Consider the following 122,832-nt stretch of genomic DNA (forward strand, 5'->3'; position numbering starts at 1 on the left):
AAGGGTCTAAAGGGATAAACATTCACTGAAAGCGATATTATCTTTAATACCCGTGGTGCCTTCAACATTTAATGTCTGACTAAATTATTCTTTATAGGCAAAAAAATTTAAGGAATTTTGAATTAATTAGTTTTTAAATAAGTACATTTACCAGCAACAGTTGTAACGTAATTGTGTCAACTCGACAGTATTTAACTAGTTATTTGAATTTAATACCCTAGCTAGGGCATTATTTTTCAAAATAAATATTGAAAAATAACGCCCTAAGGCATTATAATATAACTTACTTTGAAATCATGTACAGTGAAACCTTGATTATCCGTCTCTCCATTAACCATCACCTCTGTTAACCGTCAGGGTACATACAGAAGTTGTATTGAGTTATACATTAGCAATCATTTAAATGCAAAAAAATAAAAAAAAAGGTAATTTGATTTGTGATGAGGACACAAACGGCTATCCATTGCTGACAGATAAAGAACTCATTGAAATGGCAACAAAGGCGGACCAAACCTATTCGGAAGCTGACACAGTAGCTATATTGATGCTTGGACACAAGGAAGCTTGACTGTAGCTATATTGATGAACCTATTGTAACTGACAAAGATTTGCGTAAATAATCTAGAGAAGCTGCATCGCATATGCAATAATTCATCGGGTGGTATTCTCAACAAGAAGAAGCCAATAAAGTAGATTGCATGATCTTATGCCTTATGCCGATTAAGAAATTCAGCCGTCGCAAAATATGAAGCAGCAGTAAAACAAACACAAATTTCAGAATATTTTAAATTGATTCGATTGTATGAACACAAATCCCTCTTATATTGTCAAACAAACCATACAAATGAAATTTGAGAGTTGTACTATGAATTTTTATTTTTTTTTAATGTTCTGTTAACCGTCTTTTCGATTATCCGTCATACCCTTGGTCCGGTGCCCTGACAGATAATCGAGGTTCTACTGTAATAATATTAATGTCCGACTGGTATATTATTTGACAAATAATGACATGATTTTGAAGTCAGTTTGATAAATAATGACATGATTTCGAAGTCAGTTAAGTATGATATAATGCCCTAGGCTCTAGGGCATTATTTTGAAAAATTACGCCCTAGGGTATTAAATTTAAATAACTAGTTAAATACTGTCAAGTTGACAAATAACAACCCAAGTAAAACTATGGTTACCACAATTACGTACGACTATTGCTGGTAAATGTACTTATTTGAAAACTAATTAATTCAAAATTCCTTCAATTTTTTGCCTATAAAAAATAATTTAGTCGGACATTAAATGTTGAAGGCACCACGGGTATTAACGATAATATCGCTTTCAGTCAACTTATATCCCTCAGGCCAAAGGCCCTCAGTATATACACCATTGACCTCAAGTTTTATTATCCTTATAATACCCTTGGTACCTTAACTATAATCTCACAATCAGCCCATAGAAGGTGTCAAACAAATAAAATATTTGGGAATCATACTTGATAATTTATTAACAATTAAACGATTACTTTATTGATTACAGTTAATTTATTTAATGGAAATTAAGGTAATAATAATAATAATGTTTATTCAAAAATAATCAAATATAAAATCTTCCTGAGACTAAAAACATATTTAAGTGTATAATTAATAAGAATTAACATAGGAAGCCACAAGGAAATAAATCTGCACGTAGCTATAGCCCAAAGTAACTCCTGTTATTTATCCAAATCTTTACTAGTCAAACACATTTGTTTTGAAATTCCAGCAGTTTCTTCTTTTTATACCTTTTAAATATCTGGTGGTTGTTCCTAAAACAAAGACATAAATACAAATTCTACATTGTGTACCATAAAAAAATCATAAAAATGTGGAAAGTATCACAAGAATAAAGAAAAGTCCCAGATATAAAATTCACTATTAAAATAAAAATAGTAAATAATTATTTATATCTGACACTTTTCTTATTGGAACTTCTTTCTGGTAACATCCTTAATCTCTGACTTTTACAATTTATAAGACAAGAGATGATGAATAAAGAAAGGGAAAAGGACTCTGCAGTATACAGTTACATTCTGCTTTCATTAATCTAGAAAAAAGATCAGAAAGATAATTCAAAGTCCGAAATTGTAAAAGTCAAAAAGAGATTAAGGATGTACCAGAAAGGGGTTCCAATAAGAAAAGTTTCAGATTTAAATAATTATTTACTATTTTAATAGTGAATTTTGTATCTGGGACTTTTCTCTTTTCTTTAAGAGATATCGCTGAAGCATCCTAATAGTAGATAACTATTTTTGAAATTCCACTTAAATAGACAATTTGATTTCGTTTTGATTCAGAGGTGTGCAGGCAGCTCCACTGGGGACGCCGTAAGGCAGAAACAACTGTCTGAAGATTGTGTATCGCCTCTGGATCGAAAGGAAACATAAACTGTCTCTTCACTATCACAAGAGTATTTTAATATTTTTATTGAATAAAAGTAGTCAAAAAAAAAAGGACTAGTTGGTGGAGCGAAGAGATAAAAATAGCTGTGAAAGAAAAGAAAGTACCATGGAGAGCTTATCTAGAAAATAACAGTTAATAAGCAAGGAAGCTTGTGAAAGAAAAAGTTAAAAAAGCTAAATTGGAACAGTGGGAGAGATTTGGAGAAAAGATGGAGCAAGACAGTAGTAGGACAAACCAAAAATTGTTCTATTAAGGTCTGAAAAAATGAGAGGTAAATCAGGTAGTACTGTCGTGCAAATAAAAAAAAATAAAATGGAGAAACACTTACCCAACCACAAGATATAATTAATAGATGGAGTAAATATTCCAAAGAGTTGAGTAATGAAATAACAATGGAAGAATTAACGGAAGCCATTGCAAAAATGAAAAATGGTAGTGGCAGGAATAGATAATATCAAAACACGATTGTTGAAATATATGGGGGAATCTGCATTACACTACTTACACAAATTACTGATAACAATTTGGAAACAGAAACGCATCCCAGAAGATTGGGCAACAGCAGTAATGGCTCTTCTGGTAAAGAAGGGAGGTAAAAAAGTAATGTTCAAATTATCGAGGTATTTTCATGCTAAGTGTACTGGCTAAGATTTATGAATGAACACTGGAGATGAGACTGAGAAAGAAAGTGGAACATCAACTAGACGATGCACAAAAAGGTTTCTGACCGGGCACAGTGTCCAAGATCATATCTTTACTATAAGACAATGGAAAAAGCCTTTGACAAGGTACCCGGACATCACATTTGGAAAGGGCTTGAACTGTTCGATGTTGGAGGAGAACTAATTGATGCAAGTAAAATTTATGTACTGGAACATTGTGCGAGCATTAAACTGTGAATCAAACAAATTTGCTAATACACAAGGAGTAAGGCAAGGTGGAGTTTTAAGCTCACTGCTATTCATTATATTATATATATGAATGAACCAATAAAAAAAATGCAGTAGAGTCCCGAAAATTAGATTTAGGTTACCATTGATTAAAAAGTATAACTCTGAGTAAATGTGTATCTGCAGATGACATTGCATTGATACCAAGTTCAGAGAAATCTTTACAAAGCAACCTAAATTTATAGACGAGAGAACTTGCAGACAAAGGAATGAAAATAAAATTAGCAAAGACTAAAACTTTACTTATTTCCAAGACACTGAAAGAAATCCATATAAACCTAGACGGAAATTTAGTAGAACATATGAATGATTTTGAATATTTATAAACTATAATAGACAAAAAATGCAAAAAAAAATGAACAACAGAATTGCTAAAACATCACGATTATATCACTCCCTCACTACAGGTTTCATTAGCAAAAGAGAAATTAGTGAGAAGACAAAAGGGACAGTATATTATATACCTCCCTTCTCTGCTTCATGGAAGTGAAACATGGCTGGCTTTCCTAATAATTAAGCTTGAATATCACATCTTTATTATTATTGTAGACATTTAAAATCCTTATTAATTGAATTACATTAAACTTACCACTTATAAAATGTTTACTTTTCATATTTTAATTTTAGTTCCCTTATATCTGTTCTTCTTGTGGCTTTTATCCATTGTCCCCGGCTTTGTTTGGATAATTCATTTAAATGTATTGCATGGGGAGCCTTGGGAACAGTACAAAATAAGACTTTTCCCTGTCTGCCCTACTCCCACAATTTACAACAATACAAGTTACATGTATAAGCTTCCCAAGAAAGAAAAACTGATAACTGCTATGGACTAATTCAGTTCTGTAGGCGATAAACTACTTTATATTTGATTTGCTGCACACAATTTCGCTGCACAATCGACAATAAAAACAAACAGGATATTCTTTACAAATGTAAATATTAGGATTAGGTTATGTTATGTGCCCCCAGTTAGGCCATATTCGGAAGTTCCTTGTCCCTTTGCTTGATTGGCACACCGATAATTTTCGTTTAATACTGTCCGCTGTCATGAGCCGCTGTCACATCCGCTGTCATTTTACACTCAAATGTCCATAGAATTTCGTACACTTACACTCAAAAGTGTAACACTAAAAAACAAAGGAACAGACCTATTGTTCCACAGTCTGTTCCGAGTTCCGATATGGTTCCTATTTCCGATGAAGATAGCTACAAAAATGATAAATGATGTAATGATGACCACAGAACGAATTGTTTGCGTTTGGCAGTGTTGCCATGCCTGTTGTACACTTCTCAAAAGAGTGAAAGCTTTAAAAAAGTACATTTAAGGCTGTATGACACTATGCTATATTATTTTATAAATTTTGCTATATTTTTTAATTCGTATAAAATACGAACGAGTAATACTTATTTGTTTTGAAATTTACTGCAGTTATTTATCAGTGAAAATATGTAATAAAAACATCAATGTATCCTGGCCGCATAGCCTTGCAAATAAGACGAAGCAAAAGAACAGAAGACGAATCTATGTGTTATCTGTCAAATAAAAGAGAAACGTGGTCAAAAGTCAAAACAAAGGTCAAGTCACGTCAAGCGTCAAGTTCACTTCACAAAAATAAACATCGACATCGGGTATGTATAAATAAATGCCAGAATTCAAAGAGATTTTATTTTAAGAGGATTAAGCACAGCAATATAGTTAATACTGTGCTGTGATAGTGGTATGAAGCTAGTTTACTGATCAACGAGTGATAAAACAAAATCCAAAGTAACCAACAAGAATTAAGTTGTTATGAATAGTAGAACAGTGGAAATAACTGTATTGTTTTTTGCGAAAGCTAGGGAAATTGTAGGTAAACCATCTGTTTTACTACCTATAGAATCACCGGTAACACATAAACAACTATTAGAACAGATTGTAATTAAGTATTCTTTACAAGATATACAAAACCAAATCATTTTATCCGTTAATGAGCGTTTTTGGCAACCAAACGACATTATCAATTTAAATTCAGGGGATGAAATAGCAGTGATACCTCCATTGAGTGGTGGATAAACATAAAGATGAATTATCTAAAATTAACTTCTGAAAAATTGTCCCCAGAGGTAATAACTGACCTTGTAAGCTCAGGTTCATGTGGTGCTATTTCACTATTTATTGGAACAACAAGGGACAATTTTGAGGGAAAAACTGTAGAAACATTAGAATATGAAGCTTATGAGTCAATGGGAATCAAATGCATGGAGACAATATGTAGTAACATTCGAGAACAATGGTCTTCTGTAGTGAATATTGCAATCTATCACAGGTAAGAATTTTATACTTAACCCAGGAGCAGTCGCGCCGTTAGAAAAAATCCCTTTTCTTTTTCGTGATAACTTGATGAAAAATTTTGCAACATAACTTTCCACTTGTAAGTGCCTCGAGGAAGATTGTAGTAATGCATGGGAATTGTTTTTTTATTTTTGTGTGTGGAATTTATGGCTTTGGTGAGAGCCAATTAGCTTTAAAATTGTTAGGAATAGATATTTTTAACATAACAAGTAAATAAAAATATTATAAAATAGAAATTTGTTTTAAATTCGTATTGTTGGAGTTTTTCTCATCGCGTGACTGCTTATATGACAGAAGTGAGCGCGACTGCTCCCAGGTTAAATATTATATTTCAAGTATAATTTATATTAGCAGGCCACTATGGGACCTAAACTTTGTCAATTCATAATATAGTCTGTTCACTCAGCTTGGGCATATTGTGATAGTCATTGTTGAAAATATTGGGACCGTGCAAGTTCAGCAAAGCGACCCCTATTTCTACGCTCTGTACTTTTATTCGCACTTTTAATTATATTGGCCAATTATATTAGTCCTGGTTACTGGATAATTGTCAAGGCCATAGTCCAAAAAAATAAGAAGAAAAAATAAGATGCAGGTTATGATAAGCGAACGTAAACAATTGTATGTCGTAAATAAAATTAGTTATTAAAATGCAGTACTGCAAGCAAAATACAATTAATTAAATTTACCTTTATATAATAATTGCATATCATATCAATATTGTGGAGCAATATATAATTTTTCTGCTTCAATGACAGAAGGTATGAAATATACGTCAATTTGACAATTTCAATTGACAATATGAATTATTTAAGATAGTTGCAATATTTCTCCGTGACTCGTGCATAGTCGTTTCTCGTTTCCCTTCCAAGTACTTGCACACCGCGAATACCTACAACACAATAAGTTGTACCACACTTCTACAATATACTTCCTCTGATATGTCATTTTGTAATGCCACTCACATATTCGTTGTTAACCTGAGACTTTTCACATATCTCCATAGGATCGATATCTTCAAGCAAGCATTTATTTCATCAGCACGTGTTGATCTAGGAATGACTGGCAACATTTGGCAAAAGTCTCCAACCAGTATTATAATCATCACACATCTGAATTCTAATTACTACACAAATCTTTTAATGTTCAATCAACTGCCTCTAAAGCTCCTATGTCGCGCCATTATACTCATCCCAAATTATTAATCTACTGTAGCCCTTTCGCCATTGTTGATGGTTTGGTTATAGTAAGTAAGGTATGCTTTATTGTCATAAAATTTTACCAATTTGTGGACAAAGCTTATACAAAATAAAAAAATACAATAAAAAACAAAAAATAATAAAAAACTACAGACAAAACAAAAACAGAAACAGACACCAAGTAAATGGCGTGAGTTATACTACTTAATATAATTTTACAGTTATTAAGTACACATTAAAAAATTAAAAATTTTGCAAACAATATGTATACAACGTCAGAGCAAAAAGAAGGCGAACAAGGAAAAGGGAAAGGGAAAGTAAATCAAAAGTTCTATGCCGCTGCAAATATGTACAAAAGTACTCGAAAGTAATAATCCTGCAAGTCAATTTGCTGAATTCAAATCGTTTATAAAAAAGTCATTCACTGTATAAAAAGCTCTCTCTAGCAAATAAGCTTTCAAGGCCTTGCGAAAAGCGGGAAATGCTGTAATAGATTTGATGTTAGATGGCAGGTGATTGTGCATTTTTCTCGAATTGTATAGTATAGAGCACTTAACCAGCTCAGACCGTGGGGTTGGCAGATAAAGATTATGCTTAACGTTTCTAAGAGGATAGTTGTGAGTGGGTCTCTCTGGACCTTCTGATGCATGTTTGCGGATTAAACAAACGGATTCAAAAACAAACAAAGAAGGAAGAGTTAATATTTTAAATTTTTTAAAGAATTCTTGGCAATGAACTCTGCTATTGAGTCTCAGGGAGTAACGAAGAGGTCTCTTTTGTAGTTTAAAAATACGCTCAAATTGAGTCGCACAACACGTACCCCAGAATGGAAGGGCGTACCGAAGATGGAACTCAAAAAGGGCATAATAAACGGTCCTAGATGTTGACAAATTGATTTCCGTAGCAACTGATCTTAGCGCAAAACAAGCCGAACTTAATTTTTTGTGTAAGGCATCAATGTGCAAGTTCCATTTTAGAGACTTATCCACAATAAGCCCTAAGAACTTCACTGATTCAACTACCTCTAGACTGTTGTTATTAAGTACTAAAGGTTGCATCATACTGTTGTAAGGTAGGACTTTGGTTTTAGAAACGTTAAATAACAGGAGATTCGAATCGCACCACGATTTAATGGTGACTAGGTCTGTAGCTATGGTATTGCGAAGATCCATAATATCCGTGTTACTCCAAGTAATACTAGTATCATCTGCAAAGAGACATTTTACCTTTAATGTTCAGACTAGGGATATCATTTATGTATATCAGAAACAATATAGGGCCTAGAACTGAACCCTGAGGTACCCCACATTCTAATGGCATGCAAGAAGATGTCTTCGTGTCAACCCTTACAAACTGACTTCTTTTATTAAGATATGGTTTAAGCGATTTAAGAGCCTTTCCCCTAAATCCATAGTGCTGTAATTTGTCAGTCAAGATGTTATGGTTTACACAATCGAATGCTTTAGAGAAATCACAGAAAATTGTTGCTGTAGAGTGATGGTTGTTTAGACTGGAGTAAACATGATTGAAAAGGAAGAACATAGCATCATTCGTGCATTTGTCACTCAGGAATCCAAATTGATGTGGAGTAAGCAATTTGTATTTTAACAGAAAAGATAAGATTCTTTTTTTATTAGATTTTCAATTATCTTCGACAACGTGGGCAGGAGTGCAATAGGGCGATAATTCGAAGCAAGATCTTTATCGCCTCCTTTGTGTATAGGAATAATTATCACTGTCTTAAGGCAGCTTGGAAAACTCCAGTTTCGAATGACCTGTTTATTAAGGTAGTAAGATGGTTTAAAGTGCAATCAGGTAGAGCAGAAAACATTTTAAGAGTGAGGCTATCAGTCCCAGATGACGATTTATTTTTAATGTCATTTATTGTAAAGTGTAGTTCACCTAATACTATGGGTGTAAAAAAGAAACTATTTACATTCTTATGCGAAAGATATGAAATCGGATCCTGAGAAGGAGGTATAGTATTTGTTAAATTTTTTGCCACATTTACAAAGTAATTGTTCAGGGTCTCAGGAGAAGTCGGGATTGTGGTGGGAGAAGAAGTCTTATCTCTCAGTTCATTTACGATAGACCACGTTTCCTTAGCAACATTACCTGATTTAGCCAGCCTCGCATTATAATAAATTTCCTTGGCAGCCTTTATGGCTTTATGGTAAATTTTCCTGTAAAGCCTAACGTAATCATGGAAGGATATGTTGTCCGAGAATTTTTTTAGGTACGATAATGAGCGCATGTTCTTTGCAGATATACGTAGACCTCTACTTGACCAGGGTTTACGATGTTTAGTTTAGATGGGCCTAAGAGGAAAGGATTCGTATGCCAGACCAGACAAAGCTTTATGAATCTAGAAAACTCGATGTCGACATCAACAGAGCAGAAGTCCCAGTCAGTTGTTTGACATAGGTGTTTAAATGTTAGAAAATTTTGTTCTCCAAAGACACGGAACAATTTTCGTTGCGTGTTTTCACTATTATTTTTTTATTTTAACCAAAATGTAGTCGATACTGCTTCATGATCAGAGAAACCTGAGTTGAAAACAGTACAGTCAGTAGAATTTGGAGCCAAAGACGATACGACATAGTCAATGATACTAGAGCTAGTTTTAGTTATTCTGGTTGGAGAATTTACATGCATACCTATACCAAAGGAATCAAAGATAGAATGAAGAGATTCTTGAGCAGCACACACACTGGAGTAGTCAATATTTAGATCGCCACATAGAATTAATTTACTTTTTGAAGGAATAGATTCTAGCAAGCTAAGTAGTTGTTGTAAGAAAATCTGCACATCCGCATCGGGAGTTCTATAAATACAAATAATATAGAGGTCAGAAGATTTCTGATAAATTATGGAGAATTCAAATACTTTTTCAATTAATAAATTATCAAATTTGGTCACTGCTGAAAAGTCATTTTGCGTAGACATAATCAAAGTACCCCCATGAGATAATCTACTCCTGTTAAATCTGGATATATGTAATAGTGTAATTTTTAATAAACACAGGTTCATCAACATTTAACCAATGTTCAGTTATGGCAACAATCTCAGGAAAATTTAGCTCTTCTAGTAATAGAAGTAATTCATCAGTTTTGTGTCTTAAGGACTGAATGTTAATAAGAAATAAACTTAGCTTGCTATCGTCCAAATTGTCAGAAGGCGCTTGATCTTCTGTACGCGTCAATTTATTTATTTATATATTACATGTTGGTTCATCAATTGATTTTAAATTCAATGGCAGTTTCAGGGCATAGTGAGCTGTCTATCTACCTTCTAACAATTTAAGAATTTATCAGTTTTAGTCCTGTCGCCAGTGGGGGTACAACAGCCTCCTTAATTCAGATGGACTTACCCAAGTTTTTTTATGTATTTTGACCTGTAGAAAACGAATTTTTTGGGTAACAGTCGATCTGGATGTCGATAAGATTGTTATAAACAAAGAACTTGAGTAATCACATAACAGCGACTTTTCGCAAAACAAAACATTTTTTTGTATTTTTTGGGTCATTTGAAGCAAAAAATGTTTTTACAAGTTTTTTCGTAGGATGCATAATTTTCGACATAAACGCAGTTGAACTTTCAAAAAATCCAAAAATTGCAATTTTTGAACCCGAATAACTTTTGATTGAAAAATAAAATAGCAGTTCTGCTTACCACATTTGAAAGTTCAAGTCAAATTCTATCGGTTTTGATTACTTTCATTGCTAAAAATTAATTTTTTTATTCTTAAACAAAGCTATAAACACATAGTGATTGAATGATGTTTACAATGCATTTCTCATTTGAAATCGAACGAGTAGGCGTGCATACAGACAATTTGTACATAGATTACGTACATTAAAATGCATGCATTGGGCACGGGAAATACTATGTGTTTATGGCTTTGTTTAACAAATAAAATATTAATTTTTAGCAATGCAAATAATCAAAACCGATAGAATTTGACTTGAACTTTCAAATGCAGTAAGCAGAATTGCTATTTTATTTTTTAATCAAAAGTTATTCGGGTTCAAAAATTGCACTTTTTCGATTTTTTGAAAGTTCAACCGCGTTTATCTCGAAAACTATGCATCCTACGAAAAAACTTGTAAGACCATTTTGTGCTGAGAATCACCCAAAAAATACAAAAAAATGTTTTTGTTTTTCGAAAAATCGCTGTTATGTAGTTCCTCAATTTCTTTGTTTATAACAATCTTATCGACATTCGGATCAACTGTTACCCAAAAAATTCGTGTTCTACGGGTCAAAATACATAAAAAAACTTGAGTAAGTCCATCTGAATTAAGGAGGTCGTTGTACCCCCCCTGGCGACAGGACTATTTTGGCTGTTTCATTATTATTATTTTTAAGATTCTAGATTCAAGTTGAGCCTAGTAGGTCCATGGCTTGATTGACCATACTCCTCCATCCGTTCTTGTCCATTGATTTCATCCTCCAATTTGTTATGCTGAGTCTTTATAGATCATCTTCTACATCCATTTTCCACCTTGTTCTGGGTCCCCCCCTTCTCTGACATCTTGCTACGCATTTCGGTAGTTTACCCTCTGGCAACCTCTGTATGAGCCCTGGTCATCTTAGTCGTTGGATTCTTATATTACTCCCAGTATGCTGGGCTCCCCATATAACTCTCTCAGTTCTTCATTTGGTCTTCTAATCCAAATGCTGTTCTCCATTTTTTCTCCAAATATTTTACAGTCCTTTTCTTTCGCACATAGGTACCATTTCTTGTTGCTTTTTATTTAATGTCCATGTCTCCGATGCATAAGTTACTATAGGCCTAACATCCATTTTGTATATTCTTAATTTGGCACCTCTTGATATGCATTTATTTCCTAGTAACCTATTTAATGCATGTATTATTATTTATTTGTACTGTTAGGTAAATACTTTCCTCTTACATATTCTTAGTCTGTGCATTTTATGTATTTTATTTTTGTCATTATTATGTCGATGACTTAGTGTGAAAACCTCGTATCTCATTAAATTATAATTTTACAGGAGAGGCAAAAAGCTGATTTTCTGCATAATATAACCTAAAAACATAAATTATGTTACGTATTTTTAATTCGAGCACATTGAGAAAAATATCTGATATTGGCACAGAGCTAAAAGTGTTAAATGTTGCTATTAAATTGAAAATACAAATATTAACTATGAAAAACACGTAAATATCCTTGCAGTATATAGAGCCTTTGCCCAAGTAACTATGATAACCTCGTATATCTTGATATACATGTTTTTCATCTCCAGTGAGGTTGTGTTTGTTATTATTTACGAGGTTTTTATTTTTCATAGCTTATTGCACACCTCCAAATACTAGGTCGATACAATACAAATCTTTTGATTTAAGGTTCATAAAATGTTCCCATATGACGGACTACCTTTTGTTGTTCACAAAAAACATTTCTGCAAGTCGAATCTCTCAAACAAACACTCCAAATTAAGTACCAAATTCTTGGTTATAAATATACGTGGTATTCACACTAAATCAAGACAGCAATTGATACACGTGGTTTCTTTTTTCGGCTGTAGAAAATAGTCTAGTGTATTTGGAATTTTTCTTACTTACTTACTTAAGCCGTCCTCTTGTACCTTACGGTGTCGAGGTAAGTGGAGAAATCAGATGTCTCCATGCCTTTCGGTCAGTAGCTAGTCTTTCTGCTTCTCTCCACCCTTGGAATTTTTCTAACAGTTGTAAATCCTAAACGTTTTCAAACTAAAACCACCAAAATGTCATTTTCGAAAAAAAAAAAAAAATGAGATACGAGGTTTTCACACTAAGCCATCGATATAGTCTTTTTTATGGCTTTTTCTTCTAATTCCTTAGTTATCTGTATCACTTCCTGTTTGCTTCTTGCTACTATTGCTATGTGATCAGCGAACGCCAGGCAATGATACTTTTTATGATATATAATTTCTTTTCTATTGATATTGGCTTTCCGCAGCATGTTTTCCAGGAGGAGACTAAAGAGAATAGATGAAATTTGGTCACCTTGCCTTATTCCTTCATTTACTAGGAAACTGTCTGATATTTCATTATTTACTTTTACTTGATTTTCTGTTCTCCTTATTGTTAGTTGTACCATTTTAATAATTTTTCTGCCTATTTCTAGTTCTTCAAGTGATTTATACAGCTCCTTCCTTTTTACTTTATCAAGTGCTTGTTTAAAGTTTATAAATAATATCACGGTCAGTTTATGGTATTGATAGCTTTCCTCGCTTATCCCTTTCAGCAAGAAAATCTGTTCTCTTGTGCTTCTTCCTTGTCTAAAGCCCACCTCGTACTCACCAATTATATCTTACATTCTTTTTTTTTTCACTATACTCTTGCATTGGCAATATTTTTTATGTGACATATAGCGATGCTATGTCCATGTAATTTTTGCATTTGCTCTTATCTCCTTTTTTGTAAATGGGACATATTATTACTTTTGACCATACTTTTGGTAATTGTTCTTCATTCCATTTTTTTTTCGATTAATATCTGCATTTTTTCATGCATGCGATTTCCTCCATATTTGAACATCAAAGAACAAATGAAGAGTACAGGGGAAAACAAGGAATGTCACATTTTATACATATTGAGAAAAACACCAATAAAGGTTTAATTCTTATGATATCTAAAAACTCCTTAGGAGATTCTTAGCAGAATTCTAGCAATTATTGGTCTATAATCTTAATATAATATTAATCTACAAGGTGATTGATTAGTAGGGTAAAGCTCAATAGCTCCGCTATAGTAATAGATAGCAACAAAAGTTAATAACAAAAATTTTAGCCACCTTTGAGCTTCACATTACAAAATCAGTTAGAATGTTACAGGGTGTTCGATAACACAGTGGCAGACCTAACTTATGTTTTGTTAAATGGAACACCCTATATTTTATTTTATTCGAAATCCTGTTAACTTCTCCATCACAAAAATATAAAGGTTTGTAATGTTATACAGGGTATTTACAAAGTTATAACCAATTTTGTATGAAAATCGAAACTCCCTGTATAAATAAAAATAAGCACAACAGCAACGGTTTATTAATGCCATATTTTTTATTTATTGTCAAAATTTTTAAGAATTATTGATATTGCTAATTTTCTTTATATCAAATACAGGGTGAGTCAAAACGCAAGTACATTATTTTCTCAGTAATGTTAAATGGAACAACCTGTATTTTATATCATTATTGAAAAGTAACATTAACGTACTTTAATTTTTATATAACATTCCCTATGCCCAAATTTATTAGCTTTCTAGATATTTTCAGAGCAAATTATTTTAGGTGTTTAAATTTATCTAAATTTTAAGTAAGCCATGACTGAATTGACAATTGAAGATTACCGATTATCAATCCGGTAATCAATGTAACACTGTAGCAAATAAGAAATAAAAATAATTTATTAGTAATACATTTTACAAACAAAAACACAACCACTACATGCAACATTTTTGAAACAATTAAAAACTATCTTTTTATGTAAATGCAACAAATAAACAAAGAAAATTAGTAATAAATTTTACAAAAAAAAACACACAAACACAAAATACAATATTTTGTGAAGACACTTAAGCACTACTTTTGTATGTAAAAGTAACAATGTAACAAATAAAGAACGAAACATAATTTATCAGTAATACATTTTGCAAAAAAACATGTTTGAAAAAATTAGAACCTACTTTTAATAAAATATTTTTAATATTTAATTACATAAGGTGTTCAAAATTATCTCCTAACACATTTATGTACGCCTAAAAACGATCATTGAATGAGCTACTTACTCTACGGAGCATTTGTAAATTAACACATCGAAATACACTTTGTATTCTATTTTTCATCTCATCCCTTGTTGTTGGAGGTATTTTATAAACTTCATTATTAACGTAACCCCAAAAAAATCAGTCCAGTTTATTAAATTCTGGTGATTTGGGTGGCCACGCTACTGGTCCATTGAAAAATGAAAATATCTCGAAAACTAATAAATTCAGACATAGGGAATGTTATCTAAAAATTAAAGTACGGTAATGGTACTTTTCAATAGTGATATAAAATACAGGGTGTTCCATTTAAAATTACTGAGAAAATAATGTACTTGCGTTTTGACTCACTCTGTATTTGATATAAAGAAAATTAGCAATATTGACCATTCTTGAAAATTTTGACAATACTTTAAAAATATGGCATTAATAAACCATTGTTTTGTTTATTTTTATTTATACAGGGAGTTGAACTTTTTACGATTTTCATATAAAATTGGTTATAACTTTGTAAATACCCTGTATAACATAACAAACCTTTATATTTTTGTGATGGAGAAGTTAACAGGATTTCGAATTTAAAATAAAATATAGGGTGTTCCATTTAAAAAAACATAAGTTTGGTCTGCCACTGTGTTATCGAACACCCTGTAACATTCTAACTAATTTTGTAATGTGAAGCTCAAAGGTGGCTAAAATTTTTGTTATTAACTTTTATTGCTATCTATTACTATAGCAGAGCTATTGAGCTTTACCCTACTAATCAATCACCCTGTATATTAAGTTATTTAATATTGCACCAAAAAACAGCTAACATTCCTTATTTTTGTCCAGTGGCGTGCGGACAATCCTGGTCCTTCGCCTAGATAGAAATTCTTATAATACCATCTTATATATTATCAAAAATTTATATAGACTGATCTTTCTGGTTATTGTTCTGAATCGATAGTCTAGTCGATAGTACTCAGTTTTTGCTACCACATGGCGAGAAATGCCAAAATTTATGAAAAAGTGGCATTCCTTGTTTTTCTCCTGTATTGTTATTCAAATGTTAATTGGCTGTTTCCTAAACTTTTGTTATTTTTGAGGCTGTGTACAATATTTTTAATTTCTGCCCTAGTGCGAATTAAGATAGAATAGAAGAGAATAGAATTTATTTAATCAAATATACCAAATTTCTTTTGTTTTTGACAAGTCAAAAGAATACGTACCTACATTACAAAATTTTGACAAAATTTAAAAGTTAAATATTATAAACTATAGTAAGAGATATATACAAACAGGTACTAACAAATTAAAACAATTTAACACACTATGTAAAAACGTAAAGACATGAAGTAAACATAAAAATATGAAATATCGTCATAATCGGCAAAAAAACCCTGACCAAACTAGTACTATTATATAAAAGCGGTACCTAAGTACTCTGTCTTTGTGTAAAAACAATGTTTTAAAAAGTGTGATTTTATTTTATTTTTAAACGACTGTAAATGAAGACTTTTTACTTCATCTGGCAAAAAATTGTACAAACTAACATTAGTCGAGTTTTTTATACTTTTTGTCAACCTAAAACGTTGTGCTCTAATAGGGCTTTTCATTCAGAGTCATTTGTTTCGAGCTTCTGTCATGTGTCACATAATATTAATATATCTACGTCGTACGTTATTGGTATTACCAATGATACAAACCGAAGACGTATGACGTAGATATATTAATATTATGTGACACATGACAGAGGCTCGACACAAATGACAATCGATGAAAAGCCCTATAGCATCTCTTGATCTCGTATGGTGATCATGGAAGTTGGAGTTAATGTTAAACTTACTTTTGTTGGAATGAATTTCAATCAGCGTCTCATATATATAGAGTGAAGGTAATGACATAATACCTAACTTCTGAAATAAAGGTTTACAGTGTTCCCTATACTCTACTCTTGCAAGTAGGGGAGAGTTGGACAAAACCGGGTACCACTCCAAAAATCGTCTGTATCTTTTGCTATATGAGAGTAGCAAATGTTTGCTGCAGGTTGAAATATTCTCAAATGACTTAAGTTTGATATGCCAATGCCAATTTTTAAGAATATTCTTAGATTTTTAATTTTTTTTATTTTTATGAAAATATTGCAAAATACCCGGTTTTGTCCAACCGGTATGATACAACCGGGTAGTAACTTAATTACCATGTAAAAATACTAATGGGCAGAAAATAAAATATTTATTAAAAGTATGTGAACAAAAATCGAACAGAAGTCACAAATAAAAACTTAATTTACATCATCATAGGTACTACAGACGTCATAAGCCTATTTGGTGCAAGGCACACATTTTATCCAGCCGTCATTCGCATTATAATTTGAAAATAGTTAATTGTAATATAGACACGCATCAGCATTATTATCTTCTTTCTCCAAACTCTCCAAAATTTTGTTTTTGGTGCAGCCCGTTTTACCACGTTTTTTCTTTTTTGTCCAGTTCATTTAGTTTTAATTTTTTTACGACTGGAGATTTTTTAAATTTTTCCTACTAGCTTCTTCAACAGAAAAAGCCACACGTTGTAGTTAACTAAAAGCAAAAAAACCACTGCAGAAACTGGAAGTAACAAGAGGCCTGATAAAATCGGGTACCCGGTTTTGTCGATTTTCGGACTACCCGGTTTTGTCAAACTCGTAAACAAGACATTAAATGTTATTTAAATTTTTAAATTATGATATAATATTCAAAATTTTTGGCCAAATTAAAGGTAATATACTAGGTTACATGTATTAAATTTTGAAATGGCCATTAGTTATTCATTAGAGGAGAAAACAGCTATCAACTTTCCTTAAAAATCGAGTTTCCTGCATCAAAAAACAGGTGAGGTCTTACTGCTCCTTCACAGATTACTCAAATGAGGTAGAAATGAATACACACGACTGTTGGTGGTAAAGGGACACTAATTTTAACATTGTCTAATAGATAGCAGCAGACAGTTAGAAGAATTAAAGGGTACCCGGTTTTATCAACCTACCCGGTTTTGTCCAACTCTCCACTATCCTCACTACTTTCTTTTGTAATTTAAAAATTCTGTCTGCGTGACAAGAGCCACCCCAAACAGTTATTCCGTACTTTAAATGGCTATGGATATACAGTGATGAATAACGCAAAAGATGGAAAACATAATACATTGCGAAGTAAAGAGAGATGAAACTAGAAGAGGTGGAAATTATCGGTATAAATTAACATTACATAGTTTCCCACCTTTAGACGTCTGTGATAGGAGTATTTTATAAAATTCTCCTGTCTCAGTGACAGTATTCATTAGTCAGCACAGTAATTCAAGAAAGAGCCAACAGACATCACGAGAAATTGGAAGACCACCCCAACCAATTAATATTACCATTACTGCAGCCACTAAACAACAGAAGATTGCGAAGATTATGGCCCATAGATCTTCGCTGAAACTGAGGTGAAACCGCTGGGTGATGTACCTCATAACGCCATTTTAGTGTACAATAATACATTGATATATGTTATTGTACTTGTTATCAAATTAGCTTATTCGCCCTGAGCTTCGCTGGTGTCGCTCCTGGCGGATTACTAATTCAACTTTCACTGGTAATTTTTAAATTTATTATTTAATTGTTATCGCTTAATATTTACAACGCAAAAAAGTAATTAAATTGTAATCGATTTTTTAAAGATTTTGCTAATCATTTTGACGTTCTATTGATAAAATATAAATTTCTTACTTCGGATACTTTCACAATTATCGTGTAGATGGCGCAGATTAATTTATAATTACATATTACGGAACATTAAAAAAACTTAAATTCAGCATTTAAAACGTAAGTATATTTAAGGTAAAAATATATACCACAGCTTTAACCAACTAATATTTTTTATAATTAATGTTTTTAATTTTAATTTTAAATTAATCACTTTGACATTTATGTCAAATTTCCGGTAAACGTTTACAGACTTGCCACTACTGGCGCTCGCCAATTTGTAAATATCCCCTCTACGTACGAGCTCACAGCGTATAGAATATGTAATTCTGATTGCTAATAAATGCTTACAAAAAAAAAAAAAAAATATTCCTTCGATATGTCTAAAGGTGGGAAACTATGTAATGTAATGTTAATTTATACATTTATATCGATAATTTCCATCTCCATTAGTTCCATCTATCTTTACTTCGCAATGTACACTAAGCGTCAAAATTAACGCACCACCTTTTAATGTCTCATATTTCCTAAACCTGTTGATTTTAGTGATTTTTTTAATATGTTATATAATAGCTTTATTCTTCAAGAATATCGATGTAATAATATTGTTGCGATATATCGATGTTGGGAGGTAAGGGATCGGACTTAACAACAATACATCAATCGATCCAAAAGTCAACCTCACCTGCACGAGTGGTAGTCTAAAATTACCTGGTGCCTCCTGCTACATAACAGACGAGGCTCTGGCGACCGAGTATGAGCGGGATAACCATACAACAGTTACAGCGAGTCAAGGAAATGTGATCCCTACAACTCACCAACCCGCCTGGCCAGCGTGGTGTTTTATGGCTATTTTCCCCAAACTAGCAATGTCGAACTTACAACAAAGCGGAAATGGACCCCAGGTGGGTAGGAGAAATCCGGAGTCCCACATCGGGAAACCGATCAGCCTCATGGATTCTGGGGGAGGCAAAAGCTCGACAAGAACGAATCAGAGAAAACGGAAAAATATCAGATCCATGGCTCAAGATGAAAAGTTGTACGAACTCGAAGAGGAATTAACTAAAATCAAATGGGACATTGTAGGATTGTCAGAGGTCAAAAGAAGAGGAGAAATGTGTATAGACCTAGAATCAGGAAATCGCCTCTATTACAAAGGAAAGGAGGACGAAACATATGGAGGAATAGGATTTCTGATCAAAGAGAAAATTAAACAAAACGTAATCGAGTATAAGAGCATATCAGATAGAGTAGGATATATCATACTAGAAATTAACAGGAAGACAAGAATGAAACTAATACAAGTATATGCTCCAACAACAACACATGATGAGGAAGAAATTGATAACTTTTATGATGACATCACCACAGCAATGGAAAACAAAAATATAAAAACAACAATCGTTATGGGAGATTTTAACGCAAAAATCGGAAAGAAAATGGAAGACTCAGAAAACAAAATAGGAAACTACGGACTTGGATCAAGGAATATTAGGGGCGAAAGACTACTAGAATATTTGGAACAACAAAACCTTCATGCAATAAATACATACTTTAATAAGAAGCCAAACCGAAAATGGACATGGGTCTCCCCAAATGGGGTGACAAAAAATGAAATAGACTACTTCCTCTGCCAAAATAAACAAATCTTCGAAGACGTAACTGCACTTAATAAATTCTCAACTGGCAGCGACCACCGCATACTACGAGCCAAAATAAAAACAAGCAAACTAGCGACGCAGAAATCTAGAAGAAAACCAACGGCTATTGACCATAGCAGAATAAGACAAAACGCAGAAGAATATAGACAGACTTTAAGGGAAAACTATAATCAACAAGTAGCAAAGGAAGAGTCAGAAATTAATAAGATCAATGAAGAAATGAAAGAAAAACTCTTGGAAGCGGGAATGAAAACTGCCAAAAAACTAACAACAAAAGAAAATAGATTAAGTAGCGGGACAGTTAAATTAATGGAAAGTAGACGAAAACTAATAAGCGAAAACAAAAGAAACACAGTAGAATACGTAGAACTAAACAAACTTATTAGAAGAAAAACCAGAGAGGATCTAAGAAAACACACTGAAAATGAAATCGAGAAAGTAATTGAGAGAAATAAGGGCCTAAAATGCTTACGACCAAATTTAGGGAAACCACTACTCATTTCAATAAAGGATGAAACAGGACGGGAAGAGAGGAGAAAAGATAAGATATCAGAAGAAGTAGAAAGGTTTTATAAAGAACTATACACCTCAAAGAAAGACGCAAACTTCAACACTCAGGAATATATCAAGAAAACAATCACGAATGTAAACTCAGAAACACTACCAAAAATAGAAAATTATGAAATAGAAGCAGCACTATCACAATTAAAGAACAACAAAGCACCAGGACCAGATGGAATCCTTGCTGAAATGTTGAAAGAAGGGAAAGAAGAAATCTTACAAACATTAAGAAATCTGTTTAATCAGTGTCTACATAAAGGAGAAATACCCGACGAATGGAACGAAAGTCTTACAATCCTGCTATTTAAGAAAGGCGACAGAAAGGACATAAAACATTACAGACCCATCTCACTGCTGTCGCAAACGTATAAACTATTCATGAGGATTATCAACAACAGACTAACACACAAATTGGACTCGTATCAACCCGTAGAGCAGGCAGGATTCCGAAAGGGATATAGCACCACTGACCATCTTCTAACAATTAGGACACTAATAGAAAAAGCTAACGAATACCATATAGATCTGCACTTAGCGTTCGTTGACTACGAAAAAGCATTTGACAGCGTGGAAATGTGGGCAATAGAAAAAGCTATAAACAACTGTCGAATAGATTCCAGATACAGAATGCTAATACATAATATATATAAGAAAGCAACAATGACAGTACAATTGGAAGAAACCACAAAACCCATACCAGTTAACAGAGGAGTGCGACAGGGAGATGTTATTTCTCCTAAACTATTTACATTAGCACTGGAAGATGTTTTCAAAACAATGGAATGGACAAACATGGGAATAAACATAAATGGAAAGAAACTAAACCACCTAAGATATGCAGACGATGTAGTAGTCATAGCATCAAGTTTTGAAGAACTACAAACCATGCTAACCGAACTAGCAAATGAATCCGAACAAATAGGTCTAAAAATGAATTTTGCCAAAACAAAAACAATGACAAACACACAAGACAATAGAAACGTAATACTAAACGACACCACAATAGAAGCGGTTAATGATTATATATATTTGGGACAGATTATAAAAATAAATAAGGAAAACCAAACAGCGGAGGTAAAAAGAAGGGTCAGATTAGCCTGGGCAGGATTTGGAAAATTAAAATGGGTCCTAAAGAATAAAAAAATACAACAATACTTAAAAACAAGAGTGTTTGACCAGTGCATACTCCCAATTCTCACATACGCATGCCAAACATGGACCTTGACCAAGGCAAACATGGATAAAATAATAAAGACACAAAGAGCCATGGAGAGAGCAATGTTAGGAGTAAAATTGACAGACAAAAATCAAAACAACTGGGTCAGAAATAGAACAAAAGTCAAAGACGCAGGTCAACATATAACCAGGCTAAAATGGAGCTTCGCAGGTCATAACGCTAGACAAACGGACAATAGGTGGAATAGCACGATACAACAATGGAGACCATGGACAGGAAAGAGAGCAAGAGGACGACCCCAGATGAGATGGGGAGACGACATTAAAAAGATAGGAGGAACGCACTGGAAACAGAAAGCACTAAACAGAAGCGAATGGAGGAAACTGGGGGAAGCCTATGTTCAGAATTGGACGAATTAAAGGGCAAAAGAAGAAGAAGAATATTGTTGCTAAACAGATAAGTGTCATTGTATACCGGGTGTAACAATGATAGTGTGTTTTTTCCTCAAAGTTTGGAACACCCTGTGGAATATTCTAGCGTATATAAAATATTGAAATTAAAACTCAACTGTAACCTTAGGCTTTCTTAACATTTCGCTTTTTGATTTATTTGATTATGTTGGATAATAATAAAGTTAGATACTTAACAACTAGCAACATTTTTCATCAATACAGGGTGTTTCTAAATAAGTGCGACAAACTTTAAGGGGCAATTCTGCATGAAAAAATAATGACCGTTTACTTCATAAACATGTGTCCGCAAATACTTCGTTTCCGAGATACGGGATGTTAAATTTTTTCTTACAAACTGACGATTTATTTATCGTTCTAAAACCGGTTGAGATATCCAAATGAAATTTAGTAGGTTTTAAGAGGTAGTTATTGCGCATTTTTTGACGTACAACTAAGAATTTTATATTCACCATTGGCGTGCATACGGGTTATATTACCCGGTCATATTACCCGTATGCACGCCAATGGCGAATTCTCTTTTTGATTCGCCATTTTTCTTTTTGATTCATTCACTTATGTTGGATAATAAAAAAGTTAGGTACTAGCAACGTTTTTCATCAATACAGGGTGTTTCTAAATAAGTGCGACAAACTTTAAGGGGTAATTCTACATGAAAAAATAATGATCGTTTACTTGATAAAGCTATGTCCGCAAATGCTTCGTTTCCGAGATACGGGATGTTGAATTTTTTCTTACAAACTGACGATTTATTTATTGCTCTAAAACCGGTTGAGATATGCAAATGGAATTTGGTAGGTTTTAAGAGGTAGATATTGGGTATTTTTTGGCTTACAATTAAGAATTTTATATTCACCATTGGCGTGCATACGGGTAATATGACCGGGTAATATAACCCGTATGCACGCCAATGGTGAATATAAAATTCTTAGTTGTACGTCAAAAAATGCGCAATAACTACCTCTTAAAACCTACTAAATTTCATTTGCATATCCCAACCGGTTTTAGAACGATAAATAAATCGTCAGTTTGTAAGAAAAAAATTAACATCTTGTATGTCGGAAACGAAGTATTTGCGGACACATGTTTATGAAGTAAACGGTCATTATTTTTTCATGCAGAATTGCCCCTTAAAGTTTGTCGCACTTATTTAGAAACGCCCTGTATTGATGAAGAATGTTGCTAGTTGTTAAGTATCTAACTTTTTTATTATCCAACATAATCAAATAAATCAAATAGCGAAATGTTAAGAAAGCCTAAGGCTACAGTTGAGTTTTAATTTCAATATTTTATATACGCTAGAATATTCCACAGGGTGTTCCAAACTTTGAGGAAAAAACACACTATCATTGTTACACCCGGTATACAATGACACTTATCTGTTCAGCAACAATATTATTATATCGATATTCCTGAAGAATAAAGCTATAACATATTCAAAAAATCACTAAAATCGGACAACAGGTTTAGGAAATATGAGACATTAAAAATGTCCCATTTTTAAGGTGGTGCGTTAATTTTGACGCTTAGTGTATTATGTTTTCCACCTTTTGCGTTATTCTGCCGGTTATTAGTGCGCTCATCTCACTGTAGACAAAATTATGTATTGTACATAAAATATCATATTAGGGACATGATGGAGCAGCATTCTGTAGTACAATAAAACCGATTTATTTGCAACTGTGAAGAAAAGATTCAACGGACATTCGTTGACGCTATGTTGCCTAATCAAATCTTATTTTAGAAGTTGTCCATTAAACTGTAATAATAATACTCCATAATTACTGTAATGTCCATAATTACTAATATCAAAGTGAAAATGTTTGAGGTAATTAATAAAATATGTTATTTTGTGAAGTTATTAGTCATAATCGTTAAAATGAACCGAATGAATGAAAGTATATTAAATTAGACCGCTAAATTTCTTTCATACTGAGATTGCGATATTTAGTTATAATAAATTGTTTACAATTTCTTCGAAAACTTCTTAAATGAAAAGGAAAACCAAAATGGTACTATTTAAAATAATTTACTTACCTATCATTACATATATGGAGCAGAGAATTGGGTATTGAACGACAAACAAGAATAGGGATTGCAAGCCGCAGAAATCAGGTATTTAAGAAAAGTCGTGGGAGCTAGGAGAACTGATAAAAGACAAGATATTAGAAGAGAATTAAAAGTAAAAACCTAAAGGAATGAGTTTTTTTTAATGGCATGGACTTTATGTCATTCAGCCAGTCACAACATGAGTATTAGTGCCATGTGTAGTGTGTATGTTGAGTAAGTGTCTTGTTACTTTGCAAAGTCGACGGCATTGTCTTTGCAAAGAGACGCTAATTGTTTCCAAACGTCTGCGGTCCCTCCGGTGAGTACCGATCACACAAGGACAGAAACTATTTTCATCCATTAATTTATAATAAATGAAAAAATTCCTGACTGGTGAGATTCGAACTGGTGAAAAGGAATGAATTCATGAAAAGAAATTAAAATGGACTGGGCACTTATTTAGAATGAACGACAACAGACAAGTTAAAATGACATGGGAAGCGAGGCCTATAGGGGAAACAGGAGAGGCCGACCAAGGGAAAACTGGAATACAAGTGTGATGGAAATATTAAAGAATAGAGGAGAATCGTGGCAGGAAGCCAAAGAATTAGCTAGGAACCAAAAAAAGTGGTGTAAGTTCGCAGAGAATAATGCGTAAAAAAGAAACCTCGACACCTTCCAGTATAAGAGGAACATCGATTATGTATGTGTATGTAAATTGTTTACAACGGTTGTGGTAATAAGCTTATAAAAATAGATTTACCTGTTTTATTTTCAATATCATCAAGGTCGCTATTGGCCCCTCCCTTTACCAATGAGTGACCTTGAGGGTTGCAGTTAAATCTGTTGAGCTGTACTATATCTTCTATTAGAATCCTCCTTATCCCAGCATATACTAGGTAAAAACAATTTACTGCATAAATTGTGGACACCAAGCATACACATTATGTCCTAATACTGTTTAATCAGGGACAGGGTCGGCAAGGTTTTTGTCTTTTCAGATAGGTATACCATCTAATTAAAAGGCTTCAATCATCATAGAAGATTTTTGAATTTTGTTTTTTTTTATTTTTTTTTGTTTTTTTTATTTTTTTGTTTTGTTTTTATTTTTTTTTTGTTTTTATTTGTTTTTTTCACATAGATTTATAACCTAAACATGTTTATAAACTAACTTTAGTCTATGTTGTTTGGACGTAAGAAAATGGGTTATAACATCATCATAAAATTTATTAGTGTGTTGCAGAGATTTTAATAGTTTTTTTCTATTGACATTTGAGAAAAGCTTGGCATTCTCTTTTGTTTCATGGTGTTTCGACAATATGTTTTTACTCTTTTGAGACAAGAAAAATCCCGTTAATTTAAGGCAAAAGTTGGTAGCAATGAGAGAATTCATGATAATAATTTATTAATTGGGGGAACAGTTTGTTGCAATGAACTGCAGTATATATAAAATTATACATATTTTGTAACTTATCCCATCTTCCGAAAATATTTGGATCAACATATAAAACTTTTAATTCATTTCCTTATTTTATTTGATTAAAGAATGATGAATAATTTTAATACACTTGCCTAATAGATATTTTGAAAATTCTTTGCAAATTTTTGCAAATCTTCAAAATTTGAAAAAATGAGTATCTATTTGCATAAGTAATAATAGTATCAAAAATTTCAAAATATACTTGTTTTTGAGATCTGTGTCATACTTTTGTCTTTTTTGGAGGTGTTCGGAAATATCAAGCGAATCCAAAACGTCACTGCGTATATATTGAAAATTACTATCTCTGAGATTTTTACCAGCTTTGTTACTCTATTTTTGGAATAAATAATGTCAGTTGACTGATTTTGAACAACATTGAACATCACATCAATTTGGGTAAACACTGTCTTAAAAATATGTAAAGAAATATTAAAAGAATAACCATTTAATAAAGTTTTCAAACCGATTGCTTCACGGATCGAGATATCATCACTTGCAAAATTGTCGCCATTATTAATAAAATTACAAATTTCCAAAAGCTGTTTACAAAAATATGCTACAGTGAAAACTAAGCGAGATTTAAAATTCCAAAAGCTACTTATTTCATAATTAATTTCATCCCGAGCGCACTATAGCAGGGTACTTACGTGGCTTGCTACGTGCCTTGCTGGTGCCTGCCCACCACCGATCGGCAGATTGGTATCTGCCGGACTCTGCCATTCAAATACGGGTGAAATTGTGGTGAAATGTATAATTGGTTGCCTATCGGCTAATATTCCACAGCGCTTCTTACAAGTAAATCGTCGATCTAGGGACGGCTTGCCGTCCCTGCCGAAGCGGATCTTACAAAAAAGAATTCACACAATCGCAATCGGATGCATGGCTGGGAATATTAGTTTAAAAAGTTTCTTACCCGCAGGGATCACTTAACGTATCGGATTGATCGAATTATTTTAAAAACAATGAATAGAATTTAGTCTGTATTATCTCACAGATATTTTTTTTATTTTACAGAAACAAATATCATCAACTCTGATTAAATTAAATATTTAGAAAATCTACAATGTGTCCATAAATGTGTGGGTCGCCACTGCCGACCCTGACCGGCCGCCACTGATTTGTGTAACACACCTTAAGGTTACTTTTTTTTAATTTTACAAAATATACATGAAATCTGAAAATGGTCACTAACAGTAAGATTTTACAAACTATAATGCAATGTAAATATGTGTAAGAGTTCACCAATGTAGTTATGTCAATCCGAATTATCTATTTCACATTTCAGTTAATTTAGGTTTCTACAAATTATACAAAACATTTTTCTTTAGGTTGGGCTTAGTTCCTGTCAAAGAGGCCAGTATCATTATTGGAATATCTTCACCACATAGGGCAGATGCAATAAAGGCCACAGAATTCTGTATTGACAATGTGAAAAAATCTGTTCCGATTTGGAAAAAAGAACACTACAAAGATGATACGCCCCAATGGAAGGAAAACAAAGAATGTGCGTGGTCTTCTGTTAATATTCAAAGTTAAATAGGTTTATTCTGGTATATTTTCATTAAATATTTATAGTGTTTTTATATATATATTTATATATATATATATATATATATATATATATATATATATATATATATATATATATATATATTTATAGTTGTCAATAATTGACATCTTTTAATTTTAACACTATACAAATTTATGTTATAAAGAAATAATGTAAGCAGGGTTGAAATTAAGGTCTGTCTGAGATTAGTGTGTAGGTTACATTGTCTTTTAAATGTCTTTTAGTTTATTTCCTAGTTACTTTACTTGCTTGTGTCATTGCTCTTTGCATTGACTAATTTTTACTGTACAGGCATGTATCCTTTCTAGTATGTTCTCATTGCATTGGTAGTTTGGTCTTGTTGTGAGAGACAAGTCTATACCGGGTGGTGAATTGGAAAACGGGTAAAAATGTAAAACGGGTACCTCAATGTAAAATTCTCAATTGTTGAATTCCTGCTTCCCTAATTATTTTACATCAAAAGTCATGAGAAACTATTTGTAGAGGATTAAAATCTGTTTTAAAAACAAAAGTTAAAATTGTTCTACGATTTAAACAGAGTCCAAAATTTTGAAAAATAGAATACATTTGCCATACCTAAGTAAGTGCGTAAAAGTAAGGCCACACGTTACTATTTCTGACAGTACGCAAACTATTGACTGAATAAAACATCTTTATTATTACTACTTTCTCCTCAACTGAGGACATCTTTTCGACTTTATTGTTTTTTAAACAATAAAAACGATAAAATAAAGATCCTGACAGTTCAAAGTATTGTTAATATAATAATTCATTGTGACCGAAGGCAACCTTATACACATTCTTGCACTGTGTGTGGCCTAAATTTGGCAAATACTTTGATAACATTTATTATATTTTACAAAATTTTGGAATGTGTTTAATTCGTAGAACAATTTTAACAATTGTTTTCAATAAAGATTTCAATCCTCTACAAATAGTTTCTCATGTCTTTTGATGTAGAATAATTAGGGAAGCAGGAATTCAACAGTTTAGAATTTTACATTGAGTTTCTTATCACCACCCTGTATAAACTCGACCTTTTAAGTTTTATATGTACACACACATAACATGTAATCTTTTTGCTGTGGGTAAAGGGATTAAAGTGGCAACTAGGATATGAAAGAAGACCTTATGTTATTGAATGTTTAAATTCTTTAGTAATGTAGACTCCTTAACGGTTTTGCAGCCTTCAACTCTTCTGTTTTCCCATATTTCTAATGAACGTGACATGTGATAACTAATAGTAAAAATTAAAAAAAAAACGTATATGGCATTAATGTTAAAATGTTGTAATAAACAAGTCATATTGTGAAGAATTTAAGGCAACTTGGGAGAACAACAAAAATCAAAATCCAATGAATACCTGATTTGTAATATTAGTATGCAGATGACAACACATTACCTCTCGCCTGTCTACTGCATGTTCCCTAAAACTTCTATACAAGTCAAAACTATAACGCCTGCACCTCAAACCTTGCTCTTTTCCACTGTTTCCATTGTTTTCAATCTGGTAGGATGTAGAGTAACATCGTTTGGTGTTGTTTTATGTGCTATGCTATTATATTGAAAACTTAGTTTTTGCTAGCAGTTGCCACTAGGGCATCCCTGCCATTTCGTTCGTTGCAATCCGTGACTGCACGCCGGGGTTTGTCCTAGTTGGGTCAGAGAGAGCAGCATATGTGCCTCCTGATGAGAGACTAATACGTTTCGAAACCGGTAGAGGTGGTTGCTGCACTCTCTGATTGGACTTGAATAATGATGCGGCTTGAATGTCGTATTAGTTTTATTATAGATGGTCACTTTAATTTTTCTGGGTAGCTTTGAGGTCATCTGTTTCCTCAAGCCTTAGTAAACATATTAGCAAACACTATTATTCTTTTAATTTGTTTGCTGAAATTGTTAACTTAAGTTTATAATAGAAATATATATTATAGTTTTTTAAGTAATTTTTCTTAATTAAAGGAAAATAATACGTACTATACAATATATTTTGCAAATATGATAGAAAGAGACAAATTTATTATTATAAATATATAGGTAGAAAATATAAAACTATAAACTAAATTAATTCGGTGTCCGAATCTTGTACTTCTTCTTCAAACTCCTCATCTGAGTTTAAATGTTCATTCTGTTCTTCTTCGTCAGACTCCCCTCGAGACTCGGATTCCTCTTCTACATGATCTGTAAATAGTTATATGTATTTAGAATTAATTAATAATTAATAAGTGATTAATTAATTAAGTTGCTACGTATTCTCTGTCCTTTTATACGGAGTCGAAGCCTGGACAATTACGGGCGGATCTGAAGAAAGAGTTACCATTGTTGAGATGTGGTGTTATCGAATAATGTAAAAAATATCATGGACACAACACTTAACAAACACGGAAACATTAAGAAAGATCAAAAAGGCAAAAGAAATACTCAACACTATGAAGGAAATAAAAATAAGCTAAAATAAATATTCATTCTCTTCTCCTTCGTCAGACTCCCCTCGAGACTCAGATTCTTCTACCTGATCTGTAAATAGTTGTAATATGTATTTAGAATTAATGAAAAATGACCAATGCTTAATACTTTTCCTTATATAACCAGTCACATCACGTTTTTTATTTCTTAGTGTAGGTATGACCAAAGTAGCTCATGTTTCTTTTTTTCATAGTGTTGAGTATTTCTTTTGCCTTTTTCATCTTTATTAATGTTTCCGTGTTTGTTACGTGTGTCCATGATATATTCAACATTATTCGATAGCTCCACATCTCAACAACGTCAAGTCTTTCTTCAGATGAGCCCGTGATTGTCCAGGCTTCGACTCCGTATAAAAGGACGGAGAATACGTAGCAACTCAACTAGTTAATCACTAATTAATTTTTAATTAATTCTAAATACATATTACAACTATTTACAGATCATGTAGAAGAGGAATCTGAGTCTCGAAGGTAGTCTGACGAGGAAGAAGAGAATGAATATTTAAGCTCAGCTGAGGAGTTTGAAGAAGAAGTACAAGATTCGGACACAGAATTAATTTAGTTTATAGTTTTATACTTTTCTACCTATATATTTATAATAATAAATTTGTCTTTTTCTATCATATTTGCAAAATCTATTGTATAGTACGTATTATTTTTCTTTAATTAAGAAAAAGTTACTTAAAAAACTATAATATATTATAATAAAATACTCTAACGTTTCGAGGAACAACAACATGGATATTGCCAGGTCACGTGATTTTTCTCGAGCGAACGGACTCGCTGAGCTACAACAGAGGACGCAAACAGCTATCGGTATACGCTCTTTCTCACACTGCTGCTTACCTATAGCGCTTTTCATTTATATGCACTCGTAATTTGTTTGATCACCTGGCAGTTGGAAAATTTCACCAAAAAAACTGTCTTTTTTAGAATGTTTATTTTTAATATTAAAAAATACCCTGTCAAAATAATAATTGCACCTCCCTGTCCGGAAGGAATGTACATAGTGTATAGTTGTGTATTTTATACTCGTTAATAGTATGTACAGATTCAGATGAAATCTTCTGAAGTTCAGATGCATCCCCTGAAAATAATCCTGGGGCGCCCATGCAAGTATCTTACAGAGTTAATATCGCCCTCAAATCGCCTGGCCTGTTTATTTTCTTTATATTTGAATATTTAAATTTACTTTAAAGTCACGTCAATGATATTTTTTGTAATAACAATTTTTACCCTTTTGTTTAACTTTGGGGGGGATTTTTGGGGAAAATAACCGCTGCCCTCCAGCCAGACCGGCATTTTTGTATTAGGCTATCATGGAATAGTCACCTGAAAAATTTTCAGGTTGCCTAAAATACCTACTCAAAAATGTCTCACAGCTCTTCGACCATAGTTTGTGTTCAATCTATTTATATTTAGCCCTGTCGCTTGTTCTATGTCGCTCAATTTTCATGATGCAAACATGCTATTTATGTTTCACGTAGAGATGCTAAAATGTGGAATTATAAACTCTCAGTTAGAGATCGCTATAATATTCCTTTCTCTGCTAAAATTTCTTTTAGCTTTTTTCTGTTATTTCAACCGACTGTAGTTTTTCCTTCAATTATTCGATTCTAGCTTATCTATTGTAATATAATCAAGTAACTTTTTCTCTTTTTTTCTGTAAATTATTTTCTTATTTTTGTTTTTCATTTGCCTAAGAAGTATACAAAGCCAGATCAAAATACTTTTCTTTTATGACATTCGTTAGTGTTTTTGTGTTTTGCAATTTCAGGAATATAAATATATTAATTTCAAGTCAATAGTAATTGAAATATTACAGAAAGTATACCAGAACAAATTCAAAATTAAACAATAGAAAATAAAAATAAGATTTATGGTTTTTGGCATAAAATAGCGTTTTATTTTTTGTTAAAAGATGAGTTCACACTATTTAAAACGATATTTTATTTAACTGTGTTGTGTTATCTGTAATTATAGTTTTATCATAGTAATTTTATCTAATTGGATCTTTATACAAAAAAAGAGGCAATTTCAAAAAATCAAACAAAGGCAGCTATTATTAAGTGGGACAAGTAAATAGATATTGTGATTATCTTTCCATTGTTGTGTTCAATTTAGAGGACTAGATTCTGTTTATTAATAAATATAAAACTTTAGACCCGTTTAAATGTTCTAGATATAACTTTAGTGGGTTTTTGCAAGTAGAAATATACAGAAAGAAACTCATCAGAATAGTACTCTGTCATATATTAAAAAATATGTGAAATTTTCAAGAGGTATATAACAACGTTCTATAATTTTAAATCATTGGAGCTGTGTGAACCATTCATATTTATATTTGCTCTCTTTTCTACAGGTTGTGCTTTATCCTTTACGCATTCTTACCCAAGAGGTTGTTTCAATCGATTTTTTTTTAAATTAATCTCTGATCTGACCTTCTTTTGACGTACATATGTTTGGCTTTTTTTATCTACACTTTATTTGGTATTGAGAGAGCGTTATACAATCTAATATTTCATGCAAAACGTTTATAAAGTAAACAAAATATTTTAATAGGTTTCTATAATTAGGGCAGTCAATGAGAGCAAGAACAGGTTATTACCTCCGAATTCTATCCTACTGCATGGATTTTAATGAAATTTTAGGAATAGCCTGAAAATATCTCCGTATTCAAAGTTTACCCTATGCCGATGTGTGCTTTTGTCTTGGGGGCGGTTCCCACCCCTTCTCGGGGGTTGAAAATTTTTTGGTAAACAACTACGGAAGTTGCTAGAGAACCTAATTCTAAGCAAAAACTATAAATGTTTCTTTCGAAAACTCAATACTTTTTGAGTTATTCGTGGTTGAAAATTGGCCATTTTCCAAATTTTCCAAACCAAATGTCGGCGAGACCACAAGCTTCAATTTCAGGCACCAAATAGCCCCTTTTAAGGAAATATGGACCGATGATTCCTTCCACCTACCCATAAACCACACCAAACAGTTGTTTTTTCTGGATGTACTAGCAACTCTTGAACCTCTTCGAGTTGCTTATCACCCCAAATACGGACATTTTGTTTCTTCACGTACCCATTAAGCCACAAATGGGCATTCAAATGTTTTTTTTTGAAAACAGTGACGCCCATCGACTGAAACGGTGACGACTCAGAAAGTCGGTCGGCTTCAGATCTTACACTAATTAGATATTAAATTTTGTATGCCTTTAAGAGGATGGGTACGTATTTTCGGCTGCAATGCTATTCAAATGGGGATTCATTTTTTTCGAATCCTGAGAAAATTAATAAGTATTTTTGAAAAATTTAAACGCAGAATGAAAGATTACGTTATTGGCGAGGGCCGAAAGTCCCTGAGAACTTCCTATAACGTTTATTTTAATGAGTTACAGGGGTGAAAAACTAAGAGAAAATTTAGTGTGATACTTAATTTCAAATATCTCATTCAAAATAAACTTTTTATTTATTCTAAGGAACTTTCGGCCCTCGGTAATAATATAGTCTTTCATTCTGCGTTTAAATTTTTCAAAAATATTTATTGGTTTTTTCAGGATTCGAAAAAAATGAACACAATGTCCGTGGTAATATTTCCAAATCTATCTTTGTCATACAACGCACTCAGTCGAATAGAATATTGTCAGCATACTGTCAGTCAGACAGTGACAATCAGTAATAATTTTAAATATTTGACATGGCATCGGCAATATTTTGAGTTGTTAATTAAATAATATTGATATATAGTGTATTATATTATAGTCTGGGCAGATTATCGGAGAATAGGCCTTTTTTGGGAAAAGTTATTTACCAGCAATTTTATTACTGGAATCTAATCTTATGATTGTATATATTAATAATATAGGCATGCAAAGTCCACAGATAGTGTGCTACTTTTTTTATGAACCAAATGGCGCCCGAAAATCGTGTTTTTTTCAATTCTTGCTCTATAACTCCAAAGATTTTAACTCTACACCACAAACACACAAATAAAAATTCACCGTAATTAAATTCTGCATAGAGACGTGTTTTTCCCGATTTACTTCGATGAAAATTTTTTCCCGGAAAATGCGGGTTTTTCAAACAAAATCTTTAGATAAGTAATTGTTTATCAATAATTAAATAACTTGGTAATATAAAAGCTCTGTTCGTATAGATTATAATTCCAGAAGCCGATGGAAATTGAATGAACAGTTTAGCAACAATTGAATTGTTAATTAAAAATTTACGGTCGCTATAATAACCACAATAATTATGATACAAAAGAATAACTATGATTTTTGTATAAAACGACACTGTACCTATCTAATGTACTTTACATAATTAAAATTGGACTATTTAAGCGGCCTCAGGAATATTTTAAAATTATAAACAATTTTTTAGCTTATAAACAAATAGAATATCTCGGGAAATATTAAATTAAATCATGAAAACGGTATTGGAAAAAAGCGGCAAGACGCTTCTTTTAAAAGAAAAAACGTTTAATTGTGATGAGTGGTTCCTGAGATACAACCGGTCAAAGTTGATCGGAATTTACGGCAAAGATATACATAATAGGATCATAATTTTCGAACCGTCACCTTTTTATTTTGGCCCTCTTTCCCCACACCAATTTTCATATCTTTAAAATACTCATAACATATATTTTTATAATAAAAACTATCGATATTACGAGTGAAAATTGCCAAAAATAGCAAAATTCCAATCAAAAATTAGGTTGGAGAAAATGTAATCTCAAAGTTCAAAATCGGTATACGTTAAAAAAATGCATTTTCTCGGCTTTCCATGGAGCAATTTTCTTCATTCTTTTTTTGTTACCAAGTAACTCGAGTAGAGCCATGTAACTAACGCATTATTAAATGTCAAAGTTGCTTTTGTTTTGTTATAATAAATGTAATAAATTAATTTATTTATTATAACAAAAATTTTTAATTTGTTAAATAATTATACAGCTTCCAAATGAGAATATTTATGTTTTTAACGTTAAAAGGTACACTTGTAGTAAGTTTATCTAAAAAAAGTCTACAACTGGAAAAAATATGCAGTTTTCTTTTCTTATAAATAAATAAATATATTATAACAAAACAAAAGCAAGTTTTACATTTAATAATGCGTTAGTTACATGGCTCTACTCGAGTTACTTGGGAACAAAAAAAGAATGAAGAAAATTGCTCCATGAAAGCCGAGAAAATGCATTTTTTTAACGTATACCGATTTTGAACTTTGAGATTACATTTTCTCCAACCTAATTTTTGATTGGAATTTTGCTATTTTTGGCAATTGTCACTCGTAATATCGATAGTTTTTATTATAAAAATATATGTTATGAGTATTTTAAATATATGAAAATTGATGTGGAGAAAGAGGACTGAAATAAAAAGGTGACGGTTTGAAAATTATGATCCTATTATTTATATCTTTGCCGTAAATGCCGGTCAACTTTGACCGGTTGTATCTCAGGAACCACTCATCACAATTAAACGTTTTTTCTTTTAAAAGAAGCGTCTCGCCGCTTTTTTTCCAATACCGTTTTCATGAGTTAATTTAATTTAATATTTCCCGAGATATTCTATTTGTTTATAAGCCAAAAAATTGTTTATAATTTAAAAAAAATCCTGAGGCCGCTTAAATAGTCCAATTTCAATTATGTTAAGTACATTAGATAGGTACAGTGTCGCTTTATACAAAAATCATAGTTATTCTTTTGTATCATAATTATTGTGGTTATTATAGCGACCGTAAATTTTTAATTAACAAGTCAATTGTTGCTAAACTGTTTATTCAATTTCCATCGGCTTCCGGAATTATAATCTATACGAACAGAGCTTTTATATTATCGTTATTTAATTATTGATAAACAATTACTTATCTAAAATTTTAGTTGAAAATTAAAGATTTTGTTTGAAAAACCTGCATTTTCCGGGGAAAATTTTCGTCGAAGCAAATCGGTAAAAACACGTCTCTATGCAGAATTTAATTACGGTGAATTTTTATTTGGGTGTTTTTGGTGTAGAGTTAAAATCTTTGGAGTTATAGAGCAAAAATTGAAAAAAACACGATTTTCGGGTGCCATTTTGTTTACAAAAAAAGTAGCACACTATCTGCGCACTTTGCATACCTATATTATTAATATATACAATCATAAGATTCGATTCCAGCAATAAAATTGCTGGTAAATAACTTTCCTTGTATTTTGCTAATTAGCCCAGAGTATAAGCAATGTTGTCGATTTTAGCGCTTCCTTCAGTGGTTTACATCTAATCCAACACTAAACAGTCTGTATATCAAAACAACAAGTCTAGAATATTAGAATGGGTATTTGGTATGTAGATATTGCCAAAATATTTATACCATGATCGATATCTATGTGTAGCATCGATATTTGTAAATAAACAGATCCTCTTTAAAAAAAAATGTTAAAGTTTTTATACCTATTATGTTTGTTTGTTATCCTTTATTGAAACTTTATCATAGTTAATAAAATGTTATCTGACAATTGTCTTTCATTTTTAGCTCAAACGTTTCAGGTACATCAATCCGTTGAAGCTCCCCGCGTTCTTCCACATTTAATACAGATCAAGGCATCTAAGGCTGAAGTTGACAGTAGAATAAATAAACTTATGGAAAGAAAAAGGTACGAAATAGACTTAAACAATCTCCATGAGTTTTGTCCGAGCGATAGAACTTCCGAATTTACGTGTGCAAGAGTTGATGCAGTCGTTCACAAAAGGAAGGATGGCAAAAGTCACTTACAAGGTAATTCAAGATTAAGTAGATTCAGTAGAATAGCTACAGGGTGTTTCTATATTCGACCGATAATACCCGACCAAAGAGAGCTGTCGTTATTTGAAGAAGTTTGATATATTTATGAAGATGATATACAGTATGATGCAAACGTATGGAATAAATTAATTTAATCAGAAATAGACCACTTAAAAAAATCTTAAAGCAAGTTAATTTTGACATCGTGTCATCAGTGTTGGCGTAATGACGTAATTGACGATTTTTTTAAATACAAACCGAGGTCACGGAATACCTCATTTTAAAGGTGTTCTACCTCTTTGAGGTGAATACCTCTTTTGCAAAGATGCAATTATTTGTATGTTTATTTCTAAAAGTTAACCAAAAGTATCTACTTAGTTAAGTAAAATGGAATTATGGAAATGGAATGGTCTTCTGACATCTCTCAGAAGACCAAAACCACCAGAAGTACATGGCCTCCAAGTAAATTTTAAATTTTAGAAAGTGTGTTCGTCCAAATCTATGTAGTCAAATGTCTATATTATTCTAACAATAAAACACTGAAAACGTTTGTTTTCTATACTTCCACAAAATTTATTATAACTATGTGACTACAGCTGTTTCGGCAGAGTGCCTTTCTCAAGTGATTTAGTTTACTATGTGTTTGCCTTTTTAATGTCTTTAACTGAAGAGGTTGAGGAGTGAGGAGCTGTTTGTCTCGAGTTGGTCATTCTGAATTATATCTGTATTTTTTAATTTATTAATTTCCATAGATTCTAATAAAGCTAGCTTAAGGCCTTTATTTTGAATATGCAGAATTTTAAACTCTTCATTAAAATAATGATTATGTTCTAGAAGGTGAAGTGCGTATGTAGAAGTGTCTGTTTTTCTTTTGTTGAAAGCCCTTTTGTGTTCTGCTCTCCGTTTGTCAAAGGTTGTGCCAGTTTGACCGATGTAAGTTTTCGGACAGTCACCACAAGTTAGTTTGTAGACACCACTCTGTAGTTGTTTTCTCTTTCGGCTCTTATTGTTCTTAATATATTTGCTTAAGTTGTTGTTAGTTCTGAAAGCTGGTGTTATTCCTTTCTTTTTTATGTATCTGGCTATTTTTGTTGTTATCTTGCCAGTATATCGTCGGTTTACTGCCAAAACCAGATAAGTTACGTTTTGTTAGTTTTGTGAAAATCAAGTTTTAAAGTTTAAGCCTGCAATAAAACAACTACATGAAAAGCAACCTTTAATAACCGATAAAATAACATATATTGTGGTACTGTGAAGATAATTAACGCCAAAAATCAGAAAAAAAATTAGGAAATGTTAAAGAATTAAAAAAAAATGCAAAAAAAATCTGTACTTAACCTATTTTGCCTGAACTGATTGGCGTAATTTGAATCTTGTCTTAAGGAGGGGGTATGGTTTAAAATATTTAATTTTTTTTATTATTTCAAATAAAAGTGCATACTTTTAAGAATACTCTCTGAAAATTTCAAAATAATCGGAGTAAAATTACCAGAGATACAGGGTGTTGAATATCCCTACCTTCGACTCGCTTTGCCGCGGCTTCGCGCCAGCACGCTTGAGCGTAGTGAGAAACGTTAAAAAACTGTTCGCCTTCTCTTTTGTAGATTACTCCGCAATTCAAAAAACATATTCCAATGTTCATCACTTTACGACTTGGCAGACAAATAAGAAGATGAAGATGCACTTGTCAAAACTTTAAACGCATTTTTCTCAAAACTGCTTTTTCAAATGCGGTGGACATTGTAACTGAAAAACTACTTGACCGATCTACCTCAAATTTTGCATAGATTTTCTTTAGACATTTCGTGAGGTAACAACGTCGAGATATTTTTCGTTTTGTGTTTATTTTTTGTTCAACAATATTAAATCTGTTGGTTTTCACAAAATTTTTATCAAAAATTTCGTATTTTTGACTTCTGAGTGATACCAAAAATTCAAAAATCATTAAAAATAAAAAAAACTCGACGTTGTTACCTCGTGAAACTCATAAGCTAATTAAATCTTTTTGAATTTTTTGTTTCGTATGATCCAGTGATGAGTTCTGATGTCCACCGCAAAATCAATTTTTTTTTGAGCTGCCGGCCAAAATTTGTCGCCAATGGCTTATTTTTCAATAATTTGGATTGAATTTTTTCTTAAATATTCTTTGAATTGTACTTAATATGTTTATTTAATTTAAAAATAAAATAATTCTACCATAGCGTCGAAAAAAATTCACAAAAATGTGCTTGATATGTTGATTTCAAACCATACCCCCCCCCCTTAAAGTATCTTTAACTTAAATGTCAACTTCAGGATCACTATCTTCAAGTGCTGGTTCAAGAATATTGTCTTGAACGTCCTCGGAGGATGGTAAATTATAATAATATGAGTGAAATTTGCACAACTTCAATAAATCTTGTTTTTTTTTGGAACTTATAGGTCGCATCTTCGTATACGCGTCTTTTAGCGTTATTTCTTTTAAATTAGGTATTTTTCGACTTCTCCCAAAAACGTTTATCTCTTTGTATTCTGAGGTATGATCATACCTATACTCAAGGATTCCTGGTTTAGCCTTTTGGTATCGAAAACACTTAATTTTTAACCAGTTTACCTTTTCGTTTTTCATGTCTCTCGTTTTATTTTTAATAAGCTTAGAAAGGCCTTCTAAGTCAAGAAAATCATTATATTTGAGTTCCTGCACAACAAACGGTTTCTTTTTCGATGATGTTGTTATGGCCATGCGAAATATTGTTAGCCAATCATGCATTGTATACACAGGAACATACTTCTGGGCATACTGTCCACTTCCATGTAGCTGTGTCCACATTACAGAAACTTTTGCTCTATAATCATCAAGTTAAGATTTTTTTTAACCAAATAGAGTAACAAAGCGCTAACATTTTGGTTCCTGTTTTGTCCACTGCAAGTGTCAGAATACACTGATAATATAAGTAAAGAGGCAGGTGCCAATTTCTAAGCTACCCCTTTTCCCATGAAGCTCTGTCCAGCTATAACAAAACGCATTATTTGGCGGTGCTAGCTCATACACTGTCAAATTATAAGTGCAAATTTTTCGACTGTAGTACATTGGACTCACGTCGCTACTCGGTATTTGAAGCACACATTGCAAGTCAAATGTAGCACATAAAAAATTGGACTCTTTCATAGCTTTCTTCAAGTATAACACAATTCTTTTCAGGCACCGATATGCATGTAAAGTACACTAATATTTAAGGTTATGTTTACAATGTTTACAGAGCCCTCTGCGATGAAATAATATTGCAGCAAAAACAAGATAAGTGTCATTTTAATTTAGTTTGGAGGTGCAAGTTTTCGTCAGATAATTCACGTAAAAAAAAGTTAAATGACACTTATCTGGTTTTGCACACTTGGGCATGCTAAAGTAACGATAACATAAACTACAAAAACAAGATAATTGTAACTTTTTGAAATTTGTACTTTTCGTTAAATTTGCACTTAACTTGTTTCAGTTGTACAGTTTTGACCAAAATGAATAATTGCCAAAACAAGCCTACATAATTCACCTCTTTTCCATTGTCCGGCACTTATATGTTTTACGCAGTACATTTATATACGGATTTTGATTACGAAAATGCACTTAACTCAAACATGGTAAAAAATGCACTTATCTGGTTTTGGCAGTAAACCGACGATATGTGATAGAGCAGAAGGTACTGGATTCTTTCTGTGGTGGTGGATAGACTAATTTCAGGGCTTTCTTATGGAGTTTTTGGTTTAAAATGTTATTAATTGTTTGTTCGTTATAGCCATTGTTTACTGCTATTTGTTTAATGATGTTCAGTTCTGTCTCGAAGTTATTTTTTGACATAAGAATTTCTGTCAGTCTATGTATCATGCTATGGTAGGCTGCTAATTTGTGTTGTGTAGGATAGGATCATGAATTGTGTATAGTTGTGTCAGTATGGGTAGGTTTATGATACACGGAGAACTCATGTTTGTTGTGTAGTCTGGTAATTGTTACATCTAGAAAGTTTATGGACTTATTCTGTTCTGTTTCTATTGTAAACTCAATATTACTATGAAGTGAATTAATGTATGATAGAATTTGGTCAAGTTGCCTGTTGGTTCCTGTAAAGCATACTAGTATACCCCATTCCACGAATATACGACCCTCTTGGATTATCGCGACAACGAATATTTTACTGTGCAAAATATGAAGAACGAAAGTAAATTGCAAATTATATTGTTGTTTATTGGAGTAATTACTAGAGCAAAATACTTTCGTACTTCTTATGTTGCACACTAAAATATTCGTTGTCGCGATAATCCAAAACAGTCATATATTCGTGGAATACACCATATATCATCCACGTACCTCCACCAGTATAAGAACTGTTTAAATACGGGATGTTTAGAAATTGTTGTTTCAAGCTGGTTCATAAATATATCTGATAGCAATGGGTTCAGAGGATTACCCAAAATAAGTCCTGCACTGTTGTTTGTGTATATTTGATTATTGAATTCAAAATAGTCTTGATTTATGCAAATTTCAAGAAGGTGTAAAATTTCAGATGCAAGGATCGGATTTGTACTATTATGGTCTAAAAAATTTTTAACTAGAACAAAAGTTTCTGTAGGAGGAACACTAGAAAAAAGATTTTTTACGTCAAATAAAATTCAGTTCAATTTGCATTTAGTTGCCATTAAGTCATTGGAATGTAAACATCTCAATTTGCATCCTACGTGTTGGGGAATTCAATACCTTACCGAAGGGCATTATCCTTTTTGCCATGTATCCATCCTAAGGCATTTTATTTAAGTAAGCACCTTTAATGCATCCATATTATATTTAAAGGGTTTTTACCCGAATATTTCTTTGGTGACTCAGCTGGCATCCAATCTGTAAGTATACCTAACCAACTTGCTTTAACCTTAGTCAAAATTTAAATATCAACTTTACATTCAATAAAACGATTATACTTACTTTTAGGTCTAACACTGATGATGATTTTTTATAAAATCGAAAACGTTTTATTGTGATGAAGCCCTTTAAGGGATTTTTAATAATAAAAAAATATACCTTTTACAAAGGGTTTTTTTTCCAATTTTTTAATAAAAGAGTACCTATAATTTAGGATGTTGTGGGTTCATAATATTAAGGTATTTCTGTTCTGTTAGATTTAATATTGATATTGAATTTTCAATGGCTAGTTTAATTTGTTTTCGGTATTTTTCTGTGGGGTCTTTGTTTAGTGTTATACTATTTAGGTTATTTAAAAATTCTATTGTTTTGTTATTATAGGCATAAGGAGAAAGGCACTCTGCTGAAACGGCTGTAGTCACATAGTTATAATACATTTTGTGCAAGTATAGAAAACAAACGTTTTCAGTGTTTTATTGTTAGATAAAATGAACTTCCATCAAGTAACGGTCGAATCGATCAATTATTCTATATTATTCGTTTTTTACAAATTTTAACTATTTGGAACATTCTACCATATTACTGGATTCAATATTTAAAGTGACAGTCAGCTCTGTGATGGATGACCGAAGTTATCTTTAACGTAAAGTTATCCTGTAGTTAAGGTGATGTATCATATTTAACTTGCGTTATTTCTTGACAGTTCTTGAGTTATCTGACATATCAACTGTCACTTTATAACGCGACGTTAAACCTCAAGTTATGAGATAACTCTGTAGTTATGTTAAGGATTGTAAGGTTAGGTTTATGTTTTGATTTGTTTTTAGATAGAAATCAAGTGAATATTTAACGTAGAACGCTGCTTCAGATTGTCCCAGGACCTTGTGCGGCATTTTATTAATTTAATAAATCAAATTTAATATCGAATATAAAGCAGCACAAAATGATCAAAAACATAGACCTAAGATAACAATTAAAAACACGTAGGTAATAAAATTAAAACAATAATAAAAATGAAAAAGAAAGGTAATAATTTAAAAATAAAAGGGTAATGCAATTTTAAAAAATTAACCCGATCAAAGAACAATCTTACCCAAAAAAAAAATAAAGGAAGGATGAAAATTTGGGAATAGGTAGTTGAAATTGTCTATTATTATATAAGAAAAAGTTTACAATTCTACATCCCCTCTCGAAGATGAAAAAAATACATTCAAAATAAGACCGGAATTGGATAAAATGACTAATTCTAAACAACTTTTCTTCTATAGAGTTTTTTCACTAAGTCAATACTTTTCGAGTTATTTGCGAGTGAATATGTTCATGATTAACAAAATAAAACATGTTTTTCGACGGTTTTTCGGAGATAACTCAAAAAGAAAGTATTTTAGCGAAAAAAATATTCAAAAATATAGCCCATAAAAAATTGAAAAAAATGGTGTATACATGAGGTCTGTAGACCCAGTAGAAGCAGAGTTGCAGCTAATGAAAAGTAGGTTCTTCTTCGTCAAATTCCAAATCGAATATTTCAATGTGAAATAACCCAAAAACGGAGCACTTTTAGGGGAAAATTCATTTTAACTTTTTTAAAGTGTTTAAAGAAAGGTTTACTTTTGTTTTTTTAAAAAACTTGTAATATAGGTCTGGATCCCGCGTATGAAAAAAAAGTTGATTAATAGCAAGCTGAAAATTTGTTAATAGCTTAAGGGTGTCTAGTCGGATAAACTTTGATAAATGGGAACACTGGAACAGGGGCAGTTTTAATTGTGGAACATGTTAAAAATTTGGAACGGTCACACTACGAAAACGGCACATGTATTTTGTCCGACAGAACAGACTTAAACTCTCCGAACCGAGATTAAACTCTCATGCAAAAATCAGACTGCTATCTATCACCAAATGGGCGTTTTAATGAGTGGAACATGTAGAATATGTCAAATGACAGGAATTATGACAGGTTATAAATAGCAGTCTGATTTTTGCATGAGAGTTTAATCTCTGTTCGGAGAGTTTAAGTCTATTCTGTCGGACAAAATAAATGTGCCGTTTTCGTGGTCTGACCGTTCCAAATTTTTAACCTGTTCCATAATTAAAACTACCCCTGTTCCAGTTTTCCCATATATCAAAGTTTATTCGACTAGACACCCTTAAGCTACTAACAAATTTTCAGCTTGCTATTAATCAACTTTTTTTTCATACGCCGGATCCAGACCTAATATTAAAAGTAAGTGAATTACTCTCAAAATATTGTTGGTCCCTTTTATTTTTTGGTAAAAAAATCGGGAAATTCACCCCCTAATTAGCATCACATATATATTTTAAAATTACCACTTCACAAGCTACTTTGTCTATGTATTATTTATATGATCTGTAAGTTTCATCGGTTCAAAGTGCTTCGTTTTGAAAAAGCTGTAGTTAAAATGTCTTGACCGAGTAACTAATCATGAGTTTAGGCAAATTTTTAACAGCCATATCATAACCAATTTTTGTCTAACAAGAAAACAAAAAATCAAAAATATTCAGAAAAGCAAAACGTACATTTTATTACTCTTTGAGATTTTTGGTATTCCTAATTGTTTTTAAGTTAATTCCATAAACAATTACGATTTTTTTCAAAATTAATAAAAATGTTTTATTTTTCAAAATTTAGCACTTTGAACCAATGAAACTTATAGATAATATAAACAATACATAAGTAAAGTAACTTGTAAAGCGGTAACGATTAATTTTACGCTGTACTTAAACTGCCGTCAAACGGTCGTGTACTATAATGCCGTTAACAGCTATGACGTCAGTCTTATGATGCGTTTTACGGCATTTTCTTCGGCTGCCGTTCGCCTGGAGGCTGGCAATCTTAGTATCAATTATTTCTGATAAAGAATTTATTAATATTAGAAAATTTTCTTATAAACGAAAAAGAAAACGAAGTGAAGTATTAAAACGTATTTTAATTATGGGTAATGATAAATACATAATTAAATTAGTCTTTATTTATTGTAAAACCTGTTGTAAAGTAAGAAAAAAAAATAATTATAGAAATTTAATCCTTTCTTTGGAATGGAACCCTGGATTTATTTGAAAATGTTTTGGGGTTCCTTTTCTTTTTTTCTTTTTTGGTGGTACTATTGCTGTCAGTGCTTGTGCTGAGTTTGAATTGACGTTATTTCTAACGCATTTCCATCTAACCATGCCTTGAATCGTACATGTACTGGGCAATCTTCTTTGAATGTCCAAGACTGCCGAATGCTTTTCCCACCGCTCTCGAACTTCCTTCCACCATGATTGCAAGCATAAACAAGTTGATAATGGATTAAAGAGCGTCCTATCGGCCTCTTAATTTTACTGCTCGAAATAGTACGTGCATATTGTTTCCAAAACGTGGTAAATGTACTTTCTCCAAGTTCCAGGATGGCTTTTTTGCATCGGCAATAGAAAGAAAACTAAATTTATGGTGATCAGTAAAAAGAACATTCAACATATCGACCTGAATATTCAAGCCGAACGTATTGAAAGAGTACACTGATTTAAATATCTGGGATATACAGTAAATGATAAGTGGGACCCAGACGTAGAGATTAGGATCCGAATTGAAATAGCAAGATCCAAATTCATAAAAATGAGAAAGCTCTTAAGCAACCGCAACCTAAGCGTTAACCTCCGATGGTGCGCCACGAAATGCTACGTACTCTCTACGCTACTTTAAGGAGTAGAAGGGTGGACGTTCACAGCAGCAACTATAAAGAAGTTAGCGGCTCTAGAAATGTGGCTGTATCGACGCATACTGAGAATACCTTGGACAGACAGAGTGACCAACATAGAGGTATTGAGACGAGTGGGTAAAGAGGTGGAATTTTTAACAACTGTTAAAAGGGGGAAAGCGTCATACCTGGGCCATGTGTTCCGTAATGATAAGTACAGTCTGCTACAGCTTATCGTGGAAGGCAAGATTGAGGGTAGAAGAGGTTTGGACAGAAAGAAGAAATCCTGGCTGAGAAACTTGAGAGAATGGTTTCAAATACCAGAAGCTGCGAACATAATACATGCGGCACAAAACAGAGAAACCTATCGTTTGATGGTCACCAACCTTCGGTAGAAGACGGCACATAAAGAAGAAGAAATGAGGAAAATGTATCGTCAACTTTTAACATCATTGACATACCAATACTTAACCTAACTAAAAGTACCAATATTTAGAAAACGAACGGACGCCCAATAATGACACTTACCTAAGTCATTCAAGTTTTCCAAATTAAAACTTATTATTCCCACAATCATTAACAATTAGTTACAAATATAACGCTTGTAACTATATACTGAGACGGGCACTATAATAAAATAAGATAGAAGAATCGTCAACTTGTGCATTAACTCACCACGTGTATATAATATGCTGAACTGCAAGTGAAGCGAACGGCAGCCGAAGAAAATGTCGTCAAACGCATCATACGAATGACGGCATAGCTGTTAACGGCATTATAGTGCAAGACCGTTTAACGGCAGTTTAAGTACAGCGTTAATTTTATTTGAGAAGCTAATTAAGGGGTGATTTTCGCCATTTTTTGACCAAAAAATAAAAGAGACCAACAATATTTTGAGCGTAACTCACTTACTTTTAATGTTAAAAGTTTTTTTTTTAACAAAAATAAACACTTTAAAAAAGTTGTAATTAATTTTCCCCGAAAAATGCTCCGTTTTTTTGGTTATTTCACATAGAAATATTCGATTTGGAATTTGACGAAGAAGAACCTACATTTCATTAGCTGCAACTCTGCTTCTACTGGGTCTGCAGACGTCACGCATACACCATTGGTTCAATTTTTTATAAGCTATATTTTTACTCTAAATATTTTTTTCGCTAAAATACTTACTTTTGAGTTATCTCCGAAAAACCGTACAAAAACATTTTTTTTTAGTTAAAAATGAACACATTCACTCGCAAATAACTCGAAAAGTATTTACTTAGTAAAAAAACTCTATAGAACAAACGTTACTCAGAATTAGGCATTTTATCCAATTCCGGACTTATTTTGAACGTATATTTTTTCACCCCCGAAAAAAAAATTTCACCCCGTATTTTCCAATTTTTGTAAAATGGAGGGGATGTAGAATTGTAAACTTTTTCTTATATAATAATAGACAATTTCAACTACCTATTCCCAAATTTTCATCCTTCCTTTATTTTTTGGGACATCTTGGTTATTAAAGCACCCTAATATGTCGGTGTAGATTTTGGCGTTCGATCCGACCATCACTTGTGACATCGTTGCCGTATCCTCTATTTTTTCATATTATCACGTTACAATTTTTGTGATATTATACACGAGCGTGACACCCTCAAAAAAGCGCTTAGTTTTCGAGATACTGACCGCAGAGGGATGAATGGCTAATTTTATTCATACTTTGTATTTTCGAGGGTGCTGAAAACGAAAATGAAGTTTATTTTGAATTTTATGTGGGGGAACATTGTCAAAATCGCAATTTTAACCTAGAAATAAAAAAAAAGAAATCACGTTTTTTTGCGTTTACCTCGCTACAACTCTGTTCGATTTTAATATTTTTTTCTGAAATTTTTACACTATATAGCTGTAACATTTCTGAAGACAAAGGTATCTTCCTCAAGTTTTTATTCTTATCATGATAAAGGTTATGAAGTTTTCAAAGAAAAAGGTGCGGATTTGTGCATTGCAAAGTTTAATCGCAAAAGTTGTGTGACGAAGTTTAAAATTTAGCTTCTCAATTCCGTTTATTTTAAAGTAAAGAGTACAAAGAAGTTTTCTGGTAAGTTTTAGATCAAAATGTTTTATAGAAAGAAAAATAGTGCAACTCTTAATGTCAACATTAGAAATCCCCAATATACCGCTTATTTTTTGAGGGACAGACAATCTAGGTCTATAAGCTTTTATTTGACACCTTATTTGTCATTTTACCTAGTATAATGACGGAGAAGTAAACGTTATTATTCTATTATTCTTGTAGGTTCATTTAACATTGATTGAAATTATGAAAGAAATATATAGAAAACAGCATGGCAACACTGTGAAGCACAAACATAAAAATTCAGCCACATTCAGCTGTACGTTACATAGGGTGCTTTAATATCAAAGATGTCCTTTTTTTGGAGGTTTTCGTAAAATTTTGCGTTTCCTGATCGGACTAAATATACAAAAATAAAATCGAGAGATACAAGTGAAATTTTTATTTATAAATATCCAAAGGTTTTAAGTACTGTTCTTTGTTCATTCTATCTACTTTTACGATTCACCACCGAACGACACCGAACATCGAACAGCTGTTCCATCGGTAGCCGTGGGTAGGTATACCAACTTCTCGTGATTCTCTTTCTCGCTCAAACTTGTACCTACTGATTCTACATAAGGTTCTCTTTTTAGACAACTTAATATTTTCTTCCGTCTATAACGTCTAAGAAATAACTCATCTCATAATAGTCTAGGGCGCATCTGTTTTGAGATGGACGTTGAGAGGTGACTCAAATTTTTTTGCAGAAATTGCTTGAAAATATCTTAAATAATAATATTTGAGTTATCCTCCCACTCAAAATGGTCCGGAACATTGTTTAAATAATCAAAATGTCAAAATATGAAGGAAAAATTCGATTTTTTTATTGGTTTTTTGATTATAACTTTAAAACTATTCATTTCTGAGAAAAGTTGTACTGACATAAAAGTTGCGTAATTAAATTTGCTACTATATAGAATTGGTTAAAGATTTAAAAAATAGTCACCCTTGTTGCAAAATAGCAATAATTGCGAAAAAAACCATACAAATACAAGTATTCGCCTTTTACGTTTTTCGACCATTTATGCTACACTTAGTACCTTCATATTTTACCCCGAAAAACTTTATGATCTAGTAAAACAACACTGTAAATTTCATTAAGATCGGTTTAATAGATTTTGCAAAATAAATTTTGCAATCCAGCTTTCGCAAAAAAAATTCATTTTTTTTTAATGTTGCAGGATTGAAAATAAAGCAGATAGCAAGTTGAATTTTTTTTTGCTTATAGAAGTGTACTTTACCTTTCATCTGCAATTTTCAAAATTAAAATCGATTAATTACCACGGCGTCAGAATTTTTTTTAAATAAACAATAATTTTTGGTGCTACGCGCAAGACAGTGGTGTTCGATTCACACAAGTTGATTTCCACCAAAATTTCTTCCAATCTTTATCTAATATATTATTTTCTTACTCTATATTTTGTTGTATTTTAATATTTTAATTCCACAAAAATCAAACTAATTTTATTATTGTTTATGAAATATTGTTCAAACAATTGCATATGTTTAAAAATAATAAACTTTTATTCTCTAAGTTAAAATATATGAACAAAGAAACTTTTTGCTAAAAAAAGTGTTATTTCAAAGGATAGAGTATGTGTTTTTATTTTGCAATAAACAAATTTATTTATTTATATCGAAATGTAATAAAAATTAAAATGTATCAATCATTATCAAAGGTCATTGGAATGCCCAATCAGAGCAAACTATCCGCTGTCCTGCGCGTAGCACCAATAATTAATGTTTATTTAAAAAAATTCCTGACGCCGTGGTAGTTAATCGATTTTAGTTTTGCGAATTACAAATGAAAGGTACAGTATACTTCTATAAGTAAAAAAAAATTCAACTTGCTATCTGCTTTATTTTAAGTCCTGTAACATTTTGAAAAAATTAATTTTTTTTGCGAAAGCTGGATTGCAAAATTTATTTTGCAAAATCTGTTGAACCCATCTTAATTAAATTTACAGTATTGTTTTACTGTACCATAAAGTTTTTCTGGATGAAATATGAAGGTCCTAAGTGTAGCATAAATGGTTGAAAACCGTAAAATGCGAATACTTGTTTTTGTATGGTCTTTTCGCAATTATTGCTATTTTACAACAAAGGTCACTATTTTTTAAATTTTTAACCACTTCTATATTGTAGGAAATTTAATTATGCAACTTTTATGTCAGTACAACTTTTCTCGGAAATGAATACTTTTAAAGTTATAATAAAAAAACGAAGAAAAAAATCGAATTTTTCCTTCATTTTTTGACATTTTGATTATTTAAACAATGTTCCGCACCCTTTTGAGAGGGAGGATAACTCAAATATTATTATTTGAGTTATTTTCAAGCAATTTATACAAAAGAATTTGAGTCACCTCTCAACGTCCAAATGTACTAATATTTTTACAGATGCGCCCTGGTCTATAACGGTGGATGATCCATCACACCGAATTTACGTTTTATAGTTATGGAGATAGTTATATGTTACAGTTATGTTAACTTTAAGGCAAACGTTAAAAATAACTTCGGTAATTCATCACACGGCCGAATAACATACTAAAGTAAAACCGGCCACTCACGATACTGCGGTGTCGTTCGACAAAATCGTCGATGATATCAATTCTGCAGTATAGAAACCAGTTTCTCTGTGGTAAAATTGTAACGATTTTATTGGATGCACGGTCACACACGATTAAAATTCCTCACATACCACGTGTACTACCCAGTTCCATTCCATTTCATAGCGTTCGATGGCCTTCTGTGTAATTCTTAATCCCTTGGCTGATAACTGTGTGCCATGGTCTCCATTCCATATGTCATAACGTAGAATACAACTGTTGAATACAGATATCTTAGATCAGAGAATCCTTTTCTTTAGATTTATTGGTATCTTTTTGTTTTTCAACACAACAAGTCTTCCTACTGCTGCCCAAGTCATTCGGATTCTTCTAGTTATCCCTGCCGTTTGATTCTGTTCGCCTGGTTTAATCATGTGATCAAGGTACAGTTCACCAAAAATAGCTGAAAGTCTGAAATTCTAACTGCCTGCGCGAACAATGAAGTGAGAACGCATTCGGAAGGAATAAGAGCCTGTACGCGCTGGTGACCTCTTAAATATAGGTCACAATCAAATTTACACAAACAACAGTGCAGGACTTATTATGGGTAATCCTCTAAGCCCATTACTATCAGATATATTTATGAACCAACTTGAAACAACAATTTCTAAATACCCCGTATTTAGACAGTTCTTATATTGGTGGAGATACGTGGATGACATACTAGTCTGCTTAACAGGAACTAACAGACAACTTGACCAATTTCTATCATACATTAATTCACTTCATAGTAATATTGAGTTCACAATAGAAACAGAACAGAATAATTCCATAAACTTTCTAGATGTAACGATTACCAGACTACACAACAAACATGAGTTCTCCGTATATCATATCCGCTTGTGTTGCTATAAATTATGGCATTATAAACCAAAAATTATATTTTTATATTGACCATTTATACTTTATATTACCATTATATTGACCAAAAGGTTTCGGAGAAAAATGGCGTAAGCAGTAGGGTAATAAAGTAGTAATAAAATCGTCTAATGCCATACTAATAGAAATTAGATGTTCGGTTCCGGTGAAGCATAAATATGGTGTCTTTGTATCAGTACCTTTTGTTAAAAGCGGCCTTTATCTTTGAATATTTACCCAAAGTATGAAAAAAGTGTAAACTATGAGAACAGGTCAATTTACAGAGAACTGTGTACATATTTAAAAATACGAAAATAGAATGGTAAAAAATGAGATATTTATAATATAACCTTTCTCGTTAGAACCTTGTTTGAACTATCAGACCAGCTCTTTTGGTAGGTATGAGATGAATGGACGTATGTTTCATCCATGTATATAATTGGGCGATTTGCGTTCCTGTAACGTTTCATACTACGTAAGAAATTCAGTCTAAGATGTTGAATATTGGGCTTTTCCATTAATAATTTTCTATTAGTTCTGGTTTTTCGCCAACGAAATCCCATCTTTCTAATTACTGTTCGTAGGCTTTCTATGGAACCTGAGTAGTTGTATTCCTCTGTAAATGTTCTGTGTATGCGTCTCACAGTTGGCACTTGTTTTTGTGTTATACAAAAATCCATTATATTATAACGTCGAAGACGCCCTATATCAAAATCGTCCAAGCACGTTTTTGAAGCGCTTTTTTTCCTCTTTTGTTTGGAGTTACAAATGAGGAACATTCGCCGTCTTCAATTAATTGCATTTTCCGAGCAACTTTTTGAACGCTGCTTAAACTAACACCTGTTGCCAATACCACACGCTCCTGCAGTTTTTTCAAATATCTACACGGTTCATTGTTTTTGGCTTCATTTCTCATAAAATGAATCACATTTGCTATCACTTCCCGTGTCTGATTATTTAAAACTTTTCCCTTCAGATTCGATTGAAACTCCATGTTTAATATAGGTACACAACACAGATTTGCAAATTTGGAATTGACTCTCCTTTGCGGTTCGTACTTTTAAAACATGTTTCGCAGACTGTACCGACTTGTTCACGTCACAAACGGTAGATATTAAGTGGACGCTCAGTGCGAGATCCGTCGGATGACGAATGCGCATCATGGGCGTGGTTATTTTCAGACTTTCAGCTATATTTGGTGAACGTATATATTATACTCTTCGACACTTTCGATCTCACTTCCATCTAAGTCGATTGTGTTATTTTTTGATTTGTCATCACTTTTATTTTATTTAGACTCATTTTTAAACCGATTTTCGCAGATTCTTAAGCTCCTGTAGCATGCAGATTAGTTACTCTATATTGTTGTTTATGACTAGGTACTATATCATCGGCAAATCAAATGATAAACTTGATGGCAGATCTTTAAGAAGATACGATATTTGTGAAATAGCCTAAGGCCTAAACGATATACCTACGCGGACAAATCCACCGCGTTAAATGGATTAAAAGAAAAGAAGAATATTGGGTAACCTATACTGTACCTATACAACAACCGAAATGCTACTAGATGCACGGGAACAATGAGCTAATACACTCCTGGACAATTCACTGTTTACTTTTATGTCTAGTGACGTGTAGAACGTCAGAAAATGTATAGAAGGCGAATATTAACATAGAAAGTTGACAGTTAATAGAACAGCTGTATTTGACGTTTATAATTGTCATTGTGTTAAAGTTGTACAGTATTGTAAAATTCTTGTTGTTTGAATAAAGTTATTTTAAAGTAGAATAACAATACTATCAATTAATGCATTTTTTGTATGGAATAACAACTATTTTGAATAGTTTCTTAACAGTAACATGACATACATGAAAGTCACATCTGAGAACGGACCGGATTAGCCCAAAAGCATAGCAATTAGGTACCTATCCATGTATCTAGTAGCGTGGCGCTTACTGTATACAAAAGAGCCTGTCTGTTCAATGTTTTTTATTCAGTGACATTCTTTTCTGTTACTACTTTTCCTATACAGTCAAACCCGCTTATTAGAATACCTACCTCTTAAAGGAATATCCCGATTTAAGGAATAGAAATTTGAGGACCCAAAACGTTTCTACTATCGACTAATGATCGGTTATTAGAATATCCCGGTTATAGGAATACTTCTGATTAGCCCTAAGGCTATTACGATAAGCGGGTTCGACTGTACCATCTACCTACTATTGTTCCACGTTCCTACAATTCGATGTTAAAAAAATGATTAATATTAAGAAAGCTACAATGTTTACCCATATCATTTTCTTTTAGTAAATCGAGTAATAAACTCGTATCAATGGCGTGACCAAATCAGTTCTAATTATTTAACCAAACATATTCCGCCGAATGGCATAGAAGAAAGACTGCAGAACCTAGAGGAACAACTAACATTGAGCACACCTGTTCCTAAAAATGTTTACCAACGCCTTCAAAATTTAGAAGATCGATTGATATATTTAGAATCTATTTCACCTGAATATGTCCAATTTTGGGTAAGTGCCTATTTGATAACTGAGTATGTATAGATTTGGCTTTTTGTAAATTTCTTGTTTTTTTCTTTCTTTTTTGGGTTACACTGGCTGTTGAAAATACTAGAATTTAAACCGAATATTTCGCTATTGCTATAGAGAACTACCGCATTTATTATATTTGGTAGTAATTGTGCATTGCTTGCTCTTAAGACGGTATCATCAGCATACCCGATGATGGCCCTCTTCTAATGCTTCTCTGAATATTATTAGACCTTCCGAATAGATATTAAATAATATCGGTGGCAAAACACAACCCTGTCGCACTTCTTTTCGGATGTGGTATGCTATACACTGCGCGTGTATAGCACACACAAAATGAGTCATTTTTGATGTCGAATTTCTTAATGTAATAGTGATTTTTTTATATGTTATAGCCTTATTCTTTAACAATATCGTTGTAATATTATTGTTGCTAGACAGGTAAATTGTGATTGTACACCGGGTGTACCAATCTATCTGTTTTTTTCTCTAAGTTCACCACACTCTGTGGAATATTCTAGCATTTATAAAATACTAAAATTAAAACCAACTATAGCCTCAGCCATATAGCCGTATACAGTGATGAGCGCGCTAATAACCGGCAAAATAACGCAAACGATGGAAAACATAATACATTGCGAAACAAAAAGAGATGAAACTAGTGGAGGTGGAAATTATCATTATCAACGTATAAATAATTAACATTACATTACAGTTTCCCACCTTTAGACCTGCGTGACAGGAGTATTTTATAAAATTCTACTGTCACAGTGACAGTTGTCACACTTATCTGATACGTCTAAAGGTGGGAAACTATGTAATGTAATGTTAATTTATACGTTTATAACGATAATTTCCACCTCTACTAATTTCATCTCTTTTTGTTTCGCAATGTATTATGTTTTCTATCTTTTGCGTTATGTTGCGGTTTTGTCGGTAATATCCGTATACACGCCAATGGTTAATATAAAATTCTTAATTGTATGGCAAAAAATGCGCAATAACTACCTCTTAAAACCTACCAAATTTCATTTGCATATCTTAACCGGTTTTAGAGCAATAAATAAATCGTCAATTTGTAAGAAAAAAAATCAACATCCCGTATCTCGGAAACGAAGCATTTGTGGACATGTTTATAAAGCAAACGGTCATTATTTTTTCATGCAGAATTACCCCTTAAAGTTTGTCGCTCTTATTTAGAAATACCCTGTATTTATGAAGAACACGGCTAGTTGTTAAAGTACCTAACCTTTTTATTATCCAACATAACCGAATGAAGCAAAAAACAGAATTTTAGAAAATCTGAGGCCATAGTTGCGGATTGGTACACCCGGTATACAATGACAATTTACCTGTCTAGCAACAATATTATTACAGAGATATTGTTAAAGAGTGTGACATAATTTTGTCACCCGATTGTTTTCAGCTCCTGGCCTATTTATTATAATTTAACAGGCCCTTTTTTACTGAATTTGATTTATGTGTTTGTGAATTCATTTAAAAGGGGGACCTTTTTAACAGGTACACACCTCGATATTTCTTTTTCATTCTAGAAAATGATTATTTGATATTGATGTAAATAACCCTTCGATTGTTATTCTAGAATAAGACGAATTCTTCCGTAATAATCTTTCTTATTCTGGAACATTGTAATAATGTATAAATAGGGGTTTTTGGAATTAGTAGGTCAGTTGTGAATTTGAAACCGTCAGTGTACTTTGATATGTAACGGGCGCGGTATTTTTGAATTTGTAATTAGATAAATTAGTAGATTTGGTGTAATAAATAAATTAGATATCGTAGTTTGTAAAATAAAAGATATAAATTCAGTGTTTTTCATTTGTTTAGAAGTAAGTTATTAAAAATAAATAAAAACTAAAACTAAACAACGGGTAGCGAGTAGGAACTCTTTAGATTATTGAAGATAGTCCTATCAGGGAAAATGAATCAATCCCTGCCTTTCGCAGATTCCGGGGGTTTCCTGACCGGGGAAACTAGTACCTGTTTAGGGTCCCTTGTCCAGGGTTACGGATGAAGTCCACAACGGCAGACATGGCGGAGAAGCGGAGCTTCGGTACGGTGTGGATGGCGGAAGTGGCAACCCTCGATTATAGGGGTAATATAGAATCAAAACCGTAGCGTCTGATCCAGAATGGACGGCTACGAACAGCGTCTGACCCAGAGTGGGCGGCTGATATAAAACTCACCAACCCGTCTAGCCAGCGTGGTGTTTTAGGGCTACTCACCCTTCCAACTACATAGAAATGGCGAATACTAAAACGAACGGATATGGTCCCCAGGTGGGTACGGTATGTTATGCCAAGTCCCACACCCAGAAAAGGGTCTGCCTCGTGGAATCTGGGGGAGGCAAGAATTCGCTTAGTACACACAAAATGCACATCGGAACATATAACATCAGAACGATGAGGACAGAAGATAACCTAGAAGAGTTGCAAGAAGAGCTTAAGACCATAAAATGGGACGTAGTAGGCTTGTGCGAGACAAGGCTTAAAGGCGAAGAAACGACTCTTCTAAAATCAGGCACACTTTGTACCAATACAATTCAGGAAATAACCAAGGTATAGGAGGCGTAGGCTTTTTGGTACATAAAAGAATTGAAAACTTGGTAACTAAATTCCAAGCGATTTCTAATAGAGTTATCTATCTGGTGATAAAACTAAATTGTAGATATAGTATTCAAATAATCCATTGTTATGCGCCAACTTCTTCTGCAGATGATGAAGAGGTAGAACAACTTTATGAAGACATTACAAGAGCCAGAAACCTAGAGAAAACATATTACGTAATAATTACGGGAGATTTCAACGCTAAAATAGGAAAGAACGAAAATAACAACGACAACGAATATATTGGAAATTTTGGACTGGGAAGTAGAAATCACAGGGGAGATATGCTCGCAAATTTCCTCTGCAAAGAAAAGCTATTCTGCTTAAACACATTCTACAAGAAAAAGATGCAGAGAAAATGGACGTGGCACAGCCCAGACGGCAAAGTAAAAAATGAAATTGACTTTATACTCTCTAACTTCAAAAACATTGCTAAAGATGTTACTGTACTAAATTCTGTCGACACTGGTAGTGACCATCGGTTAGTTAGGGTGCGAATAGAAGTAAATACGAAATTCGATAGAAGAAAATTATTAACACAGGATAAATTACCAAACATAGAAGCCCTCGAAATGAATCAAGAGGAATATCAAAGTGAACTAAAAAAGAAACTAGGACCTTTACCAGTATTCAACACGAAAGATATAAATGAAATAACAGAAAAATTAACGAATGACATAACATCAACTATAAAAAAGATCTGTGGTAAAAATAAAAATCCGAGAAAAACGAAACTTAAACAAACAACACTGGATTTAATGGAAGAAAGAAGAAGAACATCTAAAGAATTACCAGAATATAAGGCTATCAACAATAAAGTTAAAAAGAGCATAAGGTCAGACTTGCGGGCTTATAAAACAAAACAAATATTGCAAACCATCGAAGACAATAGAAACATGAGAGTATTGAAATCAAATTTAACTAAAGGAAAATCGAAGTTAACTAAAATCAAAAACCAACAGGGGAATACGCTGACGGAAAAAACTCAAATAATCAAGGAAATACAAACGTTCTACAAGAATCTTTATACATCCACTATACAGAACCCCGGAACAGACCATAGAACAATTCTAAACGTCGGCTCGGAAACTCTCCCTAAAATAACTTCTTCGGAAATTAGACATGCCTTACAGCAAATGAAGAATAAAAAAGCTCCTGGCGAGGATCATATAACGTCTGAAATGTTAAAAATGGGTGGCAACACCGTTGTAGAGGTTGTGGAAGTCTTGCTGAATAGGTGTCTAATAGAGAAAAGAATACCCAATCTGTGGGAAAACGCCGAAATAATACTTTTACACAAGAAAGGAGACACTACTAATATTGAAAACTACAGGCCTATAAGTTTGTTGTCACATTTATACAAATTGCTAACAAGAATAATAACCAACCGCGTAACACAAACACTTGATTTATATCAACCGGTTGAACAGGCGGGATTTCGAAAAGGGTTTGGTACTAACGATCACTTACAAACCATCAGAACGCTGGTAGAAAAAACCACAGAATATAATGTACCCTTACATATGGCATTTATTGACTTTCACAAGGCTTTCGATAGTATTGAAACCTGGTCCTTTTTGTCAGCCCTCAGGGATGCTCGAATAGACTCACGGTACACTACACTCATTAAAAACATTTATGAACAGGCCACATTCCACATCAAAATCAATGAAGACCAAAAAACCGAAAAAATACGCCTTGGTAAAGGTATTAGACAAGGTGATACTATTTCACCAAAACTTTTTACCTTAGCATTGGAAAATGTATTCAAACAGCTCGACTGGGAGGAAAAAGGTCTAAACATTGATGGTGTACGTTTGAGTCATTTGAGGTTTGCGGACGACATAGTATTATTCAGTACAGATATCAAGGAACTGGAGCAAATGATGAAGGAACTAAACCAGCAGTCAAATAAAATAGGTCTCAAAATGAATCTTCAGAAAACAAAAATAATGAGTAATGTACAAACTAATCTTGTTATTGACAACGTCAGTCTTGAAAATGTAGACCACTATATATATCTTGGACATACCATCAAAATCGGCAAAGAAAACCAAATAGCCGAAATAAAAAGACGCATACAATTGTCTTGGGTAGCTTTCGGCAAGTTAAGCTTTATATTGAAGAATAGAGATATACCAATGTGTCTAAAACGTAGAGTTTATGACAAATGTATCTTGCCTGTAACTACATATGGACTGGAGACCATGGCCTTTACAAAGAAAACCTTAGAGCAGCTCAGTACAACTCAAAGAGCGATGGAGAGGGCCATGCTAGGGATTAGTTTGAGAGACAAAATTCGAAATATCGACATTCGTGAAAGAACAAAGATTACTGATGTCGCAGAACGTATAGCAAGGCTCAAGTGGCAATGGGTCGGACATGTTGCCCGAGATAATCCCGAAAAATGGACACAGACTAACAAACTGGAGACCAAGAGAGAACAGGCGAGGAGTAGGCAGACCGCAGAAGAGGTGGGCAGATGATATCAAACAAGTCGCGGGCAAACAGTGGAGGAGAATTGCCAAGAGTAGAAATCGATGGAAGCAAATGGAAGAGGCCTATGTCCAGCAGTGGACGAACAAAGGCTGAAGAAGAAGAAGAAGACTAAACATTAGTGCCTAAAAGATCATAGAAAAGACAGTTTTGTAACATTGGTGATCAGAAGTGGATAATAATAAAGAAAATAAACTCAGTTTAAATACAGTTTAAATACATTTAATAATAACTAAATATAAATCGTAATAAATAAAGTGTGTAACCATGTCTTAAATTAGTAGATTTGGTGTAATAAATAAATCAGATATCGTAGTTTGTAAAATAAAAGATATAAATTCAGTGTTTTTCATTTGTTTAGAAGTGAGTTATTAAACATAAATAAAGTCAACGAAAATTAAACATTAGTGCCTAAAAGATCATAGAAAAGACAGTTTTGTAACAAGAGTAAGGCTATAACATCGGACAAGTTTAGGAAATTCGAGACATCAAAAATAATCCATTTTGTGGGTGGCCCGTTTTCTCTGACGCGCAGTTTATTTCAGTTATTGCCCTATGGCGCCAATATAGTTCTGAGATAATTCGCAGACAAATGCTTTTTGATACCCAATAAAATATACATTTACATTCTTGTCTCTGCATCGGTGTGTAACACATTTAAGGCAAACAGAGCTTCTCGTATTCTCAATCCGTTTCGAAATCCGAATTGAGTGTCACTCATCGTCATCTGAAATTCACATTTCTTGTAAATTCGTGGATGATTCTGAGAAAAGTTTTAAGGATATGAGACATCAAGCTTAATATCCAATAGTCATGGCGTTGTGAAGAATTTGTTTTTTTTTTGTTACGAATGTTGATTTTAGCCAGTCTGTTGGTATTTTACCTATATCGTACTTGCGGTGTATAGAGAAAATATTATATTTTCAACGAAAACTTTTCGTTTATAAATTCGCAACGGCTGTGTGTTATTGCGTTGCCGTTCCTGCAATACTTGGAGAAGATTTATCGATGGATTCCTATGTAGTTTTGTCTTCTGAATCCAAATCTGAAAACGGCATTTTGACATCTCTAACCGTCTTCGAGATAATCGACCTCAAAGTCTAAAATGTGACGTCACAATCCTTTTATTTTCTGCCGACACACTAAACGTCAGCTGAAATCGTTGCTAGTAAGTAGGCTAGTTTTTTAATTTGAATTTGTTAAGCAAAGCATAGGTTATTTACATTATTTGAGTTTGACACTTCGTGAATGTCAAACTAAATTTTAAATTAAGTATTAATAAAATATAAATGACACTAAATGTTTTGATTACATTACAAATTAAAAATTTTGATAGTGAATTTAATTGTAAATACGATGTCCAAAAAGGTTTATACGAGTATACGGCCTCCCATTTAATGGGAGTACCTAATGATAAATGGACTGTTCCATTTGTTATGAAATGAAAATTGTTATTATAGTCGGTTCGCTAAACTCAGACACAACTGGCTAGTGATTTTAGTAAGTATTTTTTTTTTGTTTTTTGCCAATTTTGCCAAAATTGGCAAGATTACTAATTATTTAGTAATTATTAACTATTTAGTAATTATTTGTTTTTTGCCAAATTGGTAAGATTACTGACTAAAATCACTAGCCAGTTGTGTCTGAGTTTAGCGAACCGACTATATGAAATGTTGTTTGGGATAAAAAATTATGTTCTGATATGTGCAATTACCTCCTTCTAATGGAAAAAAATATTTGAAGATTTTTCTCAAATTATGGATACCAAAAACATTTTCATTTATAACTCTTTTATTTTTAATTTGACGAAGAAAAGTTATTCTTCATAAAAAGCTCTTCATGGTATAAGATTTATGATGCAACCATCATATATCAAATTTTATTAATTTTATACGAGGTATATAAAAAATATGAATTTCGATCAAGAGTAAAGTACCTTTATAGTTCAACATTTAAATTAGAATGATATAATTGCACATTAAAACATAATTTTTAATTCTAAACAACTTTTCATAATAGCAATTTTCTATATTTTGAATTAAAATACGTAAATAAACAAAGTTTTCGTTATGATAATGCTCGCCTTTTCAGCTTGTTTAAATTTAAATTTAATTTATTTAAATTTTATAAAAGATACAATACTAACACATGCCTTTGTATTTTAGAATAAAATTGTAGTCCCAAATGGAAGTTCAGCAAAGAAGAAAGTATTTACAATTAGTGAAATTGATGCTTTAATTGCTGAAGTACAAAGAGTATAATGTAACCTTAGTTTGTAATTAAAAAAATAAATTTGTTAATCAAATGTTTACCCGATGTGTGTTTTGTTTTTGTGATATTCATTTATAACTTTACTTTATTCCTTCCGTTATAGGGCTTTTCATTCACAGTCATTTGTTTCGAGCTTCTGTCATGTGTCACGTAATATTAATATATCTGCGTCATACGTTATTGGTATATATCAATGATACAAACCAAAGACGTATGACGTAGATATATTATTATTATGTGACACATGACAGGAGCTCGAAACAAATGACAATCGATGAAAAGCCCTATACAATAGTTACATAAATTACTATCCGTTGGAGAGTTGACACGAATGGGATATGTCATTTCGACAGAGCTTCTCATGGTGGCATAATTTGTAAGCTATCTATCACAGGTGATAAATTCATTTCTTTTTCTTCACTATATTTTCTTACTTTAGTAATGACATCTTTTTTAACCAGATTCTGGAAAACAAAGAATCTACATATCCCTCTCTTACTATAGTGTTTACAATCCAGGGCAAAGCACATTACCATTTTTATCATATAAAATACAACGGTTCACAAAAGTTCCTAAACTTTGCTTGTGGAATATCACTAAAAAATTATATTTCATAGAAATTTAAGACCGAATTATGGTAGTATTATCTTAAAAAACACTATACTTAAGCAGAAATAGCAACAGAAGAAGCAAAATTTCAACTTTATAGCAATTAAAAAGGCTGAGATTGGGCAAATCCTGGCTTTTCAACATTTGTTTACAAAGTGATAATAACAATATGACAGTCATGACGTCACACTTCGGCTATCAGCCTTAAAATCTCCGTATTTTTGTACATTTAAACTATATTTATGTATTATATCAGACATTTTCTACCATATAGAGGATTTATAGCAAATTTTTAATTAATAGTAATACTGTAAAAATTAATTAGTCCTGTCGCCAGGGGGGGTACAACGGCCTCCTTAATTCAGATGGACTTACCCAAGTTTTTTTTATATATTTTGACCCGTAGAATACGAATTTTTTGGGTAACAGTTGATCCGGATGTCGATAAGATTGTTATAGACAAAGAACTTGAGGAATTACATAACAGCGATTTCTCGCAAAACAAAACATCTTTTTGTATTTTTTGGGTCATTTTAAGCAAAAAATATTCCTACAAGTTTTTTCGTAGAATGCATAGTTTTCGAGATAACCGCGGTTGAACTTTCAAAAAATCGAAAAATTGCAATTTTTGAACCCGAATAACTTTTGATTAAAAAATAAAGTAGCAATTCTGCTAACCGCATTTGAAAGTTTAAGTCAAGTTATATCGGTTTTGATTATTTTCATTGCTAAAAATTAATTTTTTTATTGTTAAACTAATCTATAAACACATAGTGTTTCCCGTGACTAATACATGCGTTTTAACGCATGCTACGTAGAAAATGCCTCGCTTGCACTTGTAGCTACTCTACCTACTCGTTCGATTTTAAATGAGAAATCATAGAAAACATCACTCACATACTAGGTGTTTATAGCTTTGTTTAACAATAAAGTAATAAATTTTTAGCAATGCAAATAATCAAAACCGATATAATTTGACTTAAACTTTCAAATGCGGTAAGCAGAATTGCTACTTTATTTTTTAATCAAAAGTTATTCGGGTTCAAAAATTAGAATTTTTCGATTTTTTGAAAGTTCAACCGCGGTTATCTCGAAAACTATGCATTCTACGAAAAAACTTGTAGGAATATTTTTTGCTTAAAATGACCCAAAAAATTCAAAAAGATGTTTTGTTTTGCGAGAAATTGCTGTTATGTAATTCCTCAAGTTCTTTGTCTATAACAATCTTATCGACATCCGGATCAACTGTTACCCAAAAAATTCGTATTCTGCGGGTCAAAATATATAAAAAAAACTTAGGTAAGTCCATCTGAATTAAGGAGGCCGTTGTACCCCCCCTGGCGACAGGACTAAATAGTAAAATCGTAAATAATCTCTTGTTTTTCTAAATCACACATAAAACATACACATAAGATCGTCTCCTGCATCGACAGAGTGTACCACGTGACCTATAATCATAGTTAACGCTCCCAGAGCATATCGACGTACCGTTGAAAACTGTACCTGGTTTCCATGTGGAATCGCTCCACTGCCAGTGGCGGATCTACCGGGAGGGAAAAAGGGGAAATTTCCCCCTTAGTAAGGTCCAAAATTAAAGAAAAAAATTGTTGAAACATAAAAATATATTAGCTGCCATGCAACTTAAACCACAGACAAATTCAACCTAATAAACACGCTAGTTAGGAAAATTAATGCATACAAGTTATTATTTATGTTTTTTATGTAGTTTGGGTTTATCTTTTTTATGTCTTTTGGTTGGAGTTTAAATTGGAAGTTCCCCCCTAAGGCAAATTTCCCCTCCCAAGACAAATGTCTAGATCCGCCACAGGATGACACACCGGTCTGTTATTTTATTCGGTTAAGAGGATCGGTACGTATTTTCGGCTGCAATGCTATTCAAATGGAGATTCATTTTTTTCGAATCCTGAGAAAACTAATAAGTATTTTTGAAAAATTTTAACGCAGAATGATATATTACGTTATTAGCGAGGGCCGAAAGTCCCTGAGAACTTCTATAATGTTTATTTTAATAAGTTACAGGGGTGAAAAACTAAGAGAAAATGTAGTGTGATTTTTAATTTCAAATATCTCATTCGAAAGAAACTTCTTGTATATTCTAAGGGACTTTCGGCCCTCGATAATAATTTAGTCTTTCATTTTGTGTTTAAATTTTTTTAAAATATTTATTAGTTTTTTCAGGATTCGAAAAAAATGGACACCATGTCCGTGGAAATCGAACATTCGCTATCTTTGTCATACAACGCACTCATTCGAATATAATGTTATGACAAGATTCAAGACAGTGACAAGTAGAGATGTGTCCGACCCGCTATTTTGATATAGCAGTTCATTCTGCTACTGCTTTTTAACGCTTTTACGATGATAATAAAATCAATCAAAGAGTTGTTTATTAAATAGTATTGATAGTGTATTTGAAAAATAATAATTTATTTAAGGCGTACAATTAATAAAAAGTTATTTATTGTTTATATATTATTTATGGAAAATCCAAGTATTTCAAGTCATTAAAGTTCAAATAAAAGTATTATTTTATAAGAGTTCCGATAACCGTAAATAGGTACGAGTTTAGTTATATAGTAAAGTGTCCATGGTGGCATAAAATGTAGTAAATGCTAATGCTTCAAGTACGAACTACATTTTTGAAGATTTCACTACACTTAAAAAGCATTTGCTTTTCTCCGTAGTATTTGCTACTATTTACCAGCCTACAGAGAAGAATGTACTACGCTTTTGAAGTATGTGCTTGTTTAGTAGTATTTTGCTTCAGTTTAAGTGAAGTTGGTGGGTGGACGTCTTCGGCGTAGGTATTTTTTTGTTACAATATGGCAGCATTTATGAATGTGTGTCATAGAAAAATTTACAAACTAAGAAGAAGATTCTTAATTTTTGGGGTCATTCTTTTATCAAATAAAATTTAATAATTGTGAAGAAGATTAACAAATAACAATTGTTCATTTTTATCCTCGCGTAACTCTTGTCGCTTCGGATCCGAGTCACTCATTTTTACTCATGTACAATTCTAATAATTTGGTACGTAAAAATGTGAATTCACAAATCACAAGCACATGGAAAACTAATTCCATCACGATTGGTGTAATGCAGACACGGCTGGCGCTACGCTTTGTAGTAGATACTTCTGGTCAGTAGTAGGTACTTCTGTTGTGTAGTAAGTTCTTAACAAAAGCACCTACTTTTGTGTAAAAGAAAATGCTACAAAGTAGTGACTATTTGCTGAAGCAATAGCATCTACTATGTTTTATGCATTCCGCCCATTTTCTTGAGTGAATTATTAAATGTTGACTTAATATTTTAATAAAGATGATTTTAAGATTTTATAATAAAAGGCTTTGCTTTTTACGGAGAGTTTGAACGCTTTTTTTTCTCGAAGAAAAATAATAAAATGATATTCTCGGCTCCTTTTCCTAAGTGACTTCTCTATTGAGGTTGGCGGTCAATATGGCAAATTTCTCTCTATTCTGGGCTTAATGAACTAAGTCATTTCCTGTTGTGTGAGTCCAATCTCTGATGTTTCGGAGCCAAGATTTTTTTTTTCTTCTTTAACCCCTTTTACCTTGGATCTTGCCATCTAATATTACCTGGAGCTGCTCAAATTCCCTATGGCGCATTGTGTGCTAGATATGACGTCTATCTAATTTTGATAGTATTGACCTTATCTAGGCTTTCCATGGTAACACAGGACATTATTAAAATAACTTTACAACTTTTTTTCTTTTTCGACTTATATAAATAATGGTAACCACTGAATACATAATTAGTGAAAAAATAATCCTATCATTTATACAAGTAAAGGTTATCCAAGAACATTCAAAAACTGAACGAAACCGAAATAGCCATCTCTACCTTTCTAATGACAATGTCACTGTCAACCTAATGTTTACATCTGCAGTTTCCATACCAGTGAGAATTTTACTACACGTAATTTGCCGTGTAAAGACAGAAAAAGTAGGGATAGCCGTAAAATAATTGCGAATTATGTACCCATAGCCTTAATTAATTGCTGTTCATCGTTTTTGATCCATTTTTTTTAACATACTTAAAAACTTGGTTAAAATCGATACTTTTTGACTTACGACCTTTTTACTAATCAGTACAGAATTTATTTAACAAGTGAACTCACAATATTTTCCTAATACAGTTGATCACCTTTGAAACCTTTTGAATCAGTAATATGCTCATAGAGTAAACTTAATAAAGGTGGAAGAATAAAAACAAAAAGAATCTTTTTTAAAAATGTACTTCTCAAATAACAAATTAACAACAAAACGAATACATAGTTTTTTATCAAAATAAGTAACTGTGCAAAAGTGCTTAATTCTAAATATAATAAGGTACATAATATATTAAACATACATCAAGGAGACATATTTAGCTGAAGATTATTGATGATGAACTTTTTGTATCAGTAGGTCGTAGAAATGAGCAAACATTTTCTAAAAACTTAAATTAAACATTAAATATTATGTTTATCTGGGATTAATCCACAATTTATTTTAACGAAAATTCATTTGTTATTTGACGTTTCGATTCCCATTCAGGGAAGCGCGGCTCAGAAATTTCAACTCGCTTCGGAAGCCACGCATCAAATAAATTCAATATTCAGTAGCGTTGTAATTGCGACTTGTGTTCAAATATTTGAGTAATTTTATTTTCAAAGAATTTTGTGGAGAATAGGCGGAGACCAACGTAGTATAAAAAGAGCAGAGATACTGAATAATATTGAACGTGTATAATTATTGTACAAAAATATGAAAAGTGAAATGGACACTATGCTAATGATAAAAACTTGGTTATTATCAAGCTTTGACAAGCTTGACTTAACCTCTTTTAAATCTAGGATAGTCCAGAAATTGGCTAATTTAAATCACGTCATAATGGAGATCTTTCACATCATAATGGACAATTCCTTTTTCAGCCAGATACATTAATCCATTCGCTGCCGATTACGTGCCAGCGCGTGATATGGTTATGTCAGTCAGGTGCCGTTCACGCGCTGGTGAGTGATATGGTTACTTCAGTTAGGTGCCGTTCAACAAAATGGCTCCTAACCGAGTTCCATCCTCTTAGGCAGCGAATGGTTTAAAGCGAGATATACATCTTGAGTGCAATCCCAGTAAACGTATTCCGGTACGTCCCTAGTGTTTCTCACAAAGTCCGTCAGACTCGTCTGGGAAACTTTCATCATCATGTCACAATTTAGGGGTGACCACAAAGGAAAGAAACTAAGTAATTCATTTAATATTGTTTTTTAATCTTTGTGTACCCAATAAAGTACGTGCCTCCTAGAGTCGAGATACGCGTAACAATAGATTGGCTAAAGGGCTTGATGAAGCAGCAGGACAATATATAGGATAAGAACTAACAAAATGCTCGAAGTACTTTACCCAGCCGCCAACATAATAAAAGAAATAGAGTCTAGAAGACTCCAATGGGCTGGACACCTCAGAAGACATTCTGACCAAAGAACAGAGACCTGAAAGCTATGGGCGTGGAAAATTGGATAGAGGTTGCTCAAGACAGAAGAGTAGGGGCATGTTATTGAATCGGCTAAACCCATGAAGGGTTGTAACGCCATGGAGTAAGTACGTAAGTAGACTATAACATATACATTTTTCTTAGGATTTTTCTTAAACATCTCCTCATAAAGCATCCTGAAAGGGGAGAACATTAGCAAATCTCATTGTTTCTCCAAAAATTAGAAATGTCATTGTTTCTCCAAAAATTTCATAATTTTATCATTGCATACTAATGTATCACGCACAACTGTCAATCTGACTTTGTTGCACCAAGAGAGCAAGTAAAAACGTAAATTCAACAACGACATACACGTCATTGTTGTCAATTCTGACTTTATTTCCCCACACAAATACGAGTATTGGTAATATAATACGTAATGTAATAATAATAATAATGTAGATGATGTAAATATATAAATGGTATATACTTATTATAAAATTTAAATTAACCAAAGGATTAACAATTCCAGAACGTTTTCGGTCTTACCAGACCATCATGAATGAAAACATCTTAAAACTAATCGAAACTAGCAACATAGCAAAGTGTACTAACCTATTATCTTCTGAAAATCTTAGATTTTAAAAAAGATATCAGTGTTCACTTCAAGGAAACATACAGATCTCTGCTCGAAAAAAAGACAAAACAGTCCTATGAGTGATACCAGTCAAAATTTGATTAGTATTGAGTATTATTAAGTATTTTTAGCAGAATCAAATTTTAGTTTTTAGCAATGTAATAAAATATGATGTACTATGTTGAATATTTTTAACTTCTTTTTTAAAACATAAAGATCGTAAGACTATGTTCTAAATTACAAAATTCATCAGCTAACTAGTTTCCCCGAAATACATGGCAGTGTGTATCACTTACTCAATTCTTGCATTTTTTGCTTCATATATAAATCTAACTGTGAGTAATCCAGTAAGGTATTTTGAACAAAGTTGTGTAGTATATTCGGCCATTGTTCGTCCAATATCACTAACTTATTCATCGCATTGGCCATATCGTCGAGTACATGAGAAATTTGTTGTTTTGCCTTATATCTAATAGTATTTTCTTCCTATAAAATTTAAATTCAATTAGATATGTCAAAAAAATTAACACTAAAGATCAATCCCATTTTTTAAAACAGAATGATGCTTTCGCACATGTGAAACAAATCTCTCTAAAAACAGAGATTTCAACTGGTTTTAGGTATGCTGGTCAACTTCATCTCAAAGACTCATATGAAGTATAAGTTTGGTGACTGACTAACCTTATCATATATGAGACAACTATTTGTTAAACCTTTAGGACCCAATATCTCCTAAAAAAACGAGAGCGCCGAAAGTAAAATACTATACAGAGTGGGCCAAATAAAAGTATCCACCTCGATATTTGGCAGTATTTATTAGATTTTAAGAGAATGACGAAACAGGTCGATTTTTGATCTAAGGGGGACACATTTTTACAGTATATACATCTGTCATTTGTCAACCCCCTCCCTTCCACGTCCCTCACCCCTTATTTTAGATAGCGAATAGGGGTTGTGTGCTAGCTCATTTGAAAGGTTATTCAATTCTCTATTCAATAATATAAACATTAACATAATTTTTTATACAGGGTGTCCAAGAAAATTTTTTTTAAATTAAATTAATTGACACAAAAAGATATATGTAATTTATTTAATTCAAAATACATTCTACTGCTGTCACAAAACAGAAAAACATGTTTTTTGATTTACAAACAAATAAACATTGCTTTTTGCTTAATTTCAATGTTCAAGCTGCCACCTATCTGCCTCTTGGTAGGTTGAATATTGAATTTAAGCAACAAACAATATTTATTTATAAAATAAACATTTTTTTCTGTTTTCTGTCAGCAGTAGAATGTATTTTGAGTTAAATAAATTACATACATTCTTCTTTTGTCAATTAATTTAATTTAAAATAATTTTTCTTGGACAAATACAAATAATTATGCCAATGTTAATATTACTGAATAGAGAATTGAATATCCTTTCAAATGAGCTAGCACACGACCCCTATTCCCTATTTAAAAATAAGGGGTGGGGGATGTCGAAGGGAGGGGGTTGACAAACGACAGATGTATGTACCGTAAAAATGTGTCCCCTTAGATCAAAAATTGACCTGTTTCGTCATTTTCTTATAATCTAATAAATACTGCCAAATATCGAGATCGATACTTTTATTTGGCCCACTCTGTATATTAAATTCTTAAACCCTTACTGAAATTAAAGTTTGTTATAATATAGTATACTATATCAGTTAGTTTTGTGGACTATGTATATAGTTTCAATGCATAAATTCTATTTGCATGTTTATACAGTGATGGGTGCGCTAATAACCGGCAAAATAACGGAAAAGACGGAAAACTTAATAAGTTGTGATATCAAAAGAGATAAAAGTGTAGAGGCAGAAAATTATTAATAGAAACCTATAAATTTACATTACATTGATAGTTTCCCACCTTTAGACGCATCGGAGTCAAACTGTCACAGGAAAATTTTTATAAAATTCTCCTCTCACCGTGGCAGTTGTCAAACTCCTCCGATATGTCTAAAGGTGGGAAACTATCAATATAATGTAAATTTTATAGGATTCTATTATTTTCCCACCTCTACTACTATCATCTCTTTTTATTTCGCAACGCATTATTTTTTCCGTCTTTTGCGTTATTTTGCCGGTTATTAGCGCACTCATCACTGTTACTATATTGTATACATGTCATTATTTTTCATGTAAAATTACCCCTTAAAGTTTGTCACACTTATATAGAAACACCCCGTATAATAATTTGAAAACACTTAAAAAATTTGAATTTCGCGCCAAAAATTTTGTAAAAAACAAAATTTCTAGGCAATAAAAACCTGCAAATTAAAAGAAAAAAGAAGTTTATACGATGATTAGAACCAAAGATATCGCCAAAAAAGGGAAAATACGTTTCGATTTTTTTGGAGGTTATGTTCAGGTCTAGGAGTCTAAAAATGTATTTTTGATCTTTTTTGGGTTGTATTTGAAGGAAAATAAGGCAGGTAAATTTTTAGAAAAAAGGCAGTTTTAAAATTGAAGCAGAGTCAAAACGGTTAAAGAAATATTCCGAAAAATGATTTTTCTTTGTTTTGACCATGATGCCCACACTATGAAAATCTGAAAAAAAATCATGGAGATAATTTGACATCCAATAAATAATATATTTTTTATGGCATTTTGTTCGGCCTAATTTTTTTAAACCAGGTTTAAAATTTTCAAAAGAAAAAAAAATCTGAATTTTGCGCCAAAAATTTTGAAAAAAATACTGTGTTAAAGAATACAAAAAAGCCTAAAAATTGAAAGCAAAAAGAAGTTTCTACAATGATTATAACCCAAGAAATCGCCAAAAAAACTAAAAAACACGTTTTAATTTATTGGGAGTTACGGGTGGGGTCTAACTTTTTTTATTGTTGGAATGCTTTTTCATTTAGGACAACCTGGTACTTATGTATTTTTATTTTTGGAATATCGCTGGGGACATTTTTCACTATCATAACTGGCTAGGCTAGATCCTTTAAATTGAATGAATGAATGAATGAACTTTATTCAACAAAAAAATTACAGCTTTGTATACATATATAAATAAAATATTTGAATAAAGTAGTACATATACCGATAAGTGTCTACACACTTGTTTCGGTTACATAATAATATAAATAGGTATAATTTATAATCTATAAAACTATGTATAAAAATTTGAAATTAAAATAATATAGATTATTTAATTCGAGGGAAATATAAATTCAAAAATATGTACAATATAAAATTTATAAAAATCAATTTAAGTTAAAAATATTAATGTCTTATAATATAATAAAAGGTAACAAAAACATTTAAATCTAACAATTCAATCTACCAATGGATCATTATAATATATCAAAGTAGTTGTGTATAATTGATCTGTCTGTATTCAAAAGAAATATTTTCAATTGGTGTTTAAAACTATATAAATTAACAATGTACCTAATATAGTCCGGAATAGTATTATATAGTTTGGGAGCCATGTAGGTATACGATTTTTGTGTACTAGTTTTATTCATAAGAGGAACAATAAAATGGTCTCTTTGACGAGTATTATATTGATGTGTTGGTAGTGCATCTAAACTTTTATTTGAATAATACCTGATGCCAGAACACAGATAGTATAACTGCCTTACATCCAAAATTTTCATTTCAGTATATAGACTATCAGATGCATACACTGTACTTCTGGACAAGATTAATTTAAGAAATTTTCTTTGCATAATTTCTAGGGAGGTGATATGTGTTTTATAAGTTGAACCCCATACTAAAATTCCATATCGCAGATGAGTTTCAACCAATGCAAAATATAAAGTTTTCAAGTGATTGGTAGGTACCAGTTGTTTTAGTTTTCTAAATTTGTACAGTATTACTCTTAATTTATTTATTAAATACTTTTAATGTAGATCCCATTTCATGTGGGGGTCTATAATAATCCCTAAATATTTCATTTTCTTTTCAGGTGCAATGGACATTGATTGTGTAATACATAAGTGGTTAAATTGAGGAGCACCCGAAGAATAGCAACTAAATGGTAGATAATTGGTTTTACTTAGGTTGACTGTTAATAATTTATAGTCCAACCATTTTTTAATTTTTAGAAAGTCAATTTCAGCTGTATGTTTTAGTTCTTCCCAATTGGTAGCATTATAGAATATTACGGTGTCATCTGCAAAGCCGATAATGCTTCCAGTAGATTCCAATGAAAATAAACCATTTATATATATATATTAAACAGGATAGGTCCAAGTATTGAACCTTGTGGAACTCCATAATCAATAATACGTGGACTACTCTCTACATCGCTTATTTTTACAGTTTGTTGTCTGTTAGTTAGATAACTATCAAACAGTTTTAGTGATTTATTTCGTATACCAATATCTTCCATAGCTTGCAAAAGTAAATGATGACTAACTGTGTCAAAAGCTTTTGATAGATCTATAAATATGCACAAACACGGCTTACTTTCATTAAGAGATTTATTTATTTTTGAGGTTAGTGAAAGAATGGCGTCTTGTGTGGATGTATTTTCCCTAAAACCAAATTGTTTTTCTGAAAGTATTTTGTACTTTCCTAGGTAAGATACTAATCTAGTTTTGATTACATTTTCAAATATTTTTGAAATGTGGGTAATGAGAGATATAGGTCGATAGTTATTCATATCAGTCGAGTTTCCTTTTTTATATACTGGAGTCACAATAGCATGCTTAAAAGCTGAAGGATAAATAGAACTGTCCACACATTTATTCAGTATGTATGTCAAAGGTTCAGTGATATAATCAGAAATACTTTTAATTGTTTCTGCTTTTATATTGTCAATACCGACTGCTTTACCATTTTTTAATCCGAATATTATTTTTTTTATTTCATCACTTGTAATCGGTGCAAATACAAAAGAATTAGAGACAGTACGTCTGTTAGAAATGTATTCATGATCTTGATGTATTTTAGTTGCCAGTTTTTTACCGATTTCACTAAAATGTTTATTGAATTCATTAGTAATATCCAACTTTTCGCTTAATAATTTGTTTGTGTTTGCTTGCTTTATACTGTCAATTCCTTCATCTCGTTTTTTCGTCTTGGTAATTTGTTGTACCACTTTCCATAGACTTTGACAGTTGCCTTCGTTGCTCTCAATTTGCTGTTGGTAATATCGAAATTTTGCTTTTTGTATTAGCGAAGTTAATTTATTTCTGTATATTTTGTATCTGTTTTTTAGAATAATGTTATTTGGGTCGTTATGAAGTTCAGTATACATTTTATTTTTTTTATTTACAGAAATTAGCAGTGCGCTTGTTATCCAAGGAGCGATTTTATCACGTTTCCTTCTTAGCTGTTTTTTCTCACTACACGCTTCCAGGTTATGTTTCAAGATTCTCGTAAATGTATTCGTCGCAACTTCTGGGTCCTGTAAAGAATATATTGAATCCCATTTAGTATTTTGAAATGTATAAGTTAACTTTGTTGTATTAATAATATTTCTGAATTTTCGAGCGTTTTTTTGTATGCTTCCACCAGTTACTAATTGTAGAATTGTTATATAATGATCAGTAACTGAAGATTTCAAGACTAGTGGCAAAACATTACTCCTTCTATTTTAAAATTTTATATAATTTTACAATTACTCCTTCTATTTTAAAAACGAAGTATAGTACTTAGAAAAGTTCGTTAAATAACTAACCTGTGAGAGTGAAGGCTTTTTCCACTGAAGCGCTTCCTTACTGATAACACTTTTTAAGTCTGGATCTGCATTAAGTAACCATTTCTTCGCATCTTGATCGAAAGCGTTGTTGCTTATGTCAATTCTCATCCGCACTAAGAGCGGTTGTAAAAGACTGTCGGGAAGAGACCAAAGAACTAAATCGCTTAGACCTTGATATTCTTCGTTAGCTGCTTTAACGTCGGTTTCCGTTATCTAAATATAAAATATATGGTTTTATCTAATTGAACAAAGCTATCGCAGATCAATAGAGCATTTAAGCACGTTTTAACCCTTATCCGGGCAAGGTGGGTCCAACGGGCCCGAGACGCAAATTCTTTTATCATAAACTGATAAAAAAAATTTAATTGAATTTAATGCATCACTGAATTTGTTTAGAAGTATGTTTCCTTCAACATAGTCATGATCTATTCAAAATATTAATTATCATTTTTGAAATTATTGCGTCGAAAGAATTTTGTCACGTAAAGGGGTAACACGGGCCCGTCGGACCCTATTTGTATTTATACCTAAAGTCTAAATCTTTGTTACAGAAGTTAATCTGACAGTCAGGTACTTAATGTTTTTGTGGATTATCTAAACGACTTTTATCATTCCGGAAATCCAATAATAAAGTCTAAACGTGTAACAAACAATGTAAACATCTCTTTGATGTGAACATCAAAGAGATGCTTACAATAGGTGATATATCTATTTTAAATGAATTTTAAAAACTGATAATCATTGTTGAAATGCAATAATATTGTTAGGTAGGTACATATACATATTTTGAAATAAATAATGCATCTGCTATCAGTCGTTTGATATCGATGTTAGTGGAAACAACTAAGCTCCTAAAATTATATTGAATTATAGCGAAAGTATATTGCAATAAAGAAAAATAAATGACTAATCTATGGTTTTTTTATTTTTATTGTTTTTTTAACCTAATACTTAATAACAATTTAATCTGTCATATCAATTTGCTATTCTGGTTGGGAATAAGATAATCTTGTGGCATAGTCCCAACTAAAATAGTAAATTGATATGACAAAGTATTAATTTGTAAAAGTAAAATAATAATATTCTTCTGACTTATGCGCTTTGTTCATTTGGTAAAGATTGTTTTTGTCGGTACTTTATACATGAGCTGCCAATGGCAGCTAATCTGGAAAGCTCAACGTAGGTGGCGCTCGTGTATTTGGAGGTCATGTCAACTTACGTCAATACTTCAAATCAATCTATTTCCAAGTAAATATTGCATATTTGTTTCGCTGTGTGAATTAAACTTGAGAAAATAAAATCCCTGAATGTTGTGCTGTGCATTTGTGCTCATCGAGAACATCAGGACACAGGTTTCCCAAAGATATTCTGATAAGAAAAAAGTGGATTGTAGCAATAAGAAGGGATAAATATGTGCCGAGAATAAATGCACGTATCTGCAATAAACATTTTGTTGAAACAGATTAAGTATTGCCCCCAGATTCGACTGTAAAAAATAGAATACTTCACTATAAAATTCAGATCAAAATTTATTATAAACGCACGGATTAAGATATGCAATTTTATATAGATTCACACTGTTGCCACATCTACAATCGCTTTTTATGGACTGAACATGTAAAAAAATTTATATTTGAAGTAATAATATAGAAAAATGTGAAATACTAATTTTAAATATTTCGCAAGTTTTCAATATTTTTTAGTGACTAAAACATAACCTGAGCAAACCTAACCTAGCGTCATCGAAAATAATATAAAAAAGTTAATAACTGAACATTTTAGTGATATATTATCTTTAAAATATTCTTTAAAATGACTAAAACATAACCTGAGCAAACCTAACCTAATCGAAAATAATATAAATAAGTTAATAACTGAAAATTAAAGTGACCTAGTACCATTCAAATATTCTTTAGTGACTAACACATAACCTGATCAAACCTAACCCTAATTTTTTCTAATTTCACCTTAAATTTAAGGCCGCCTTTCACGTAGACAAACACCGAAATAATTATACTTAATTAAATTAACACATTCTATATTTCCATAAGGAGTTATAATTTTTTTGCTTAATGCTTAATGCTTAAACCCAATTTACACCAAATGCGCAACTGTCATGGCAGCCATATTTTGAAAATATCACATTTTTAAATAATATAAACACAAAAATTAATGCTGAGCGCACTTAATTGTGAATTTTAAATTAATAAAAAAAGTAAGGCAGATCGCACATATCATATTATACACAGTTGTCAGACTCGTGTGGGGAGTTAATCAATACCAGATAAATACCCTCTGAGCTATAGAAATAAAACATTGAGACGATGATTAATATAGTTTATCATTCGATAAGTGTTTCCTTTTTCCAGTAACTCTCGCATCCCTTCTCAATTCGTTTTTCAACGCACAAACAGTCTCCAAGATCCGTATATTTCGGCCATAATTTATTATTTATTAAATCGTAATTAAAAACACCATATACAAACTTCACGAATAGTTAAAACTTTGACCTCCAACTACACTAGCGCCGCCAGGCGGGAGCAACGGCGTACATAGGTGCCATTACCATAATCTTTCCTCAGAAGGGTTTTCACACAATAATGAAAGGCAACAACACCGTAATCTTTTAAAATGGCCTGGTAGATTTACAAAAGTTTTTATTTATTTATTAATTAAGTCTTTATTTGGCTCCAAATGTTTATTACTTGTGAATATATATTTTTTCTACAAAAGTTTTCTTGCATTTCATTATTTTTTGCAAATATTTCAGGTAGAACGCACCCTCGAGGTAGACCGCATACTATGGTAGCACCTTTTTTTTAATCTAGACAATTTAAATTTAACTTTAATAAAAAATCAAAAAAGAATATTAGACATATATGGGTAAATATGAATAGTACATTCAAGAACAGTGGTGGGCCCAACGGACCCGAGTTGCCCGGTTACGTAAGTAAAATGTGTTGCCCGGATAAGGGTTAAACAGGTAAGATAATCAAGTTCGAAATCTAAATCCGAAATCAGAAAATCGATAAAGAATATAGCAATCAAGAGCAACCTTGTTGAAGATGAGGAAATTTCTGAGTAATCAAAGACTCAATCTGCAAATCCGATATCGGATGGTAAAATGTTATATCCACTCTGTTCTTCTTTATGAAGTAGAAGATTGCACTGTTAATGTTGATTTAATGTGGAAACTGGAAGCTTTCGAGATGTGGCTTTGTAATTGAGAATTTTGAAAATATCATATTACGACCGATCATATTACGAAATAAATGGTGTTGCATAGAATGGAAAGAGACACAGAACTTTTGACCATCATTAAAAGGAGAAACACAGCATATTTGGAGCACACACTTAGAAATTATAAGTGCGCGTTGTTGCAGCTGATAATGAAGGGTAAAATCGAAGGAAAAAGAGGCCATTTCTCGAAAACCATTCGCAACTGGACCGGGTTAAACACACAGACACTTTTAAGAACAGCAGAAAATAGAAGAGAAGAATTTGCAATGGTTATAGCCAACCTTCATCAGTGGAGTCGGCACTAGAAGTGGTAAGTTTGAAGACACATACGTTGATCCGTCTGGATCCGAGGTAGGGTATACTGAAACATGTAAGATCCTATTGGTACCGATTCATATACAGAGGGTTTAACGAATTGTGCTATTACGCCATTTATTTGGTTTTTAATTGCATCACAGTTTCAACCTCCACAAGAAACTATACCTCCGGAATTAGAAAACAGAAAAATGCTCACGTACTTAAAACCGCAGACGGAAAAATTTGTGATCACGAACAACAGTACAAAGAATGGGAGAGACCCATCAGTGACCTTTTTGACGATGCTTCTCGAGAAAATACTACCTGTGACAACCAATTAGACAGAGGTCCCAGTATACTAAAGTCAGAAGTCATAAAAGCAATACAACAAGCCAAAAACAATAAAGCACCTGGACCAGATCAAATCCCTGTTGAGCTACTTAAACTTTTAGATGTGGAAAACATTACCTACTTGACTACTTTCTTTAACAAAATTGACAACGAAGGAAAAATACCAGATGATTGGTTGGAGTCACTGTTTATAACATTACAAAAGAAAAGCAGGCCCACCAAATGCAGCGATTTTAGACTAATCAGTTTGATAAGTCACACACTTAAGATACTTTTACGCATTATACAAAACCGAGTATTCCTTCTGTGCGAAACTAGAATGGAATAATAAGCAATTTGGATTTAGAAATGGTCTAGGAACTAAAGAAGCACTATTTTGTATGCGCGTTTTATTACAAAAAAGGTTGTGAATTCCGAAAGAACGTTTATGTTTATTTCATCGACTTTGAGAAGGCATTCGACAGAGTACAACATGATACACTTTTCGATTACCTTCAGGCAGCAGGACTTGACCACTACGATATAAGACTGCTGAAATACTTATATTACAATCAAGTAGCCTCTATCCAAATTGGAGACAGTCGTACTGAAAAACTGCGGATAAAACGTGGAGTGCGACAAGGTTGTGTTTTATCACCCACCCGTTTTAATCTGTACTCTGAAGAAATCTTTAGGGAGGCTTTGGATGACAGACAAGAGGGAGTAAGGCTAGGCGGAGAAGTAATCAACAATATTAGATACACGCTGATGATACAGCCATTCTTGCTGAAAATTTACAAGATCTTCAGACACTACTAAATCTAGTCAGTGAAGCAAGTTATCCGAGAGGCCTTAAAATCAACATTTCAAAAACAAAGTGGATGGCAGTTGGAAAGATTAATATATATCAAGGTCAGCTTTCCCTTGATGGAGAGGAGTTAGAACAGGTAAATCATTTCAAGTACCTTGGCAGCTGGTTAAATGTAAATTGTGATTGATGAAAAGATAATAACTAGGATCGAAATATTACGGAAGGTTTTTATGACCTGGAAACCAGTTTTATGTAAGAGAAACCTGTCGATAAATATTCGAAAGAAGGTGCTGAAATGTTATTTGTGGTCTATCCTATTGTATGGTTGTGAGACGTGGACGTTAAAAACCACAATGCTAAACAAAATAGAAGCATTCGAGTTGTGGTGCTATCGACGAATCCTAAAGATATCGTGGGTTTCGCACACTTCCAATGAAGATGTTCTTCAAATGGTGAATTCGGAACGTCTGCTCATAAGCATCATAAAGAGGAGAAAAACAGAATACTTCGGCCTTATAATTAGAGGACCTAAATAATATCTGCTTCGCCTTATAATACAAGGAAAAGTGGAGGGAAAGAGATGGATTGGTGGAAAGAAACTTTCATGGCTGCGTAATATTAGACAATGGTGTGGCTGCACAGTAGAAGAGAGATTTCAGGAAATTGTAAACATGATGACGGCCAACGTCTGAATACAGACACGGCACCTAAAGAAGAATTGCATCAAAAGCGTTGGCAAGGCTTATGCGGAAGTCCTTTATTAACGCACATTTCATACAGCAGGAAAGGTAGAAACTGAGTCGTGTTTCGTTGATGGCCATCAGATTCAGTGGCACCGTGGTCGCTACTTACTAGAAGTGGGAAGTTAGAAGACACATTCGTCAATCCGTGGCTTATTTGTAATTCTCAAAACAGGTAATAGCGCTTCTTGCTGGTGCTTAAAGTAAACTAAAAGTTTACATAAAGAACAATGCAATACAGAATGTAGTGAGATGGGGAAGGCAAAGACAAAGAGAATGGTACAATCATGTTAAAAGGATGGGGGAGCACAGATTACCAAGAATTACGCAAGAAGGAATACCAGCTGGCATGCGGTCATTAAAGAGATGAATCAACAGATCATCACATCTCAATTACAAACAGAAGAAAAGAGAAGGATATTAAACGTAGATATTGTAGTAAAATTCTAACAGACCTCATCAGACAAAAACTCACTCAGTTCACAGAAAAAAATTGGGGACTACAAGCAAGGATTCAGAAAAGGCAGATCCACTACACATGCGATCCACATAATTACACAAACAATCGAAAAATGCCACGAACACAACATATAACTTCACATCCTCTTCGTAGACTTCAGACAAGCCTTTGACTGTATTGGAAGGAATAAATTATTTATTGAAATGAAAAATCAAGATATACCAGCAAAGTTAATCAGATTAACAAAAATGACTATGGATCGATCTCGAGCTAAAGTAATGACAGAGGAAGGTAGCAAGCACAAAATCAATTGCAATAGAAATAGTCCAGTCGGGTTAGACGAATAACAGGCCTAACCTTGCATTAGGAGCTGCTCCAAATTTTAGTTTTCTAATCTTTAGGGGGTCAATAGTAGTGTAAATTTAAAATCTCCACTGAATTGCGCTGTTGCGTTAGCCGCCATCTTGATTTTAAACGACAACCGTTTTTGCTCAATATCTCCGCCATTTTTAACTTTTCGACAAAAAGTATAACAATCTGATTTTTCATCATTTCTATTCTTACAATTTTTTCGTGCCGTCGATATTTTCCGAGTTATGGCGGAAAATAGTGACAGTTAGAGCATACTTATTGAATTATCTCGTTTATTATTAGTTTTACGACAAAAATGTCCCTATACAAAAATAGAGAGAATTAAATTCTATACAATTTTAATATCTTTCATTTTTTGCTAAAGTTAATATTTAAGGTAGTACGTATACGATAATGGCGCGAGCGTAAGACCCAATTGATTTTGTAGCAATTGTTTTTGTTCAATATCTACGCCATTTTCAACTAAAATTGTCCCAAATATGATTTCATACAATTTCTTTTTAACAATTTTTTTCATGCGGTTGATATTTTCCGAGTTAAGTTGGAAAATAGTAAAAAGTGGTAAGGGGAGCATAATTACTAAATTGAATATTGTTTCTGAGCTGCCCCAAATTTTATAATTCTATCCTTTAGGGGAGATCAATAGCAGTGTAAATTTAAAATCTCGACTGAATTCCGCCGTTGCATTAGCGGCCATATTGATTTTAATAGAGAACCGTATCCGCCATTTTCAACTTTTCGACAAAAATGATAGGAACTAAAATTGTTAGAGACGCAGTTTCTTATAATTTCTTTTTCACAATTTTTTTATGCGATCAATATTCTCCGAGTTAAGGGGGAAAATAGTGGAAGCCGGAGGAGAAGCATAATTATTGAATTGTCTCATTTATTATTAACTTACCGACATAATTGTACATAAACAAAAATAAAGAGATTTATATTTTATACAATTTTTGAAACTTACAATGAAACACCAATCAAACTAAGTACAGCTGGTTCCTAAAAAAACTGATACGACTCTTAGTAAGATTTGATCATTTTGAGCAGTGTATTTGATTGGTTTGACATTTATTATATTTATTATGACAGACAAATCATAAAATAAACAAACAAACAACTGATTATAGATGTTAATAATTAAATGAATTATTCATAAATTGTAATAATTATTCAGGATATTTTTTTGAATTCCTGCATTTTATAAAGAGGTTTAGTTCTTGCAGTTTTCGCATCTTCAGAAGGATTTTCTTCTAATCTCTCCAAAAGCGTACGATCTTCATGAGCGGTAGATATTTTTGGTCTTCCAGAACCTTGCTTTCTTTCGAGAGTTTCTTGTTCTCTCCGTCTTTTATTAATGTAAAGAAAAACTATTGTTTATTTTTCTTTAATAGCTTTTCTTTTAATATTTATTTATATTCTCATTTTGTTACGCCACTGTCAAAACATTAAGTTCTTCTTTTTATTTTTATGTTGACTTATGACGTGTGAGGTGTTTTGACAGTGACAATTAATTAATTTCGATGATTGAAATATTTGTTACCTGCTGAGTATTATAAACTAAAATCTAGAATATAAGCTTTAAATGTTGTTTCTTTTTCTTACAGGTAACGTTTTTGTAAATCGTTAATATTGTACATAAAATAATAAAGTTCCTTTTTCTTACAGAGAGAAACACAATTGAGTTTTTTATTCACCAAAAGTTTGATGGTTAAAAACATTATTACAAAACAACATTTTTGCTGATAGAAATATAATAATTTTCCATTATAAAATGGCAAAACTGAGATTTGAATTTACCGTTAAATCATTGCAGACTGATACAAAAACAAATATCATCAGGATCACCTCAATTGAGACAGGAAAATGAAATTTTTTCAATACCTAATGATATGCAAAATATTTCCTATCATAAAAAAATCCAGACGACAGCAGCTTTTGAGAAAGTAAAACGGGTTCTAACAAAACGGGGCACTACAAGAAAAGTTTGGATCGCAGATGAAGATATTTTGAAAGTTTATATGGACGAATATGGGAATATACAATTCAATGATTTTCTCTTAGAACAACAAAGCATTCAAGGGAGAGAATCTTTAACATCCACACCTGGTATCTCACTAGATACGTTAGAACAGATCTTAGAGAGAGTATCAAAGTCAAATGAAACACAATGTATTGAATCCTTTAAGGCCGGCCATTGGTAATGTTATAAGTATAGCCGATCCCATCACCTTTATAAAGTACACCACTCATAATCTAGAGCATATATGTATACCGAAAAATGCTTAACCTACTAACAATATATGTCGCTAGTTCCAGCCATATTTTTGTTATCCTACCTGTTGTGTATTGTTTATAAAAAAATGTGAAAGTTTTGCTTTTTTCTCAATAAATATAAGAGCGTTTATATCTAAATTACTTAAGTATTTAAATGAATTTCATGATAAAATTCCGTTTAGCACTACAGTAGAAGTAATGGAAGGATATAACGTTAAAAAAATGTGAATTAATAAAGTACTTTTTGCGTGGTGTACTTTTAAAATAAATTTCTGAAATTAATAGAAATTGGCATGTGAAACGTAAATATTCGACATATAATACGAATACAGTATAGGAATCTGTAAGAATCTAAGCTCTGTTAATGTAGCCATTATGTATAAGATGGCGCTACGAAAAATATTATATACATGTGCAAAATTCAGGAGCGGTATGGCCCGTTTGAAACTTTCCTTTGGAAATTTCGGTACTGTATAGAGAGTAATACCGTTTTGAGGGATGCGGGTGGTTCATTATTGCGTACTTGGAATAATATCAGGGCCCCGTAACCGGGCGTGCAACGCGTGCGGTGCACGCGTGCGTAACCCCAATGGGGCGCCAAACCGAAGGATTGGTAAATAAGAAATATTTATTTTAAATGAGATAATCATTTTTTATATACAATTTTATTTATTTCATGAACAGCTAGAGAAATCTCAAAAATCAAATATTGTGTTATTACTGAAAAAATGATTATTATTCCCGTCCTGAAATGTTGAACGTACTCCGTCTAAAATATATTACATTTTATTGTCCCTTCCTAATTTTTTTCTTTGAAGTATGTAGATAGATTGAATTACGCTTGCCATATGAAAATCAAACATCAAATCACACTCCTTGACGACTAGAAACATAAATTAGTACCCATAACGCAACTTAGCAGTTTTACTCCTATAAAGTGAATCTTTTACTCTAATGATAATTACCCTTAAGTAAACACATACTCTATGAATTATGATTATGTATTTAACTTGGGTATTACCTTTTCCCGTAAAATTAATAATGTATTAATAATAATTAAAATTAATAATTAATAAAATTAATATGAAACCATATGGTTGCTAGTTATGCAGACACCCTATATAAAATTTGTTTGAAAACTTTGATATAACAAAATATTATTGTTTATTTACTTGAATGTATATTTTTAATTTAATACACAGGGTGCTTCATTCATGTTGCAAAAAAATTTAAGGGGAAAGACGCAAAATGTCGCCTCTCAAAATTTTCCTGTGTTTTAAATGTGTTCATTTTTTTCGAATACTGAGAAAACTAATAAGTATTTTTAAAAAAATTAAACGCAGAATGAAAGAAAACGTTATTGCCGAGGGCCGACAGTCCCTTAGAATAAATAAAAAGTTTCTTTTGAATTAAATATTTGCAATTCACTAAATTTTCTCTGTTTTCACTAAGTTTTCAGGAGAAGTTTTTTCAGGAGAAGAATAGGAGAAGTTTTAATTGTAGAACAGTTTAAAAATTTGGAACGTCAGATTACGAAAACGCTCCATGTATTTTTTCGAACAGAACTTCCAATTGATTTGTTACTGTTTCATTAATCTCTCATGCAAAAATCATATTGCTATTTATCAAAAATATAATTCCTGCCATTTGACATGTTCTTCGTGTTAAACTTATTAAAATGCCCAGTTAATACCAGTCTGATTTTTGCATAAGAGTTTAATGAAATCGTAACAAATCAGTTGGAAGTTCTGTCAGACAAAATACATGGAACGTTTTCGTAGTCTGATGTTCCAAATTTTTAACCTGTTCCACAATTAAAGCTTCGCCTGTTTCAGTGTTCCCGTACATCAAAGTTTGTCCGACTAGACACAGTTAAGTTAAAAATTTTCAGCTTGTTATTAATCAACTTCTTTTTTGTACGCGAGATCCAAGCCTATAATTCAAATTTAACTTATAAATAAGTGATTTTTACTCAGGTCAGCCGTTATGATGAAACATTTTATTTTAGGGAAAATAGTATGGTATAGTTAGACCCATACCCAGACATCCAAAGTATCCTCCAACACCAAATTGTTCTATATGGTCCACATAATGTTCAGAAAAAAGTCACACCATTTTGAGCGTCGGGTTTGGGGGGGAGAGGGGGGAGAAATCGGTAAATTCGTAGTTTTTTACGTTTTTCGTCAATATTTCTAAAACTATGCGATTTAGCATGAACAACCTTCTATACAAAATTGTTCTACATTAAATTTGAAACAAAAAAGGTCCTATGCATAACCCTTCTAAAATGAACGGTTCCAAAGTTACGGAGGTAGTATGTTATAATTGGTCCAAAAAAGGCCTAACCCAGACATCCGAAGTAAAAGTTTTCCTGCAACACCAAATTGTTCTATATGGTCCACATATGAGTGATCGCGTCTAACCTTAATTTATACCGTTTTTTTTTTAGTTGTTATATGCATGTTTATCCGATTTTTTTGCCGGTACGGCGAGATCTATTTCAAAAATCTTCTAGTTTCCTCCAAATAATATTTTTTCTAGATTTGTTGTGATATTCTAAATAAAATAAGTTTCTTGACATTTTTCTCCAAAGTTAATGGTTTTAAAGTTATAAGCGATTTAAATCCGAAAAATGCCAAAACGCATTTTTGGATTTTAAATCGCTTATAACTTTAAAACTGTTAACTTTTGAGAAAAATGTCAAGAAACTTATTTTATTTAAAATGTCCCAAAAAATCTAGAAAAAATATTTTTTGGAGGAAAACTGGAGATTTTTGAAATAGAGCGCGCCGCACCGACAAAAAAATCGGATGGACATGTATATTTAACAATTAAAACACGACGGTTTAAATTAGGGTTAGACACAATCACTCTTTAGAATCTTCAAGCTGAATGTTTAAACTTCAATTTAAGAATCTGGCAACCTCAAAAGTTCTAATTTAAATATGAGTTTTTAGGCCTCGTAAATGAGCATTTTCGCACTTTTCAGATTTTAAATCGCCTATAACTCGAAAACTATCAATTTTTGAAAAAAATTACAAGATACCTTTCTTGTTTAGAATGACCCACTAAACTTAAAAATATATGTTCCGGGGCAAAAAAACGTGATCTTTTCTATTTGTTTATAAAAATTGTTTAAACAGTTTCTGCCCAAAAATTCCGCCCGGCACCCTTCAGATTTGTTTAGAGGGGACATGTTTGAATAGGAATCCACAAAGAAACCGAATCAGAAATTTTCCCAGACGGGAGCGGTCTCACCACATGGACTAAAATAGATTTCTCCAATACTTTTGGTTTAGATTTTACCACGAGATACGAGCACAGTATTTATCCAAGTAAAATTTTCAGCGAGACCCCGTCCTTAAACCGCCTACTAAAAAATTAAAAGTTCGCACCTGATATATAAAACGATTTCGAGTCATCTTAGCGAGGCCGCACCTGCATACTCTCTGTACTTAATTAAACTATCGACTCACTAAAAATTCTGCCGTTTGCGGCCTCGCTTAGATATCTATTGCGTTATTTCTCCGATAGAGGCAGCATCTCTCGGGAAAGAATCTTTTCTCTCTGTTGCGCCGGCATTTGGGGACCTCTCTTTCATACAACGGCCGGCCTTAATAAAAAAAAAGTATCAGAACAATTTGTGATAGAAAAATTTACAGGAAAAAATGTGAATGTTTTACAATGGATGGAAACATTTGAAAATGAGTGCACAAGATTGCAAATAGATAAAAATACTGAAAAAATTGAAATTCTAAGACTATTTTTAGAAGGATCATGTGTGGATTGGTACAGGTCAATGCTTATAAAATATTCAATAAATTCTGATTGGGATGAATGGAAAAACAAATTTTGTGATACCTATGCAGACAAAGGGTGGACTCCAGTGAGGTATGCGTTTGAGTTCAAATACATGAATGGTTCTTTATTAGAATATGCTCTTAAAAAGGAAAGACTCTTACTACAAATAAACAAGTCATTGAATAAAAAAATTATGATTGATTTGATAGCTATTGGACTCCCAAATTATATTGCTGATAGAATTGATAGAGACACTTTGAAAGAAACGGAAGATCTCTTCAATGAAAGTAGAGGTCTAGAACACTTGATAAAAATGAAGACTTCAGAAAAAAAGAAATACCATACTTTAAGAAAAAACAAGCCTGCAAAATTTGTGAAAAAGAAGGAAAAGGTTTACGTTATCATCTGGAATCAAGTTGCTGGTACAAAAGCAAAAGTGAAGTCCCGAAAAATCAAGAGGTAAGAACTGTCAACAACCATAAACTAGAATTAGAATTAAACGAAACAAATCCAAAAAACTGTTAATTCCACCACTAATTAGAATCAAGTTACTATTAAATGACACTTTAGAGATCTATGGAGTATATGACTCAGGATCAAATATATCATTGATTAATGCAAACTTATTACAGATAAAGGCACATAATAGAGGTGACCTTCAAATAGTAAACTTGAGGACAATTAATGGTGTGAAAAAAACAAATGGTATAGTAACACTTAAGATAAAAATCTATGACATTGAAAAAAAAATGGATGTATTTATTGTAGATGATGAAAATTTCAATTATGATTTTTTAATTGGGTTAGATTGTATTAAAAGTTTTAGATTAATTCAAAATGAGGATCTAAGGATCACACAATGCAACAGCTCTAAAGAAATTGAAAATGTGTCAACTATTGATAAAGTAAGCATTCCTGACTTTCCAGGTAACATATATTTAAATGCAACTAAAGAAAAGATTAATGATATATTCAAATATGAAATAAATTTTAATGAGAGTATAAATACTGACAATTTTGAAATAGCAATTAATCATTTAGATTTAAATCAGCAATCAGAAATTGAACAATTGATTAATAAATATAAATCAGCATTTGCTAAAGACAAATATGATGTAGGTACTATAAGAGAGTATGAAGCTCATATTGACTTAGTTGTAGATAAATACTGCTCCAAACGTCCATATAGATGTACCATTGAAGATAGAAAAGAGATAGAAAGTCAGATAGCAGAACTTTTGAAGAATAATTTAATTGAAGAGTCATATAGTCCATTTGCGGCTCCAGTGACACTAGCATTCAAAAAAGGAGAGGACAGAAAGACCAGACTCTGCATAGATTTTAGGGAACTAAATAAAATCGTTGTTCCCCAATCGCAACCTTTTCCATTGATCGAGGACTTAATGGTAAAAACTAGCAATTGTAAGTACTTTTCTACTTTAGACATAAATTCAGCATTCTGGTCAATTCCAATGAGAGTACAAGATAAAGAAAAAACAGCATTTGTGACACAAGAAGGCCATTTCCAGTGGACTTGCCTCCCATTTGGTTTGAAAACGGCTCCAGCAATTTTTCAACGTATTTTAAGCAGCATTATAAGAAAATATAAACTTTCAGATTTCACAGTCAATTATATAGATGATATCCTAATTTTTTCAAAAACCTTTGACGAACATATATTACACTTGTCCAAGTTATTTGATGCAATATTAAATGAAGGTTTTAGACTAAAATTTTCGAAATGTACCTTTGCAGAAAAATCAGTAAAATACTTAGGACACATAATAGAAAATAATTCCATAAGACCTGTAAAAGACTACTTGATTGCTGTGAAAAATTTCCCTGTTCCACAAACTAGAAAGAATGTACGTCAATTTTTGGGAAAAATCAATTATTATCATAAGTTTGTCCAAGATATTGCAATCATTTTAGACCCGCTGCACAACTTATTGAGAAAAGATGTTGACTTTATTTGGTCTAAGGAATGTCAAGAATCTTTCGATAGAATAAAGTCATTACTTTGTTCGGAACCAATATTAAGTATTTTCAACCCTGATTTGCCAATTAATATATATACAGATGCCAGCATAAAAGGAGTAGGAGCTGTATTAAAACAAATTGATAAAAACGGATGTAGCAAGCCTGTGGCATATTTTTCCAAAAAATTAATGGAAAGTCAAAAGAAAAAGAAGACAATATATTTAGAATGTCTAGCGATAAAGGAACCTATAAAATATTGGCAACATCTGCTCATTGGAAAAGAGTTTATAGTATATTCAGATCACAAACCTTTAGAAAATTTAAACATAAAAGCTAGAACAGATGAAGAATTGGGAGACTTGACATTTTACTTATCTCAATATAATTTTAAAGTAAAGTATAATCCAGGAAAATATAACCAAGAAGCAGACAGTTTAAGCAGAAATCCAGTTTTAGAATCTCAAGAAAATACAGATGAAGTATTAAAAGTAGTAAACTTGATTAATCTGGAAGATATAAAAATTGACCAACTCTCAAATATTGATCTACAAAATAATAAGACTAAATACAGTTTCAAGAATGATATTTATTATAAAAAGTCAAACAGAAAAGACAAAATTATTTTATCTGAAGATTTAAGTAAAACATTGATAAAAAGTGTACACAATACTTACTGTCATTTAGGAACAAACCAGATGTTAAATAAAATATCACCATTTTATACAGCCAACAATATGACTACTAACATTAAGAAAATATGTGAGAACTGTGATATCTGCATTAAAAATAAATCAAGAAGGAAACCTGACTATGGTTTAATGTCACAATTAGGACCAGCGACATATCCATTTGAAATTGTCTCGATTGACACGATTGGTGGTTTTGGAGGATCTCGTTCAACAAAAAAATATCTTCATCTCCTAGTAGACCATTTCTCAAGATATGCCTATTGTTTGACATCAAAAACACAAAACTCTGATGACTTCATAAAGTTAATTAAAAAGGTAACAGAAGATCACAAAATTAAAACTGTGATGACTGATCAATATCCTGGCATCAACTCAAAAGAATTCAAAAATTTCCTAAAGGTCAATAACATAAAAATGATATTTACTGCCGTTGATGCACCATTTTCAAATGGTATCAATGAAAGGTTAAACCAAACATTGGTTAATAAAATCAGATGCAAAATAAATGAAGGTGACAGGAAAACAGCATGGACAACAATTGCTCAAAAATGTATAGAAAAATATAATGAAACTGAACATACCATCACAAAATTTTCACCAAAATATTTAGTAGAAGGAGAAAGTGTAAGCATCCTACCAAACGAACTAAAACCTAAAGTCACAGATGCAGATCTCGAAATAGATAGAACAGTTGCCTTGAAAAATACAAAAAAATCACATGATTATAATAAAAAGCAGTTTGATCGACATAGGAAGGAAATTGATTTGAACATTGGGGATTTAGTATATGTGGAGAACGGTAACCGTCTAAATAGAAAAAAGTTGGACGAATTAAGGATTGGACCATACAAAATACTAAAGAAGATTTCCAATTCAATTTACGAAGTTGATACTGGGCATAAGAAAACAGAATCAAACCTCTTCCATATAACTAAACTTACTCCAGTATTGAAAGAAAATATTTAGTGAAAGTTCAATTTTTGTTTTGAAACTCTCCAAGGGGGGGAGATGTAAAGAAAAACTATTGTTTATTTTTCTTTAATAGCTTTTCTTTTAATATTTATTTATATTCTCATTTTGTTACGCCACTGTCAAAACATTAAGTTCTTCTTTTTATTTTTATGTTGACTTATGACGTGTGAGGTGTTTTGACAGTGACAATTAATTAATTTCGATGATTGAAATATTTGTTACCTGCTGAGCATTATAAACTAAAATCTAGAATATAAGCTTTAAATGTTGTTTCTTTTTCTTACAGGTAACGTTTTTGTAAATCGTTAATATTGTACATAAAATAATAAAGTTCCTTTTTCTTACAGAGAGAAACACAATTGAGTTTTTTATTCACCAAAAGTTTGATGGTTAAAAACATTATTAAAAACTGTTGCTCTGCTTACGTTAAAATGGTTCGCTACGGCAGATAGTCACCAACCATCTTCTAAATTCGTTACAATCCTTGCTTTTAATTCTTTGCTAGCATGTGGAGCGATTTTTTGAGGTTGAACAGAATAATATATCTGACAAATTTTAAGATTCGGCAGTGACAGTGACAGTATGTAAATAATAAGTATTTATCCGTCAAAATACACTGCTCAATTTTCTACAAAATACGCTTCAAGAGTCGTATCAGTTTTTTTACGAACCAGCTGTACATAAAAGACATAAATAATAACTTATATGCATTAAGTTCACTGAGTTTTATTAACTAGCCGGTTTGATTGGTTGAATTTGTCTGTCGATAATTAAGTTTCATGTCAGTTAACATATTTTAATATTTCAACAATTTTTTTAAAATTTTGGACCCTGTTGGGGGGAATTTTTCCATCCCCCCCTCGTAGACCCGCCACTGGCGGTTTAGAGAAATAAATTAGAAAGATTAGAAAAATAAAATTTGGGGCAGCGTGTAATGCAAGGTCAAATGCTATCCCGACTGGGCTAAAACAGGAGTGCGATAAGGCGATTCCCTGTCAACCACATTATTCAACATAGCAGTAGAAGGACAGTCAAGGCCAGCAAAATTAAAGGAACTATAGCCCATTCCTCAACACAAGTAGTTGCATATGTGCAGATGATACAGTTCTTATGGGAAGAGACAAGGAAAGATTAAAAAAGCAGTAACAATCCTGGCAAAGGAAGCACGCAAAAGAGGTCTAAAAATAACGAAGAAAAAACAAAATCTATGTTCTGCTCTAGAAGAGAAGATAACAGAACGAGAGAAGTCAAGATAGAAAACTACACTTTTGAAGGAGTTCAACAATTTAAATATTTGAGAGTAATAGTGAATGGCTAAAATTAAAGAAGTGAAGAAGTAACGGAGCGAATACTAGGAGGCAATAAAACATATTGGAGATATCATAGGCTAATGGAGGACAAGACTGAAAGTATATAGTTGCAATCAGACCAGTAGTCACGTACGCTAGGGTAGAACGAAATGATAGGAAAAACAATTTTTTTTCACAGAACTTTCTAATAGCACTCAAAAGTTGCCTTTTCATCTCTACAATAAAACTACAAAATATTTTTGTTCTAGGTTTACATCTTGAGGTGCCGCAAGAGCATTGAAAAAAAAAGGTTTTTAACAAAAAAAAAATACAGAAATTTTCAAATATTTTATACATTTAACCTGGTGTCATAGTCAAATTTCATTTCTTAGTCAAATATTGTTTATAATAACAGTTAACATTAATGTCATTGCTATATGTGCAGATTGCTACAAGATTTCTTTAGTTACAATATTCCTCTTGGTACTTGAATAAATTGTTTTTTGTCTCAAACTTGGGCATAATCTTTTGGGAAGCAATGTTTGCCCTAGCAAAGCCATTTCTTGCTTCTAGACCACAGATACTAAGAGATGACTCAGTCACAAGCTTTATAACTCTTTCCTCTGCCTGTGTATAACAGTGAAAACACTGAAAATCCACACACTGCACCTGACCACTAGGGTCTCTTGCTTCACTTATATACCTCACCTTCACTTATATATAGTCCTCGTCAGTTATATGTTTTGTCATGGAAGGCTCAGTAATTTCTTCTTCCGTCCAGTTAATTATATCAATGTAATCATTGGCTTTAAAGTTAAGCTTCGGGACAACAAAGTTCCTTACACCATTTATGAGTTCCGATCTTGCCTTCAAAAGTCGCCATAGACCTAGCTCTCTTATGTGTTTTCTCTTGTCACATAACATGCAGAGAAGCACATTTTCTGGGTGAGAGAAGTAATCATTCCTTTGAATTACTGGATCAGTTATTTGGAGATGCTCTTCACAAAGATAACGTGAAAATTTGATGAGTCCCCCTAGATGTTCTGATCCATTTACACAAGATGGTTTCAGTTTAATATGAGACCAGACTGGGGCATACACCTTCATCACATACATAGTTAAAGTTTTCAGATTATCTGAAGGATTCTCTGTTGCAACATACAACAAAAGAATGCCATTGGCCAACGTAAGCCATCGTGAATGAGCTAATTTCCCAGGGATTTTTAAATAAAGATCAGAAGGACATACACCACTGGAGATTGCTTTGCACATTTCAAGTAAATATTTTTGATCTGTGCTTAGATCATCCGTAATCTCTAGAATAGGGAGGTTGCTTTGTATGGGAATCTGGTTACAGATGTTGTTCTGAAGCTATTTCCTTGTGGCATTTTTTATAATCAACTATTTTTAATGGGAATAAGCCACAATTTTACCAAAAAAATGATTTTATTAACGTTTCGAAGCCCAAATCGGGCTATCAAAATACAAAATACTACAGTAGTATTTTGTATTTTGACAACGAAACCTGATTTGGGCTTCGAAACGTTAATAAAATCATTTTTTTGGTAAAATTGTGGCTTATTCCCATTAAAAATAGTTGATTATGGTTACAGATTGCAAGTTCTTTGCCTAAAGCCCCTCCAAATTCATTAGGGTCTTTAGTTCTCCATCCAATGCACAAAACAAATGACGCAAAGGCAATTCATTGGTATGGAACAAACAAATCAGCCACTGCAGTGGCTAATTTAGGTTTTTTTTCTATTAAAGTAATTACACCATTGTTAACACTGTTGATAGTGGCAGTTCCATCGCATCCGACAGCTGTCATATTGGAAATGTTCAAAGAAATATCACCTTGAAAATGCTCTACTATGCTATCTTTTATAGCCACCTATTCCGGAAGCAGGAGTTATATGCCTTAGGAAGGTTGGTCCAGGTTCCTCTACTATTGAAATGTGATCTTCTATTCTTGTTCTCATGATCATTTTTCAGTGCGTCACAGTTTTTCGATTTCTCTCTAATGCATTAAGTTAGATGAGATGGAAAAAGCGGTAGCTCCGTGATTAAACACAAAAATAATGCAGCATTAAAATGGTTACATACATAAGATGTCTATTCCTAACCTACGTTTGATTCGTTGATATTTAGAATGCGCGTTTTTTCTAGCCAATCAAATACACGTATTACGAACATTTGACGAAAACTTCGTCCATTTTGGCCATTTTTTAGAAGTGTCAAAGAGTCAAGTGACGGTTATTATTCAGGTCAGTATTTTGTGTACCTGTCATTTTGAAATTTCGAATTCGACTTCACTTGTGTTTCACAACGTCTTTGTGCATTATTTTGTGTTTTGGTTTAGAATTTAATTCGTTAAAAGTTAGTCATTGGCGTGAGGAGACTAGAGACATTCGAGATGTACCGAAGAGTGCTAAATATCTCATGAGTAGATAGAATAGCCAACGTGGAGGTAATGAGACTTACGCATAAGGAACGAGAACTAACAAATAAGAAGAAAACTGAGATATATGGGACATGTGATGAGAGATGTATATCTAATACTCCAGGTCATTATGCAAGAAAAAGATCCATAGTAAGGAGACGTAACTCATGGCTGAAGAACCTTAGGAACTGGTTTGGATGTAATAACAATGAATTATTTAGAGCCGCGGTTTCAGAAATAAAGATCCCTCTGATGATTACCGACTTTTGAAGCGGAGACAGCACCTAGAGAAGAAGATAAAAACACAGTTTATGGATAGTTTTGTGTCATTTTTTAATGTTTCCATATTTATAAATTTAATTAACAATATTGTTTACTTTTTAATTTTATTCCCCTTTATAAAAAATACCTAGATGTTAACATATTGTGTAAAAATCAAATTTAATAAATTACTAATTAGTTTAATTCCACAAGCTTTTCACCTATGGCTAAGTACGATTGTGGCATCTGTCAGGTTCGTCAATAATTACATGAAATAAGTCTCGACATACCCCATACAGTACATGACGTCATAATTAATGACGCACTGAAAAATGATCATGAGAACAAGAATACTACAATCTTTTTGTAAAATTTGTTTCCTCGTTTTTCTTGCTTAATTGTTTTTTCTTTTCTTCCATCAAAGAATAACCCCGAGTTTTTTCCAATTTGAGTGAAGCTAATTTCTGTGGATTTTGTACGATTTTTCAACCGTGCTCGACGTACTTTCATTCTGTCAATTACCTTACTTTTATTATCTTCCACAATAATGTCAAAATCTTGTACAGCACTGGTGATTGCTGCTGCTACTCTTTCAGAGACACCAGTCCTGTCACAGATAGAGGCTACTGTTGACAGCTCTACTCGCATTTGCTTAGTTATACTTAAAGAACTTGAGTGCTTTTTGGAATGATAAATAAATTCTTGCTCGGAACTTTGATCATGATCATTAGCATGTAACACATATAATATTCACAGTTCTATTCCCATCAGCTACTGATTATTGTCTGTCATCCAAATGCTGCTGTACTAGTTTTTGCCTCCTTTCCTCCCTCGTTGCCATAACCTTTGAAACTACCTTGTCAACTCTACCAATACACATTTTCCTCACGTCTTGGCTTTCATATGCTACTAAGAATTTTAAATTATATTAAGAAATGAAATAAATGTTTACTGCTAAATATTTCTTTAAATGCTGAATTATAGTTCAAACTTTGTCAGTTTTAGTAAAAATAAATATTGGATTGCTGTAAGTTAAAATTAAAATTATCTTCAAAGGAGTAGTTTTAGAGCGTGTATTTATCAATCAAAATAGGAGTTAAGACATTACAATAGCTATTCTTGACCAAAACAAAATCATCAAAATTCGCAAAATTTAACTACAAATTCTAATTTTCAACCCTTTTGCGGCAGCTCTAAAAATATTTTGTTTTAAAAAATATTTTATTTGTGGCCTAACAATGGCTATATGCAACTTTCTATCACTATTACACATTGTAATTATAAAAACATTTTTTTCGTTCCACCCTAACGTACGCAGCTGAGACAATGTGTCTCACGGAAAAAGATGAAGAAAAATTGAGAATATTCGAAAGGAAAATCCTCAGACGGATTATGGGCCGGATAAGAATGGACAACGGGGAAATGAGAAGAAGAATGAACCATGAACTAAGAGACATAATGAAGGGAGAAGAAGTTAAGATTTATTAAAGCGCATAGACTGAGATAGATGAGACACACAGAGAGAAGAAAAAACGACCCACTGATTAAGAAGATCACCAGATGGAAACCAGAAACTGAAAGACCAAGGGGAAGAACCAGAGAGAGCTAGAAGGACCAGGTCATGAAAGATATCAAAATTCTGAAAGTGAGAAACTGGAGGGAATTCTGCACATATCGAAATTAGTGGAAGAAAATTGTAACAAAAGCAAAGTCATACAACAAACTTTGACAACACACAAGTGGAATGCGGAGTGATTTACCGCAATAAGCGAATCATAGAGCTCTAAGTAAGAGCGGCATACATTCCGTCCGGAATGAAAAGCCTTGATGATGATGGTGATTGTTGTAAATATAAAACTAAATTTATCAGCAGTCTACTTCCACTTCATTTATTTTAAACTTAAAACAGTGTCTTGTACCTCTTTTTATTACCTGGAATACAAAATGTATTTACCTCTTTATCATTTATGTTCTTTAATCCCCAATGCGCCAATCGAAAAATTGCATAACTTTCCCATTTCTTCTCACAAATTGGATTTCCTTCTGGGTCAATATACAATGAAGTTAGACCTTGGGTTTCAGCCAAGGCATTTAATTGCCCCAAGCAAGTGATATTAGTTTCTTTGAACACGAAATGTCCGACATTAGGGAATCTATGTTTAATTTTGCTCAGTACTCCATTAACGCTGTTGAAGTTAACGTAGTTAAATTTTATTGTTGTCACATCTTGAGCCTTACTGACGTTCCAAATTTTGTCTATAAACCTTAACGCGCCTTGTCCGTAAACATTTAAATGTCTGCCACAGATCTCTATAAGGTAATCACCACCTGAAAAATAATTCAATGGTCAGATTAATGATAACACATGGAGCGGACAGCCCGAGACCCAAAAAACAGCGTATACTTTTCCGAAAATTTTTGGTGCGCTGAATACGAATCTGAACGTCAAATTGCCGAATTGGCTCTGGTGTCTGAGATATTCTAACCTTCTTCTTTAAGAGCGTAGACGCAAATATTTTACGGCTATCCCTACTTTTTCTTTTTTTACACGGCAAATTACGTGTGGTAAAATTCTCACTGGTATGGAGATGTAAAAATTATTTGACAATGACATTGACATCATTAACTTAGAGATGGCTTTTGAATGTTCTTGGATAACTGTTACTTGTATAATCGCTTAAATTATTAATTCAGTTAATTAACATGATTATTTTTTCACTAGCTATGTATTCAGTGATTACAATAATTTATACAGGGTGTTTCATTAATAATTGTCCATATAGTAACTGGAGAAAGCTTAGCACAAAATGCGAAGATTTAACCTAAAACACTTAAATAAAATGTGGTTCCTTACTGAGTTACAGGGTGTTTTTTCTAAAAATTTAAAAACTATTTTTGCTCAGCATTTTAAAACTATTCGACGTATACTTTTTATACTTGGTAGGAAGTATAGGTATTGTACAAACTACTAAATTATGTTAAACAAACGTTTCTATCTATTACCAGAGGCGTACGACGGGGGAAAGTGAATGGCTGACCCGTTCCAATTCTACGCCACTGGCGGAATTGCTATTTTAGTTCAATTTTTGGATTCTCCAATACTTTCTATGAAAATAATATACTCTTCATTCGTAACGATTAAGTCATTAGTTTTCGAGATCTTTGAAGTTAAAAATGAAACGATACGGTTATTTTGATTAATGTAGTGTCGCTTCATTTTTAATTTCAAATCTCTCGAAAACTAATCATTTTATCATTACGAATGAAGAGTATTTTATTTACATAAATAGTATTGAAAAATCAAAAGATTACACTAAAATAGCAATTTCGTCAGTGGCGTAGAATTTGGGAAGGGTCAACCAGACACTATCCCCTGGCGTACGCCTCTGGTAGTAGCTAGAAACGTTTATTTATCTTAATTTAGTAGGGTGTACAGTACTTACACTTTCTACCACGTATGATAAGGACACGCCAAATAGTTATAAAGTACTGGGTACAAATAATTTTTAAATTTTAATCATATGAATCATATCATAAATTAATCAAAATAACTGTGCCGTTTCATATTAAACTTCAAATATCTCGAAAACTAATGATCGTTACCAATGATAAGTATATTATTTACGTAGAAAGTATTGGAGAATCTAAAAATGGCACTAAAATAGTAATTCCTCCAGTGGCGTAGAATTTGAGAAGGGCCAACCATTTACTATCCCCTATCGTACGCCTCTGGTAAAAGCCAGAGACGTTGGTTTATCATAATTTAGTAGGGAGTATAGTAGTTGCACTTTCCGCCAAGTATGAAAAGAATACGTCGAATAGTTTTAACATGCTAAGCAAAAATAGTTTTTAAATTTTTAGATAAAACGCCCTGTAACTCAGTAAGAAACCACATTTCATTTAAGTGTTTTAGGTTAAATCTTCGTATTTTGTGCTAAGCTTTCTCCAGTTACTATATGGACAATTATTAATGAAACACCCTGTATACTATACAATAAAAACCAATATCTAATCGAGAAAAGAGGAAAAGTGATAAAGTGATTTTTTAAATAATATATTGCTACTATGGAACGCTTAGATAAATTTTGAACAACTTTAACAACAAAATACTTGTATCACAGAATATATCCTGGTGTATTCTCTGCTTGGATCTTCTATAAATAATAAACAATAAATAACGCTTTATTAATTTCACGTCTTAGATCAATTATTTATCAAATACACTATCAATATTATTTAATAAACAACTCTCAAATATTCCTGAAGCCGTGTCAAATATTTAGTAGCCTTGTTTGTCACTGTCTTGTCAGCACATTCTGTTCGGCCGAGTGCGTTGTATGACAGAGATAGCGAATGTTCGATTTGGAAAATATCACCACGGACATAGTGTTAATTTTTTTCGAATCCTGAAAAAACTATTAAATATTTTTGAAAAAAATTAAACGCAGAATGAAAGACTAAATTATCATTGAGGGCCGAAAGTCCCTTAGAATAAATAAAAAGTTTCCTTTGAATAAGATATTTAAAATTAAAAATTACACTAAATTTTCTCTTTTTTTTTCACCCCTGTAACTTATTAAAATAAACATTATAGAAGTTTTCAGGGACTTTCGGCCTTCGGTAATAACGTAAGCTTTCATTGTGCGTTTAAATTTTTCAAAAATACTTATTAGTTTTCTCATGATTCGAAAATAATAAATGAATATAAATAGCATTGGAGCCGAAAGTTTGCGCCTATCCCCTTAAGTGCCCTCGCGCAATCAGAGGTTGGATATCATGATCACTATCTTTACTCTATCGTTGCACTGAATAGTTCTATGGAACTGCATTTAAACCAGTCCCTTAAATTTTTCAACCAAGACAGTCTCCTTCTTCCTCTTATCTTTCCCTGTATTATCAGTCTTAGCATTTCATGTCACTGCTCCCTCATTACGTGTCCCAGATATTGTTTTTTCTTATTTTACTGTGTTTATTATTTAGTATTCTTTTCCCTATTCTCGCAATATTTCCTTGTTCGTTTTCTTGTGTGTGCATTCTAGGCTAAGCATCATTCTGTAACACTACATTTCATGTGTACATGTAGCTACAGCTACATTCAAATGAATGTAGCTTATTTATGTGTTCTTGCTTCAATGTCTAGCTTTTAAGTCTACATTGCAGTATCGAAAACACGTAGCACCTCAGAGCTGTTACTCTCAGTTCTAATCCAAGGTCCTTATAGCAGATAATGGTTTTCATGTTTACAAACGCATTTCTTGCTATTTCTATCCCTGCCCTTATTTCTGTTGTTAATCATTATTTTCTGAAATCCAGATTTCCAGGTATTTGTATTTTATCAACCCTTTCTATCAATACATTTCCCAAATGTATGTTTGATTGTATATTTGTATATTGTATATTTTTCACAGAAACTGTTTTGTTTTGTTTAGTAGTAGTTGAAGTTGTTCTCTTAAATTTCTTTCCGACATCGCCTTGGAGATGACCTTTATCCGTGTGGTTGCTGGTCTTCTGCGTTTACGTTTTTCTGTAGGGGTCCATTCTAACAATTTTTGTCTAATTTCGTCGTTTCTTATGTGTTCTAGTCTAGATCTACTTGCCCCCTTCTAGTAATTTAGTTTTGTACTTTTTGATTAATTGCCAGACCTCCATAAGTTGATATTGTCTTAATATTGTGTTGTAAACTCGTTTTTTATTTTCTGTTCTTATATTTTTTTGCCACACTACCGAATTGAGGGCTAGTATCACGTGCCTTCCCTTTACTATCCTTTCTTTAATATTTTTTTCGTTTCGTCCTGTACTCAAACACAATTACTGAATGTGATTTTATTTTGATATGATACAATAAGCACTTAATCTTAGGGATTCCAAGATTAGGTGGGTTTGCCTGCTTGTGGACTGAAAAATATGGTTTCTATGGGTTGGTTTTTTTAGGATGTGTAGCTTTGAGGTTGTTAAAATAAAGTTTTATGAGTTTGAGATTTCTAAATTAAGATTTTTTGTTATAGTATCATATAGCTTGTAGATTTTTTAAAAATTGGAATTTTTAAAATGCGATTTCTCAGCGAAAAACGAAGGATTGAGACTTGAACTTTAAGAGGGTTATATTAGTTTCTGGGAAAGTAATTATATTAAGACGCTACATAACCTCAAAAACGACCAAAACCGATATTTTATACACGTTTCGGTTAGGATATCTTAGAAACCAGAGCTCAAACCTCAAAAACCTTATGACAAGTACATTTCGATCTCTGTGACCGAATATTGATCAAATTTTGTCCGCCTGTGTAATACAGAAATAAAGCACGTTTCAACTTACCTTGTTCTCTATCTTTTGGCAAAGCGGGAGAGCTCTGTTTCTTAGTCTTGGCAGTAACTGCTCTAGAAAGACATTTAGTAGGTATTGTTTTACTGTGCACAGCACTTCTAATATTTCTTGTAAAAGTCTTGCTCAGATTCTCTCCACTAGAATTACTCGGGTTCGAAATATTTGAGAGAGTTGTTACTCCAGATAGAACGCTTGAAGTATCGGCGGATCCACAATTTTTTATTCTACATTCTTCAACGTCAGTAGATTTTACTAAAGAATCACTAAAAACAGATGATAAAAAGATTTTGTTGAGATGCAGCGGCAGAATATAAAATTATATAGGATAACCAGACATTGTTCTAACTCTGGTTTTATTTGTAGCATTTAGTGTCTTGTAACCGTTGACCTGATGATGATCTGCAACCTATAGAGAGCGAAACCGGTCGTCGGAAGTACACAATTAAATGATTGAGAGTACGTCTGTCTTTTTCTTCATTTCTTCACTTATATAGGATGGTTCTTAAGTACTTGTACCGGGTGTCCCAATAAGAATGGCTCTCGGCCATATCTCAGGAACCGTTTATAGTACAACTTTGGGAAAAAAAAATTGTATAACAAAAGTTGCCTCGAGAAAAGCCTGGAAATTATTTTCATAATTGTAAGTCCACCGCTAGAGGGCGTAATTGAATATCAAAAATTAAAAAATCGAAATTTTACAAAATTTGCCTAATGAAAGGGCACTGGAAATACGATCATCGTATTCTTCATAAAATTCTGCTCATATTTTATTTCACAAATTAAAGTCTACCTGTGCAAATAAGAGGTGGGGGTGAGCGGGAACCTTGTTATGAAAAAATCGCTGTAAGTCCGGTTCTGCGATTCGATTTTTGCAAACTTGGTCTTGTTGAAAACAGCTCTTTTTCGTTAATGTAATAGTTATAATTTGGAAACAGTCTATTACGTAATATGCCAGCTAGGAGGCGCTGTTTATTTTTTTTAGAAATCTAGTTTTCTTTGGAAAATATTAAATACAAGTATGTATTTTTTTCGTGTATTACAAAATTAGACCAAATTAGCAACAGAATACCGAAAACCGCATGTCGATACCTTTTTTCTATCTCGAGATATCTTAAGAAACGTGTAAATTTTAAACAACTGTTGCTGTCGTAAAGTAGAAATATATAGAAGCAAGTGGTGTGCTATGGAAAAAACAAAGAAACATTTTCCAGATGTCACCGTATATAATAAATCAACACAAAATAAGACAAATAACACTATAAAATATAACAAAAAAAAAGTGTGTGTACTTTATACAAAACAAAATTTATACATCTATTATTATGATTTTAACGAAATATATTTTAAACAGTTTAATTGTATTTTTTTTAATATTAAACTAATTTTAACACTTAAAATAATACCAAAAATTAAAAATAACGTTAATACGTAGAATCGTAGAAAATGTGTAACTTCTAACGTGTACACACAAATTCTATTTTTCTATATTAATAAGTACAAAAATATATATAAAAACTATTTAAAAAGTCAGTACAACTATAAACCCACTTTTGTCTCTGTTAACAATAAAGACAACTACTTAGTGACGACCTAAATGTTCAAATTGCTGCCCATCATTTTCGATGCAAGCATTTACTCTTTCAAGAGTAGATTGAATAACTGTCTCAATTTCTGCTCTCGAAATACTTTGAATGGCGTTACGTATTCTCTCGATCATGTTTTCTCGAGTAGTGGGCCTAGTTGCAAAAACAATGTCTTTAATCCGTCCCCATAAATAAAAGTCTTTAACAGTTAAATCTGGTGATCTGGCTGGCCAAAAAATAGGCTTCCACGTCCTATCCATCTATCAGCGAATGCCTCATCTAAAAAATCTCTAACCGCTCTGGAGAAATGCGCCGGACAACCATCGTGCTGAAACAACATGGACCTACGAACTTCTAGCGGTACATCTTCCAGAAGAAGAGGCAATTCATTCCTTAAGAAATTTAGATAGCCTTTACCAGTAACAGCATAATCGAAAATAAAGGGTCCAATTATCTGACCATCTAATATACCACACCATACATTTATCGACCACCGACCTCGATATTGTACCTCTTCCATCCAACGTGGATTATTCTGTGACCAGTAATGCGCATTATGACGGTTTATCGTACCATCACTTCTAAATGAAGCTTCATCTGACCACAAAATACGCGACAGCAACTGAGGATCCTCAGATACCATACCTAGCAACCAGTTGCAATAATCCAACCTTCTATCGTGATCATTCTCATTCAAACTTTGATGCAGTATTATAAGATATGGATGAAATCTAAAAAATATAACATAGTATAATAAATAGGTACGACTATCTATACCTTTAATGATTTTACCTGGCTTCTCTCAAAATACGTTGAACGGTGGTTCTGCATATTCCTAAGTCTCTAGCTATTGCTCTAATATTTCAATGGGGATTAAATTGCACATATGCTAAAACATTTATGGCATTTTCCTCCGAGCGACCTCTGCCGCCGACCAATAAACAGGAGGATTTACATTTCCCGTCGTTCTTAAACGGTGAATGAGCCGATGAAAAACTCTACTACTGGGGTGACGGATATTTCATTGCATATATTCTAGCCGCAACAGTTTGTTTCTTCGTTTGTAAGAATCATCTTGAATTTCACTCCGTATAAATTTTATATAAAATTTAATAGAAACAAACCGTATCAATGAACAAATTTTCATGTTTTACTGATTTGACACATGATGACTTTTTGAAGTTAATCCTTCTAATCGTTCTATTTTTTCCATACCACACTACCTGTTTCCACTTTGACTTCCTTAACTGAGTTTACCGGTGACAATAACAGTTATGTATTTATCTTAGTTGGGAATAGGATAATTAGTATTAAAATATAATGAAATAAAAATTAATTTGTGTAGAAAATCTGACGTTTTTACATTTTCTACGATTTATCGAGAGAAAAGCAAATGCGCGGAGGCGACAATTCATAAAAATTTACATATTAACGCTATTTTTTAGTATTGCTATTATTTTAAGTATTAAAATTAGTGTAATATTTAAATAAAAATAAAATTAAACTGTTTAAAATATATTTATTTCGTTAAAATCATAATAATAGAAGTATAACTTCTTACGCGCGTACAAAGTATACACACTCTTTTTTGTTATATTTTATAGTGTTATTTGTCTTATTGTTGTTTTGATTCATTATATACGGTGACATCTGGATAATGTTCCTTTGTTTTTTCCATAGCACACTACTTGCTTCTATATATTTCCACTTATATGACAGCAACAATTATGTTTCAAATTTACACGTTTCTTAAGATATCTCGAGATAGAAAAAAGGTATGGACATGCGGTTTTCGGTATTCTGTTGCTAATTTAGTCTAATTTTGTAATACATGAAAAAAATACATACTTGTATTTATTATTTTCCAAAGAAAACTAGATTTCTAACAAAAATAAAGAGCGCCTCCTAGCCGGCATATTACGTAATAGGCTGTTTCCAAATTATAACTATTACATTGACGAAAAAGAGCTGTTTTCAACAAGACCAAGTTTGCAAAAATCGATTAAGCAGAACCGGACTTATCAGATTTCCAGTGCCCTTTCATTAGGCAAATTTTGTAAAATTTCGATTTTTTAATTTTTGATATTCAATTACGCCCTCTAGCGGTGGACTTACAATTATGAAAGTAATTTCCAGGCTTTTCTCGATGCAACTTTTGTTATAAAATTTTTTTCCCAAAGCTGTACTATAAACGGTTCCTGAAATATGGCCGAGAGCCATTCTTATTGGGACATCCGGTACAAAGAGAAAAGTAACGCTTTAAAATATTACGATGTAAGCCAATACAATGTTGATTAAGAAAAATACAGGGCGCTAACATTTAAAACGTCATTTTTCGCTATAACTTCCATTTTTGTGAGCATTTATGTATAAAATCTTTTAACTGGGGACTTTTGAGTATGAGGAATTATAATTTCATGCCTACTTTGATGTAGCTAATAGGATGCCACATATGTGGTATTTTGCGTTTACATTTTTTGCTTTTGCACCGACGGCTGACTTGGAAGAAGTATATATTCACCCAAAGAAAACATCTAGGCCTTAAATTTAGCAAATTATATTGGTTGGTTGGATGCAAATCTAAATTATAATCGGACAACAAAATACTGTTGTATAAGGCCATTCTCACACCTGTGTGGACCTATGGTATACAACTTTGGGGAACCGCCAGTAACTCTAACATTGATATCCTTCCAAGATTTCAAACAAAAGTGCTGTGCACCATCGTTGATGCACCATTATACATCTCCAATACACCAATGGAATACACCAAGGAAGTCATTTACTAGTTCAGTGTTCGTTACAGTGAAATAGTGTCAGTGCACCCTAACATGTTGGTCAACCGTCTAAATGTTCCCGGTGACAACGAAGTGCGTAGACTTGGACGCATGCCGCCAGACGACCTGTCTAGAGGACTCGGATAAGTTTTAGCTTCTAAGGAAATATAAACATTAATAAGTAACATTGTCAAAAAGACACCAAATTTAAATTTAGCTAGTTTTTTAAAGGAGATCGCTCACTGGAGTGATACTCTACATGCCAGTCTCGCATTTGTCAAAGCAAACGCTTATTGCCCTTCCGACAGATTGCATAATCTGTCGGAATTGCAGAAAACTTTTTGCTCTTTAAGTTAGCGCTATTTTGTGTCAAAAAATATTAAAGATACATTATTTCAATAAAAAGATACACCTATTTATAAAGCTCAACAGGCCTTGAAGGCTTGGGGCTGAAAAGTTTAATTTTTTATTACAACTACTATATATGAAGTCAAATAATATGTTCCTTAAGGGCGTAGGCGCAAAATTTCGCGAAACTGTGTTTTAAATGCATTCATTTTTTCGAATCCTGAGAAAACTAATCAGTATTTTTGAAAAATTTAAACGCAGAATGAAAGATTGCATTATTACCGAGGGTTGAAAGACCCTGAAAACTTCTATAATGTTTATGTTAATAAATTACAATGGTGAAAAAAAGAGAAAATCTAGTGTGGTTTTTAATTTCAAATATCTCATTCAAAATAAACTTTTTGTTTATTCTAACAGAGTTTTGGCCCTCGGTAATAATGTAATCTTTCATACTGCGTTTAAATTTTTCAAAAATATTTATCAGTTTTTTCATGATTCGAAAAAAATGAACGCATTAAAAAAAGCATCGGCTCGAACTTTTGTGCTTACGCTCGTAAGAAAGTCATTTTTACAGTGAATATTATACCATACTTTTTTATAATCCTAAACATTTACTACAGTACGCCAAACATAGCTGAAAGTGTGAAATTCCCATTGCCTGCGCCAATAATGAAGTGAGAACGTTAGATATTATTCAGCCCTATTCTGTAACTTTTAACAAATCGAATAGAAATGACCAAGTCGAATCGTAATTACCCAAAATCGGAATGTTTGATATCTATCGCGTCATTTTCGTGTTTGCATTGGCATTCTGTAACTCACATCGAAATAAAGGTAAATCGAAATCGGCAATTTCTATTTCACGTGGTCAGGAGGGGGTGGCAACCTCGCATTGTCAAGCGAAATTAGTGTTCTGTAGCCTGCTTGTTACTGGTTCTAAATTTGAAATACGACACCGTTGCCATATCTTCAATTTTTCATTCTATCACATTACATACAGTTGCATTTGCAATCTACACAAAAAGCTCAAAAGATGATAAACGGTTTTAAATCAAAGTTAATTAAAATTGTTATAAAAAAGAAGATCAACTGATAAATAAAAAAGATAAATGAAGATAACATGTATGATGTAAAATATTACTAATAATATACAATCTTAAGATTTGATTCCAGCTAAAATAACTGATAAACAACTTTTCTCAAAAATGGCGTCTTTTCTACAATTATTTTCTTTTTATAAGCGTTGATTGATAAAAATACAAGTAAACTGGTATAATATAACTTTAAACGGTCTTGTACAATTACTATGCCATTGATTGAAATTGTACAAGAAATATACAAAAAAAGTATGGCAACACTGTGAACTGTGACTGGCAAACACTCAGATTCAGCATTCAGATGTCAGGCCAAAGAAAATGGGGTTAGGTTCAATGCATACTCGTATATGACTAAATTAAATATACAATTTCCTAAGTAAATAACACCACAGACTAAAAAATTAAGCAGATACAAAAGGTAAAAATACTGTAAATAATTGTAAATACGTAATAATAAACTATTTTTAGTAGATATAAAATATAAACGTCAAAACAAAATACAATGCGCTTGCGTCAAGCACAATTCCGATTATCGAAATCTAATTTCGACAGAGTAAATGTTGTCGAAGCCATTTCTATTCACTATTCCGATTGTAGAGATTCCGAGGGAGTTAGGGAATACCGATTTTGACTATTTCTATTCGACTTGGCCACTTCTATTCGATTTTCCTTACTTCTATCATCGAAATAAGTTACAGAATAGGCATGCAACTGAACGGTCAGTGCGAGGCCCGTCGTATTTTTTCTTTCACACTTTCAGCTATTTTTGGCGGGCTTTACTTACTCTCGCGGAATTTTCTTCATTAGTTCTTCTGCCATAATATCAACATCACATTCTGATTCATTATCTGAATCAGATTCTTTAGAAATACATGAACATGTTGTTTCAGCAGCATCAACTTCACTACTACTAGCCACTGAACTGACAGAGCTGTCTATATTGGGGCCAACACTGGTAAGGCTACCTGGTTTTCCTTGATCTGAAGATTTTTCTTCCATTTTGTTTATGATAGGTACTAATATAGGAGGTAATTTAAAATATTCGTTTGATGATGAAGTATTCTGAGAATTTTCAGTTTCTTGAGAAGAGGTTCTTAATAGATTAAATTTTTTATCAGGTAAAACAGGAACTTTCGTACAGGATTTTGATTTAACAGGTCTAATGGGAGTAGTTGTAGATTTACGTAAAGGGGTCATAATAAAATCTAAATCTGGCTTGAGGTTTTTCAAACTTTTTTCAACAACATTGCCATTGTTTGTTAAACATTTTGTTTGCGATCTTAAGAATTCCCAATTTGTTCTAGCATTAGAGATCACTTCTTCTCGTCGACATGTCAACGAGACGTCGTTAGTGAGATCCATAAATGTGGAATTGGAGGCCTCTTTATTTCTTCTCCACGCCATGGCAGCTTTTCGCACTTGTTCAGTTATTTGCATTGAATTGAGTTTATTTAGTAGAGGTAAATAAGATACCAAAAAAGATATACAGTCTCCTCCCAATAATACTGGATTATTGTCTATTGATATTTCTTTAATATTTGAAGATTTGGCTAAACTGCTTATGTCTTCTACACTGTAAAATAAAAGTATAAAAGATTATTAACAAAAGTTACAATATGTTACAATCAGAAAGATATTGATGGGAGAATTCTTATTAGTCCAGAAAGCCACTGCGCATCCGCTAGGAAAAATATTCCGATTCGGATTTTTTGCACAGTCTTACTCAAAAAGGACCCCCTTTAACAAATTTGCAAGTTGCCAGGACCAAAAATGGGTCAAAAACGTTTTTTTTTTTGTTTTTTTCCTAAACTTATTTTTTTTGCAAGTTTTTTTTAGGTTTTTTGGATCATTCCAAACAGAAAGGGTCTTTAGTGACTTTTCTATAAAGTTGATAGTTTTTGACATATAAGCGATTAAAATTGAAAAATTGCGAAATCGGCCATTTTTAACCCTCAAAAACTATGTGAAAAACTGAAAATTTGAATGTTGCCAAGGTAGGCAGATATTCTTTAAACATCGATTGATGAAATCCCGAAGAGTTTTTGCAATACAATATTCAAAACTACTTTGTTTTTTAATTGCTAATCAAGCGTGCGCGACACTATTTTCCACCGTTGCATGTGTACCTATACATTATGGTGCAAATGAAAGGAATAAATTCGTTATTTCGTAAACCGGCGACTTTAAGGAAAAATCCCGAAACAGGTCGATTTTTATTTTTAAGTTATGATATTGTGGCATATATGGTATACTAGTGACGTCATCCATCTGGGCGTCATGACGTAATCGATAATTTTTTTAAATGAGAATAGGGGTCGTGTGCTAGCTCATTTGAAAGGTTCTTCAATTATCTATTCAGTAATATATACATTTACATAATTATTTATACAGGGTGTCCAAAAAAAGTTTTTAATTAAATTATTTGAAAAAAAAAAGAAGAATGTATGTAATTTATTTAATTCAAAATACATTTTACTGTTACCCGAAAACTAAAAAATTATTATTTCACAAATAAACATTGTTTTTCGATTAAATTCAATGTTCAAGCCAGTTCCCGCCAGCCACCTGCCTCTTGGAAGTTTGAACATTTAATTTAAGCGAAAAGCAATGTTTATTTGTGAAATAAACTTTGTGTTCTGATTTGTGAAAGCAGTAAAATGTATTTTGAATTAAATAAATTACATACATTCTTCTTTTTTGTCAAATAATTTAATTTATTAAAAAATTTTTGGACACCTTGTATAAATAATTAGGTAAATGTTTATATTACTGAATAGAGAATTGAAGAACCTTTTAAATGAGCTAGCACACGATCCCTATTCTCATTTAAAAAATCATCGATTACGTCATCATGCCCAGATGGATGACGTCACTAGTATACCATATATGCCACAATATCATAACTTAAAAATAAAAATCGACCTGTTTTGAGATTTTTTCTTAAAGTCACCGGTTTACGAAATAACTAATTTATTCCTTTCATTTGCACCATACTATATACACATGCAACGGTGGAAAATAGTGTCGCGCACGCTTGATTATCAATTAAAAAACAAAGGAGTTTTGAATATTGTATTGCAAAAAACTCTTTGGGATTTTATCAACCCATGTTTACAGAATATCTTCCTACCTTGGCAACATTCAAATTTTCAGGTTTTCAGATAGTTTTTGAGAGTTAAAAATGGCCGATTTTGCAATTTTTCAATTTTTAATCGCTTATATGTCAATAACTATTAACTGTAGAGAAAAGTCACTAAAGACCTTTTCTGTTTGGAATGATCCAAAAAACCTGAAAACCATGAACATAAGACAATATGGAGAAGAAGGGCACAAGAAAGATCTAAACGGAAGGACATAATCAGACAGGCAAAGACCCATCCAGTGTTATGATGCCAAAAGAAGAAGAAGAATATACCCATGATGAAATTTAGTTTAAACATGATGAAATTTTGATATGTATATTCTTCATCAAAAGGTAAAACATTTTTACATGTTTTACAGGTTTTTGTTTACACCGATTCATTTATGGTTGCTGAGTAAAACTGATTAGTTTTGACATTTTAAATACATACCATTGCAAATCATTATTGCTAAGAAATAATTTAACTAAATTAGGGACTTCGGCAAATCCAAGCAATTTCTTTAGCCTATTTCTTCTCAAATTTAATTCTTGTAAAGATTGCAGGCCTTCTATATCCTTAACGCCAATAATTCGAATTTGGTTGCCTGCCAAATTGAGCACTTTTAAACTTGTTAAACTTGATAAACCGCCAACTTGGGATATTTGGTTGCCATGAAGATCAAGAACTTCTACATTTGTAAGATTATCTAGTCCTTCTATTTTTTTAATTCTAAAAAATATATAAATAATCAATGGTATGAAAAATTTTATTGAGAGAACTGTCAATAATTTCAGCTCTGAATAAAGTGTTTTTTGTTGAAGTTTTTTTCTAACCAGAAAGAAAAACAAATTTGCACTGAAAATTCTACGAACTTTGGGAAGATGGATAAACTGGATTTAGCTACTACTTCACAAAATACACCGACTTGGTCACATACATATATCTTACTCCCATGCATTAAACAGTTTTAAACATCCTTCAAAAGACCAAGGATCATACTTCATACTTTCAACCATATGGAATAACAGTTTTCGAATATGTAAAGGGTGTTGGATTAATCTCTCTCCTATCTCAAGTATCTCTGTCTCTGGCTGCTCTCCTCCAGTTGTCCACCCTCAATATCTCTTTAGCATCTGTTCTCACTTCGAAGTTGGATTAATAGTGTAGGAAACAGAGGTTGAACCTTGCAAAATGGACACAAGTCCGGTTTTATTTTTTTTCTGGTATATCAAGGGGTGCTTATTATGAGACTAACTTTTTCTTAAAAAGTTTCGCCCCGGAATCCCTTTTTCGCCCCGGAACCCCCTATTTTCACCCCTTTAAAGGGCGTAATTTGTGGTTTTGCGGAACGTAGTCCTTCCTGTACCTTTTTACAAAAAATTTCTTTTATAGAAATATGAAGAGGACTATATTTTCTACGATTTATTTCCAACAGCATATGTCCAACAGCTATGTATCACCCACCGTTTAGTAGGGGTGGGGCCCCAAAGTGGACAAGTTTTTAAAAAAGATGTTTTTAAAAAAATTAATTTTCCCTAACTGTAATGGAAATCAAGAATAAATCCTACGGCAATTATTCACAAATAAGTGACTGATTTTTTGGTATAGGTTTCACTTAAGGGTAATTGTCCTTTTTTAATTACAGGGTGTTACATTTTAAAAATCCCCTTTTTATACCATCTGAACCGTTTATGATAGAGTAAAAAGACTTTCAGCGATTACCCATATACTGGTGCTATTTACAAATTTGTATAATGCACCCCCATTTTCCCCGGAACCACCCCAAATAACGAAGAATTAATAAAGAAAGTGATTTTCTTGGAATCCTTTCATGTTATTATTACCCATGCATGGACACCAAAAACGATTTCCTAGTGCAACGCCTGTAGCCAAAAAATATAAATAAAATGGGGGGTTGAAAAGAAAATTTTTTTGTTTGCTTTTTGCTCCATATGGGCATATGCTTCACAATAGTGTTTTTCAAAAATATATATGGTTATTGCAACATCCCTGCGGAAACCACCTCTATCCTTGAAAATATACTGCAGAAACTACCCCTATCCCTTGGCGAGCATGTTTTTACGATTTTCTCATTACCTATGCATTATTTTTAAACAAAACTTATACCAGGTTAAAGACCACTATTTACTCTAAAAATTAGGTCCTATTAATTTTTTTCGTATAAGCAACCGTTACCGCACAGTGGCGCCGTAAACCTCAGATATGCTTTGGCAGGCTCCAGTTTTTTGGTTTTTTTTCGTCACCTGTTCGTTTTATTGATAAAGTACTTATGTAAAATAAAACAACACAGTGTAACCTACAAATTATGACCTATGCACATTTTACATTCTTTGCTCCCCAAAGCCACAGTGGTGGCCCAAAATAAATTTTTGCATATTTTCGCCACCTACACGCATTTTATTGCACTAATGCTACCTTAATAACACAATATTCACCCTTAAGTGGTCGTTAAGCAGTGGCGGGTCCAGGGAGGGGTGATGGGGGCGATCACCCCCCTCTCAAACCAAGTGATATTATATTTAAAGATTATGAAAATATTCATTTATATTTATAAAAATTTAGTCAATTGGCACCCCCCTCTTAACGATGCTGGATCCGCCACTGTCGCTAAAGCATAAAAAGTACGTCATTCTTATAAAAATAATAATATAATCTAAGTATTTCTATAAAAATAAATGAATATTTTTATAATCTTTAAATATAATATCACTTGGTTTGAGGGGGGAGGGTGATCGCCCCCATCACCCCTCCCTGGATCCGCCACTGCTAAGCAACCACTTAAGGGTGAATATTGTGCTATTAAGGTAGCATTAATGCAATAAGATGCATGTAGGTGGTGAAAATATGGAAAAATTGATTTTGGGCCACCACTGTGGCTTTGGGGCGCAAAGAATGTAAAATGTGCATAGGTCATAATTTGTAGGTTACACTGTGTTGTTTTATTTTACATAAGTACTTTATTAATAAAACGAACAGGTGACGAAAAAAAAACAAAAATTCGAGCCCGCCAAAGCATATCTGAGGTTTACGCGGTAACGGTTGCTTATACGAAAAAAATGAATAGGACCTAATTTTTAGAGTAAATAGTGGTCTTTAACCTTTTATAAGTTTTGTTTAAAAAGAATGCATAGGTAATGAGAAAATCGTAAAAACATGCTCGCCAAGGGATAGGGGTAGTTTCTGCAGTATATTTTCAAGGATAGGGGTGGTTTCCGCAGGGATGTTGCAATAACCATATATACTTTTGAAAAACAATATTGATGAAGCATATGCCCATATGGATCAAAAAGCAAATAAAAATTTTTTTTCAACCCCTCATTTTATTTATTTTTTTTGACTACAGGGGTTGAACTAGGAAATCGTTTTTGGTGTCAATGCATGGGTAATAATAACGTGCACAAAATGATATATGAAGTATATTAATAAAGGGCATTGTGTGTGAAAGATTCCAAGAAAATCACTTTCTTTAATAATTCTTCTTTTTTTTGGGGTGGTTCCGGGAAAAAATGGGGGTGCATTATACAAATTTGTAAATAGCAGCAGTACATGGGTAATCGCTGAAAGTCTTTTTACTCTATCATAAACGGTTCAGATGGTATAAAATGGGTTTTTTAAATAAAACCCTGTGATTAAAAAAAGGGCAATTACCCTTAAGTGAAACCTATACCAAAAAATCAGTCACTTATTTGTGAATAATTGCCGTAGGATTTCTTCTTAATTTACATTACATTTAGGGAAAATTAATTTTTTTTAAAAACATCTTTTTTAAAAACTTGTCAACTTTGGGGCCCCACCCCCACTAAACGGTGGGTGATAGACATATGCTGTTGGAAATAAATCGTAGAAAATATAGTCCTCTTCATATTTCTACAAAAGAAATTTTTTGTAAAAGGTACAGGAAGGGCTACGTTCCGTAAAAACCACAAATTACCCCCTTTAAACGGATAAAAAGGGGGTTCCGGGGCAAAATTTTTTTAAGAAAAAGTTAGTCTCATAATAAGCACCCCTTGATATACCAGAAAAAAAAATAAAACCGGACTTATGTCCATTTTGCAAGGTTCAACCTCTGTTTCCTACACTATAACAGTAAAGCCCAAAAATGTTCCAGAATCACAAACAACAGCGTCGGCATCTACCTCTCGTCTAAATATGTAGTCAATCAAGTTCTTAGCTCCCACGAATATATGAATATTGATAGTGACCAGATTGAAGTAAGAAGACTAATAACTCCTGCGCAGAGATTAATCTACTGTCCTACTATAGGTACCTAATAGCATAAGAGCACTTAAAAACAATTGGTACAGTCGAACCCGCTTATTAGAGTACCGGATAGAGTATAGGAATATCCCGGTTTAAGGAATACAAATTCGAGGTCCCGAAACGTTTTCATTTACTCCTTAATAAAATCCGCTTATAGGAATGCGTTTTAGTAAAATAGTACCGCTTATTAGAACATTTTTCAAGTAAACCAAAACTTTTTATGTATAATTTTCTACAAATTTTAATGATATCTGGTTTATAGGGTCTGTCAGGTAATAAATATTTTTATTACTTGGTTATGGGCACAAATTCTACCCTCCGCCAAACATTTACTGATCATAAAGTAAGTACTTTTTCATTTGTGTAAATATTTTTATTACTCACCCACGTCGTTGCCTGTTTAGATTTTTAGAAACAGTTAATTTAGAAATCGTAACCGCTTGTTATAATGTATTATAAGAAGTTTTCTGGATGGCGAATCCAATGTCAATTTTTTAGTTATTATATTTTAGAACAACAAGTGACTAATATTTTATGTAACAAAAAAAAATTAGTCTGAGATTACCGATTATTTTTCCAGAAAAAAAGTAAGACTGTTGTATGTTAATAAGAAAATATGTATAGGGTGAGGCAGATAACTGGCCTATTAGAAATATCTCGAGAACTAAAGGCAACAGAATCATGAAAATTGGAATAAAGGGGGTTTGAAGGATGATCTATTAAATGAAAATATTTTCATCTCTTTGCAACTTCCGGTTATACCGGAAGTTGCTTATAACTTCGTTTTTTTAAATGGGACACCCTGTATATTTTTACATTTTTGGATTCTCTTCGATGTCTTCTTTCTTAAAATATGAGGTTTTGTAATATTATACAGGGTATTTTAAAAGATAATTACGTTTTTTTATTAATTTCGTAGCAACATTCACACCCTGTAGAATTGTAGTAGTTTGACATCTAAAACTCTACTTACGTTCAAATGATTTTTAATATTGTTAAGAATCATTAGCATAGCTAAATTTTTAATTTTAGTATACAGGGTTGGTCGAAACTCGGAATGAGTATTTTCTGAGTTTTCTTAAATGGAACACCCTGTATTTTTGTATTGTAGTGAAATGATATTTTATAGTACTTTTTTATTTCCTAAGCACTCCCTATACCTAACTTCTTTAATTTGTGAGTTATTGGTGATTCAAGCTAAAGATTATTTGCAACAAAAAATACGTAAAATTTTATTAGGTTGGCCGTGAAAATACTCAATCCCAAATAATTTTTTAGAAATAAATACATATTAATCCACACTGGTCCTTAAAATTACCAATAATGGTTTAGCTATCAAAATACCTACGTAGTTAAGATTGTTGGTGCGATTAACAATTAAGCACAAATTAAAGCAGTTAGGTATAGGGAATGCTTAAGAAATAAAAAAGAACCATAAAATATCATTTCATTACAATACTAAAATATAGGGTGTTCCATTTAAGAAAACTCAGAACATACTCATTCCGAGTTTCGACCAACCCTGTATACTAAAATTAAAAATTTAGCTATACTAATGATTCTTAACAATAGTAGAGCATATTAAAAATCATTTGAACGTAAGTAGATTTTTAGATGTCAAACTACTACAATTCTACAAGGTGTTAATTTTGCTACGAAATTAATAAAAAAACGTAATTATCTTTTAAAATACCCTGTATAATATTACAAAACCTCATATTTTAAGAAAGAAGACATCGAAGAGAATCCAAAAATGTAAAAATATACAGGGTGTCCCGTTAAAAAAACGAAGTTATAAGCAACTTCCGGTATAACCGGAAGTAGCAAATCGATGAAAATATTTTCATTTAATAGATCATCCTTCAAAACCCCGTTATTCCAATTTTCATGATTCTGTTGCTTTTAGTTCTCGAGATATTTGTAATAGGTTCTTTATTTGCCTCACCCTGTATATATGTATCTACATAGGCTATGGCATGCATTTCATACTTATTAGTAAATTGGTTTGGTTTTTTAATAAAATAAGTAATAGTTACACTACTGTATTATTGACATAAAAAGAAATAAAACCATATGTGTACATATACGTATGTATGTACATGTCACATGTACATTAGGGTGGAACGAAAGGATAGGAAAAACATTTTTCTTTTCAAAGAACTTTCTAATAGCACTCGAAAGTTGCCTTTTCAGGTCTACAATAAACTGCAAAATATTTTTGTTCTAGGTTTACATCTTGAGGTGCCGCAAGAGCTTTGAAAATGTAGATTTAACAAAAAAATACAGCAAATTTAAAATATTTTATATATTTACCCTGGTGCCATAGCTAACATTTCTTAGTCAAATGTTGTTTTTAATAACAGTTAACATTGCTATCATTGCTATATGTACACATTGCTAAAGACTTCTTTAGTTACTTACAATATTCCTCTTGATACTTAAAAAAATTGTTTATTCCTCTCAAACTTGGGCATAATCTTTTGGGAAGTTATTTCTTGCTTCAAGACCACAGACACTAAGAGATGACTCAGTCACGAGCTTTATGACTTTTTCCACTGCCTGTGTATGACAGGGAAAACACGGAAAATCCACACACTGCACCTGACAACTAGGGTCTTTTGCATCACTTATATACTTTTTTCAGTCCTCGTCAGTTACATGTTTTGTTATAGGAGGTCCAGTAATTTTTGAAGTTATACTTCTTTACGGGCGTAATGACGGTGAAATTTTATATGGTAAAACCTAGCGACCGGGCGCATGCGCATTATAACTTTGTTCTGATTGGATGTTCAAATGACATGACAAAAATTATCCAATATGGCAGCTGTGGCACAGCTGTGGGACTGTGGTTTGGTTATAATGTATGCTTGTTGCGTTTTAAAATTTGTAGGAAGAGAAACAACAAACAAAAAGTTAGTTAATGGTTATACTGCCTTTTTAAATACTTTTCATATTATATTTTTGGACTTATTTACATAGAAGAGATGATTGTTGCATGCCAATGTGAAAGCTCATCAAACTGTGACTAGTATGAGTGCCGCAGATCTCGCTTATTCAAAGCTAAAGAATCTTTCACTGGTAAGTGTTTTATAAATAGTTGATCAAATTTTGTTATGATATTTGAACATAGCTACTTTGCACGACGCAAGTGATTGCAAAATTTATTAGTCGTTATACGGGCTCCGATACCTACCTTGAACCTACCAAAATACATAAGTAGTATGTAATACTTTTATTTACATAATTTGATTACCATTAAAATTTCTATCAATATTCACCTAATATATTGTTTTCTTACTCTATGTTTTGTTGTATTTTTTCAATTCTAAATCATTTCAATTCAAAATCAAAATAATTTGATTTACATAAGTTCAAAATGTCAAAAGGTTAATCTGTTTAGTAAGACGATCTTCGCACATAATGACAAGCTGTCCCTGTGGCGAACTTTTAATGCGAGTGAATCCCAATACAATGCAAATACCAGCCGCGTGGTAAGTTGGTTCGAATCCCAATAGAAACTTTTATTTTTTTTATACATTTTATGATTGTAAGTATATTTATTATATAATTTTATTTTCAGAAAATACGTATTTAGTTAAAAATTTTTCCGACAATTAATGTTCAGAAATCATTTGTGGCATTTTTAATGTGTTTGTGTGTGTTTTATTTTTTTATTATTTTAATTTTTGGCACTGTTTTAATAAAAATGTTTGAGAAGTAGTAAGAATAAATTAATTTAATATTTAAATAAACTATAAATAAAAAGTATATTAATTTCGTTTATAATCATATAATCATATAATAGAAGTATAACTTCTTACGTGCGTACAAAGTACACACACATTCTTTTTTTCTTCCGTCCAGTTAATTATGTCAATGTAGTCACTGGCATTAAAGTTAAGCTTTGGGACAACAAACTTCCTTACACCATTTATGAGTTCCGATCTTGCCTTCAAAAGTCGCCGCAGGCCTAGCTCTCTTATGTGTTTTCTGTTGTCGCATAACATGGAGAGAAGCACATTTTCTGGGTGAGAGAAGCAACCATTGCTTTGAATTACTGGATCAATTATTTGGAGATGTTCCTCACATGTTCCTTTAGAGTCTCCATCGATGTTTTGATCCATTTACACAAGATGGTTTCAGTTTGATATGAAACCAGACTGGGGCATACACCTTCATTACATACATAGTTAAAGTTTTCAGATTAGCTGAAGGATTCTCTGTTGCAACATATAACCAAAGAATGCGATTGGCCAACGTAATCGTACCATACGGGTAATATGAGCCGTCATATTACCTGTATGCACGCCAATGGTGAGTATTAAATTCTTAATTGTATGTCAAAAAATTTGCAATAACTACGTCTTAAAACCCACCAAAGTTCATTTGCGCATCTCAACCGGTTTTAAAGCAATAAATAAATTGTCAGTTTGTAAGAAAAATTTCAACACCCCCTATCTCGGAAACGAAGCATTTGCGACATACCGTTTATGAAGCATTATTTTTTCATGCAGAATTACCCCTTAAAGTTTGCCATACTTATTTAAAAACACCCTACATTGTTGAAAAACATGGCTAGTTGTTAAAGTACCTAACTTTTTTATGGTCCAACATAAGCGAATGAATTCAAAAAACAAAATGTTGATAAAACATGAGGCTATAGTTGGATTTTAATTTCAGTATTTTATAAATACTAGAATATTCCACAGGGTGATGCGAACTTTGAGAAAAAACACAGTTTGATTGGTACACCCGGTATACAATGAAAATTTAACTGTTTAGCAACAATACTATTACAGCGATATTGTTGAAGAATAAGGCTATAGTATATTAAAAAAATCACTTAAATGGGACAACAGGTTTAAAAAATTCGACACATCAAATATGGACCATTTTTAAGGTGTCCGGTTAATTTTGCACCCTAGTGTATATACCAGATTGTAAAATATTTTTATGTAATACAGTAAAACCTCCTTTAACCGAAGCCTTTTTAACCGAAACATCGTTTAACCGAAACGGCAGACAGTTTAAATAATTTCGTCCTTAACAAGTAAATTTTTAAATTCGATGTTAATTTGTCAACATCGTCAACATTACTTTCATACAACTAAAGAACGCAATTAAATATAATATACAACACAAGAAGAATACAACATACAATGTTATTTTTAACCGAAATTATTGTTATCCGAAACTGCCTTCCCCGTAATTATTTCGGTTAACGGAGGTTTTACTGTAATATGTATCTTACTGTTTGTGCATGTCCCCCCGCTAATAACACTTAGTGGTTGAAGAGCCTATATTTGTGTAAATAAAAAAAAATCAATGATATAAAGTAATAGAATTAATTTATTTTAGTTACCTGTTTTTTCCCATTAACAAAACCCTCAAATTTGTCAACTCATCTAAGTACTGGATCTGCTCTAATTGGTTGTCATAAATATCTAAAAAAACTAAGGTAGGAAACGACTGTTTTGCAATCATCTCTAAAGTAGTAACTAAATTATGTTGCATAGATAACAGGCGGAGCTTGGGCTCTCCATCAATAATTGGAATTGAGTTCAGTCCACGTCTATCTAAACTAATCCTATCAGGATGGGTTTCTTTTTCTTCTTGTACTCGTGATACGTGTAACAACCCATCAGAATGTGTACGTAAAGTAACTGCTTCACAAAAGACTGGAGTATCATGTATTTTTGTAATAGCAGATGCATTTAAAGTACTATGTGATCTAACATAAAAATTGCGTTTGGTTTTGCCTGGCAAAGCAGGGCCTATCTTTAAAAGATTCTTTTCAGCCTGTCGCTCATTATGATCAATGCTTTTTACTGGATTTTGTAATTTAAATGCTTTCTTCTTTTCCTGAAAATATAGAATTAGTAAAATGCATGACAGTATTGAATAATGTAACATACAACAGTAGCCGCGCTACTACTAATTGGCATTTATATCCCATATGTGAATTATTTTACTATCAATTTTGGATACATAATTTTAGTTGCTAAGCTTTGTTGTAAAGTTTGTTTATTGTGGTTATGTAATACTAACCTATTTTTATTACCTATCACTGTCACTGTCAATCTGACTGCAAATCACGTGATCGAATCCTAGATATCACGTAGATTAGTCAAGGTCCGAAAAATGTCAAAAATAGGGCTTTTCTTCGATTGTCATTTGTTTCGAGCTTTTCTTCGATTGTCATATGGTGTAAAATCTTTTGGTCCAAGAGCTGTGAGACATTTTTGAGTAGGTATTTTAGGCAAGCTGAAAATTTTTCAGGTGACTCTTCCATAATAGCCTAATACAAAAATGCCGGTCTGGCTGGAGGGTAGCGGTTATTTTCCCCAAAAATCCCCCCCAAAGTTAAAAAAAGGGTAAAAATTGTTATTACAAAAAATATCATTGACGTGACTTTAAAGTAAATTTAAATATTCAAATATTAGGAAAATAAACAAGCCAGGCGATTTGAGGGCGATTTTAGCTCTGCAAGATACTTGCATGGGCGTCCCAGGATTATTTTCAGGGGATGCATATTAACTTCAGAAGATTTTATCTGAATCTGTACATACTATTAACATGTATAAAATATACAACTATACATGCATAGCTATGTATATTCCTTCTGGACAGGGAGGTACAATTGTTATTTTGACAGGGTATTTTTTAATATTAAAAATAAATATTCTAAAAAAGGCAGCTTTTTGGTGAAATTTTCCAACTGCCATGTGATCAAACAAATTACGGGTTCATATAAATGAAAAGCGCTATAGGTAAGCAGCAGTGTGAGAAAGAGCGTATACCGATAGCTGTTTGCGTCCTCTGTTCTAGCGAAGTGAGTCCGTTCGCTCGAGAAAAATCACGTGACCTGGTGATACCCATGTTGTTGTGCCTCGAAACGTTAGAGTAATTGTTATATATTATAGTTTTTTAAGTAACTTTTCCTTAATTAAAGGAAAATAATACGTACTATACAATAGATTTTGCAAATATGATAGGAAATGACAAATTTATTATTATAAATATATAGGTAGAAAATTATAAAACTATAAACTAAATAAATTCTGTGTCCGAATCTTGTACTTCTTCTTCAAACTCCTCATCTGAGCTTAAATATTCATTCTTTTCTTCTTCGTCAGACTCCCCTCGAGACTCAGATTATTCTTCTACATGAACTGTAGATAGTTGTAATATGCATTTAGAATTTATTAAAAATTAATTACTGATTAATTAATTGATTTGCTACGTATTCTCTGTCATTTTGTACGGAGTCGAAGCCTGCACAACCACGGGCGCATCTGAAGAAAGACTTGCCATTGTTGAGATGTGGTGTTATCGAATAATGTAAAAAAATAATGTACACAACACGTAACAAACGCGGAAACATTAAGAAAGATGAAAATTAGACAAGAAATACTCAACACTATGAAGGAAAAAAATGAGCTACTTTGGTCATATACTAAGAAATAAAAAACCTGATGTGATTGGTTATATAAGGAAAAGTATTAAGTATTGGTTTTAAAAGAAAGAATACGTAGCAACTCAATTAATTAATCACTAATAATCTTTTAATTAACTCTAAATACATATTATAACTATTTACAGATTAGGTAGAAGACGAATCTGAGTCTTGAGGGGAGTCTAACAAAGAAAAAGAGAATGAATATTTAAGCTCAGATGAGGAGTTTGAAGAAGAAGTACAAGACACAGAATTAATTTAGTCTATAGTTTAATACTTTTCTACCTATATATTTATAATAATACATTTGTTTTTTTTTCTATCATATTTGCAAAATCTACAGTGATGAGCGCGCTAATAACCGGCAAAACAGCTCAAAAGATGGAAAACATAATACATCTCGAAACAAAAAGAGATGAAACTCTTTTTGTTTCGCAATGTGTTATGTTTTCAACCTTTTGAGCTATTCTGCCGGTTATTAGCTTGCTTATCACTGTATTGTATAGTACGTATTATTTTCCTTTAATTAAGAAAAAGTTACAACAACATGGTTATCGCTAGGTCACGTGATTTTTCTCGAGCGAACGGACTCGCTCAGTTAGAACAGAGGACGCAAACAGCTATCGGTATACGCTCTTTCTCACACTGGTGCTTACCTATAGCGCTTTTCATTTATATGCACCCGTAATTTGTTTGATCACATGGCAGTTGGAAAATTTCACCAAAAAAAACCTGTCTTTTTTAGAATATTTATTTTTAATATTAAAAAATACCCTGTCAAAATAACAATTGCACCTCCCTGCCCGGAAGGAGTGTACATAGCTATGCATGTATAGTTGTATATTTTATACTCGTTAATAGTATGTACAGATTCAGATGAAATCTTCTGATGCATCCCCTGAAAATAATCCTGGGACGCCCATGCAAGTATCTTGCAGAGTTAAAATCGCCCTCAAATCGCCTGGTCTGTTTATTTTCTTTATATTTGAATATTTAAATTTACTTTAAAGTCACGTCAATGGTATTTTTTGTAATATCAATTTTTGCCCTTTTTTTAACTTTGGGGTGGATTTTTGGGGAAAATAACCGCTACCCTCCAGCCAGACCGGCATTTTTGTATTAGGCTATCATAGAAAAGTCACCTGAAAAATTTTCAGGTTGCCTAAAATACCTACTCAAAAATGTCTCACAGCTCTTATACTATTTGTATATTAACATACACGGATTATACGACATAAAGACGGTATATGACAGCAGCTCGAAAGAAATGACTGTGAATGAAAGGCGTAACGCTAAAGGCTGTATGACACTATGCATTTTCTTGTATCATTTCTAATATCGTTTCTTGTATACATTTTCTTGTATCATTTCTTGTACGTACATTTGTGCCCTGTATGACACTATGCAAGTTCTTGTATCGAAAATTGTATGAAATTCGGCACGTGATTGGTCGAAATTTTGTTTGTCACCCTGTGTCACGTTATGGTAGTACTGCATCTACAGACACAGCTGATTTTAAATATTTTATAAAATTTATAAACTTTTATATAATTAACATTTTAATGTTAACCAGAATTTTACGTTGACTGAGGTTGATTATTTGTGTTTTTATTTTGTTTTGATATTTGTGCTAAAATATTTGCATTAGAATTATCTTCAGTTTGATCCAAATTAGGAACTATTGTATTTTCGTCTATTAAAAAATTATGCACCATGAAACCTAAATTTATATTTTGAACTTTACTAGGAGCTAAATATATGGTTATTAGTAGAACAGTAGTCCATACCAAACGGTATATTAAGTATCAATAAAATATTTATAAATAATACCTACAAAAACACAAATAAATTCATCAATACATTATCCCATTTTCATTTCTGCCGCCATTATGAGTAAGTAATTTTGACTTTTTAGATGTTTTACCAGCAGGTTTTACGTTTTTGCTCTTTGCGCAGAAATTGGCGCAGTTCTTGTACAATAATCTGTGCCTGACACAAATTCTTGTATCGTTTCTGATATCGTTTCTTGTATCTGTGTATGACACTATGCATTTTTTTGACATATCAGAAACGATATTAGAAATGATACAAGAAAATGTATTGGCCATGAGCCGATTGGCAGAGGGGATTTGACAGCTTTCGCCAGCGCTGTTAGTGGCAGTTTTGTGCATTTATCTGATAAGTTTAAATGGCGCGCCATGGGTAGAGGAGAGGGGATTTGACGGTTTTCGCCACAGCTGTTAGTGCAGCGTTGCCACATTTAGTAGATTTCTACTTTTTTGGTAGATTTTTGATATTTTTTTAAAAAATTCTAGTAGGCAATATTTTTTTAGTAGATTTTTGGTATATTTCAACATTTTCTTATGACTAAAATAAAATTTACTTTTTAATAATATTTGCCCCATTTCTAAATTAATTTTTAGACATTTTGTTACAATTTCCCAATGTCATTACCGAAAATAAGATTCACGGGTGGGATTCTGTGTACAATCGCTAACACCGCCGACCGCTTTCTATCAATGTCAATATATTTGAATTTTTAGTTTTAATTCAAATATTTTCTTGCTTTACAAGTGTCACTTCAGCATCAACTAGCAAAACTAGAAAATAATTCAATTTAAAGCTAAAAATTCAAATATTTTCACGACAATTGACATAGATAGAAAGCGAAGTGTAGATATCTACAGTGCACGGAATCTAGCCCCAGGACGTAGATGATGAATATTAAACAGAAATGAAACTGGATTCTAGTGTAACAAACTTGCAGATTTCAAGTAGCAGTGCAATTAGTACCTATTTCAGGT

At 32.5% G+C, this 122,832-nt stretch overlaps 2 protein-coding genes and 1 long non-coding RNA gene across 6 annotated transcripts; 1 reads left to right on the forward strand and 2 right to left on the reverse strand.

Moving 5' to 3' along the window:
• Window positions 1-1,480: 1,480 nt before the first annotated feature.
• LOC126880455 (uncharacterized) lies at window positions 1,481-4,869 on the reverse strand. Its single transcript, XR_007696591.1, has 2 exons — window positions 3,972-4,869; window positions 1,481-1,798 (listed from the first exon to the last, which is right to left on the reverse strand). It is a non-coding gene; the product is annotated as an uncharacterized LOC126880455 (long non-coding RNA).
• A 115-nt stretch (window positions 4,870-4,984) lies between these two features.
• Window positions 4,985-72,779, forward strand: LOC126880453 (molybdopterin synthase catalytic subunit). 2 transcript variants are annotated; one of them, XM_050644319.1, is made up of 5 exons: window positions 4,985-5,688; window positions 27,114-27,289; window positions 36,327-36,569; window positions 53,031-53,251; window positions 72,660-72,779. In XM_050644319.1, exons 1-5 carry the CDS (start codon window positions 5,444-5,446, stop codon window positions 72,762-72,764), a joined length of 990 nt encoding a protein of 329 aa, XP_050500276.1. In that variant the 5' UTR covers window positions 4,985-5,443; the 3' UTR covers window positions 72,765-72,779. The 2 variants fall into 2 exon arrangements, with proteins under 2 accessions (XP_050500276.1, XP_050500277.1); XM_050644320.1 differs by lacking the exon at window positions 72,660-72,779 and adding an exon at window positions 60,558-60,708.
• Window positions 65,533-118,639, reverse strand: LOC126880446 (leucine-rich repeat-containing protein 49). Of its 3 annotated transcripts, XM_050644305.1 has the most exons (8): window positions 118,488-118,639; window positions 117,935-118,434; window positions 108,742-109,020; window positions 105,954-106,742; window positions 99,356-99,627; window positions 94,994-95,367; window positions 73,063-73,296; window positions 65,533-67,888 (listed from the first exon to the last, which is right to left on the reverse strand). In XM_050644305.1, the coding sequence occupies exons 1-8, from the start codon at window positions 118,515-118,517 to the stop codon at window positions 67,691-67,693; spliced, it is 2,676 nt and encodes an 891-aa protein (XP_050500262.1). In that variant the 5' UTR covers window positions 118,518-118,639; the 3' UTR covers window positions 65,533-67,690. The 3 variants fall into 3 exon arrangements, with proteins under 3 accessions (XP_050500262.1, XP_050500264.1, XP_050500263.1); XM_050644307.1 differs by lacking the exon at window positions 108,742-109,020; XM_050644306.1 differs by lacking the exon at window positions 73,063-73,296.
• Window positions 118,640-122,832: the final 4,193 nt, after the last annotated feature.

Source organism: Diabrotica virgifera, chromosome 2 (assembly GCF_917563875.1).
Source record: "Diabrotica virgifera virgifera chromosome 2, PGI_DIABVI_V3a".
Taxonomy (NCBI): Eukaryota; Metazoa; Arthropoda; class Insecta; order Coleoptera; family Chrysomelidae; genus Diabrotica; species Diabrotica virgifera.

Bases quoted from the DNA above. Each gene is read 5' to 3' on its own strand.
- LOC126880453 (XM_050644319.1), top strand. From the start codon at position 5,444: ATGAATTATCTAAAATTAACTTCTGAAAAATTGTCCCCAGAGGTAATA. The intron at 36,570-53,030 runs GTAATTCAAGAT...ATTTTCTTTTAG, and splicing joins TGGCAAAAGTCACTTACAAG to TAAATCGAGTAATAAACTCG. The intron at 53,252-72,659 runs GTAAGTGCCTAT...TTTTATTTACAG, and splicing joins CTGAATATGTCCAATTTTGG to AAATTAGCAGTGCGCTTGTT.
- LOC126880446 (XM_050644305.1), bottom strand. From the start codon at position 118,517: ATGCCAATTAGTAGTAGCGCGGCTACTGTT. The intron at 118,435-118,487 runs GTATGTTACATT...CTATATTTTCAG, and splicing joins GTAGTAGCGCGGCTACTGTT to GAAAAGAAGAAAGCATTTAA. The intron at 95,368-99,355 runs GTAAGTTGAAAC...ATTATTTTTCAG, and splicing joins GCCAAAAGATAGAGAACAAG to GTGGTGATTACCTTATAGAG.